The 140643-nt window shown below is 43.5% G+C and overlaps 10 protein-coding genes across 39 annotated transcripts; 3 read left to right on the top strand and 7 right to left on the bottom strand.

The window, feature by feature from the left end:
• Positions 1–23690: 23690 nt before the first annotated feature.
• trmt61a (tRNA methyltransferase 61A) lies at positions 23691–38376 on the bottom strand. The gene is made up of 4 exons (XM_086151579.1): positions 38209–38376; positions 36456–36801; positions 28678–28944; positions 23691–24136 (listed from the first exon to the last, which is right to left on the bottom strand). Exons 2-4 carry the CDS (start codon positions 36784–36786, stop codon positions 23832–23834), a joined length of 903 nt encoding a protein of 300 aa, XP_086007705.1. The 5' UTR covers positions 36787–36801; positions 38209–38376; the 3' UTR covers positions 23691–23831.
• A 1238-nt stretch (positions 38377–39614) lies between these two features.
• ckba (creatine kinase, brain a) lies at positions 39615–43639 on the top strand. Its single transcript, XM_086151566.1, has 8 exons — positions 39615–39737; positions 39976–40177; positions 41220–41374; positions 41463–41595; positions 42272–42443; positions 42528–42651; positions 42740–42929; positions 43326–43639. The coding sequence occupies exons 2-8, from the start codon at positions 39985–39987 to the stop codon at positions 43502–43504; spliced, it is 1146 nt and encodes a 381-aa protein (XP_086007692.1). The 5' UTR covers positions 39615–39737; positions 39976–39984; the 3' UTR covers positions 43505–43639.
• Positions 43640–44544: 905 nt separating this feature from the next.
• Positions 44545–86296, bottom strand: mark3a (MAP/microtubule affinity-regulating kinase 3a). Of its 24 annotated transcripts, none has more exons than XM_086151348.1 (19): positions 85633–86296; positions 80420–80602; positions 79569–79622; positions 71541–71589; positions 69258–69323; positions 65135–65205; positions 64677–64733; positions 62506–62742; positions 61861–62001; positions 60771–60870; positions 59199–59311; positions 58959–59106; positions 58593–58801; positions 57805–57908; positions 57136–57312; positions 53244–53516; positions 52008–52034; positions 46747–46791; positions 44545–45411 (listed from the first exon to the last, which is right to left on the bottom strand). In XM_086151348.1, exons 1-19 carry the CDS (start codon positions 85681–85683, stop codon positions 45066–45068), a joined length of 2451 nt encoding a protein of 816 aa, XP_086007474.1. In that variant the 5' UTR covers positions 85684–86296; the 3' UTR covers positions 44545–45065. The 24 variants fall into 24 exon arrangements, with proteins under 24 accessions (XP_086007474.1, XP_086007483.1, XP_086007500.1 ...); XM_086151357.1 differs by having other exon boundaries at positions 53244–53513; XM_086151374.1 differs by having other exon boundaries at positions 61882–62001.
• Positions 86297–88437: 2141 nt separating this feature from the next.
• Positions 88438–95327, bottom strand: eif5 (eukaryotic translation initiation factor 5). 2 transcript variants are annotated; one of them, XM_086151251.1, is made up of 12 exons: positions 95264–95327; positions 94364–94599; positions 92439–92718; positions 92258–92339; positions 91885–92057; positions 91682–91793; positions 91369–91499; positions 90298–90459; positions 90008–90169; positions 89762–89926; positions 88984–89124; positions 88438–88873 (listed from the first exon to the last, which is right to left on the bottom strand). In XM_086151251.1, the coding sequence occupies exons 3-12, from the start codon at positions 92508–92510 to the stop codon at positions 88775–88777; spliced, it is 1299 nt and encodes a 432-aa protein (XP_086007377.1). In that variant the 5' UTR covers positions 92511–92718; positions 94364–94599; positions 95264–95327; the 3' UTR covers positions 88438–88774. The 2 variants fall into 2 exon arrangements, with proteins under 2 accessions (XP_086007377.1, XP_086007386.1); XM_086151260.1 differs by having other exon boundaries at positions 95153–95276.
• Positions 95328–95590: 263 nt separating this feature from the next.
• On the top strand, positions 95591–102532 carry vps29 (VPS29 retromer complex component). Of its 2 annotated transcripts, none has more exons than XM_086151239.1 (4): positions 95591–95697; positions 98466–98657; positions 99844–100079; positions 102082–102532. In XM_086151239.1, the coding sequence occupies exons 1-4, from the start codon at positions 95695–95697 to the stop codon at positions 102197–102199; spliced, it is 549 nt and encodes a 182-aa protein (XP_086007365.1). In that variant the 5' UTR covers positions 95591–95694; the 3' UTR covers positions 102200–102532. The 2 variants fall into 2 exon arrangements, with proteins under 2 accessions (XP_086007365.1, XP_086007357.1); XM_086151231.1 differs by lacking the exon at positions 95591–95697 and adding an exon at positions 96776–98378.
• Positions 102533–103082: 550 nt separating this feature from the next.
• On the bottom strand, positions 103083–106797 carry fam216a (family with sequence similarity 216 member A). 3 transcript variants are annotated; one of them, XR_015106693.1, is made up of 6 exons: positions 106692–106797; positions 106581–106606; positions 104876–104994; positions 104546–104672; positions 103500–103671; positions 103083–103418 (listed from the first exon to the last, which is right to left on the bottom strand). XR_015106693.1 is itself a non-coding variant. In XM_086153661.1 (6 exons), exons 1-6 carry the CDS (start codon positions 106757–106759, stop codon positions 103407–103409), a joined length of 528 nt encoding a protein of 175 aa, XP_086009787.1. In that variant the 5' UTR covers positions 106760–106791; the 3' UTR covers positions 103083–103406. The 3 variants fall into 3 exon arrangements, 1 of the variants encoding a protein (XP_086009787.1); XR_015106697.1 differs by having other exon boundaries at positions 103500–103675; positions 104876–105025; positions 106692–106758; XM_086153661.1 differs by having other exon boundaries at positions 103500–103675; positions 106692–106791.
• A 5645-nt stretch (positions 106798–112442) lies between these two features.
• LOC147237580 (uncharacterized) lies at positions 112443–118898 on the bottom strand. The gene is made up of 4 exons (XM_086151165.1): positions 115307–118898; positions 114609–114812; positions 113931–114141; positions 112443–113258 (listed from the first exon to the last, which is right to left on the bottom strand). Exons 1-4 carry the CDS (start codon positions 116013–116015, stop codon positions 113006–113008), a joined length of 1377 nt encoding a protein of 458 aa, XP_086007291.1. The 5' UTR covers positions 116016–118898; the 3' UTR covers positions 112443–113005.
• Positions 118899–119823: 925 nt separating this feature from the next.
• On the bottom strand, positions 119824–122174 carry yipf6 (Yip1 domain family, member 6). Its single transcript, XM_086151218.1, has 2 exons — positions 121653–122174; positions 119824–121470 (listed from the first exon to the last, which is right to left on the bottom strand). The coding sequence occupies exons 1-2, from the start codon at positions 121983–121985 to the stop codon at positions 121123–121125; spliced, it is 681 nt and encodes a 226-aa protein (XP_086007344.1). The 5' UTR covers positions 121986–122174; the 3' UTR covers positions 119824–121122.
• A 165-nt stretch (positions 122175–122339) lies between these two features.
• Positions 122340–126611, top strand: LOC147237578 (snRNA-activating protein complex subunit 1-like). Of its 3 annotated transcripts, none has more exons than XM_086151196.1 (8): positions 122340–123306; positions 123862–124049; positions 124165–124305; positions 124649–124909; positions 125019–125063; positions 125317–125391; positions 125465–125597; positions 126129–126611. In XM_086151196.1, coding segments are annotated over exons 1-8 (978 nt in total). In that variant the 5' UTR covers positions 122340–123305; the 3' UTR covers positions 126263–126611. The 3 variants fall into 3 exon arrangements, with proteins under 3 accessions (XP_086007322.1, XP_086007304.1, XP_086007314.1); XM_086151178.1 differs by having other exon boundaries at positions 122782–123306; positions 123862–124018; XM_086151188.1 differs by having other exon boundaries at positions 122793–123306; positions 123862–124018; positions 125329–125391.
• A 935-nt stretch (positions 126612–127546) lies between these two features.
• On the bottom strand, positions 127547–131214 carry eapp (e2f-associated phosphoprotein). The gene is made up of 6 exons (XM_086151207.1): positions 131064–131214; positions 129757–129938; positions 129192–129323; positions 129003–129117; positions 128809–128928; positions 127547–128336 (listed from the first exon to the last, which is right to left on the bottom strand). The coding sequence occupies exons 1-6, from the start codon at positions 131141–131143 to the stop codon at positions 128051–128053; spliced, it is 915 nt and encodes a 304-aa protein (XP_086007333.1). The 5' UTR covers positions 131144–131214; the 3' UTR covers positions 127547–128050.
• Positions 131215–140643: the final 9429 nt, after the last annotated feature.

Genomic DNA, 140643 nt, shown 5'->3' with positions numbered 1-140643 from the left:
CAAAAAGCCCTTGGAGGTATTACCCCTTGCTGTGTCCCCTTTTTCTACAACACCCCCTATGAAAAACACACTCAACACATCTGAAACAAATGTTCATCAATGTACTTCAAGTAATTTTCCTTCAAAATTGCAAGACATCTAACTGAATTTGTTTTTTTATGCAAGAATATAATATGCAAGAAACCTTCTGATTGTACTGAAGGGGTAAGGGGATGAAGATGTGAGTGTGTGCAAGGGGTAGATTTTTAAATCAAATTTCTTTGCATAACGGCAAAAATTTTTAAGAGTAGGTTATACAGACACGGCCAGTGCCGAGATGAACATTTTTAATAAGACGAGCAATAAAATATGAACGGATTCTCTCTTGAAATAAATCCCATCAGAAGATCACTGTCATTGTACCGTAAACCTCCCTCCGTTTTTGGAGGCAGATGAACCTGCATTCAGGGGGGTGCTTTTAAAAACTAAAACAACTCCTGAGGGAACCAGAACAACTTGACAGACTTTTAGAACAGACTAATAATAGGGAGCCACGTTTGAAGGCTGCCACCTGTCCTAGCTGACTTTAGGGTGAGAGGCGGGGTTTAATCTGGACAGGTCAGTAGTCAGTCATCCAACCATTCACTCTGTCTTTCACTTTAATTAATGAAACTTTATTTGTCCCTTAGGGGCCATGAAAAAATTCACACCAATGGACAGTCTTATGTTTTAAATGAACCTATTGAATGTTTTCGAACAGTAAGAGGAAGACAGGGTACCCAAACCCTCTCTTTCCCGCCATAGTCCTAACTTACAACATCGCAGCATTAATGTTGGTTAAAATTATCTAAATCAACCATCTGCTGGATGCCAAAACCGAAATTCTACTAAATATCAGTGTCTCAAGAATGTAGGTGTCCATTGTGGCATCAAGAGGAAAAAACTGATTAGATCATTGACAGATAAATATTGATCTGCTCTGCTACTGTGTTTGAAATATTGGCAGCTAAGTCACCTGATGGTTGGGTCAGTCAGGTGGTCAGGGAGGTTTGCTAAAGGTCTATCCAAGGTTCCTGTCTGTCAGTTTTGGTCTTCTAATGGGATTATTGACAGTAAGAGTCTCTAAAAGGTCCCAGATTTCTCTTTTTAACCACAGAATGAAAAATAATCTCCAGAATTTCCAGACTCGTTTTAAGGCCAGTTGAGACACAGAACCCCCAAAAAATTTTTTAATGACTTGTTATAAGTCGATCTGTCAGCTGTTGCAACCTGATGGATTGTTTTTTTAAAATGGCTGCCAGAGGTCCATTGACATTCAGGTGGAGCGCATGTGAGGAGCAGGGTTGCTTATTTGAAATTTTTCCCTGCCCTCAGGGTGAATATGTTCAAGTCTGACTCCAACTCTAATCCTGAATATAAAATGCTCTAATAGGGTCAAAGCAACTGGTTTGAGGAGGTCAGATCTGCCCAGAGGTTTGTCAAGAACGTTCAGAAAACTCATCAGTTTTTCAATTCATTTTTTCCAGATGAACAAAACTAATGATTTTTTTTTTTCAGCAAAAATTCCACTTAAACATGGAGGGAAATAAACACTAGCAATAAGCTGTGAATCCCCTAAAGTTTGAGTCCAAACATAGTTTTGTTTTCCAAAAATTACTTGAAAATCAATAGGAAGTCACAAATATTTGCCTAAAATTTGAGAAATTACCCCCAAATCAGCAAATCTGAAATTACTGTTAAAAACTGTAAATGAAAATCAATTTGTTTGAAATTGTATCAGCTATTAAAAAGAAAAGGAAGAGCAAGAAGCAAACCTGACAGTTACAAGAAAAAACAAAGTTGCTCTAATCAAAAAGAGAGAAAATTGAGAAATTAAATACATTAACATTTTGAAAGAAAATAATGTAATTCCAGCTATTTCATCAGGTGAAATGAGTAAGACTGGAACCTTTAAGATAAGTTGTAGTTCGATGTGTTAACTGTTTGACAGTAACTGCGGTGGCAAAGACGTTTGACGAGACCAAAAAAAAAAAATGTCCTTACAAAGCTTTACAATAAAGACTCCTCATTTCTGTCGTTCCTTGCTTTAGGACAGGAATGTTGTGTTGCATTTGTTGTCCTCTGTGTGAACCTCGATCTTTCTGCTCTCCAACATCACTTTCACCTGCTGCAATTGTGACGGGCTTTTACTCAGATGCTTGTAAAAAAAAAACAAATGGAAAAAAAACATTACTGAGACTGAAAATTCCTACTGTGTGTGAATGCCTCATGGATGGTTGTGATTTGTATTCCCACTGCAGAAAATAAAGACAGTATGTCTTAATTATCCTCATCTCAGAGTGTGTATGTTCCTCCGGATGGAAAAACCAGGCAGGAGAACATGGAAACTCCACACAGAAAGAGCCCAGTCAATCACCAGATAGGAATCTGGAATTTTCTATCTGTAAGGGCTCTCCTCTGACCACTTAGCAACTGTAACGCTTGATGTATTTCAGATGAAATACAAAGACATACAAAAACTCGATATTGTTGACATCTAATAAAAACTGCTGTGGCTGACAAGTTTCTCCTAAGACTAAAAAATCAAGCACACAATCAGACGGTTTTGTCTGGGCTCGCCATTGTTTGATGAGCCTCATGTTGACATGTTTTCATTCCTCAGCAGCTGGCTTCACTCACATGTCCTCCCAGGGTGTTTTAAAGACCATCACAAGGTTTTTCAGAAAAAAAAAAAAAATTTTAAGTAAAAACCCATCTAGTGTCTCGAGGGAGGACAAGATTCTGATGGAGATGCATTAATATTTTAGCCAGTGCTCCACAGTGTCCAAGAACGGGGAGGAGGTGCTGGGGTGGGACAGGAGAGGTCAAACCTCACATCCACCTTGTTTTAATCCTATAGTGACACAGGAGCCAAAACAGCCAAAGGAACTGGGTCAGGTATGATAAGGTGGTGCGACCTACAAGTGAAGTTTTTGTTTTGCAGTTTTAAACAAACTAGGATATGTTGAGAGATTTTTCTTGTAATTTTTATGTAGCTGGTACACATATTGATCAAATAGGACATTAACATCTTGGTAACCGGAGTTCCCTTTAAAGAGTACATTGTGCGGGAAAATATCCCTGTTCTGCCTTTGGCCATCAGGGGGCGCCACACACGTGGATCTACAGGCGGCTGAACAGCCAGGATGACTACAGGCCAGGGGTGGGCAAACTACGGCTCGCGGGCCACATCCGGTCCATTGGTCCTTTTAAATCCATCCCGCCAAAGATTGGAACAGAATTCATACTTGATGATTGGATCAATGAATGTGGGAGCTCAAACAGGAGATTATTTCATATTTGGAGCTACTTAAGAATTTTCCTGAGCTGAATGACACAGATTGGCTTTGTGATGTAGCCTTTATACTGACACACATGAATGAGCTGGACATGCAGCTAAAAGGGAAGAAGCAGTTTGAGCATGAAATGCAAACAAACGTCAGAGCCTTCAAAACCAAGCTGTTAGACAATGTTCAGACAAATGTCAGACGAGTCTGATATATACTGTCAACAAACGCTTTTTTTGATATGTATCGCATCTCGTCCTGACCCGGCCCGTCTGTCAAATTTTAAAAGTCAATGTGGCCCCTGAGCCAAAAAGTTTGCCCATCCCAGCTATATGCGATGGCGTGTCATTGGCACTTACATAATAAGCTGTGACACTGAGGTGATGTTGGCTGACCGAGCTTCAGTCTGTGGATCACCATGGCAACACCAATACCATCCAGGCTGGTATGGATTCCAGGCAATGACGATGAAAGCTGTCCTGTGACCCCCTCAAACTGATTTTTATTGGATCTACTCGAGAACTCGGATAACTAGAAAGAACAATTAGAACTATGACTGTGCATTGTCCTGGACTCTGGATTAGATAAATCCCCACAGGGAGTGGGGATGGCCAACATGACATAGCGGTATGACTGTTAAAAAAAAAATCCTCAGAATTAATAGAGTGAAATTCACAATTTAGAATTAATTTTATCTTTTATTATTATTATTTTTTTTTACAATATGTGATAAAGAGGTAAATAAATCTGCTGAAATTTAAAAAAGATATCTGCTTGGAAGATTTTCTTGCAGGGAGGGATTAAAGTAGCCATAATAGATATACATGTTATATGACAAATAAATGAAGCTAAAATTTAACTATTTAGAAGTTTTATTCCTTATTCATTCCTTTATTCATTTATAATTTTTCCTCACACCCTAACAGTCACACCCTAACATATTTCAGTTTGCATAAAAACAAAAAGGCAGATGAAGCTGTGGCCATATTTTGGGGATCACCACTTTGCTATCTATAAACCTTTTTTCTCATTTTCCATTGTCCTGTTTTCTCCCTGAGCAATAGTGTGACTGGTGCATCCTCAACCTCAGTGGGTCACCTCGCCATTGAGCAGTATCATCCAACACACATGACAAAAAAAAACACTTGTGGTAATATTCAGAGCAGTAACCACTGGCAACAACAGTAGCATGAACAGCAGCAAACTGTCAGCGAAGAAGTCCACGATAGGTGGCTCATCTACTCACAAAGCCAAGAGATTAGCATTCAAGGTAACCTCTGACACCCTGCCTCCGCGTATGTTGCCCCGACGACCGCTGCCATCCTCTTTGCCGCAGTTTCTTTGCTGTGAGGAGGGGAGAGCTACCATTTAGCAGTGATGGAGGAGGGCAGCGTCTAAAATGGGACTGAGATAATTGTTACAGATCAACTTCTTTAGCTACTAATGGCCACTCTTTAAGAGGTGGTGGGGAGGGGTCTGAAAAAGCTAATTTTACTTTAATTTTGCCCTAAAAAAAAAAAAAAAATTTTACCATTGAATATCTCAAATGAAACAATATCGAGAAGAAAATATTTTCTGTTGCTGAAATAGACTGACATTCAGGTTATTTCCTGTAAATATTAGCAAGCAGGCTGGTTATTGGTGGTGTCAAACCGGCAAGCAGCATCAGCCTCCATCTTCACCTTATGTATTCAGTCAGATGGTAGTGCTTGTAAGCAGCAAGAGGAGAAAGAAGAGGATGGATGAATTGAAACATGGCAGGGAAGGGGCTCGCTGCGCTAAAGGATGAGAAAATCATCCAGAAACCAATGCGAGGATGCATCCATGGGAACGTCGAGTTTGTCAACAGCTAGCTTGTTGGTAAACGGAGGGTTCTGAGATCAGAGTCTGGTTTCAGTTAGCCAAGTAAGGGGGCACATTATGGAGTGGGGAGGCAGCCGGACGGATGTGCTCTGCCTCAGGTCATGCGCTTCACAGCAGGCACTCTCAGCTGTGCAGTGCAGCAGCGTTACATAACAATGGCAGCGCCTCCTTACCCCAGAGGAGCTGACCTGGATCAGGCCCCTGGATGAGCTGCTGGGGCCTGTAGCGCCAAACAAGTTACCCAAGAAATGCCTGGCGATCTATTGGCGCGGCGGGGCAGACTCAACCTAATCCCTGATCACTTACGCTTTTTATTATCTAGCCTGATAATACATATCAATACATATCCATTATGACATACCTTTCAATTAATATTGGTTTATAATCAGGAGCCAGTAGATAGATAGTTGCTTTTTTCCCGTTTTCTTATATTTCTACACGTAGAACTATTTGTCCCATCCGTTGCCCAGGCTCAGCTCTGACCTTTGACCTCTGCTCACATGTCAAGGGGTTCAGTCCTGACTTTTTTCAACTAATACAGCTGGAGGCTTCAACTGTGGTTTGTTTTGCTTATCTAGGTTATTTTTCTTCATTCGCCCCCTGCCCAGACTGGTGGAGTCATGGGGGAGGGGGGGGGTCTAAACTTTCACCCAGATCCCCGAGTCCCCCACCTACACCTGTCAACCTGTCTCATCTTTTCAAATGATGGTCACGGCAAATAAACCCTTCCGGTGCTGGAACATTCTGGCGGAGAAGCAAGCTTAATTTGTCTCCCTGGGAGGAGAATACCCCCTCTGAAATCTTCATAGAAATGACACGGCTTTAATTATTCCTCACTCATTCAATAAGTATCTAAGTCTTGTGGGAGGCGGAATTAAGCTGACTGTGGGATGAAAGGTGGGATTTTAACTGTGCCTGTCAACTGTCACTCACACAGCCGTGAACATCTTTTCTTTACAGAAGGACTCCAGCTCAGTCAGTTCCTCTACATGATCCTACTATTATAATTGCTGGCCATTTGGGTCTTCCAGCTTGTAGTTCCACCGAACCAGAAAATTAAAACTTCCAACATCCAGTTTATTCCTATATGCATTGAAGCGATATTCATGACAAATGATCTAATCTCTTGTGTCTTGTGGACTTACAGACCAAACTGATGTAAATGGGAGAGTTTAACAGTCGAGACTCACATAAGGACGGTCTACAAAAGCATCTTCCTTTAGCTTCTATCTTGGCATGAGGGGTTTCAGCTCACACCTGTAGCCCCACGGTTTGGCCCCTGGGAGAGTTTTTAGTAATTGTACCCTGCTGTCTTACTACTTATGAGGAAGAAAAGAAAAGAGATGATGTGGCACCATCTCTGTTTCCTTAGCCCTAGGAGGCAACAACCTGTAGCCCAGTCACCAAAATGACTGACACGATGAGTTACCATAGCAACCCGGGCATATAGCCGTTATCTTTTCAGTCACCAACAATGGAATTCCAATATTTCCATTGAGCTGAAGCTCAAGGTAACAGAGATTAATAAAAATGAAGAGAGGAAGGGATTGAAAAGGATGAATAGTGGAAAGGCAGTTGGTCCTGGTGATATACCTGTGGAGGTGTGGAAGTGTCTAGGAGAGGCAGCGGTAAAGTTTCTGGCTAGATTATTCAGATGCCTGAAGAAGAAGACGAAGTGTGATGGTGCCCATTTTTAAGAATAAGGGGGATGTGCAGAATTGCGCCAACTATAGAGGGATAAAGTCGATGAGCCATACAATGAAGTTATGGGAAAGAATGGTGGAAACTAGACTGAGAGCAGAAGTCGGCATTTGTGAACAGCAGTATGGCTTTATGCCTAGAAAGAGTACTACAAATGCAGTATTTGCTTTGAGGATGCTAATAGAAAATTAAAGAGAAGGCCAGAGGGAGCTACATTGTGTTTTTGTAGACCCAGTAAAAGCATATGACAGGGTACCAAAGGAGGAACTCTGGAATTGTATGAGGAAATCTGGAGTGGCAGAGAAGTATGTTAGACTGGTGCAGGACATGTATGCTAGCTGTGAGCTCCTTCTTGTTTGCAGTGGTGATAGACAGGCTGACAGATGAGGTTAGACAGGAATCTCCATGGACCACGATGCTTGCAGATGACATTGTGATCTGTAGTGAGAGCAGACAACAGGTTGAGGAAAATCTAGAGAGGTACAGGTATGCGCTGGAAAGGAGAGGATTGAAGGTTAGTCGCAGCAATACAGAGCATATGTGTGTGAATAAGAGGAACTCAGATGGAACAGTGAGGCTACAGTGAGTGGAGATCAAGACGTTGGAGGATTTCAGGTACTTGGGGTCATCAGTCCAGCAGTGGAGAGTGAGGAAAAGAGGTGAAGAGATGGGTTCAAGCAGATTTGAATGGGTGGAGAAAGATGTCAAGGGTACTATGTGATAGAAGTCTCAGCTAGAATGAAAGGAAAGGTGTACAAGACAGTGGTGAGAACAGAGATGCTGTATGGCCTAGAAACATTTACAATGACGAAAAGACAGGAGGCAGAGCTAGAGGTTGCAGAGATGAAGATGCAAAGCTTCGCTTTGGGAGTGACCAGCATGGATAGGATCAGGAATGAGTCTATCAGGGGAACAGCAGATATTAGATATTTTGGAGAGGTCAGAGAAACCAGAGTGGGATGGTTTGGTCATGTACAGATAGTGAATATATTGGTTGACAGACGCTGGAATTGGAGCTGCCAGGCAGGAGATCTCAAGGAAGACCAAGGAGAAGATTGATGGACAATGTGAGAGAAGATATGAAGATAGCTGGTGTGAGAGAAGAGGATACAAAGAATAGGGTTACATTGATTTGCTGTGGCGACCCCTGAAGGGAAAAGCCAAAAGGAGAAGAAGAAGAAGAAGGTTTGAAGACGGGAAGGAAGAGTCACATGCCCTGCATTCATACACTTCTATTTTTTATCCAATGGCACTCACTGGTCCCTGACCTTTTTGATCCCACATCAATCGTCTTACTTGAGGACAGTGCCTCCCTTGCACATATCTGAGGATGATTATGCACTCATTACTTCAATAACCCTTAATATACCAGATCCCATGGGTTACCACCAATGGATTCAACCAAAACGGCAGAAAATACTAAAAAAAAACAACAATTTTTTCAATTTTCTTTAGAACTAACTTGAGCATTCACTGCTTTATTCAAAAATACAAGGTTCTGGGGGGCTAGAGCCGATCCCATTGGCACTCTCAATCACATCCACAGACAATTAAGAGTCTTCAAAAGGACCAACTGTTTTAAGACACTGGGAGGAAGATGGATGCAGGTGGAGAGAGAACATAGATAACCAAGTCAATAACCAAATCAGAGCCTTCTAGCTGTGATGCAACACTTCTGACTTTTGGCCTTGTGTGATCCTGTAAACGTAAACTTTCTCTCCGAGACTTAAAACAGTTTCCTCCTCCTTATAAATCAGGTGATTCTTTCTGGATTAAATTTTCTGGAGTCGGTTTTCTGGCTCCTCCAATTAAAATGAGTGAAAATATTCTTAATCAAATCAAACACTGCATCAGTAAAAACACATTGTTTCAAGATTCCACTGTAAATATCCTCTATCAGAGCTGCTCTGTTGTTATCCACCTCCATCCTGCAAAAAAGCATTAATAATTCACATTGAAAATATTCATACTGAATATGTATACCTATCTATTAATACACTTCACAAAGATTTTATACTTTGATTCGAAATGACCTGTACATTGACAGAGTAACTCGGCATTTTTTAAAATGTTTATAAAGTCGTGTTTACAAGATACGGGTTCCCTGAAAGAATTCAAACTGCAGACAAACATGAAGGATGTCTTTCTTCTATTTTGAAGATTCAGTACGTGACTCACAAGCTTCGGACTCAAACTAAGAGGGGACAGCGAGTGATCGCGTTCCGCATGGCAGCATCAAATTTTTAGGGAACTCTTTTAGGGAGTAGCAGTTCTGTAAAAGGTTGCCGTGGTGAGTACACACCGTGTCACGAGGCTCCAGCTGTTTCGTCATATTTAATAAAAAACTAAAAAGATGTCAAGGAGTCCCAAGTTAAATCAATAAATATGAACAGAAAAATCAAAAGTTGTGGTTAAAAAATTAAAAACAATTGTCGAGGGAAAAAGGATCTTAAGGATTCTTTCAAAGATTTATCTGCATGTCACTCAGTTTTTATTAAAGACAATTTTATTCAAACCCCGTCTGACATTCAGAATGACGGAATAATTTACAGACAAAGATTATTTACATCTGAATGAAAAACATCCAAAAAACTATTTGTCATGAAATATTAGATTGGGCTTTTTTATTTTCTTACTGGACAAAAGAGTCCCTGGTGTTTTTATTATTATTAACATTTTTTTCTAACAGCTGTAACACCTCCCCTGACACTGATGCGGATTGCTACTGTATTTGGCCAATCTCCATGACAACAGCAAGGGGAAAAAAGCCATCTCGCTCCTCCATACGCCCACATTGTTCGGCCTGTGGACATTATTGTGTCTCTGCTCCGCAGTCCAATCTGTACTGCCCCTCGCTGTGGTTAGGTGCTTTTAAACACAAAAACACTGAGTATATTTTCGAAACTATCAAATCTGTCAGATAAACCTGATAAAGAGTTTTTGATTATCAAAAAAAAAAAAATCATATCAGATTGGAAAACAACATCCAGCACAATCACCAAAAATATTTTTTAAACTGCATGCTTTTACATTGCTTGCTAATCCGATTTCCATGCCAACACTGCAGAGAAGGATTAATCACTGTTTGCGGCTAAAGAGGAATGACACCACCCAGGCAGCTAAGATGGATCGCTAACTAAAGGACCAATACCCATGCTTGATCAACCTGTGGTTGGCCTACCTCAGCAGAGTGACTTGTGATAAGTACACAACTGATGATGTGTTTGCAAGTAAAGCTGCACAGCAAACCCCCAGAACCTGTAAAGTTATCCATGCCGCTACTGTGGAGCACATCCGATCGAGGGATATGAATCTCTGTAAACATGTATAAGATGTAAGATGGTCGTGCTTTAAGAGAATCTTTGCCACAAGTGTGTGCAAATGTAGATATAACTGATCAAAGTGGAGAAGGTGAATATTTCCTGTGCTCCATGAATGATTAAAGCAAATAACACTTTACATTCTCCTGCCCGGGTTTTCTCTACATATCCTCTTGCATGGGATTGCTCTGTTCTCCTGCTAGGATTCTCTTCTGTCTCTCCATGTTCTTCTGCCTGGGTTCTCTCTATGTTCTCGTCTATAGGCTCCAGTGGCGGGCCGTGCATTTCACACCTGGGCCTTCAGTAGAGCTCCATTTGTCACTCCACTCCTCAATAACTTTTATGGCAATAAAATTGACCTTTCTTAACCTTTTCTTGAAAGGTCCATCTTGAAAATGGCTCCTTCAGCTATCATGGGTTGCCAAATTAGCTATTACATCAACACAACCATATTTGTGTTCATGCAGCGCGCTACAGATGCACCCTGCTAGCACTTGCTAATACACTCTCTGACTACCCAATCAACAGTGCCATAGCCTTCTAGAAGGCCCTAGTGTCACAACTAATAATGGGATTGGTTAAAGCAAGTTTCATAGGCGCTTGTTTTTCGCTCAAGCGCATGTGAATCTGATTCTGTAGGCCTCCAGGCATATTTCTTTGACTTTGACCCTGCCTGGCAACAAGTGATGGCTGAAATGTGATTGGCTAAATGCGTTCATATAAAAATACATGTCTAGAAGCAACACAGTCAGGGAAAAAGCTTATAATGGATAAATTACAATTAAAATCAGTCAGTGATTATATTTTTTAGGGCAGCAGAGAAGGCCTTGCTGGCCCTAATGGCCCACCACTGATCGTCTCTCTCTTCATGCTCTCCTGTCTGAGTCCTTTCCTTGTTCTCCTGCCTCGACCCTCTCCTTCCCTCTCCATGTCCTCTATGTCTCCATTTCTCAAGACCTCCCCATTCGAAGCAATGCAAACACCAGGGATTTTAACCCCTAATCCTTTCATTGAATCATTTGAGGGCTTCCCTGGTGTGGTACCAGCATCTGAGGTGCAGGGGGCAGCACATCCTGATCATCTTCGCCACTGAGACAATAGACCGGTTGGTTAGTAATTTATTTTTTCCTGATGTGGTTTCTCTTCCTCCAAGTGGTGTAAACCCGAGCTCGGCATTTTAATATAATAAAAAATATGTCGCCGAAATTATAACAGAATTTTGTAAAAAGAAAAACAAACCAAAACCAGCCAACAAGCAATAAATGTTTAGGGAGCACTAGAAAACAATGGGTGTGTAAAAAGAAATGAAAAAAATTAAAGCATCCGTGTCCTAGGAGTTATTTAGGTTGATATATGAGTTTGTTTTTCAATCTGAACTCTGGAAGTGAGAGGCGATGGGGTTATTTCCTGGTCAACTAATGATTGACTCGATTTAGGATGAAAAAATGAAGTAGAAATACACCGTTGTGAATGGCAATTGCAACATGAGCATCAGAAAACTCATAAATTTTGACACAATAAAAATTGCAAAGTAAAGCTAAAATCCATAAAACTGGTGAAGATTAGTCGACAATTAGTAGACAAGTAACTCTTGGCACTGTTTAGAGGGGAAGTGTGATTTATCTAGTTCTGCAGTATTTAAGAGCAGCTTGTGTGCAAATACACCTAAACATCTCACAGCGAAGTGTGGTGTCACAAACACAACAATTCAGAAGTCACATCGTGGTGCAAATGAACCATAGTTTAAGGGAGTGTTTTTTTTCCATCTTATTGCAGACAGAGATTGGACGCGCCTTCTTGTGTCAATAACACACACTTCAGTTTTATATTCATTCATTCTTTATGTACACACTTCATCCTGGAACAAGAGGAGGGGTTAAACCTTCACGGGTCAGCTGCACCTCATCCAACCACTCACTTGCTCTCTAATTCACACCCATCGAGAGTTTCCAGACTGTTGGAGGCAGACAAAGAACCCGGAGAACCCAGGCAAGAAAGCAGGTAAACTTGGGTTTGTCGGAGAACCCAGTCCACCAACAAACCAGAGGCTTCTTCCAGTGTTGACCCCTGACCCGTCGGCACCCAAACACTGAAACATTCCCTTCAACTCCAGCTTTATTTATTCTTCAAATTGGCTAATGTTAAAATGCTGGAATTGTAAGCTAAGGTGATAAAAGAAGAGGACGGATAAAGAATATCTAATAAAAATAGGCTCTTTAACGTTTCGTGTCCTTGAACCCTCCCAACCCAAACGGTTTCTCTCTGCCCCTCGTATTCCCCGCCCCGCCAGTTACATGCAGGTCACCGGGTCCTTGGGTTTCACCGCCTCTTTATGACTTTTCACGAGTGTCTGCCTGCGTGACATCACCGGCAGCCAATGAGCATGTTCCAGTGCCCCCGCCTGTTATCGAGGAAGAGGAACCAAACCCCAACATGTGATCAGGTCACTGATAAAGAACCAGACAGGTGATTACTGAACCCAATGCGATAAAAAATGCAAGAAAGTTCTTCCTGGTCTGGACGTTGTCAGCTGTTCAGAGGATCATTTAAGCCAATCAAAGAAAACTCCAAAACCATTGTTTCAAGACGGTTTAGTCACATTTTGTGGTGGGAACAACCCACTCCTGTGTGGTCCACCCAGGTGGACCCGTCAGAGTGGCACAGCAAGAAAAATGCCACTGTTCAGCACCATTGTGACATTGAGGACTTTCAAGATCCTCCTGACATAATGTTATGGAGCCAGAATGTGTTCAAATTTGTGCTGACTGAAATCCTACAAGTCACAAATTTTGTAGAACATGATTTGAGGTGGAGTTCGTTTTGATCACAACATAAATCGAACAACAATCCAATGACCTGGAGCCAGAACACCAAGTAAAATCCCCTGGTGGCCATTTTGTGAGGATTGGCGCAATGGTAATCAATGACTTGGTTTTCTACCAAAATTATTTTTCCAATGTCCAAATTTTCCTTCTGGACAATCAACAACACTGACCCAAGAGGTCGATCTTTCACAGAACCAACATGAGAGGTTGAAACAAGAAATGGCTCCTGCTTATAGGTCCTACTGAAAAACATAAGAGGAGGAAGTTATCATGGGACTCAGGTCAAACACTTGATTTTGGTCAAACACCTGATGTTGGTGCCAGTTTATGGTGGAGGCAGCGTCTGCCCTCTCTGGCCTCAGATCCGGGTCAGCCGGTCTCTGGACATGTGGGCCAAGCCCCAGCGCCACCATCAATACTAGATGTCCCCGGTAACGGGACTCTTGCCGCCCTGGGCCTGGGTTCACCCACTGTCCGCTGCCGTGACCGCCTTTTGTTGGTCCTCACCCAACACTAGTTAATCTGGTCCTCTGCATCCCGGTTGTTGTATTTAATGCTTCATAAACCCATCCAGAGAATTCAAATGTGTCTGACAAGCTGTTTTCCTGTGGTACCGCTGTTAAGACGAGAGGATCAGAGCAGCAGAAAACCCAGTAAAACCCATCTTGTAAGCTTAGCACAATGAAAGGCTTAGCATTAACATACCTCAATTTAAAAGGAAAAAAAATCTGAATGTCCTTTCAACCATTTGCAGCCATCATAATTCCCGGTTGATGAACTTCTGCTTGAGTTGGGATTCTTTTTTTTTTTTCTTATCACGATCTGATGTCATTCAAACATACAGACATCTGTGTGGTGTCATGGGGTGATTTCACCCACCTCTCCCAAAAATGGTATGAGAGAGTCACCTCTATTGGAACAACAAACAGCAAATGTCAAAAGCGGCCTATCAGTTTTTATATGTTCTCTGTACGTGGGCACGGAACATGCTCCACACTTACCCTTTGCCCTGATAAGATACTGCCGGTGGCAGTTGACTGATAAAAGAAGCAGGTTAACTGTGAACCTCTAAATCCTACTATAACTCATAAGTGGAGTTCTTTTTTTTTTAATTTTATTTAGATTTCAAAATTTTTAGGAGGAAAAAACAAAACAAAACAGCATGGTTTGCTGTAAGACTTCTGTTTGCACTTCCTCTCAGAGTGTCGCAGTGTTCCCTCCCGGTCTGCTCTTCAGGTATCAAATCATGATCATCTAATATTAGGTTCTAGTTATATTACCACAATAAATATTTTAGTTTCTTCACTCCCTTCTCTTCGATCTCAACTCTGACTTTTTACCACTGAAAACAATGCTTTGTTAGGAAAGTCTTAATGTGATCATTTGCAACAATGTCAAAAGATTTGAGACAGAACAAAGCAAAGAAAATGGACTAAAACCTATGAATACCCTATAAATCTATATTTTTTTATGTTTTTATACCGAGTTGGCTCATCTAACCCCTCTCTCTTATATTAATATATGTACAGTTAGGGCCAAAAATATTTGGACACTGACACAATCTTCACGACTTGGGCTCTGCATGCCACCACTTTGGATTTGGAATGAAACAACTATAGTGGAATTAAAGCGCGGACTTTAATGTTTAATTCAAGGGGTTGAACAAAAATATATGATTATGATTAAACATGTAGGAATTGTAGCTATTTTTATTCAGACGCTCTTCATTTCAGGGGCTAAAAAGTAATTGGACAAATGACCATAACCCTAAGTTAATTGTTACTTTTCAATATTTTGTTAAGAATCCTTTGCAGGCAATGACTGCCTGAGGTCTGGAACCCATGGACGTCTCCAAACACTGGGTTTCCTCCTTTGTGAGGATTTGCCAGGCCTTTACAGCGTCTGTCTTCAGTTGTTGCTTGTTTGTTGGTCTTTCTGCCTTAAGTTTTGTCTTGAGCGAGTGCAATGCATGACTCAACCGTTGCAGAATATTCCACTTCTTTGCTTTAAAAAAAAAGGGGTTGCTGGGTTGCACAGTGCACTGTGAAGCACTGTCCAATCAACTTTGCTGCATTTGGCTGAATCTGAGCAGAAAGTATATCCCTGTACACTTCAGAATTCATCCGGCTACTTTCCTTTTGTCATATCATCAATGAACAAAAGTGATCCTGAGCCATTGGACACCATGCATGTCTGTGCCATCACACTGCCTCCACCATGTTTTACAGAAGATGTACACCTGCTTTGGATCATGAGTTCCAATTCTTCTCCAAACTTTCTTCTTCCCATCATTGTGGTACAGGTTGATCTTAGTCTCATCTGTCCAAAGAATGCTGTTCCAGAACTGGGCTGGCTTCTTCAGGTTTTTTTTTGGCAAAGTCAATTCTGGGCTTTCTATCTTTGAAGCTGACCAATGGTTTTAACCTTGTGGTGAAGCCTTTTTATTTACTCTCATGAAGTCTTCTCTTTATGGTTGACTTACATACTGATACACATACTTCCTGGAGAGTGTTCTTCACTTGAGTGGATGTTGTGAAGGGGTTTTTTTCTTGACCATGGAAAGGATTCTGTGATCCACTACTGTTGTCTTCCGTGGACATCCAGGCCTTTTTGAGTTCCCAAGCTTACCAGTACACGCTTTCTCCCCAGGATGTACCAAAGTCCTAACATTCCTGCTATCTCTCTGATGGATTTCTTCTTTTTGTCAGTCTTAGGATGATCTGTTTCACCTCCATTGAGAGCGCCTTTGACCGCATGTTGTGTGTTCACAGCAATAGCTTCCAAATGCAAACACCCCATTTGGAATCAACTCGAGACCATTTAACCGCTTAATTGATGACAGGTTATCGACGGAAGAGCTCACACAGCCTTGTTTTTTATATATATATATATATATAAATATATATATATATGTTGGTTTTTTTTGCAGCCTTCTGAGTCAATTGTCCAATTACTTTTGGTCCCCTGGAAAGGAGGTGGCCACATATTTAAGAGCTGTAATTCCTAAGCCTTTGCTCTCATTTGGATATGAATACTCTCAAATTACAGCTGAGTCTACACTTTCAACCCATACTGATTATATAATTGCATACTGAATATGCTTTTTGTAAAAAACTTGTGTCACTGTCCAAATATTTCTGGATCTAACTGTCTGTGTGCCTGTCTAGGTGTACATTTATATTTGTATGTATAGAAATACAATCATGTTTATATTTATATATAGGGAAAAATGGACAAAGCGATGGTGTGACCAGTGATGCTGTTTGGTTTAGAGGCAGCAGCATTGAGGAGGACAGCACGCAGAGCTGGAGGTAGCCGAGAGGAAGACATTGATGTTCTCTTTAAGAGTGATGAAGATGGACAGAAAATAGTAAAAGGCCATTAGTGGGACAGCACGTTCGCTGTTTCGGAGACGGTTTGGTCATCCACAGAGGGGCGATTGTGGATATATTGGAGGAAGGATGTTGAGGTTGGAACTGCCTGAAAGGAGGCCTAGAGGAAGACTAAAGAGAGGATTTATGGATGGAGTGAAACACGACATGAAGTCAGTTGGGGTGAGAGAAGAGAATGTAAAGGAGAGGGTCAGGTGAAGGAAGATGATTCGTTGTGGCAAGTAGTTGAGTTTGAAAACAAACAAACAAAAAAAAAATTAAATCAGGAAATGAAGCAGCAGAACTAGACAGGATATAACTTGGGTAGAAAAAGGACTCAGCTCGAACACTCTGAAGCAGGAAGTGAAATGTGCTGCTCTACAGTTTTGAGATTCCACTTCTGAAGTCTTATCGTCAAAACCAGTGTTTGCTTCAGTAGGGCGCTAATCTTATTTTTCATTGAAAAACAAAAGTGCTTGGTCACGTGACCTCCTTCGGCCAGCGAGAAAGTTACAAATCAGCAAGATCTAAGAATATTGTCGGAGAGAATGATTGGATGGCACCTTAAAGAAAAAGCGTGCCACAAAAGGACATCATCATCTTAACAAGCCTGGATAGAACTCCATAAATGTTCTGGTTTTGTTTTCTTAATTTCAAAATAAAACCCTTTTCACTGCACAAAGGGCTTTTGATTCAGATTTAGAAATAAACCCTGCCAGTCTTTCGACCTGAAAATGACTCATGTTCCATCCTTCACACAACAGAGAGGCTGTTCACATATCCACATGCCATACGGGACGTTCACTTCCTGCGACCGGGAAAAGAAAGGACTTGTGAATCAGACTAGGGGGCGTCATGGGGGAGGCAGGCTGCCCTCTGGCGACTGGGAGGTCAAGCGTCATCAAAAAACATGGAAAGCACCCCGTCTTGTGTTCAGTATAGAACACAAGGGGCCGAAGACACAGGAACAAAGAGTCAGCTGACGAGGCCGTGACGTCGCCGCTGACTGCGCGGGGGGCTGATCGGAGGCTGCCTCACCGCACCGCGTTCACACTCATTGATCAATTCTGAAGCGAGAATCTGAATCGTCGGGCGACTTGTTTGCAACCGAATATAGCCGATGACAGTTTAGTCACTGCATTCCCTAAAGGCCAAGTGTGTTCCAAGCTGCAGAATAAGTGGCCTCAAGTCATATGACTCCCGCTTGAGCTGAACTCAATGTCCAGTTTTCTTACTTTGGACTCAAGTTAGCAAATTCACAGCAGACTTTCTAAATGTTGATCTGTAACTAGGAAATAAAAGCCATAAGAAGTGCTGTAAATAGTTGTAATTAAACATCAGCAAACAAATGTAGTCACATCAAAAGACATGTAAAATACCAACAAACATATGTAATCACTATGATGTAATGAGCTATAACAACAATAGATGTCATTGTTGATGACATCCAAAAAATTGAAAATGTTATAGATATTTAGAATTCCTTGAATCCTGGAATTGAGGTTTTGGTCTTTCCCATTTAAACATATACACACATACACACAAAGTAGAGTGACCCTGCTTTCTCAGGCTGTTCATGGTCCTCAGTGTCCCTGCTGACCGCTCAGCCCAGGGGAAACCCAACAACTTGGCCTTCTAGTAATTAAAGGCCCGCTCTGCGACCCATTTTACCCAAGGCCACCATCCCACACCTCCCAGTGAACTTGCTATTGTTGCCCCTGCCAACAAAAACAAAAAAAAAAAAACAAGAATTTGTTCATTTTCTATAGTTCTTTTCCAAGTCACAGGATCAGGGGATGGAGCCAAAGTTCCCTCTAAGCTGCACACAATCACTCACTGCTCCAGCGTTCTCCTCTCCTCACTCAGCAAATCTATGCAGTGCATGAAATAAAATTAAACACACACCATTATGTTTTCTATTTATATACAGTTCAGTTTGGATTTTATTTCACGTGCTGCATAGATTTGATGTGCGCGGAGAACGCAGGAGCAGCGTGCGGGAACATTGGGTGGAGGCAATACCAGCTTACGTTGGGTTGAGAGGTGGGGCTTATGCTGAATGGTTCAGCTGTCAATTACAAGTACATATTTAGAGACATCCAACCATTCACTCTGTCATTCATATCAGTGAACAATTTATTCTAGTCTACTGCAACGACAAAAAAAAGTCCACTGGCTTTTTGGACCGGAAGGAAGACAGAGAACCTGAAAGAATCCATGCAGGAGAACATAGAGAACACATGGAGAACTGGAGCAGGAGAACCCAAGACTCAAGAAAAACGCCCACAGCATGAGTCACAGAATTGGACTCTGTCCTTAGAAGGAAGTAATACAGGTGTTCTCAATGTTTACTCACCTTCAGGACAGCAGCGAGTCACACGAAGGTTCCTCATCCATAGAACTGGAAAACAGTATGGCAGCTTCAAAGTCTTAGACGTGAAATGAATGGCGATTAATGGTCAAATTTTGCAAAACATCTTAAAAAAGTTTTTATAGCATCACATCAACTCGTCTGATGCAAACCAAATCACTGAAGCTCCAACACTTTTTTTTCCCAATTGGTTTTCAACTCAGGCCCTTAGCTTCATTTCAGCATTTAAGACTTACCTGTAGCCCACGCCTCTGCATCTAAGGCACGAGCTGCCATCAGCTGCCCGCAGGAATGCAGCATTCATCTGTGAATCCTCAGCAAAAAGACCAAAGAGTGTTTCCTGGTGGCGGTGTGGAAGCGTCAAAAGGTGTAAGACCTGAAGTCGAGCCCTGAGGGGCACAGCAATAACATGTGCACAACCCTACATGACACTGCACTAGACTACAATATGCTAAACTACCTGACTGTACACAACATCATAGAAAACAAAAATTCCCTGAATAACACCACCTGACACACTTACACCATCATCCATTACCAAAAAGTTAGAACCATTACAACAGTACATCACAGTACATCGAGTACCCTGTAATACACTTCCCTGGAACTTCCTGGCATACGCTACACAACACTGCTGCTGCGCCCTGCATTATACTATAATAGATTACCAAAAGATATATCATAAGACAAGATTTCCCTTTACTCCCCTACTATTCACGATTCAACACTGCACGAAAATTATTACTCTATTGATCAGAGAGCCACACTATATTGAATTATTAGATGCAGTAACATACTACTTCACCACACTGCTAATCACTAGCCTATATTGCTGTACACAACACATTTTACTGCATTCTACAGCCTCATACAACATCAGATTATTGTAACATATACAATGAAAATAAATTGTAACATATACTATAAAAACATACACTATAAAAATAAACTATAATATACTACATTTCAAAGACATGCTTCAGTCCGCTGTTTGCTAGGCTAGGTAGTGATTGTATATTGTTTGCTAGGTTGTTAGATTGCTGGTAGCTTGCGATATTTGTTGTCGTGGTTGTTAGCTTATTTATAATCTGAGTTGAGGTTCTAGATGTGTTTTGCCTTGGATTTTGGCATGAGGGACAGTAACATCTTGTCATATGTATTCACGAATGCAGTACTCAACTGTACACAGTCCTGTATTGCACTGAAGTGCCTGCGACTACTCTACGGTCACAGAATAAAAACTCACCTTTTTAATTCACAGAGGTCCTTAAGTCTGTGGAGGGTTGTGGGCCCGCCATTCTTTCTGATGTAAGTGAAGAGATAAAACTGCTGGGTCTGATTCCAAAGCAGCAATCGTAAATATTTTATATAACAATTAAAGCTCAGAGGCTGGAAAGGTTTATCCCTGATTGATCAGGGTTCCACAGACATTGTGTAATGGAGTACCTGTCACCTGTCAGCCCGAGAGGAGGCCAGAAAACAAATAAACCAACAAAGAGAAAGAGCGAATAGTTTAGTCTAGCCTTGAAAACAACCATTTATTTGGTTTGAGTTTGAAATCTAGAGTGAATCAAAAAAAAAAGAACTTTGACATTTCAGACCCTTTAGCACAAGTGCCAGTTGACTTAATGAATTATTAAATAAAACACCCAGCATTAAAGCACCTAAAAATCCATTTATAGCAAGAAACTAATCTGTATTATCTGTTTTTAAAACTTTGTTCAGTATTTCATCTGAGCTATTTAACTTCTGTATTGATTTTTTTGTCGTTCACCCACCATCCATTTCCTGACACTTGCGGGGTCGGCTCATGGTGGCGGCAGCCAAAGCAGAAATACTCAGTCCTCCCTCTCCCAGACACTTTGTCCAGCTCTTCAAGGTGAATCCTGCATCTTCCATGGGGCTTCTCCTGGTGGGACATGCCTGGAACACCTCGCCAGGAAGATGCCCAGGAGGCACTCAGACCAGATGCTGGAGCCACCTCATCTGGCTCCTCTTGATGTGAAGGAGCAGTGGTTCTACTATGAGACCCTCCTGGGAGAATGAATGACCGAGCTTCTCTCACTATCGCTGAGAGAGCCCAGACACCCTGCAGAGGAAACGCATTCTCGCCGCCTGTATCCATGTTCTTTCAGCCAATACAAACAGCTTGTGACCAGATGAACTGGTAGATCAAAAACATCGTCTTTTTGGTTAGTTCTTTTGTTACTGAGACAAAGCAATACAGAGTCCACTTTACTGCTGATGGCCCACCTGCCAATCTCTTGCTCCATTCTTCCCTCACTTGAGAAACTTGAACTCCTCCCCTTGGGGCAAGATATCCCTCACCCAGATACGACACTCCCTCTTTGTCCAGCTGAGGACCATGGGCTTGAATTTAGAGATGCTGATTCTCATACTCAGCCGATTTGTCTGTGAACCATTCCAGTGAGAGTTGGAAATCATAGTCAGATGGAGAACCGCATCATCTGCAAAAAAACAGAGACCCACTCCAGAGGCCATCCCCTCGACACCCTGGCTGCAATTAGAAAATGTCCATGAAGGTTAGAGACGGAATCATGTCAAAGGGCACCCCTGGCACAGTCTAACCCTCACTGGAAATAAATCTGACTCACAGCTGGCAGTGTACACCAAGCTCTGACACCAGTTATACATGGACCGAACGGCCCCCAAAAGGACACCCAAAGTGATATGGTCAAACGCCTTCTCAAAGTTCACAAAGCACATGTCAACTAGTTGGGTGAACTCCCATGCGTCCTCCAGGACTCTTCTGAGAGTATAGAGCAGGTTGACTCTTCCACAACCAGGATAAAAACCACACTGCTCCTCCTGAGTCAACTACCCAATGGACGCACCTCCCCGGCACCCCGGAATAGACCTTGCCAGAGAGGCCGAGGAGTCTGATCCTCCTGTTGTGACATCCTCCCACAATAGGAGCCATCTCATCCACCGAGTTATGATCTGTTGACAACTCACCATTATCTGTCCTGCTGCTTCGCAGTACCAGCTCGGGCTCCTTCCTGCGGTTTGACTCTTAAGATTTACTCTTACTCCCGACCGCCAAGTTTTAAGTCTGTGACTGGGATATCATGAGGTTTAAGCATGGGCTAAGGATGATTAGCCCATGGAGAAGGGGACCCATGTTGTATTTTCAGGCTGTGCCTGACCAGACCCCACGGGTGCACCAGCAAAGCCCACCCCTGAACTCCAGGGGGCGGGCCTGGAGACCAGTGACTGTGCAAGAAAATGAGGTCCATGATCTTTATTCTTTAGAGGGGGATCTTCAAAAAGTGCTATAGACAAAGTTTGCCCAACTGGTTGATTGATGCTTTCATTAATGTTTTTCGTTCTCTTCTTTACTACTGTGTAGTAAAGGGCTGGCCTCACCATGCACAGATGAAGCCGTGGTATTTAAGAGGGTTACGTGAGCCTAAGGGTAGCGACTCGGCTTCTCTTTCCAGCTCTTAATCTCATCATCTCTGCTTTTCTGCGCTCCCGTACGCTGCATTTAGCCCAATCAGGATTAAAGGGTTAAAAGAGAAAAAATCTCAGGGCGGAAACCTCAAACATGGATGGAGGTATTATATCATATTGCATTAAGGTGAAGCAGGAACTGGGATCCTGAGTGCAAACCATGGATTAAATGGAATTTTCCTTGCTTTAACAAACAACATGGTAAAATAGGAGTAAAACTAGGTCACCTATGGAGTAGAAAATTAAACAAAGATCATAAACAGGAAGTTCGTTTTCCAAGGATCCTTTGAGTATAAGGGGACAAATTTGCTGATCTAAATTCTATCGAACGATTGGAATAACACTTTGTCCTACAGGAGGCAATAGAGTCAAATTTCTTTCCCCGTAGATGTTGTTGGGGCTGGTAGGTCACTTAAGAAAGAAAGTTAGTGTTTCCCTGAGGATGATGTCGCTAACAGCATGCTATCAATGAATTAATTTTTTTCAAGCATCCAGTTTAAACATTAGTTCTTTCTTTCTTCCTTGTGATATTATAGAAATAAGCACGAGACTTGAGACAACTGGGATTTTGGTTCGGATGAAAGCTGGAATAACTTTGGAGAATATTCATGATGACATTTAACAAAAAGAAATGAACCCAACTGGTGGAAAACCAGCTCCATTCTATGTTTTCAAAATTCAAACTGAAGATGCAACAAGCCCCCCTCCTGTCCCAAGTGTTTGCGGCAGTGTGCCGCTGATGTTCTGTCGCAGGGAACATTGAGGCCAAGAGCGTTCGATGGGTATCTGACACAGGGCTCAGGAGCCCAAGAGACAAAGCTGATTAAAGGTGAGGATTTCCATCAGCTCAGGGCTCCTATTTCCAGCCTTAGCCGGGGGGGTGAGGTTGGGGGGGATCAGACCCTCCAGAGCTACACCATCCACAATGTGCTCCCAGTGATTTCTACCTATTTAGTCCAATATGAACAGGGTTAGAGGAGAAACTAGGACCCTTTCTGCCAACTAAAGCAACTACAAAGAGTTAAAAAGAAATCACTGAAAAACAAATGTTTTTTAACCTAAAGCATCCCAATTCCTCACATTTTGCAAGAGAACAGACAATCTAAGATATCTTTTGTCTTTCTACGTCCCAGCGATCTGTTTCTCAATGTGGCCCACATCCTCACCTGACCTTTAAGGAACTGTTGAGCGGATTAAAACAGTCACCTGTGCACAACTTTTACTGCGAGACAGGAAAACAAAAGGTATTTGTACAGATTTATTGTTGCAATTTGGATTAAAAAAAGTGTAAAGACCAGGTCTTTTCCTTTCCAAAACTAAAGTTCATAAAAAGTGGAGGAGATTTCAAAATTCCAAAAACAACGTCCCTCAGGGATGAAATTGTCGTGTGCTTTGACGTTTCCTCTGGCCTGTTGGGCGTAGCAACCCGCGTACTGCTGCCAGCGTCACCAGAACAAAGTTATGAAATGCTGCCGTGTTAATCCTCTTGGAATTGCGGCTCCAGGCAGAACCAGGAGCTGCCTGGTTCCTCGCCCCACTCTCAGACCGATAATGTGTGGGGAAATTAGACTAAGCCTGACATGCAGTGAGTATACTGTGTTCTATGTTCTGGGCTTGGTGGCGAACGTGAGGTACCCTGTGTGGCCTGGCATCTCTCTTGGTGGGGTGGTGGTCTTCAAGGTGTTAGTTGCGTGGTTAGGAGCAGATGTGGCAGGCGTCTCCTCCAGCGGAGCCTCAACTCCTGGTTCGGGGCCGAAGTCAGGCAGCGGAAGGGAGACGGTCCGGACATCATGGACCCGGAGCAGAACCTCCAGGGTGCTGATCTCCTGGAAGCCCTGGTTGGCCAGAGCCTCACATGTCCTCTGGACCTGCTCAATGCAGGGGGAGAAGGAGCAGACTCGTCCTCCTGCAGAGACGCAGTCAAAATGGTCGTCAAGCACAAGTCTTTAACATAAGCCCCCATCACACACACACACACACAGGTATGTATTATATATATGGGTATGGATGTCAGGGGTGGCTGTTGGTCTTCTCTCTGAAAAACCCACAAATCAGGGCTTTACATTTGTGATGTAACACGAAGCTCGGACACATTTAGAAATATCCTAGTCGTGTTTTCCTCAGGGGTGAGCAGCCCCGCTTGGCTCAAAAACAAGAAGGGCATTTCCCGCATTTTCCCAATGAAAGGAACATCTCACGTGGAGAAAGACAAATAATCTAATCGGGGGGACCAAACCCAAGACTGCAGTGTCTCTGGGGATACGTGTAATTCTACTCTTACAACTTTATTTTCATTCTTTCTTCCAAAACACTCTCACAGAATACTTTCTCCTTAAGAAAACAGACCGATGACCCAAAATCTGGTGGCGGGAGGCGAAATGGTGCCCGGATAAACAGGATCCCCTGCCGGATTTGGTCTGGTTTCGGAGAGGAACCCCCGCCGGGCGGCCTCGAAAACTCCCAGCAGTTGACCTGAGGAACGTGACTGGCTGGCCAAAGCTCGGAGTTGGAAATAATCACCTCGGACCTGGTTGGACCTGCGCCAACCCAAGCCTTTACTTCTGTCTGGAATGGCCTTCCTGCAAGGCGTGCGCGAAAACATCTGTGTCGCTTCTGTTGTTTTCAACCACTGGGGGGCAGCAGAGCAACTGATGTCCAAAATTGAAGGAGAAAAAGAAAAACCGATTGGGCAATGCGGACAGGCGCACCCAGCCAATCACAGGCCATGATGGTGGCAAACAAAGGTAGCAACAATTGCAGGAATCAAGATCCTGCAATGTGTCTGGAAATAGAGCTGAGGAAGAGGAGAGATGGACCTTTAGTATCGAAAGGCAGCAGATGAACTTTCCCCTTCTGCTGCTGTGTGTTTGCGATCATCCAAGTGTCCTTTCCTGCTGTGAATCTGTTGGTGAATGTCGGCCGAAAAGATACAAACCCTAAATTTCTGACAATCTGAGACTTTTTCCATACATTTTGGTGATGAATCCGCCGAAGATATTCCACCTCTAAAAACTCCTGTACATGCTGTGGGTTAAATGGAAACCCTCAATTGGCCAGATATGTGAATAAGGGAGAGAATGGTCGATAGGTCACTGTCAAACATCCAACTATTCACTCTCTCACCTAAGAACACTTCAGAGTCTTCAATGAATCCGTGAACTGCTTTTGGACTGTTGGAGGAAGATAAAGAACCTGGTGGGAACTACAGGAACATGAGACGAACCGAGGCGGGAGAGAACCATTGATATACAAAAATGCCAATGTTTTTGAACCTCATAGAAAATTCAAATATTTAAATGCTTCTCAGATGGTGAGGAGAAAACATACTTCATAATTACAACTATAAGTACGGGGTGTTCTGGACACAGAGGAGCGTCTAAGAACTTCAAAGTACTTGACCATGAAAACGGATCCTAACCTCACCCTGCAGCACCAGCAACACAGAATCGACTCACTGTGACACCAACAAAGAACATCTTCTCAGGTTTCGCTGCAGGGGTGAAAACTCTGGTGAAGAAGCTCGAACTGACACTGGGATTTTATTTTGGGAACAACGCCTGCTCTTCATCCCCAAAAGGCCAATGTTTTAGTGAGGGGGCGCTGGTTTGCCATGTTTCCAGGCTGCAACATGTGAGGAAGGAAAGGCTCGTCACGCTGACATCTAACCTTCGATAATATCACCTTGTAAACAGCGACAGCAGGGAAACAAAGAGGAGCACATCGAGGTCAAGATCCCATTGTCTCTGCCGTGAAACATTACAGGACAAGTTAGGGATGTTTGAGATGGCAGGCGTTCCTTTGGCTAACAGAACCAGTGTTCTCTCTCGGGAGGGCTGGGGAGGTGGGGGGTGCTAAGTGGCTAAACACAACTCCGTATTCTCGTAGCAACCGGGACAAGCACATGGGGAGAGGTCGGGTTAATGATTGAGCAAAGGGGTGTGTGTGTGTGTGGGGGGGGGGTGATATTAGCGCATATATCAAACATAGCAACTAGCATCTGCAGTGAAGACAAACACTGGACTACTCAGCTGGAGGTTATCAGCTCTGAGTGTTTGTGCTTTAGGGATGTGGCTGTTACATAATGACTAATATGGGGGGGGGGGGGGGAGTGAATCTATCAGGATTTAGGCGGCCAAGTTGCAACAAGAATTACAATTAGGAGAGAAATATTTCAGCTGGTCTAGTTTACATTACATTCTGCCTCCTCAGCACATCACCTTCCAGAAAAACTCACTCAGCCTTCAGAAGCTGAGCTGGAGTCAGGAGAGCCCGCTCTATGGGCGACGCACCCCTGTCTTGGGCAGTCATGTCTCATGGCCTTTGGTTATGGTAGTTCTGGGGTGGCGGAGCTATGTTTGGCCTCCCTGGAGAAAACATCCAAGTCGAGGACCGGTTCCAGGCTCCTTCTGGAGGCACACTGAGCGGTGGCTCTAGTCCTGCAGCATAACCCTGTATGGTCATGGGACTCTGCAGTCCATATCAGGCTGCACTCTATCACTATCTGAATGTGTGTGTGCATGCACGTTGGTGAAGAGTTCATGAAAGGAAAATGCAGCCAAGGCCCCATAAAAGGGAGTCCAAGGAGGTGGGAGAGTCACTAGGGGGAACTCCTCCTGAATTCCTCCTCCCACCGGTGCTTCATGAAAAATCTATCAGTTCTTGGATCGTCAATAAAACCTGTGACGCTCCAGGTTCTCCGGATGATTCCAAACTTCCCACAAAGAGAACACAAACCAGCCTTTGTGACTGGATGAGCAACATGCTGGAGGCACAGTGTCAGAACATGCTGAGCTTACCGAGGGTTCTATCACTGCACACTGGTCTTCAGCCGACATGCCAACAATCCCTCGGACCTCCAGAACCTCTCCACAGGGGAGAAAAATGTAACTAAAGTACTGAAATAACATGGATGATGTTCTAAAAGCAAGGACAGTGGCATTCAATATGTCTACTTTCAGTCACTGGGCCGAGGGGTGTAGTTTAACTTGGATGGGTCAGCTGTCAATCATCCATTCACCATTCACTCTCTCGTGTACACCTAAAGAAAATTTAAAATTCACTGAACTTGGCTGCTTTTGGACTGTGGGAGGAAGACAGAGATCTGGGAGAGAACCCAGGCAGGAGGATATGTAGGACTGAGGGAATGTTCTTGCACAAAAAGAAACAGTTCACCACCAAGACATTTAACTGTATTTGATCATTATTTAACTCAAAGCAACAGTGGGCACAATCTAGTAAACAGAATATTTCCATGGTGATGGTCTTAATGAAAGCCCACACAACATCCCAAAGCAAACTAAAACCTTGGAGTCAATGAGTCCTGTGGGCCAAACTTCCCAATCAGAATCACAACTTCTGATCATTTCTTCTTTTTTTTTAATGTATGTTCTTTGCAAATAGTTACCCATCATGACACATTTGATTACCATTATTTTAGGTGATTAAGACACTACATAACCACACTACAAAATAATATCAGACGGCCTTACAAGGACCTCACCGGTTGATGTGACTTCGCTCTGACTATCGGTTCTGTCAGTCGGCTGTGAGGGAGTTTGTCCTTGAGGTGATCGACTGGCTGTCCCTCGGGTTACCGAAGCGTTGCCTTTCCCCCAGAGCACTTGAGTGACCCGGTGGCGTGCCTGGACTCGCCGTCGCTTCATAGCAGATAATGCTTTTCAGCCGTGGGGGAGAGGTGGGGATAACATGGTTGCAGCCTGGAATTTGTTTCACTGGCTAATATTTGAATAATGTTCCTGGAGTTACAGTCATAATCCCGCGGCAACCAGGAATCACAGGGGAAGTCAGTCAGGTGGTGGTGAGTTTCCTCGCGGGGCAGACGCGCTAACACATACACTCATACACAAAAACTAACATCTGTTCACAGCAGGGCCTTCAGCGCTTCTTCTCAAGTATAAAATACACTGCAGGATGGAGAAATGTGTTTATGAAATTTAGATAGACTGCCTGGAAGTTTGGTGCCCCACTCCTACCTGAAACCTTCTTCAAATGGCAAACACTAGCCATCTCACACTACCACTGTGACCATTTTAAACCTGATAAAAGTTGGATTTGTGAATGCTTGAATACGGGTGATGGTAGTTTGCTGGTTGTAGTGTGTTCAGAAAAGAGTCCTCTTCAGACTGCAGTGTGTTGGGCTTGACACTTTAACACTGCAATTTTATTGTGCGGAGAACAGACCGCCAACAACATGGAATCAGGAGTGTTGTTGGAATGTGGATCCCTTGACTTTTTTTTTTTAGGGTGGTGGCCAACACAGTAATTGTGCAAAGCTTACAGGCATCTCTCAGCCAAGTTCCAGACTTCATAATCGGATATGAGGAGCATCGTCACCTGGGCCTTCAGTCCTTACATCAGGTTTCTTATCACAAAGTTTGTTGGGGTGGTTGGTTCTGGGGATTTGGACTGACACCACACACATCTTACCTTGCCTCTTCATAGCAGTCTTGGCGTGCCCCACTGCCTCCCAGGGGGATGGTATGTCCAGGAAGACGGCATCTGCCACCCCAGTCACGCCAAAGCCTTCCTTGCAGACATCCTGGTTCCGTACGGTGACCAGGTGGTTCACGCGATGCTCTCTGAACTCCTCTGCTGCCTTCTCTGCTCGCTGCTGGTGGAACTCTACCGTGTGCAAGTGGCCCGTAGGGGCGATGGTCCGCAGGATGGCGTGAGAGAGTGAGCCGCTGCCTGTACCTGCAACACAAAGATCACAAAGGTGGCTCGAGACATTTACTTTAAACGTGCCCTCTGCCTTTGTGTCCGGATGCAAATTTGAAAATAAAGTTGGCAGTGCGGAGATTCCACAACATGCATCTCAGAGGTTGTGCTGAAAGTCGGGATTACACGCCACCACCAAAACATGCGGCTGCACCGTCACACATAGCAGCTCGTGGGCTGATAAGAAGACACTGCAAGGCCCACTCCCCCCGGAGTGAATAATGTTTGCTGGATGGGAGCGGGTTGTGTGTGTGTGTGTGTGTGTGTGTGTTGGTGTGAGAGAGAGACGGTGGACTGGAAGGAAAGAAACATCTATCACGTGACTAGCAGTCATGGCTTCTCTGAATCCATTGGAGGGAGTGTCGGCACAACAGTTCAAGAGCAGCAGATCCAGCTGCCCCCCACTACTTCTTCTGACTTTACGTCAGTGCCGCCTTTGTCAGCCATTCAACAAAGACAGCAATGTTTCCTCCGAAGAAGTGGAGAACTCTTGACTCACTCAAACCTCCAGAAACTGTCCAATTCTATGCTTGGGAAAGGTGCTTCTTAAAAACAGGATTCTACTGATGTTTAAATAGCAGAGAGAACATTTCTTAACAACCAGATATTGTTGCTTGAAGTTAAAGACTTGAAATAACTGGGGAGGTATGAGCGTTGTGATATCCGGGTGGAAACCAATGGGGAGTTCATATTAACACGATGTGTCACAAATCTGACGCGAAAAAGAAATCTAAATTCAGTTTCAGATTGATATACATCTATATAATATATAAAATAGAATAAGTTATCTTAAAATTTATAGAATCCCACATAAAGTTTCGATTAATTGTCTCACTGTCTACACACTAGGTTTCTTGTGTTTATCAATGTCTTCAACTCTTAACAATCCCAGTCTGTGTTGCAGACCAGTGCTGCCTCACACCCACAACCAAAACACTGCTATGGAGAGGAGAAGCAGGCCTGGTTCACTCAACAAAGACCCATCATCTACTATCTACCTGCTAAGGTATTTTCACCATCTTTAAATGAAAGGCCTCTGTATAAAATCAGAAGAAAAACCTTTTAATGTCGAATTCGACTGACATAGCACATCAGCGTAATATGACCACTGCATTTAACCCATTATGGATGAACCATGAGCAGAAGGCAGCTACTGAACAGCGCCAGGGTAGCAGTTAGGGGTTCAGTGTTTTACTCAACTACACTTTGGCAGGTTAGGAAGACCAAGGGATCAAACCAGGAATGTTGGGTTCCAAGGACAACCACTCTAACCCCCTCCGCCATGTCGCTTCATCAGACAGTATCTAAAACAGCAGGCTGTCCTAGACGGAGAAATAATTTCACTGCTCGATAAGGACAGCCTTTATCTGAGTGGGTAAAAGCTCCATCGTGGAGCAGCTCGTCCCAGTGGGGGCTGGGGTCATCAGAGACACGCGAATCAAACTGGGTCACATGAAGACCATGTCGTCACTCTGTAGCCATGGCAATGGTGCAGGACGCAGGAGCCAGAAAGAGCGTTAAAAAAAAAATAAAAATCATCTGACAAAGAGGAACTGAAGGAGCAGCTGTAGCAACTTCCTGGAATCAGCAGGTCTCTGTAGGGAAATGTCTCCTTTTAAAAAAAGAAGGGGGGGGGATGAACGTCTATAGTTAGAGGCGTGAAAACATCTCCGGGGAAACAATAAGTCAAGCTACAGGAGCAGCTAAAAATGTTGGCAGTCATGATGAAAGTCGCATGACAACACCAACATCAGCACACAAGCTACAAATATTTAAATGTTTACTTTTTTTTTTTTTTTGCTTGAAGCCAAAGTGGTCAATCTGCTGACCACTAAGCTCCAAAAAGTAGCTGTAAAATATTAGTCTGAGTTTAAAAAAAAAACACCCACTTCAGCTGGTTCTGACAAGATGACAGATGACCCAGCTGACACCGGAGGGACCGACGCAGAGAATGAAACTTAGCTCTTAAGTTAACGAGTTTCTGGCCTGGACACATATCAAATTGTCTAATCTGTTGAAAGCCCAATGGTGGTGGTGGGAGGGGTTGCAGAGCGAGCAGAGCGCTCACCCCTCCGCCCAGCACAGGAGATGGGAGGGGACCTGGACTCTGCAGAACCAGAGATTAAGGAAGTTCAAGTATAGGAGAGATTTCCTGTCAACACTCTGTTGACCCATGACCTTTTTCTCATCACCCTACCAACACAGTTCCAGCCTCTTGTAAGACAGCCAATCAAAGATGTATGGGAATCCTGTGATGTCTGAGTGTCTCACCTAAAAATGCCACAATGGTGTATGGAGCCTGCTAATGTTTAAAAAACACTTTGACTGGACACTGAGTATGAATGTGTCGGAGGGGTCATGGTTGGCCTGCTAATAATCGGACAGCATCCCCCCGAATACTGACAGACACTCCCCTTCATCCTCTCCCCAACCACAGCCTCACCCTCACCTCCAGCCAGGTGCAGAGGGAGTTCGCCAGGTTGAGGCAAAGCAACGCCAGTGGGGCAGACACCACCAGCCCGGGGGTCCTCAAGGTGTGTGCTGGGCAGCTTGCTGGGGTCTTCCAGTACCTCTTCAGCCACTTTCTGAGGTTGCTGAAGGTGTCTGACCTCTGGAAGACCTCCTGCATTGCCCCAGTACCCAAGAAAGGACGTCCAGACAGAGGCCTGATCACCAGTTTTGTTGAGTGGAGCAACCAGAGCCACTACCTCCTACTCAACATCTCCAAGACTAAGGAGGTTGTTGTGGACTTCCAAAAGAATCAGAGAAGACAGGTACCAATCACCATCCAGAGTGAAGAGATGGAGATAGTGGACTCCTACAAGTACCTTGGGGTCCACATTAACAATACACTGGATTGGTCACACAACACTGATATAGTCTACAGGAAGGATCAGAGCAGGATATTCTTCCTTAGGAGACTGAGGTCGTTTGACGTCTGTAGCAGGCTCCTCAAGACCTTCTACCAGTCTATGGTAGCAAGCACACTCTTCTTCTTTATAGTGTAATGGTCGGGTGGTGCCAGGACTGGTGAGGTCAACAGGCTCAACAAGATAGTGAAGAAAGCGCGCTTGGTGGTGCGACTGAACCTGGACCATCTTCAATCGGTGTCAGTGGCGAGTGTGAACTCGACAATCCTTCCCACCCCCTGCACAACAAGCTGTGGCTGATGGGCAGCTCTTTCAGCCAACTGTTCATCCCACCGCGATGCAGACCTGAACGCTTTAGATGCTCCTTTGTGCCCACAGACTGTATAACAGCAGTCTGGACGGCACACAACCCTGACCACCCTGAGGTGCATCTGTGCTGCTTCCACAACCTCACTACCTTACCCCAGTCACTACCTCACCCATTCACATGTCATGCCCAAACTCTGCTGTCTTTCTTATCCTTGTTGGTCCCAGCCCGCATGCATCCTGCCTATTTTTGTTTATTTTTTTTCTCTTGTCATTGCTATTGTCACTCTATTTATATTGTCACTTAGTTCTGGTTGTCACCCTTCCTGTTAGGATATGTTGTCCATTCTTATCCCTGATGTTGTTGCTGTTGTTGTTCTCCCTGCTGTTTATTCGTGAATGTCTTGCTATCTTCTGTCTTCTAACTCTCTCTATCTATATTCATATTTATTTTTGACATTATAACTGTTACGCAGCTATGACAAAGGAATTTCCCCTATGGGGATCAATAAAGTTTATCTGATCTTATCGGTAGTCAGATACCATATTTTCCACACTATAAGGCGCACCGGATTATAAGGCGCACCTCCAATGAAAGGCCGATTTAAAAAAAAAAAAATCATATGTGAGGCACACCGCATTACAAGGCGCATATAATAGAAGCTACAGTAGTGGCTGGGGTTGCGTTGTGCATCCACTACATGGAGCTGCGCTAAAGGAAATGTCAACAAAACAGTCGGATAAGTCAATCAAACTTTATTAATAGAACACAAACCAATGTTCTGTTCACTCCCAAAACAGGTCAGTGCATACACAATACGGTACTGTACGTAGCAATAGCTCTTACTGGTATTTGCACTGCCTTCGTTCAAACATTGTTTTTCCAACCCCATTTGTCACAGTTTAAGGCGTTTCATAAAACGAAAGCACCAAGATGGACCGCCTCTAAATTCAGTGATGTTAAGTTTGCGTGCTAGCGCTGTTGCCTTCATTTGAATAGTGACTGTGGTGACATTTCTACTTGCTGCTCTCTGTTCAACAACCCACTGTTCAAGTTTGTCCTCTAACTGTAGCCATCTCGCTTTGTTCCCTCGGAAACTCTGTTTAGTCTTCTTTATTTGGCGCAGGTCATCTTATTGCTTCCCCCACTTCCGTACCATTGATTCGTTAATGTTGAATTCTCTCACAGCTGCTCTATTCCAGTCCCTGACAAGTGGTGTGAGACTGGAATTCCCCTTTAACATATCTAATGCTGCTACTTCGGCGACACACACACACACACACACCACACACCACACACCACACACACCACACACACCACACACACCACACACACCACACACACACACACACACACACACACACACACACACAAATGGAAATGAAAATGTACACTTTGCGCAGTCATATATCCCAGTGAGCACCGCGCGCTACTTATTCTATGAGAGAAAATGGAGTCGGCGGCTGCATCCTGTAGTTGCGAGACCTCAATATCGATCCATATATAAGGCGCACCGGATGATAAGGCGCACTGTTAGTTTTTAAGAAGATTCAAGGCTTTAAGACCGCCTTACAGTGTGGAATATACGGTACATTAAATACCCCCTGCTGGACCACAAGCTTGAGTGTAACTCGGCCTTTAGCTGTCAAAGCTGGGAAAATTTACATTACATGGTCATGCGGAGTGTTTGACTAGTGTTCATTTACTCATCTCCTGCTTCAAGTGTTTCTGAGCCCTTTCAAAAATACATGGTTCCTCCAAACTCAACCCAGTCAGCTGCATAATGGCGCCACTCTCGAGTCTAGTCTGGACATTGCCAAACATCTTAGCACTGAGATCAAGATCAACAATGATCGATTTCATCCAACTCCTCTCAACGGACTGATAGCAAAAAACAGCATGGAAGAAAAAACTGAAGTTGTAGATGTGTTTTGCACATTAAAGTTATCTAAGGCATAGTAGGACACCCCATGCCCTCAGCGGGACTGAGCAGTTCATCCTGGTCCAGAAACAAGGTCCATGGGCTCACTGGCTCATCTCTGAGTGTCTCGATAAACAGAACCTCCATGGGTGGTACCAATGTTCCAGAACGGCAGAGGTGGAGCTGTAGTAACTTCGTAAATGTTTTAACTCTATTACTCTCCAACCACAGCTAACAGCTTGTTTTGAACACTTGCAATACCAGATGTGGCCATCAGGGGCTGCTTGATGAATTACCATTGGTAGATGTCAAATGGTTTGACCAAACTTTACAGTCAAATTTCAGAAAAACTCAAGTGTTTTTAAGTTACTTTAAATGTAATTTCTACTTTATTTAGGGTAAATGCTCAGATTAACTGAAGTTTCTAGACTACTGTGGGCCATTTCTTGATGATGTAGCTGGTAATTTTGTTAGATTATGGATCCATTAATTTATGGCTAAAAATACATAAAACTGACAAATTTACTTTTTTTCTTTTCCAGCCAAGAACATCTCAGACAGATTGGAGGAGAAACTGGTCCAGATTTTGGAGGAACAGTTTCACTTGTCATCATTCTTTCTTGCTATGAGGCGAAGCGCTAAGCGCCATGCCACCATGACTCGAACGAGAATTTTTTTTTATTTTACATTTTCAAGATTGAAAAGAATACTTTGTTGGTATAAAAACAAGCGAGACAGAACAACAAGGCAATGGACCGGGAAACTGCTAGTAGGTGTTTCGCCAACCTGCAGGATACTCTTTTAATTAACTATCATTGTGCCTGAAGGCTAAGTGTCCCCCACTGGATGCACACAGAAACACTTCAATGCATCCAAAGGAAGACCCGAAGAGTGACTCTATAGGGGCAGACTGTAAACTGGTGCTGCCTCAGCCCGCCACTGATCTTGCCCAGGCCGGCCACTTGATAAAGGCAGAGGACATGGAGTCAAGAAATAGTAGCTGGTGGGAGCAGAACTGGCCTACTCCAAGGTGACTTCTTAGTCCTTCAGCCAACACACTTATCTGCTCTAATCTCTCTGACGGTCAGCAAACCCCAGCAGCAACCGACTGTTATCAAGGGCTAATATGAAAACGCTTGTATGCCCTTCCTAAACCGGCAAACACCAGAGCCCCGCACCCACCCAGAACCCAGAAACCAAGATGACCTGACAAAATAACCAGAACAAAAAGTCCTGCATTGATAATCTCAGCAGCAAATTCCTGGTCGAGATTAAGTTAAGTCTTTAGATCAGCATCTTGTGATACTTGCAAGATAGTTTCTGGAAATTTTTTGGGACCTTTCTCATTGATTTTAAAGCCATCTCTAAGTAAATTCAAGATTTCTACTCCATTATGAGAACATTTTGTCTGGCAATAAAGCAAATTTGTACAGATTTTCTGATAATCCCTTGAACTCTGATTCCTATTCTTTAAATTCTCAACCATTTATGGTTAAATTCAGGTTAAATGATGATGGCTCAGCCTTGCTTGCATCCAGTCTCACACACGCTCAGTCAATACTGCGGTCTGGCTGTCAGCAGTCGACCATGCTGCTGCTGCTGCTGCAGCAGCACAGTAAAAAAAAAGAAAAAAGGATGCGTCTCATTGATCGCCATGCAACAAGGGAGAGGGAGTATGCGGAGGGGAGGAAGGGAGCGGGGAGGCAGTGTACAGGCACTATTACATAATGCCTCAAGGCATTATGTCACTCAAGGCAAACAGGTCCCAAGTGAGGGACCAGACAAAGCACGACTCAGAAGACCACCCATGAGGTGCAAAGACTTTGGTCACAGTTTTCCCTTGCCTGGACACGGGTGTTGCAGAGAAAATCCTCTGCATCAATGAGAGGAATATTAAGGAGATGACCTTGGCCTTCAGGAGAGGAAGTCACCAACCCACTTCCCTGCACATTGGTGGAGCAGCCGTGAAAGTGGTCTCAAGCTACAGGTATCTGAGTGTTCATCTCAGAGAGGACCTAGACCAACCACACTTCCAAACTGGTCAGGAAGGCTCACCAGTGCCTCTACTTCCTCAGGAGACTAAGCAAAAGTTATTGTAAGGAGCAGCTTTTCCCACCACCATGGATCAGAAACCATTAGTTGCAGAAAGAGGCCCAGCGCATCATAAAGGACCCCAACATGCCCTGCACACACACACTTTTTGTCCCCATTCCATCAGGGAATTATCTATCATTCATCCATTCATCCTTTCTGTGGGATTCTAGGAGGTTTGTGACATTTATGTTGCCATGGTTGGATGAAATGTTACCCTGATAGGTATTACAGGTGCATGCGGAGAAGGTCACGTCAAATCCCTGGCGGATGAGTCAACCGACAGAGGGGAACGTACCAGATTCGCAGACAACAGCCCCAGGCCTCAGCTCCAGCATCATGGTGATGGTGGCGATGTCGGTGGTGTAGAGGATCTGCGTGCGATGTGGCAGGCTGACCGTCCACAGCTCGGGTGTCGGGTGGAGCACGTGCACCCAGCCACCTTTACTGCAGGTGACCTTCGACCCGTACCGTTGCCCAATAAGGTCTGGTGAGTGACGGATGACACCGTAGCGCGTTTGCGTCTGGGCGCCATGCCGTACCTTGATGGGCATCATGGAGTCGTGGCCCAAGTACACGATGGCCACGTCGCCGTCTTGGATAACATTGGAATACTCCACAAAGCTCATGACGCTGTGCTGCCCCTGGCAGTGAGGAATCACAAGCATAAGTCAGGATTTCCATCAAAAATAAAAACATCTCCTGGTTCCCATGAAACAAGATAAATATAGGTTAATAATATCAAACTCTGATTATGTGGGGCAGGGGTCTGGGAGTTTCATGTACTTCCTGGCAGCTTTTCCACCGTTTCTTTTTATTGGATTGTCAGACATTCCCTTAAAAAAAGTCATATTGTCAAAAGATTTACGGTTTGGCACAAAATCTCTATAAATGTTGTGGCATGCGGCCCTTCAGTGTGCCTGCCCTATGACAACACAGGTGCACTTCACAGGCCCCTCAGCTTCTCCTATGTGACATCAAGGCTTACTGCCCCCGTGTTGTCACACTATGTTGGCTTCCCTTCCACAGTCCAACCTTCTCCTTTACTGACACCAGGCTGTTTGAACGGTAAGATCAGTTTATGCCTTCTACGTAGACTATGCGTGCATGTGTTATGAATTGTTTTACTGCCTGAACCTATCATCACTTTAACGGCTTCATAGTGAAATACTGAAATGTAAGGCAAAGTCAATATTTGGCCATGAGGGGTCTTAACCTGCCAGCTGGTTTACATTTTCCAATTGGTGAGCAATTGAAGTCAGCACACCCCTTTTCATAGAGCTGACAGCTTCTATGAACAACAGCTTCCCCTTTCACAGAACTCACAGATAGCATCCTTGTATCATCACAGCTCCCTCTTTCACAGAGGTCGCAGAGGTTTGTATGACTGCAACTGCCTCCCCTTTGGGTTCTCAGCTTCCTTGTGACATCATAGATTCCCCTATATCAAGCGTCCGAGACACAGCGGTTACCCCCTCATTGTGCAAGTGCCTCCCCCTTTCGCAATTCTGTAAAGTCGATCAAGCATTTGATAAAATTTTGTTTTGCAGGGAAGCAGCTGCGGCGTCACTAAAGAAGGAGGCAGAAAAATGTCAGACAATCCGGACAAGATGTGAGTCAGAGGGTTTGCTAACTTTCTGGAGGGACTTATGGAACGCAACTTTGGCTGCCAGTCATATTACGTTAGTTTAAACTAAATTTCGTCGTTTGGGAAAAAATTGTGGAGACGTTCCTAATCGAATAAAGCTGAACAAACGTGGCGTAATGTTAAAATACGGGCCGATAGCGCTAGCAATTAGCCCATAGCTAGGTTGAGTGTTGTTCAGACTCTTATAACTTGTTGTTAGGGGGTAACCGCTATATATTATAAGGGTCACAGTGCAGATGATAAGCAAATGTTATTTTAATTCGTGTGTTTTATTTCCAAAAGTCAACCGTGAAAGAACGGCTCGGCTTGCTAACAACGTTCACAACTTTAGCCTATTTAGCAAGCCGGTTAGCGGTCTCGTTTAGCAAGCAAGTTCCGGTTTTCAAGTTGGGCGGGAGCTCACCTTAAGTCTGAAGAAAAGTTTTAGTATCTCCTTCGTGGGAATCGACCACAGATTACGGCTCCTCTGAGACCAGTGGTGCTCTGGATGTCTCCTCTTAGGTTTGGAGACCAGCGTGGACCGTTTCACAATCCCCCACGTGTTGTTGTTTTCATGGGAAGTGGAACTGCGCACACCGGAAGACGATCCGCCGCGCTGAGTTGTAAAATATTGTCGCTCCCCACGCAGGAAGCGAGCAGTTTGTAGATCTGCGCGTCGTGATGCAAAGATATTTGCTGAGGATGCTGACTAACGGTCCAAAAGAAAAAAAAATCCAACATCTTCTCAAAAATATGAGTGGCTCCGTTAAAAAATTCAATAGAACAGCATCATTAAGTCATTTAACACACACAAAAAAAAATAAGGTAAAAAGTTATTAGAACAGGTAAAAATAAAATAAAACGATATCAATTAGAACAAACATTTCCAGTTTTGAATGAATGCAAAAAAATTGATTCCATTCATTTAAAATGCAATAAGGTATGAAAACAAAATTTTTAGTCAGGAAAAGTCAGCGTTTTAGTCAGAAAAGAAACACCTGGTTGAGGGTAAAACGTCCGTTTAATAAGCGATAGCTGCTGTTGGCCACAGCCATGCCACACAAACCTGCCATACAACTGTTCCCGCTCAATTTAAGGTGAAAAAAAAAACAAAAAAAAAAACAAACAAAACGGAATTTCTTGCACCCCAAACAACACCCATAAAATCCCCAGCAACCCCAAAATCACACAAAAAAGAAGCATCAACATAAACCCCAACATTTGTGACTCGCTACAACATCATGAATATCCTCATGTTTTCAACAATTTAGCATGGAAGCAGCTCTATCAATGCTGAAAATAGATAAAACATTTTCTTTCTTTTTTGATCAGTGTAACTTTTGTCTGGCTCACAAACAGAATTATGATTAGTTAGTTCACTCAAGAAGAATACATAATCTGAACAGGACTCATAAAAAATATTCGATATCATTGGACTGTTTGTTCACTGATTTTCATTGAATACTTTTTCAAACTCAAAAGTCATGTTAGTTAAAATGTTTTGATGTCGATACGTTAAACATACATTAAACATTTCGATTGTTCATTTTGCTCAGGTAATGAAACATTAAATCAATAAATGATTGAAAATCTCAGACTTGACCAGGAGTCGACGCGAAAAGCGACTTAGTGAAAAGTAGGGGGCAGTACGGGAGGGGGGGCGGGCAGGCGGAACCAATCAGCGCATCCGATGAATGAACGGACTCGGAACCCCGACCAATGGTCGGAGTGACGGCGGCGGGCGGAACCAATCAGCGCATCCGATTGAATGAATGGATTCGGAATCCCGACCAATGGGCGGAGTGACGGCGGCTTTAAAGGCTCGTACGGGGCTGCCGCAGCCTCTCGGTGAGTTCGGAGAGCAGTGGACGCTGCACCGCGGCCGGAAACATAGGGATCTTCGTCTCGACCCCCGGTAGTAGTAGTAGTAATCCTCAGGTCCGGAAACAACAGGTAAGACGCGTGTACGCGTCCCTACCGCGCATTTCGGCGCTGCTTTTATTATTATTTTTTTTATTCTAAAATGATAGGTTTAAAAAAAGAAAAAAAAAATAGTCATCGGAAGAATCTGTTTTTTCCATCATGAATATGTTTGTGAGCTGCAGCCGGTCTGTGTCGCTGCTTGTCGCCCCCCCCCCTCCTCCATCCCCTCCCGACCCCACCCCGCCCGTCCCCGTCCCGTCCCGCCCAGGGCGCAGCCATGCCTTTCGGTAACACTCACAACGCGCTGAAGATGCGCTTCACCCCGGAGCAGGAGTTCCCGGATCTCAGCAAGCACAACAACCACATGGCCAAGGTTCTCACCCCCGCTATGTACGATCGGCTCCGGGGCAAGCAGACCCCCAGCGGCTTCACTCTGGATGATGTCATTCAGACCGGGGTTGACAACCCAGGTAAAGGAGAACGGCGTCCCACCGGGACCGGGACCGACTCGGTGCTCCGCGTTTGCGTTCGCTCTGCACTGTGACCTTGGAGGAGGCGGGGTGGGGGTGGGGGTGGGGGGTCAGTGACATCCCGCTCTATCAGTTTGAGAGGAAAGTGTGAAGATTAGAAGTTACATAACAAGAGCTGCAGCCGCTTCGTGTGTGTGTGTGTGTGTGTGTGTGTGTGTGTGTGTGTGTGTGTGTGTGTGTGTGTGTGTGTGTGTGTGTGTGTGTGTGTGTGTGTGTGTGTGTGTGTGTGTGTGTGTGTGTGTGTGTGTGAGAGAGAGAGATGGGGGGGGGGGGCAGGGCTGGGTCGTATGATTTTCCCTGGAGTTTATACACACACACACACACACACACACACACACACACACACACACACAAACAAACGAATCGGATGTTTCTCAAGTTTCCACATTGCAAATTTATTTATTTATATATTTAGATTATTTGTATTTTTTTTTTCCCCCAAACAAAATGCCTTTTTTTTATGTACTTGTTAAATTTGAACCTTTTATTTAATCCTCACTAGTTAGCTACCTCCTTTTTAAGGGGGTGATTGATCTGGTGACCAATGAAGCAAAACCCAAACTGTCATATGTTAGGACAGCACGATCACAACTGTTGCCATGGCGACACTCAGCTCTCCCACCCACCCACCCCCTCACTGTGTGTGTATGTTTAGCTCCGCCTCCCTAGCTAGCCTGCAGCTGAGGGGCACGACGGCCGAGGAAGAGTTTCCCGACCTCAGTCAGCATCACAACCACATGGCCAAGTTCCTCACCCTGGACCTGTACAGGGAGCTGAGGGAGCGCTCCACCCCAAGCGGCTTCACCATAGATGGGGTCATTCAGACAGGGGTTGATAATCCTGGTAGGGCCTCCCTCCTAGATCCCTGACCCCAACCGGCACACTCGGAATACCCAGCAGTCAGTCAGGACCGGTGTGTGCCCGTGTGTGCGTGTGTTTGCTTTGCTCTTGTGTGACTGGTGTTGTGTGCCCCCCCCCCAAGGCCACCCCTTTATCATGACCGTGGGCTGTGTGGCCGGCGACGAGGAGACGTACGATGTGTTTAAGGAGCTGCTAGACCCGGTGATCGAGGACCGCCATGGTGGGTACAAGCCCAGTGACAAACACAAGACGGACCTCAACGCAAGCAACCTCCAGGTATGACCCACCCATCCCATCCCGCCCCCCGCCCCCATGCGCGCTTGACCATGTCAGACAACTCTTACGATTATCTCCGAATCCCCAGGGAGGCGACGATCTCGACTCAAACTACGTCCTGAGTTCCCGCGTCCGGACGGGCCGCAGCATCCGGGGCTTCTGCCTGCCGCCGCACTGCAGCCGAGGGGAACGCCGCGCCGTGGAGACGCTCTCCATCGAAGGTGGGTGGCACCACTGCGGGTGCAAAGCATGACTATCTCCACCACCCAGACTAAAGTAACCCGACCACATCAACACTTTAACGAATACATTCAGATTTTGTCTAATTTCAAAGATTTCAAGAGAAACTTTATTGATCTCCATCGGGGAAATGAACTGATGTAAATTCCTCAATGACAATTTTCCAGTTTGGAGTTATGACAAAAACCAGCCTCCGGGAAATGCAGGCTGTAGGTCTGCAGTGGAGGGCTCCTTCTAGTTTGAGCAAGTGGCATCACAAAGATCAGCTGTTGGCCTTGATGTTCCAGACAGGATGATTTTAATCCCAAGGAATGCGCCATGGAATAATTTGGCCATTCTGATATGAATTTTCACCATCTTCAACCAATAGTCTTTTTGGTTGCTATTTTTTTTTTTTTTTTTTTTAATGTCCACCCACAAGTAGCTTTACATTTTTGTTTCTATGGTGTGAAATAATTTTTCACTTATTCTGAAAGGTTACACAAGCTCCTTAACACTTAACTAGTGAACTACATGTGAAAATGAACTGTCAAATGAACCCCCCCCCCCCCCCCCCCCCATGAAGAATCACATTTTTCAAATTGGGGAAAAAAAAAAAAACAGATTTGTCAACCCCCCACCAGCACCCACCTGAACTTTCAAACCTCCACCCCGCAGCTCTGGCATCACTGACTGGAGACCTGAAAGGCAAATACTATGCCCTGAAGAACATGACTGATGCGGAGCAGCAGCAGCTCATAGACGACCACTTCCTGTTTGACAAGCCAGTGTCACCCCTTCTGCTGGCATCAGGGATGGCCCGTGACTGGCCTGATGCTCGGGGTATCTGGTAAGACCCCCCCCCCTTTTTTTTTTTTTTTTTTTGAAACAAAAAAACTGGGAAATCTATTAAAGGTGTGGTTTGTGTGTGAAGGCACAATGACAACAAGACCTTCCTGGTCTGGGTGAATGAGGAGGATCACCTGCGAGTCATCTCCATGCAGAAGGGCGGTAATATGAAGGAGGTCTTCAACCGCTTCTGCACCGGCCTCACCAAGGTCCACAGGGGCCCCGAGGGGAAGGGAGGAGGGGGGCTCTGGGGGGTTCAGCCAGCTCTCTGTCTAAACGTCTCTGTCGCTGCTGCAGATCGAGAGCCTGTTCAAAGAGCGAGGCCATGCCTTCATGTGGAACGAGCACCTGGGCTACGTCCTCACCTGCCCGTCCAACTTGGGCACCGGACTGCGTGCCGGCGTACACGTTAAGCTGCCCAACATGAGCAAGCATGCCAAGTTCGAAGAGGTGCTCAAGAGGATGAGGCTCCAGAAGCGTGGAACTGGTATGCAGAACCTCCCTCATATTCTGGGTGCTGGGGACCTGCTGAGAGGGGGTGGATCAGAGCCTTTCATGAGCCGACTGATGAAATACAGAATTAGATCAAACCCTGAAATTTAGGAAGGAAAGTGTCTAATCTATCAGGACTAGTTCACTTACATTAAAATCGATGTAATCAAGGATTTGATTAACAAGGGTGTGTGAACCCATCAGATGCACCACCACCTTAGTTTGCAGGAGTTCAGGTTAAACAAGAAAATTAATATTTCGAACTTGAAGTGAAGATATTTGGGTTGGTTTGATCTTGTATGTTTTAATCCTGGAAAGATGTGTTCCCCTAGTCCGAGGTGTATCAGGTGCAGGATATGAAATATTTGCTGACATTGCATCTTGTCGCCAGGTGGCGTCGACACGGCAGCCGTTGGCGGCGTTTTTGACATCTCCAACGCTGACCGTTTGGGCTTCTCTGAGGTGGAGCTGGTCCAGATGGTGGTGGATGGTGTCAAGCTCCTGGTGGAGATGGAGAAGAAGCTGGAGAAGGGCCAGGGCATTGATGACATGATGCCCGCACAGAAGTAGCTCCGCAGTGCCCCCCCCTCCCCCCTCCCCCAAGCAACTGACTCCGTCCTGAAGGCACTCCAACCACTTTGAATTATTTAATGCATCGGTTCCTTTAAGTGGAAAAAAATAACAATAAAACAATTTTCCTCAGTTTTTCTTTTCCCTGGTCCCATATGTGAACTGCAGTTCAGACAGCAAGCCGGAATTATGTATGAGTCAACTCAGAAATGAAACTACAGTCCTTTTACTACATGAATTAACATTGGATTGCGATTAGAGATGAACTATTTTAAAAATGCAAAACCTTCCTGGTTTGAAGTGACAGCTAAAGGTGCAAAATCATATTTTTCTAATGAATACTGCTTTGCAATATATTACGGGGGGAGCGGTCAGATTCATTTAATTCCTGCCCAAAATGAATCTGAACTTGAAAGGAAAGTCTATAGATTCGGTATCAACAAATCTCAATCATTGGTTCATTGGGCAGAGCCAATCACAGCCCTTACCAGGGCAAGAGGTAGTTCAACTCAGACTGGACAGAATCATCCTACCCTTCACACAACGTAAGTCTACAACAACCTGTTCCTGGTCTGTGGGCGGAAGACTGACAATCTGGAGACTCCACAGAGGTAAAACCTAGTGAATCTCAGGGTCTGAGGAATTAATAGGGTGCAGGCATGAAAAACTATTAACGTCTTCAATTTGCAAGTCCACGCTGCTTTACAGTTTGATTTCTAGCTCAAGGGAGTTTGTTTTCCCCTGAAAATTCAAGTGTTTTTCAGGTCTTTTTTCCTTCTCGAGAGTTGGAATAGGTTATTTTATTATGCATGTTTAAGTATTTGGCTGCATCTTATTTTTCAGATTTGAATGATTGTCAGGAAACAAGTGTAATGATTTCATTATTTTCAACACTTACTGTACCCTCCCCCCCAACATTTTTGAATGGGATTGGTCATCGAAGAGCCATGTGGTTATGATCCTGCCACTTCACGTCAAACACTCCCAGCCTGTTCAACCTGTAGGGTTTTAACACACAAATGACCAGTGGGAGACGCCCGTTCAGGTAGACAGACACTTTAATTGAGGCATGTGACCCTTTTAACCACGTGGGCGTTTTACACGGACACCCCGTCGTCTCTACTCGTCCAACGGAATACAAAAAGAAGAAAAAAAAAAAAAAAAAGGTACTGCAGTGAAGCCGTCTTGAAAGTGAGACATTTACACAGAAAACAAAAAAGAAGTAACAACTTTTCTTTCTTTTCCAGGAGAAAAAATGAAATAAATAAGACTAGAAATGTTTGTTTTTTTTTGTCCACATTCACAGCATGACAAATCATATTCAACTCGTTAATGTTGCCCCCTGGTGGCCAGAATAGACTGAGATATTAGTAGGTAATTCAGTGATTATTGCCAAAAGCGTTAACCTATACATTAGAATATCAATACATACTCTGGATTTGTTTGTTTTTTTTAAAAAAGGAGACATTTGGAAATTGCTACTGGATGATTGTACAGCTTAAATACTTCTAGATATATATATGTATACTTTTTTTTTTTTAACCCCAGTTTGTTCTTTTCCTCATAGCTTGAGCTCGTTGGCAACTTTGGAAGCAATGTTTTTGAAAGCGATGGATGATCCGGATATACGTTTGAAGCGCACGCCGTTGAGGGAGAGACGTGGCAGCTTGCAAACCTCCATCTCCCACTGGACCAGGTTCTCGGCGCGCCCGTCACCGTGGACGCACAGCAGCAGGAAGCTTTCCTGCTGCTCGTAGTCACAGTTGTTGGCATCGAGCACCTTGCGGATCTCCCTCATGATGTCGCCCGGTTCCATGGAGCTGGTGGTTCTCATGCTCCAGGTGAACCTGAGGGAACGTGGCTTACTGTCCTTGTTCTCCCCCTTCTGATCCCCAGGAACGTGGCGGCTGCAGAGACAGAGTGGGACAAGTTAGCTTAGCGCTCTGGGATCTGGTAGCTGGCTGGTTCCTTTGGTCCGCATTGGTTACGCTCTGCCTCTTTTTAAAGCAAAAGGTGCAACAAAAACCTGCCAGCCACCTCTTAATGTCGACAATATTCACCTCTCTGACCCCCAGTCTGGGACGGTCAAAGGCAAAGAACGGGCAGTTGCGTTCGAGTCACGGAGCAAAAAGGAAGGTCTTCACTAGAACTGGAATCTCAGCGCGACAAGGTTCTCTTCAAGTCCTGGAACATCAACCATCAGGCTGAGTTTGTTATCACTAACACATTTTTAGGGCTTTATATTAAGGTGTAGTATGCACTACTTAAGCATGTTTGTCTTAAGGAAAATACTGGTCTTGTTACCTAGTATTTACAAACTTATCACAACTGATTATGCTCCTAGATCTCGTGTGTAAAAATTAATCATTATTAACGATTAAACTAATATATTTGCTGTCACTAGCAAGTGCTAAAACTATCAGTGAAGTTGAGGTGCACGAGTAGGGGAAGTGAAAGTGGAGCATCCTTATACCAGGACTAGGGGGCCACGAGGGAAAAAGTTACTGTCTCATTTGTTCTACTCAACTGAAAACATGGCATGAAACTAAAGAACGTGAAGAACCGGAGGACAATTGAAACCCAGACCAGTCGTCAAAACTGAGCTGAAATGGATGTCTGTTTGAGAACTGACGTATTTCTGTAGTATTATTATCAAACCTTAAGCTACCAATGGTTGTTTTCTTCTTTCTACATATTCTGGTGCTGAACTTTATCTAAATGTTGACATAGTCTGGATCTAGAGAATAATTCTATCACTTGATTCTGTCTGAACCAAAACAAAGGTTAAATCCCCGAGCTCCTACTGGCCACACTTCCATTAAAAAAAACCTTTCTGTCAATACGAAATCCCCCGGGTTTCCAACCTCTGGAAGGTTCTGCTCCGTGACTCGAAAGCGAAGGAGCCTGAGGCTTCATGCTGTGTTAATGTGCAGGGTGGGGGAACTTCTGGGGAGGGGGGGGGGTGTCTGTCTGTGAGGGTTGACAGGAAGGAAACAAATGCAGATCAAACGACGGCGGCTCACAACACAAACGCCATGCAGATGGAATCAAAACAAGCCAAAAAACAGGAAAAAAAAAAAACGACGAAAAACAACCTTATTCTGGAGCAATTCAAACAACAAGTCTGACAAAGCAGGGGGAGGGAGAGAAGGAGGGGGGCTGGCCGACAGACTATGGACGAAGACAAACTGAAGCCCATGACACCAGTTTTGGGGAGGGGGGGTATAGGGTGTTAGCCTCACCTTGAGCCCTCAAGTCTCCCGTTTCTCTCAAACTCAGTTGAAACTCTAGGGTGGGGGGTGGGGGGGGTCACAAGAACCAGACAGGGGTTGGGGCGGGGTGGGGGGAGAGGAAGACAAAAAAGAAGAGCAAAAAAAAAAAAAAGATGTGGATTGTGCACAATAATATTCTCATCAGTGTATGTAAAACATGTGACCAAATGTGAAGAGGAGAAGGAGCGACGGCGGCGAAGCAGCGCGAGAACCGTCACCTGAAGACCTGAGATGGTAGGTTCTCCTCCACGAGCACAAAAGAAGAACCGAAAGAGAGAGAAAGAGAGGGACACGCTGGGATGGAAGTGACTGCCTGACAACAGGATGGAGACACCGCCGGCGAAAAGCAACACCACAAAGCAAGACAGCGGTGTCATTGGAGGGGGTGAGGAGGAGGAGGAGGCGGCTCTTGAACCTTCAGATAGTTTCACTTCTGTCATCTTTCCCTATCCTTTGTCATATGCGTGACTCTCGCTGCTTTCAGACCGATGCTCAGATCAGTCAATCGGGAAGTAGGAAGGTCAGAGCAGTAAGCGGGGGTGACAACCTACTGCTCGCTAGCACCCCCTGTGGACAACAAGGGATGGGTTGAGTTGGGTTGATTCCAGCAACATGAGACCAGAAAACCCGAATCTTATTCTTCCAAACTTCCCAGGATCCCGGAGAAACCAGGAACTCGAGGACTCGATAAGTTCACTCAGAACCCAGCAGGAGATCAATCAGGCCCAATCAGAAGTGACAGAGCGTTTCCACGCAGACAGATGCACACACAAATACACACACCAGCAACCGTAAAGCTCCAGAATGTGTTTCTTGTCTGACCAAAGCGTTCCATGTTCACTCAGCAACACAACTTGCTTGGAAAAAAAACAGGTAAGATGGAACTGTACGTTGGAATGTCCCTCAGCTATGATCAGAACAATACAACTTGGAATTAAAGGGTCTTCTATTTGACCAAGTTCCGACTTTATGTGAACAACAGTTTAGATACAAGGTCATAAAAGTGGGTATATGATGGGCACCTCAAAGCCACATCTACAGGCGCGGAGGGGTGCTGACATACTAATGCCTGGGCGGGAACGTTACACAACACGAAGGAAACATCTTCTGGGATGTATTTCTGTGTAAATCATTTTGCGCAGCTACACAGAGGTATATAGTAACTCCATCGGCAGCTGGTGTTTGGGTGGCGTCACTTCAGCCCACTGGCTGATGTAATGCTTTCCCTCCACTTCCTGCTTGGATTTTAACTCTGCATTTAAGCCATAGTTGGGGATAATGACTGGATTTCTCAAAAACAATCGAGATCTAAGTTGCAAAAAAATCAACTTTGAGGGAAGAGAAACCAGGGTCACCTGCTGACCTCAGGCTTTATATGGCATCCAAAAAACAAAAGGTAAACACTGGAGTTGAAAACCACCTGGGGTCCCCAAACAGGCCCCACAGTATGGAATACAGCCTGGAGTACAGAAACAGGACAGTTTGCCAGGAAGTGACTGGAGGGCAGACAGATAGGACTGACAGTTTGCCTGTTCTGTGTTTGTCTGACCAGGTTCTCTCCAGAACCAACAGGGGTTATAACACCTTACTCTAGATCTTCACCCATCGACAACTCTGGATCATCTGCTCCTGAATCTAAACAAAGGAAATGTGGCTGAAAAGGGGAAGGGGTTGTGTGCGGGTGCAAAGCGCTGATGGGGGCTTGGGTCGGAGGGGCAAGAGGTCAAGATTAGCATGACAGAACAGGCGCTGCGAGGAAAAGGAAGAAGGGACTGGGTATCACGAGTAAGAAACACCAAGGATTTATTTTCTTCAAGATGAAAAGATGAAGCAGGAGGGTCATGTAACTGACAAGTAACTGAGTAGTCAATACCTTAGGATTCATATCTGACATCTTCAGATTAGCAGCTGCCAGGCACGCAAATGTACATAGGCTTGGAGCAGCAAGACTTCTGATTTTGTTTTTTTGTGATTTAATTGTAATGATAAATTGACTTATATTTATCTGTTAAACACATATTTACCAACAGGAGTTAAACTATTGGTCCACTTTACGACAGTGTCGTTCTGAAGCCTGGTGGGGATTTTTTACCCCCCCTCCCCCCGCTGTTGTAATGAATATTTCAGTCACAAGAGGGCAGTAATAAATCTTGGGTGTAATGCAGTACTTTTCATTAACAATATTTTAAATTTCCACAGCATTTAAGAGGGAAATATTGTTCTTACTATTCCTCTACAAGAGCTGCAATCTGTCCCCATCTTGTGTTCACAACGAGTTTTACAACGACAAATAGAAAGTGTCTAGCGGCATTATTAGCCTTAAATTCAATTGACTTATGTTAACAACAGTGCTTACAATGGCTGTTTGAAGCTCTTATTTTGTCATGCTTTTGAAAGTATAATTTAATCTTTCGTCTCTTGCTGTTAAATCTTGGACAAAAAAAAAACAACAATAGACTGGGATTAGCTATTTACTTCCTCCTTGACTCATGTTATTACTAAACTAAAATGTAATGAATTTTTGAAGTAGTTCTTGTGACTGAGCAGCAATGATATAAACAAACATCTCTGTGTTTGCCAAAAATTAGTAAAAGCTGTGTTATAACACTGCTTTGCAGAATTTCATTCTTTGATATTTTAATATTATAATCTCAGACCAACACCCAACCCCCGTACTAGAAATACGTTCTAGTTTTACTGGGGAGACACTTGTTGATGCTTTTGGCATTAAATTTCAGTTTCATTGTCAATTTCACTTTTTTCCCTCCTCTTCAGAACCCAAAACTTACATTCAATCAAATGAAACATGACCGTCCATGTTTACTCTCTACATTCATCTATGACTTCCTAATTTTTATGGACGTCATTACTGATTAACTATGGAATGGGAGCTTCGTGGAAATGAAGACAGACCAGACTGTGAGACAGGAGGACTAATAACTGAAGGGGAGAGTGGGGGGGCATGGTTGGGTGCAGCGTTATCTCCCCAACCACCTAGCAGGGGGCATTGGGGAGTCTCTAAATGCAAGAGTGGCAGGGATTAAAAAAAAAAAAGAAATCAGACGGTAAAGCTATTGGTTCTGCTGCCCGGAGAGACGATTGCAGACCCTCTGGTGACCAGTGAGTGATCTAAGGTGGACACGACAATAACGGCAAGAGGTAACCCGAGTAAAGAAAAGCCCGTCGGAACATTTGCCTTCAAGACCATCATCCATCCTGTCACCTCCTGTGCGAAAAGACCCCCCCCAGCCTTTTGGGCTTGACATCCACAGTCTAAATATGGACTAAGCCCCTCTGGTCCCAGACTTCAAACACACAGACAGGGTTGAACGGGAAGGCGATACAGCAGATTTGGCTTCAGAGCGCCATCTACTGGCCTTTCCATCACTGCAGGGGGGAGAGGGGGCCTGCAGTTACACCAGCAGGCCACGGTTGATGGAAGCGGTGAGAAGCGACCCCATGCACGGCACTGGCGGACTGATTAGTGGCAAAGCGGCATCCGTCACTGCTGTTGGTCGAGGCTTCCACATTCAGCCTGCATCCGCTCCGACCAACCACTGCCACGCCAGGTACATTTACACACAGCCAGCCACGTTAATACACTTTAATTAACTCAATGCCCTTCCCTGAGAGGACCCTTTGTCCTCAAAGACGATTATTCGCTTTCTTGCAGAGTTTGAACCAATTAGGCTTCTACAAAGCCGCCTGACATCTGTAAGCTTAGATACAAAATCAGTAGCAGTCTGTTTTTTCCCCCAGAGTTCTCTACAGGCCATCGGCTAAACTACAAGTTGAGAGTTCAGTAATTGTATTTCCTGTATACAAATAGGCAAACAAGTCATTTAACACTATCAACAGGATTTTCTGTTTAACACTGATAGTTAGTGCTGTTCCGATGCCTCTACCTGCCTTTAGTGATGGTCAAAAACCATGAGGTTAGACCAAAAAAAATATTCAAGTGTGTTTGTGTGCTTTTTTTTCATCCTGTTGTAAATTAAATAAATCGCTGCATTTTGACATGTGAAATATTTGAATTGATTACAGTCAGCTAATTACAAAAAACAAACATTAATTTCCATTTTTTTTTCCTTGTTAAAAATGAAGATGTGTGTCTAAAAAAAACAAAGAAACAAAGAAAATGCTCAGATAATCGTTTCAGGGAGTGAAATACCCCCCCCCCCCGTATTAATTACAGCGGACATTCTGAAATAACCCTCAGACTGCAGCTCTTTAGAACCTGTCTGCATTGTCTGCATCGTACCCAAGGTGAAGATTCAAACCAACAAGAAGCTTCAGTGGTTCAGAGCAGCTGCTAGAAAACAAAGGAGACTGAAGGTTGCTAATCTACACAAAGCTTCACTAGCTGTGTGTTTAGTACATTCATTTTACTCTATATTGATGTAAAAAGATAATCTATGGGAGAAAAGGTAAGGGGAAAATGGACAATAAATAACACACTAAAAACATAAGACAAAAAAGTGTTTGTCCTCCGGGAAATAGACAAAAGACGATGCCGATGATTGGTATTATTGATTATTTTCCAGGAAGGGAAGAGCGAACAAATAACATTTAGATTTTTTTTTTCTTAAAGCAAAACTTGTTCTTATTTAGTTGCTGTAAAACAGATATTCCAGGACATTTTGATTTCTCCTCTTTCCAAAGCTAAAAAATAAACAGTACAACAAGAACTAACAGTTTTAACAGTAAAAACTAGCATTTATATAAAAGCTATTTTTTAAAAAGATCACGATAAAATCATTCTTTTCACCTTCAATTTAAAAGAAAATAGATTTCTTTCTAACCAGTTACTGAAGGCGGCTTAACTCATTGCCTTTGTTCTTGTAAATCAATATTAAAATCATTTTGAAACAATGATACTCCATTAGGCCCAGTTGGATCATTAAAATAAAACCCAGAAAAACCTGTGATATAGTATCAGATTGAATGATTAGAGTTCCATCTTAATATCTCTAATATCTCTAACTTGAGATTAAAGAAAACATCTCTAACTCTGCCAGAAAGCCAACAAGCCTTGTCCCCAGAACCTCTGAGTTGTCTATCAAAATGTTGTCTGTGACCGGCGTGCATGGGTGGAAATGTACCAGGTTGTGGCGCCAGCTAAGCGGCGTGTTAGTGGAGTGGCAGCGGCTCCACCCGTCTGAGATTATCTTTTCTTTGTGTTGGTTAGGTAAAGTTTGGCAGAGAGCAGGAAGGCAGTACAGGAGTCCTACCTTTTGGTAAACCTGAATGACATGTTTCTACAACAGAACCAGACAGAGACACAGTGAAAATGGTGAAGGAAAGTGGGGGGTGGGTAATCTACATGAGTGAACAGGAATGGGGTGATTGGAATCATCAAAAGTGAAGGGAAAGACTCAGTTGCTTCATCGATCATTAAATTGTTTCAACAATTGCTTTTTAAGATCGCCATTGCAGGATGGTATTGTTGCCCGGCCGCCACCGCTGCTGCCAATCCCAGAGCTCTATGACGTAGAGAAGAATTATGATTTCACAGATCAGCAATAGGGGCGTCTGACTGGAATCTGAAATTTTAATGAGAGACGGAAAGTGGACATCAAGGTCCACTTTGACTAAGTCCCATTCATTGGACAGCTCTGACCGTTAATCCATGTATTCCTGAGATTTAATCCATGAATGTCTGTTCTTGAATCCTGACCATGAATTCACAGCAGATGAATGTCTGAAAATTCAACGGTCAACTTCTTTATCTTTTCTTTAATCTGTCTTCTTGAGATTTAAGCCACAAATAGTTGACCTTCAATCCAGATCTTTCTAAAAATTTCTCCACAGCTTGTCCACATCATCAAATTATTAATCTGGGTTCCAATCATTTACACGAAAGAACATGTTCACTTTGAGTTTGACATTTTATCATTGCAATAAATGACAGAAATAGGTGAGATCCCAATTGCATCTGTAAGATGGCTAAAAGGCTGATTTAAGGCCATACTTTTAGATTCATGAGAAGTCCAATCACAGCTGTCCAGTGAATGAGCTACTGGTTAGTGGCATCGCTACCATACGGACGGTCCCATGTGAAATCATACTTGAAATGGGTGGATCGGACCTGAACAAGGTTAAATAGTGCTCGGCATTGATTCCAAACATTACAACATCCTTAACCAATAAAATGGCTTGGCCTAAACGTAGATTCAAAGTGCCTCCCAGCCTGAATCAGGCCCATGGCAGGCAAGCAGGGAGTGACCACGTCAACAGTTAAGTCACATTGATAGGGACGGTGAAGAGTTCCCCAACACGTCAACCAAGTGTTTCTACTGGTGTCTGATAGGAGAGAGGCAGGAGGTTATTGAGCACAGAGGAGGGTTGGGGTCCATCCGTCAACGGTCAACGTTTGGAACCTCCCCATAGCTGACCGTTATCGGCAAGGCAGCTGGAGAAAAAGACCTGCTGGCTCGGCCTGACGGCCAGCAAGCTCACTAGCCTACCTGCGGGTGAGCTTGGAGGTCAGCTTGGAGAAGAGGTTGCTGGTTCCGCGGCTGCGAGTTTGGGAGAGGGGCGTGGCGTCGTGGGAGAGGGTAGGCGAGGCTGGTGGGCCGTTGTATGTGGCAGTGCGGCGGTCCCTCAGCTGGCCGCCGTGAAAGGTGCTGCGGCTTGCGGTGCCTCGTGGGAAGCGCAGCCTATCGGGTGTGGTGGCGTTGGTGATGCTGTGGGTGGATGCTACCGGGTTCCTCTGGCCGCCGGGCGACACAGCAACACTGCTGAGGCGGAGAGGAAGAGAAACAAGTCACCACAGTTGCAGGTTTCAAAATAAAGGAGCGGCATTTTCCTCAGAGGGCATAAAGCTCAGTGATCTGGACTTCTGATGTTACTGCGATGTCAGGCAATGTTCCCCAACATCCTACATCTTAAAGTTACCTGCATGGAAACGTCACATGACTCTGGGACAAACAACGTCTTCTATTAAAGGCCTAGAAAAGGTTCTCTAGAATATCATAAATAGTCTGACATTATCTCTGATCTGCTGCTTTATAAATTGTATTTAAAAATCCCCTTCATTCTGGAAAACATTGTTTTATTATTATTAGTAGTAGTATTATTATGTTTATTATATTATATTTTTGTAATTACTGTGCGATTTGGCTTAAGGACATTTTTGGCTGATTTGCAGTAGTCTCAGGGGGACGATCAGATGACTTATTGAAATTTAAATTGTGCCTATTTTTCCCCCTTGAAAAAGATTCAGATTTTAAACCAGAAAGTACTTCAAGTCTAGATTCAAACACATTTAACAAATACATAAAATCCATACCATGTACTGATATTCATGGCCTGGACCAGAGGTCAATGATAACTTGTAGTCCAGAGACAGGAGCGAACGACCACAGAGGAAACACCTCCCCTCCTTCATCACCACCAGGTAGCAGTTGTTAATCCTACACTGTGTCCTGGCCTTGCCATTAATGAATGAGGCAGGTTAGAGTTCGACAGGGCAGGAAATTAAAGACTAGGCGAACAACTGCAGCAGCGGTTTAGCAGAAATCGTCTACTGGCAGTGATTAAAAAAAAAAAAAGAAGTCTACTTTTAATAAAATAAAAATGTTTTAATAATGTTTTAATAAAAACATTTACATTATACGTAAGATTGCCAAGTTTCAGTGTTCCATATTTCAACCCCCTGTAAATAATTTACCCCACCTGGCTACCTGAAAACCTCCACACCAGAGCAACCTGACCAGTAATGCTGAGCTTCAACTTCCATATGTATTGGTTCTGGTTTTGTTCCACTCCACCTGAGGAGCTTTGTTGATCGGAGTTCACCATCCCTGTTCAAAGTTGGATGGAAAGCAAACACTGGATGTGTCTCCAAATTAATTTCCCACCCTGGATGTCAAGCTCATTACTGATAGATCTAATCAGCAACATGATGTGCGGATGGTGCTGAAGCAGCAGGGGGAGCCGGTGAGCACCGGGGCCCTGCCATCACATTGGAGAGCAACAGGTGAGGGTGTCCCGAGGGTGTCCCTCACGGAGAAAATCAGGGGTCGATGTTGACGGGAGAGGACGAGGAGAGACCAGGTGCGGACTGGAATGAGCTTGTGATGATGCCATGAGCTCCTCCATGTTTGTGATTTTTCAGATAGATGGCGCCAACAAATGAAAAATATATTATCACACATGGAGTTGAAGAGATCGCCAGTTGAGACAATGGCTTTTGGGTGTGTGGATGGCAATTTTTATCTAGTCGTGCTTCCACTTCAGTGTCTGCATCAGCTCCCACCATCAGCCAGGAGGGGGTGGAGTCACAGTTCCATCCACTGAAATGCTGGATTGTATCATCATGAACAAAGGCATCTCCACAGCCACTTGTTTAGACATTCTGTCCTTTCTATTTGGTCCGAACTAAAAAAGGGGGGTGACTCACCCTTCACACAAGACAGTTCAAGTTTTTGTCCAATTCTACCCTGTTTGGAGTGTCAACTTCTTTTTACAGTTTTGACTTTCAGACAAATTACAAGGAATCTAGGCTACTTTTAGGGTTAGAAGCCACAGGTGGCACTGAGGATCCAATGAAGATGGACCTTGCACCTTCATAGAGTTCTCCACCCAGAAACATGGAGCCTGGTGTAGGTTCTGATTTGACAATGACCTTTGTTCATCAGATCCTTATCATCTCCTTCAATCCAACTTGTCAATGTCCAGAGTTGACTCAAGTTCCTCCCCTGGCGTCTCCAGATCAAATCTCAAAGGAGAACTTTCTTGTTTTCCTTGGCTCGTGTGACAGTGTGACAGAGTGTGACAGTGACCACAGACCAAATGTCTGCTCCAGCCCATCAGAGGGCAAGAACTTAAATCTCAAAAATGTGCTTGTACGGATCCCCGTTATCAGGAAGTGTGATTAAAGGGTTCATTTCACACCCCTTAAAACCCACAGATGAGCCCAGTGTGTGACAAAAGGACGAGATACCTGATCCGAAATGTTTACACATAATTGCCGAAAGGTCCAACCAGACCAAACTGGTGTAAAAATTTCTTGAATCCAAAGGATTTTTGAAACTAATTTTGAGACGACAATGAGTTAACCTGAACCTCTCACATTAGTTATTCTAGCCTCTTGAGAAGGCAGAACTAACAGAATGCAAACCTGTGTTGCCTCCGCCCACTCTGTTCCCGTCATGTATCAAATTTCTGAAGAAACCAAAGCATTTGTTGTACTTCAGCTGGGAATGAATTCAAGACTGTTTTCCTCCTTGCGGGAAAGTTTCCGTCAACATAGTTCCACATGAAACCTCTAATAATGCGCTCCATGTTCCTCGAACGAACCAGGCCGTGAGGTCTTAAAGCAGAAGAGAAACCCTGCGCATTAATTTCCAACCACAGGGGGCAGTACAGACCTGGATAGGGAGGTTGGTGGTGTGTCATTCATGCAGCTCACTAACCATTGCAACACAGGATTACTTAAAATTCTGTTTTCCAACCTGAGTGATGGGCAAATATCAGCCTTTTAACTTGGGCAGGCTGGGTTCAATGAGAGCCTGGATGCTCCTGAGACCAAAGATGGCCGCCACTGAAATGTGCAGAAGGACTTCCATGTTTTGCTTCCTTCAAAAGATAGAGACCTTTCACTGAGGGAGAAAAACGTTCACAGGTCTTCTCACCAAAACAGCAGCAGCAAATCATCTGGTTACATGTTTCAGATTGTTAGCACTCATTTTGTGACTGAGGGGTTGTCCCATCACACATTCTGTCTCTGACAGGGGGAGGCAGGCCAAGGCCCCTGGACTCCAACAAGACCTGAGACCAAGACTTTGACCTTGGAGATAATTTGGCTCTGGAGATGCCGGATAAACTTTAAAAGCGTCTCGAATATAAAAATCTTAACAACCTCAAGCTTCTGGACTGAGAAAGACAGGGAAGATCAAGGAGGACATAGATTCTCTGACATCACACACTCCTGTGTGTGGCCCCTTCCTTCACCATGACTTCCTCAAGTTCATTGAGCAGACCAAACATAGTGGCCAATCACCATGAAGCAGCATTCAGGAAGCAAGGGGTGGTAGCCCCAATTGTGTTCAGGATAATTTTTTCCAATTGTAGCTGGGAATTATCTGACTATGAACACAATAACCTGATGTTTGAGTCAACAGTGACAGTTCAAAGGGTCCCCGCTCTTGGCTGATGGCCGGGAACGTATGTCAGGTTACCAGACAAAGTGGGCGGCACCATGGTTGCTGGCGGTGAATGACCAATGGTTTTAGTCGAGGGGAGGTGGGCAGGGTTAATGGCATGATGTGTGGGTTAGCGACGGTAGGGGAGAGAGAGGGGTGGAGACACAACGGGAGACAGACAGGGAGGTGTGGGAGGCCCCCGCCGTCTTACTTGGGCGAACAGTGGTCCAGAGCGTAGTAGGAGTGGGGCAGTGTGGCCCAGCCCGCCTGGTAGGCGGATAACGGGCCCACGGTTTGGTACCTCAGACGCACCGAATTGGACGAGGCACCGAACGCGGCACCCGCAAAGGCAGAGGAGGGGCCAGCGGCACAAGCCATCTCAGTGATGCTGTCATGCCACAATGAGCCCCGCCCCCAAACAAACACAGAGAGAAATGAACACAAAGATGACGAGAAAAAAAAAAGGAGAAAAGTCATAAAGAAAGAAAAGGAACAGAAACACAAAACAAGGTAAAGAAACAGAACCGGAACCAGAGCCACCAGAACCAGGTCAGTCTGGGTTTGGAACAGTGTCTTGAAATCAAACCTGAAGAGCAGGAAACTCCCAGATGCTGAGGGATGTCTCCGTCTGCTTCATTGGCCAGTGTTTGTGCAGACGGATTAAATAACATCACTTCATATACAGTCATATACAGTCACACTTTCAACTCCAGTAAAAAAACAAAACAAATTCAGTGTGAAAAAACTGAGATGGGAATAAAATGGTAAAGTTTAAAGTAACAAACTTTTTAATAGCCTAATAGCATTACTATGTGACCTGATTGGACAACATTTCCTCTGTCTGCCTGAGGAAAGAAGAAGTGGTGGGTGGAGCTCTCACCTGTTTTCCTTGCCATTGGGAATTACTGACAGGCGGTCCGTGTTGTTCCTGTCACTGCAGACGTACGTGTTCCTGCGGGTCATTCCTGCCGAGGCTGTGTTATTCTGAGAAGAGAGGAAGGAAGTCAGTTGACATCTCATGCTCAGACACTCTGTTGGAAGCCCCCACGTTCTAGACCAGCGGTTGGAAACCTATGGCTTGCGAGCCATATATGGCTCTTTCGGTGACAGCATTTGGCTCCCAGTCAATTTTGAGTTGAAAAAAAAAAAAAAAAAAAAAAAAAAAAAAAAAAAACGGTTTGGAACTTATTTTCAGATAAATTTCACGAGTCACCCATTGGTCGGGTCGGGAACCAATAGCTTCCGAGCATGTCCGGGTAATTGTAAAGGTGAAGAAATTAATTTTTCAGATAGCCAACTACTTTATCCGCTTCAACCCTTGTAACGAAAAAGATGTTGAAAAGAACAAAAGACAATGATTAACGTGCATTCCAGGCTGCGTGGACAGAGGAATTTGCATTTGGATCTGCGGTATGTCTAATATGCAATAATAAAATTGCATCAATGAAACGGTCAAATATAAAGCGGCACTTCAAACAAATCCATGCAGCACCAGAGGTCGCATTAAAAGTAACACAAATTTAATTTATTATTCATTAAAATACTATATGGCTCTCAATGAAATACATTTAGAAATATTTGGCTTTTAAGGCTCTCCCACTAAAAAAGGTTCCTGACCCCTGCTCTTGACTAATATGACAGAGCCTTCAGGGAGTGGCATAGACTCACGCTGTGGCCTGTGGTGGCGCCTTTCCTGCGGTCGGGGATGTCTGCCTTGTTGGGGTTGTTGGCGTTGCCCAGCAGTGGGCTGGAGGGGGGGGCACCGCGGCTCCCCGGGGTGCTAGGTTTGCGGAGCTGAACCCCGCCCTCCTCCTTGGTGTTGTTCTCAGCTGTGGTGGTCTGGCTCCTCTTTGGATGGGGGGGAACGTTCTGCCCAACTGTGGGTGGGAAATCATCTCATTAGCGTTGTCTGGTTCAGCTGGAGGTTACAACTCGTAATTAGCTCTGGTGTGACAATCCCTAACTGCTTCAGAATTTAAACTGAAGGTGTGGTGATACCACCAACCTCTTCCTCCTCCTCCTCCTCTTTCTCACCTTGCTCACTGTAGCGCCTCTGCTTGTGGTTGGAGGAGACGCTCCGATGGACTTTGAGGTGGGCGGGTGACTGGCCGTTCAGCTCGCTGTTGGGTCGGGATTTGGCCAGAGACAGGTTGCTGCTGGAGGCCGACTCACTGGGCTCCAGCTGGGAGATATAACACACACAGCGGTTCTACCATCTACTTGCCAGGAAATACATGCTTCACATTCCCGTTGAATGCTTGAGGAGAATCCTACCTCAGAGGCCTTCCTGCCCAGCAGCAGATAGGTGGCCGTTATCTCGTCGTACTTCATCTTGGCCAGAGAGTCCTGGATCTCTTCCAGGTTGTAGCCCATCCCCACCATCACATCTACACACACACAAGATACTTCATCACTACCAGAAAATCAAGATGTAAATTTTTAACATTTTGGCCCTTGCAGCTCACTTATCAAAAAGAGCTTTGACATGAATGCCTATGGGGTAGGGTGGAGATAAAAAAAAAACTCGAAAATATACAGTCAATTTCACTTATTTTTTTCATTAGAATTTCAGATTTTTTTAATGAGCCGCTATCTTCATTCACAGTTGCTGTAAAAAAGAATGAAGAAGAATTGAATTTTGTGATCTTCTAGCTGCATTTCGGTGTTGAAGGGATCACGTGTGTGAGATGATTGGGTGTGCAAGGAGGTCATGTGATCATGAACTGTGCAGAAGTGCTCTACGGAGAGCATGTGCCGTAGCATGAACGGGCATGGACACCTCCTCCCCTCTCTGAAGGATGAGCAGCTATTAAACATTCAGTTCGGTGTGTATTTATAGCTTTGCGAGGACCCACTTCATAGTAACGAGGACGTTCCTGCTCTCGGCAGCCTCAATGGTCACATGGCCGCAGCCTGCTGCCAAACTCCAGTTATCCTTCCTCACTGTAAACAACATCTTCGCCACCTTGAGACATTTACTGGTCACTTTAATTAAAACCGTGATTTTGACTTTATTTTTAACCTTTCTCATCTAGATTGGCTGATAATGTCTTGGAGAAGATGCTTGTATCATCCAAAAAAAAAAAACCTGAAACCGATGATTCAAACATTGGAAACAACATAAACAAAGTGTCACAAAAAGGAAAATATTAATTAAAAAAAAAAAAAAAAATTCAAAACATTATGTCCAAAAAATAAATCCCCTAAAGAAAAATATCCACCAAAAATTTCTTAAAACAAAGAAGCGATTGATGGGTAGTCTGAGTAATCATCTATAGTTTGAGAATGCATCTGAAAAAATGCCTCTGCAATAAGCCTGAGAGAATATTTGAAAATTAATTATTACACAAAAAAAAAAAAAAAAACCAACTAAACCTAGTTATCTAAAAAAAATAATGTTGTAACATTCATTAAGGACTACCTGTCAACAAGAAAATCCCTTAAGATAATGAAATTCATTAAGATAAATGAATGACCTGATAGGAGCTTTAAGAGCCTGAAGACCAAAGAAACGTCCTAAAATCCTCTGAATTTGATCAGGGACCAGCAGGCAGCTGACTGCTCTGGAGTCGGGGGAAGCTCTTATGTAAACCACTCTATGAATTATTCAGGTGGAGGGATTCCTCCGCGGGTGGAGGGGAGGCTGTCTCTCCTCACGCTGACGACAGACGCCCCCTTTCCCCCTCAAAAAGCTCTCGTTATGCAACACCTTTGAAGAGCCTCCTCCTCTCGGCTTCCCTGTTTTTTATCTGTTCGCATTTGGTCTCTCAGGCAGCAAAAAACAAGTGAAGACCCCCCCCCCCCATTGGGAAACAATGAAACAATGAGGAAAGAGAAGTCAGTCACCTATCCTCTTTTGGTCAGTGATGTCCAGCTCTGGCTCCACATACGGCTTCAGCTCGTCCTCCTCGAAGCCAGCGTTGATCCATCGATCCTTCATGATTTGCTGAAAGCATTCAGAAAACATTCAGACTGCTGCTCGATGATGTCACAGGAGAGACAATGAACGAAGTGGCTCTGCTCATTTATTCAATGAGATGAGAATTGACAGAAAAATCAACTATCACCTAATAAGTGGCTTAAAAAAAAATAAAATAAAAAAAAAATTTTTTAAAAATCACACACAAAATATCTCAAAATAGCAGGTCTCATTCATAAAACTGTTAACAGATTTATTCAATAGTTAAAATGATTTGTAAAGATCATTATGGCACATCTCAATAAAAGTGGATCCAAACTAGAGGCCAATTTGCATTGATGTTTCAAACTGTCATCACGACAAGCTACAAATTATTTTTGGTGTGACAGCAGGAAATGACATCACGTTGTGTGCTCCACTATTCTTCAGTTTGCTTTTTAATCAACAGCCAAATTAATTATCATTGATCAGCCTGTGATGAGACCACAGGCCGCATCCACACGATCAAACCCACATGACACTGCGTCACGCCATCCTGATGTGCGAAAAAGCAAATCACTTCAAACCAGATTTCCAGGAATAATCTGACAGATTAGGATTAAACCAGGTCTCCCATTACATCACTTTTAACTCGATTTATTTCTTTTCTTACTTATCCTCATTTTGAACATCATCATCATGCTATTTTCTGGTTATTTCTTGTGAAATTTCAGCACTTTTTAAAATTAATTCTGGTTTAATTTGAAGTAATCATGTAATTACTTGTGGCTCATCTTCCGGTTGCGTTTAGGACAATGCTTGGGGGAGGCATGTGTATGTGGGAGGGACGGGGGTATTGTGTCCAGAACTAGGAAAGACAAGGGGAGGTTTTCAGTGATGCCTGAACAGTAAAGAGGTGGAGTGGGGGAGGAGGTCACGGTGAACCATGGTCTCCATCTATGGGTGATGATGCAGGTGGAGGATACATGAGGTTCTTTGATGGTGAGAGCTGGTTAAAAACTTAAGAGGTATATTTACATTTTCTGTGTCCTCCCTCACCTCGAGAGTCCCCCGCTTGGCCGGGTTCAGAACCAGGAAGCGCTTGAGGAGATTCTCACAGTCCGTTGACATGTAGAAGGGGATGCGGTACTTCCCTCTCAGAACCCGCTCGCGCAGCTCCTGCATATAGGGGGATCATCAGATAGGTGATTTTTTTTGGGGGGGGGGGGCTGAACACACCGTAAAAAGAACCATGGATACTCCTGTCAGGGCTCCTCATCATGTAGTTCCACGAAAAAAAGTCAGCGGCAACATGTCTTCAGAAACAACATTATTGACAATGCACAGTCAAAAAGTCAAAGTACTTATTCAGTACTTATTAGTACTTATTGATTAAATATACTTTTGAGTGAACGAGGATGATGGGAAGAACTGTCACGTTATCTGGACGTTGTATCTTAGTTAGTTCTTAGTTAAACTAATATCAATATTTTGGGTTGAGATCCCATGACATCACAAAATCCATTTAAGCAAACTGATGACGACTTTGATTGATCGACTGATAGATTGAGGGAATTTTCACGCTGGAAATTCAAGTTTCAATCATGGATCAATGCCAAAGACTTCTTGAGCACTTATTAGGGCACACGATACAGGTGAACTTCAGTCCAGAGGTCAGTTCACCTTGAGGTTCTGTCCATCGAAGGGCAGTGACCCGCTGACCAGCGTATAGAGAATCACACCGAGGCTCCAGACATCCACCTCCGGCCCGTCGTACTTCTTCCCCTGGAACAGTTCGGGGGCAGCGTACGGCGGCGAGCCGCAGAACGTGTCCAACTTGTTGCCCAGGGTGAACTCGTTACTGAAGCCGAAGTCTGCGATTTTTATGTTCATGTCTGCATCGAGAAGCAGGTTCTCGGCCTGCGGAGGGAGCCAGAGGAGTCAGGGGTCATAAAGCTACTTCAGGAAAGAATACCTTTGATCCATATACTACCCAAATACATACATGCACAAACACTCGAGGGGTCATGTATAATCTGTAATTATCAAGCAAATACACACAAGAAATTAAACTAAAGATTGATGTCCTGATATTTTGAGTAAAAAACATGAGATTAAATCCTCATAAACTAAAAGATAAGATTACAACATTCAAATTTTTTCTCATAATATTCACTTTTTTCACCGCAGTTTCACCATTTTTCCCTAGACTATTTTTGACCTCATAATGGACGAGGCCCCGAATATTATTTCCTATTGAGTGTCCTCTGGAAACTATTCACTGAAAGTCTGGTTGTGACTGATTGATTGGTTCATAGGTGCTAATCAGTTGAAATATCGATCCAGTCTGTTTTCCTGACAGCTAGGATAGAAGACAGTGTCATTATTTAAAAAAAAAAAAAAAAAAAAAAAAAAAAAAAAAAAAAAAGATGGCTCAAGTGAAAACCAGTGAAGCCATTACATCAGAGGGGCCAATTGACAATTGATCAGATATTGATGTCTATTGATTGAACTATCTTTCCATGCAGTCAGAGGCGGCCCACAATAAAACAGAAGGAATCAATTGTCTACCAGTAATCACAATGCTGAGAACTAAGCAGGCAGATGAAGCCGAGCAGACAGACCAGAACCCCTAGGAAGTTCAGAACTGAAGGATTGAACCAGCAGGAGCTGGAGATCATAGTTTCTCAGTCTACAATCAGTCTACTATCAGCTTTAAAAGCCATCCAACTTTTAACCTGAAACAGAGTGAGATGTTTGGAAGAACATTAAGAAGGATGGTTTCCTGACCTGTACAGGATCAATTTAAAAGAGTTCAGTCATTAAATGAGTTATAAATCAACAAGAAATACTTAAAAATGCAACAAGGTGGCGGAGGAAAAAAAAAAAAAAAAAAAAAGACAAATTTGGTAATAAATTAATAAATGAGCAGGAACAAACCAGAGCAGCCTGAGGTTTGACACAGGCACGCACGCACGCGCACACAGACACAGAGCAAGAGTCTGCTCCTCCTCCTCATAGATGATTGATGAAGCTCTGGAGGGAAATGGGTTTCTCTTTGCAGAGAAGATAAAATACCAAAGCATCAATATTTAGATTTGGAGGCGTAGCAGGAGCAGGGAGGCAGCAGCATGAAGGGATCTGTGGGTGGGGGATGGGTGGTGACAGTGTTGCGGGGAGGGGGGCACCTTACACAGTCATCCCGCTAACACCAGATGAGGATTAGATAATCCTGCATTACTCCCACCACGAGAAAATTACAAATGCCGTCATAAATGTGAACCTACTGGAGCTCAGCGTTTGTTTGATACTCATTGTATCTGCACTATTCCCATCATCACTGTTTCTCAAGCACTTTGGGATTACCTTCATTTGAAGTTTATTTATTTCATTCATCTCGTCAATTTCAATATCATTTTGAAGATTCCAAATGAACAAACAGCCTGGTGACTGATGGCATCACTTGTGATTTCATATACCATTTATAATCCAATTGTATGTTTGTCCTTTACTGCCCCTGATAATGTCATACTGAGCGTTTTAGGTATTAGTTTATTTGGAGGATTGCCTCTGGTATTCTTACATCCTTAAACGATTTTCACCATGGAAACGAGGCATGACCAATTCAAGTGTCGGTTTCAGTTTAAAAACATTCATTGATAAAATGTGGTATATGAAAAGCCTGGAAGTTCAGCCTATAGATGTCACTATGGGAATGACGATCAGCTCCGACCTCGAGAAATAAGCTTTATTTTCAGCAAGTAGTTCCTTTTCCCCTACTTTATCACAACTACCTATTGAGGGCCAAGTGGCCCATGACGATCAGAATGATGCTGTGACGTCAATGAACTCACCTTGAGGTCTCTATGAACAATGTGCTTCTGGTGGCAGTACTGCACGGCTGATACAATCTGCAGAGGAGGAAGGAGAACACAGCAGGTCAGCTAGTGTGAGCTGGATCAGTAGAGGAATAGCAAACGTGACGGACTGCAGGAGAGCATGGGAGGAGGACTGACGAGAAGCAGGAGATCTAAGTTTCCAGTTACTGGTTCTCAATGAGTTTCATCTTTGTGAATGAAATGCAAAATCTGACATTTGCAGGAATGCACTCATCCCTCACAATGGCATGTGGACTGGTCAATTATGAGGCCCTTTAGCACCAGATGTCTGGTCTGTCTGGTGACGTCACGTGACCACATATTAGCTTGGAGGAAGAGGCCAGGGATGTGTGTGTATGTGCGTGTGCGAGAGAGAGAGAGTAGAGGGGCAGAGGTGTGAAAGCAGAACACTGCGGGGGCAGGAAGCTGGGTACCTGTCTAAATTTAGCCCTGGCCTCCTTTTCCTTCATTCGTCCGTGAGCAACCAGGTAGTCGAAAACCTCTCCTGAAAGAAAGACATGAAAGAGAGAGAATCAGTGTTTGAGACGATATAAAAGTATCTGTGAATTTGTGTCATGGCCCCCACAGGAAGACCAGAAGACAGGTGCCCTCCTATGAATCATGAAACAGAGGCAGACCTCATGAGTTAGCCTAGCACAACAACGAGCAGCATGTTGGATTGACAGCCAGGGACACACACTTCATCCACCAATGGATGTGACCGGATGGAGTGCCGAAGGCTCATAGTCACATGACAGAAAGTAACAGTGAACGTCCAGCTCCAGTCTTCTCGGTTGTGGTTCTCACAGAGCAAGAACACAATAACCCTCCTCTGCTAGTTCAGCCCTTGGCTACTTTGGAGAGAATAATTTCATCTGATGTTTCTTCTAGAGTGTCAATGTTCTCAGAACCAACAGGTCAAATCAGGAGATCTAACTGGGTCAGGACTCAGCTGCTTTTTCCTACCTCCATTGTGATGTCTCTCCATGTCAGAGGGCAGAGAAAACTCATCTCAAGAGGGTTTCCGATGATAAACAGAACCAAAATCCAGCCAGAATGGGAAGGGGAAAAAACGAAAAAAAAATAGTGCCCTTTTTATGAATTCCTGCTCAGCAGCATTTGTTAGCACAATGACAATCAGACAATTCCTTGGATATTTCTGTTCTGAATGACTTGGTTCCTGTGTGACGAAGACATTTCTGTTTTACAGCTCGTCCTTCAGCTCTGACGTGATGACGCCAAAAATGTTCCTCTAAGAGACCAAGACAGAGAAAAGTGGGTCTTCACTTAATTAGAAATACCTTCAGGGTGATTCCCCCAAAGAACTTTCCTTCACAGCTGCCATGCACGGTCACCCATGTGCACGACCAGAGGCTGTTTCTGGATCTCCACCCAGTGCCTCCTGGAGGCACCAGCTGCTGCCAACCCTAGCCCCCTCCAAATGCTTCCCGGGCAACACCTGACCACCTTCACCTGCGTTCTGATGCAATTCCAGTGCTCAACGTGCGTGTTAGCATATGGTCAGGCAAATGAATGGACCCAATCATGGAAAACCCTTCCTGGCTCAAAGCACTGACCGGCAGAAGCATTCACACACACAGAGGTTTCTAGATATCACAGTTCCTAATGTCTGAATAAGTATTAATCAAGACACCTTCAAGGTCCTGTTCCCCTTTTGTTTACTTCAAGCTACGACTGGCTCAACCTATGACCAATCAGTGTACAGTAATGGGTGAAAGACAAACCAGTTGGAGATCGGAGGCCACAATGCTGGATGATGTTCAATAATAATCCAGGGTTGTGGCTGGACAAGGTGTTAATATGGAATATCGTCAGAAGTCCAGGAAATATGATTCTTCTTCAAGAAAAGACTTGAAATTTTTCCTTTAAAAAGATAAATAAAACGTTCATTGCTGAGGGGCATCTTTGATTGTCAGCAAGGTAGTCTGATTGGTCAGGCAAGGGGAAGCCATGTGAAATCAGATGGAGAGGGGGAACAAATGGAAGGACAACAAATGGAAGGCCAACAGAAAATCAGTGTTGGTGTGTAAATAAAGCAGAGGCCCCTCCTTGAGAAATGTTTCTAGGAGCAAGCTCACTATGGAGATTGTCTTGTCACTTGGAGACAACCAGCTGAACATGGAAATATCCAGGAAATGTTTGAAAGAGAACAAATCTCCAGAAAACCAAGTAAAAAATACTAAACACAGGACTAGTCATGGTGCTCATTATCATGTTGAAACAACTGGAAATGCTCAGAATGAAAACGGCCCCTCAGAGGACAGGTGAAATGCCCCCCCCCAAAAAAAACAAATAGAACACGTCTGGGTTCTACCAAAATGTTCAACAACAGTTACTGTAACATTGTCTTGCACTCCTTTCTTTTGGAATGAAAGCTGGAAATCCACCTACATCCTTTGTCAGGAAGTATCATGCATTTACCAAGCCAGAGGAACAACAGGTCAGTCTAACTGCCGATACTGGCAAGACCACAGGGGGGCACCAACCAGACAGAACTGGTCTGTGCTAAGTCTTAAGGGCTGAAAGACTGACCGCTAGATCCTGGTGTTGATCAAAGATACTGTGACCTCAGCAGCGAATATCTGATTTTACAAGCGAGTTGCTCGCAGCCCCAGCAGATCCTGTTGTTACAGACTGCTTGATGTAATTTTCTTACATACAGTTTTACATATCAAAACTTTTTTTTTTATGACATAATTGTGCAACTTCTGGCAGTTCCGTCTGCAATTAAGGGACACTAATCTGCCGAGCTTCCGAGAAGGGGATGATGGTCCTCTTGAGATTCCGCTCCAATTCTGAGTAAATCAATGCCGACCTGAGAGAAATATTAGATTTACTTCATTAAGATGTAATTTAATTGGCCAGCGATCAGAGCTCCAGTCCAGGCGGTAATGTGATTTGCTCCTCGGCAAGCGGGTCTTTGCAATTTATCGGTTGCACTCGCCTCAACAGCCCAATTTCGACCCTTACAGCAGATCAATGGCTGGCTTTGCTTTTCAGGTTGTGTGTGTGTGTGTGTGTGTGTATGTGTGTGACACCGCATTTAATGAGATAAAGAGAAATGAGCCGTCAAAGCAGACATGGACGGCAGCAGCTACTTGGTCGAATGAAACTTTTGATATTTACCCAGAGGCAAAAAAGGGCTGGACAGCCTCTCCATTGATGGACTTGCTTATGTAATCCAAACATGGAGGCAGTTTGACCCATAGGGACTGACACAAGGAAGAGACGTTGGACGTGAGAGGAACCAAATGTGAAATAGAACACATTCCAGGAGTAAAGCCATAATGTATTGATATTTTTACATTTTTTAACTAGAGCCCATGTGAGTGCACGTGGTGCCAGGAAGCAGCTGTGTGACCATCCTAGCGTGTCGGGAAGCAACGGCTGCCTGCTGGAGGGGAATGGAGTTTCACTTCCTGTTGGCCCAGCTGCCCAGCTGACCGTCAGTTGTTGTGAAAATTCTGATCCATCTGTATGGTAACTGAGACTGAACGTCACTTTAACTGATTCGTGACCATGTTTGATTAATAACCACCATGGATAACATAGTTATGCAACATGTAATAATACACAAACCCATTCAACCCGCAGTCAGCTGACTGTATCTGTGGCAGAACATGTTGACTTACTGATCAATAGTTTCTGTCAAAGATCCGATAACCTTCTATCTAATGTCTCTGCTTGATGTTAACTTTGTTCAGACATTGCTATTTGGTTGAATGCAGGTTGTGATGTCAATGTAGTAACTTTGGATGTCCAACCATTCTGATTTAGATCCTGCTGTTTATGTTGAGTTGTTTTCAGGTTGCTAAATAACAAATGCAACCTGGCCAGAGCCCAGATGAAAATGTAGGGACAAGAAGTGGTTTTGGCATCTTTCGAAGCCTGAGATTTAGCCTAAATGATTCCAGTGAATCTCCTTGATGCTACGTTTGTCTCATATCCAATCATCCAGTTCTGATCACGTTCTGTGTCTGAGCTGACCAACTGAGACTCCAGGCTTCTTGAGTGTTGGGATTGAGACTCAAGTATGACCTTTAAAAACAGGAATCCTTTAAAGAAATGGAGAAAGTCCATAGAGACCTGCCGCTGATGTTGAAATGAAATAAATTAAAGGTCAGTTTAAATTCCACTTCCTACTGCAGTTTGACTCTAAACAGAAGGTTGGACCCACTCTGATCATCTCCCAGGTGTTTCCTGCTGCTCCAAGTGTGAACGGGTTGGTATCTGTCCGAACCCGTTCAGAGGAGCTGATGGAGTGCCACAGAGTTTCTTGTTAACGAAGCGCTGTTGCCAGGAAGAATGAATAATTAACAGGTCTATCTGTCAAGTTCTGTCCAACTAAGTGCCAGCCGAGATGGGGGCAGCGCCACTTAGCTGATAGACCCGATCACCTCAGGACCTGCTTAAAACTCTCCATGTTCGTTCAGATGGTGTCAGGCCATCATCCAACTAGGACAGTGACAGGCTGAAACAGTAAACGTACGTGAGTGTGTGTGTGTGTGTGTGTGTTTCCTTCAGGCGGTGCCTCACCTCCGCTGGCATACTCCATCACCAGATAGAGTGTCCTCTCTGTCTCAATGACCTCGAAGAGTTTGACTGAGAAGAGAAGAAAAGTCAAAGATTTACCCAATTCTGCAGGTGAAGAGTGTACTGGGCTAGCAATGACCATCAACATAGACAGCCAGGAGCACCTTAAACATCTCCAAGATTGAATGTCTACATAGTGTGTTTCTGGGGTGGGGGGGACAGTGTCACATGTTCATATGGTCTTGTGCAGGTTTGACCTGATGGTGTGGACACTGCATCAAGCACTATTCTTATATCAAGGTGCATGCGTGCATGGGAGGGTGGGGGGGCTGTCTGTTGTTACAGTGATTGGAATTAAATTTTCTTTGGGAAGGGATGGCAGAGTGTCGGGTTAATGTGGAATCCTGGCTATCGGAACCAAACACACCCTGGCAGGCGAGTTAGACATGCATATGGAGGCAGTTTCTGGTGAACAAATGCAGAGAATTATTCTCTTGCAGACTTGGTCTGCAGACATCACTTTGGTCTCCATCTCTTTTTATTATTGTTTAGCAAACACTTAACATTCTAAGGCAGTGAATGATGCCTGGTCTTATTGGATGAGCTCTGGGGCCATAACACAGGAACATATTAGACTGATGTTTTTCTTTTCAAAAATTATGATTCACCATTTTCCCCACACGGTCAGTCTCAAGCTCACCTGCTTTACCGAAACACGTACAAACTGATGTTCACATCAAAGATAAGCAAAAGGGAATTGGAAAAAAACCCCACAGAAACTCGCTTAAAAATTCCAAACAAAAAATTTTGATAGGTCATCTATTATATCTGAGAAATCACCTGAAAAAACACAAGTAAAAATAAATGGGAAATAACCTCCCTTAATGCTCCTGTTGCTATAGAGACAGGAGTGGGTTTTCCAACATGAAGAGCCGAACCCAACAGACAATGAAGAACCACAGGAAACCAGCACCACTTCCTACGTGTCTTCGACTACGGTCACATGAGCAGCCATCAAACTGCTGTGCCATTGTTTTCAGAGGTGTGTGTGTATGGGGGGGGGGGGGGGGGGGGGTGCGCGCAGTGATACTTTCACTGCTGGCACTCAGCCACTCAGAAGCACAGCCAATGAGATGAGCAGCAGCACAAATACAAAGACTGATGGTACCATCAGGAAATGCAGCATGGAGCTGAACTGCCCCCAATACATGAGCTAATGGGGGTTTATGGATGAACACAATTGCGGGCTAGGTCTACATAAACTGCACAGCAAGGTGGGGGGACCTTGCAGAGACTGGAAAGGAAATCACTGAGATGACAGCAGGAAATGAATTACAATAATATTTTCTGGAATTAAAAATAACAATAGTTAAAAAATTCATATCCACGTTCCTACCCTACCAATTAGATCAAGCTTGTAGCTAATACGGCTAGAAACAAAACTGTGTCTGTTCAATACGTAGTTGGGTTGTTGAATGCTTTCCATGATGATATGCAGCATTGCCAATAGTCAGGATACCTTGTAGGGGTATCATGATAGATTTATTTGAATTAATCAAATACCTTGAATACTGATGCAATTCCATTGACAAAACAATAAAGGGACTGTTACTTCAATGACAGTGACTTTTAATATTCAGTGATAAATGAGTCAAATTCATATTTTGGACCTGTGATTTATCATCCATAATCGCTAGCCTGCTGTCATACAGTTCTCTTATCTAAAATCCTGATTGACACGGTGTCGGACACAGTCAGGACTTGTCAGACTGGAAGCAAAATTTCTCTGTTCGCTCAGAACTCAGAGAACTACTTCAAACAAGACTTTCCAGTCTGACACCTCTGCTTTTAGACAAAACCTTGTGCTAAGCTAAGCTTTCCCCTGTTAGGAATTGAAGGCAGACTGAGGACAAAGTGTTCAAACTTTCCAACCAATGGATTGTAGTTTTCTGTGTGTTTGTGTGTAGATCAGGTGTCTTGTCCTGCCAGTCCAGGAGCCCTATCGGGGTCCCAGTGTTCCTGTATCATGATTATATAATATTGTTGATGTCAGGGGGAGTTGGCACAAAAAAAAAGTTGAAGTGAAATATAATAATGCTATTTGGATGTGAAACAATATCAAAGGCTAATGTGTTTGAGGACTTGATATCAGGCTTCTACTAATATTGTCGTCATCAATAATATTAATATTTCTGAACCACGGCTTAGTAGCACTTCTAATAACACTACCGTCACCCTACCCCTGCAATGACTGATGCAACATCCCCTGGTGTTTGCAGATCTTACCTATGTTGGGATGGTTCAATATCTTCATTATTCGGACTTCTCTGAAGAGCTGAAAAACAAGGAGAAAAAAGTTTAAACCGCCAACAGCCTCAGAGTCCATATGATACATTCAGCTAGGAGAATTATATAAAATAAAGGGGTTCCCTTATCTTGAAGGACTAGTTATTAAGAAGTATTAAAGATATTATTAAGAAACATTAAGCTGTTGTGAGTGGAAGGTGTATTTCTGGACATGGAGACAAGATTGGATTATGAGGACGTTCCTCAGTTCTCTGTCAGGATCATTGACAGCAAAGATTTGTCTTGATATAGCTCTGACAGGGAGGAAATGCAGGGTGTGATTTCCTGCCCATCAATCTGAGGTCCTCCTTCTGAGTGCAAATTGAGTTCCTTTTGTAAGACGCTCTGTGTTGAGGTAATCACAGCCGAGCGAAGGCCTCTTCTACAGCATGGTCTGTTCCAAAATGTTATTGTGTCCAGGGCACTGATATTACTGAATTAAAGCAGTCTGATGGCTTCAGCTCCCCCCCCCCCCTTTGTTTTTTGGAGGGTTGAGAGGGTCTAAGTTATGTCTAACATCCATTCATTGCAGGTCAAAGCAGCCACAGCAGCAGATTCCCTGACAAATCCTTTGTATCCTTCCACCACACCAGAGGATGTGTAATTGAGAGTCTGTTAAGCAACCCCCCTCCCCCAACCCACCATCTCAGTGCCAAGGTGTGAGAGACATCAATATATGAGGAGGCAATTACAGAGAAGATGCAACCGGAATATAAACATTTACAGAGTGCACCAATGCCACAGATGACCACATGTGACGGATGAAGAATAATCCTTCGGTCCAGCGCGGGAAAACACCAGCAGGGACAATGGACAGATGGCAGCCTGACGCAGATATTCGCTTCAAGACTCCCCTACTGACTATTCTACAGTATGACCTGCAGTATGGTCAGTGGTTTCGGCCATAAACCTAGGCAGCATTAACTACCATACCCGCCTATATTTTAAAAAAATATAATAAATTGAAAAAAATAATGAAGTACTACTACCAAGAAATGGTACTCCCTCCCTCCCTAAATACCACTGAAGTAATAAAGGAAATCCCAGCTGGACATCATGTTTCTTTTGATGGGCTGCAAGGAGGTTGTTTGATAGACAAGAAGTGATTGACTTCAGATACACGGTCACAAGCAGTCAACGTTCGTAATGCCAAAATAAAAGCACAGCATAACTTTGACTTGTCATAAGTGAGCAAAAAAGTCACTTCCTGGTTGACCCTCATTGGCTGAAGATCTGCGTGTCAGTGTGTCAGGATCAATGATGAAACATATTTGAAGACATTTCTACTAAGAAATAAGACACAAACTCTTGTTTCATATTTTGGTTCAAAGCAGGGAATTAGACCAATCATGTCACATGTGTACGTTCATGTGACTCTTTGTGGTAAAGTGAGGATGGTAGGTTTGTCTTCACTTGAACACCCCATAAAGAAAAAAACTGATGTGTAATCAATCCTGTCGGACCAAAAAGGCAGACCAACAGGAGAACCGTATATGTTGGTTCTCATCACCCGGTGAGAACCTGCACTGAAAACCTTTACCAGAAGCCTCCGCATGCCAACTTTGAACCTTATAATTAGATTTTATAAGATGGTTTTCTTCAAGTGATACTGAACTGGCACAGACCAGTTTGACAAACCAGCCAGTCGTCCCTGAGCCACATCAACAGAACCTGGTGGAAAAAGTGACAACTCCCTTTATTTCACAAGGTTTAACGCTGAGTCAAGATGATGCCAAACAGACACACAAATGTTGCAGTGTGACATCTTCACCATGGAATGCCAGGGTGAAGTGGACCTCCCCTTTAACGCAATTCCTCCACAACCGGGCCAGTGTGTTTCTGTATCCCAGGATTGGAGTTTCGTGGTGAAAACACCCTGCAAAAGTGTCCTTCATCCTATGACAACATCATCACATTCCATAATGAAGATCTCACTGAGCGTGTTGTAACTTACTGTCATGACTCAGCAGCAATTGATTAGACAACGACCAATCAAGATGATGATATGTGTGTGTGTGTGTGCACACGTCTGTCAGTAAACACGCCACTCCTGGTGAAAAACAAGGAGCAGGAAAAACACAACATACATGGTGGCTGTCAGCTCCCAATAGGTCATGCGAACTGTCCATTAAGACCAAGTGATCAATCAAACCATTAATCCCTCACCAATTAACTTCACTGTTTTTACTTTTCTTTATTACTGTCTTTTCAAGACCATGGCCCTCAATCATCAACTGTGCGTAGGAAAGATTCTAAATTCTTGCACCGAACAAAAAATTTTGTGTGTGCACAAAAAAATCCATGTGCTCTCTTGTAAGTAATCTCTGTTGATAAATCCCACCTGTTTGAAACGGTAGTGGCAATCTCCTTACGAAGGCGTGAATGTATTTTTTCCCTTTCCAAAATCACCGCAAAGAGGGCGAAGAAGAGCAATGTCACCAACACAAAGATTGAGATTCTTTTAGAGGAAGTTGGAACAAATCACAAAATACCGCTTGGACGATTTAATGCAGGTGTGACAAACAAAAGAAAGAACTGAATGTGGGAGAAGGTAATGAGTGCAGCTAATTGTGTTGGATCAGAAGATTGAGCAGTGTAAGAAATGAAAGAAGTGGTGTGAGATAAGAGTCATTGCTAAAAAGCATGTCACGGCTCATACACTGCCTACAGAGATGTTAGAAGAACCATACGAAGCCCAGAAAATAAATTTGAATTCTTAGGAAAATCACCAATCAACCATCCTGAACGACTCCTGCTTGGAGGCAAAGAGCCACTGAGGTGTTCTTGCAGAATGAATGAGTCGTGTATTCCACCAGACCACAAGGCAATGTTTAACAGACATATGTGGATCTCAGATTACTTGCGCATTGATTGAATTAGATCCTTTCCTGTTCTGTAGCTGAAGTCATTGAATAATGATTTTATTGAGATGTGGGTGCAATCAATGGCTCAAATTATGTTTGGGAATCCTGCGATGGTGTGAAACCCTCGTTTAATATCGGCTTGATGGTGATGGCTGTTTGGGGACTTGATGTAAGCTGAGACCGGAGAAATTATCATCCAAACACTTCCGGTATGATTCTGTTTAATGTGGGCTGCGAAATGTTCTGGTGGCCAAAAATCCTATGGTGGACAGGACGTGGAGGCGTGCTGGGATGGCTTTAGTGTGTCTCCTCTTGCTCCAACATGAATTGTAAATCTTGGCATAAGCCAATCAAGGCCGTACCTGCTAAGAAGCCATTCTGTGCTCCCGCTGAGAGTCCGAAAACACACTCCTTTTATTCTCCAAATATCCTAGTGGTTCCAATATAAGCCATGGCATGTGCATTTCAAGTTCATTCCAGGGTTGTCCTGTCAAAGCTATCTTTTATAATCTGTTACACCAATTATTCAAATTGTCTAACAGCCACTGAGAAATCTTATTAATTAGAGGGAACAAGGGGCATGTGTGAAGTTTAACGTCGCTGACCACTGTGACTGGGTGCCGCCTGTTTGTAGTTTCATTGTTCTACCAATAGGTTTTGTGCATAACCATGGTAAGAGTTGTGTGTACGTTTAAGCACGTTCCTATGCACAAGTAGGATCTATTATAAGTTGATGAATCCGATACTTTGTGTGGAAATGTTCTCGTGCGCATGCGCATGCGCACACACACACACACACACACACACACACACACACACACACACACACACACACACACACACACACACACACACACACACACACACACACACACACACACACACACACACACACACACACACACACACACACACACACACACACACACACACACACACACGATAAATGAGGTCCAATGTCTAAATCACAAGCAATGTCTAAATCACAAGCAGAATCGCTTCCCAAGGAAAAGACCACCTATGCAAGGAGATTAACTTTAAAAAGCCCATTTTTGAGGATCAGTTGCAATACTGAATTTTGGCAAAAATAAGCAAGGGGGCAGGGGGTTACCTTAAAAAAAAAAAAAAAAATTCACGGAACTGATAGAACTGAGCCCACAAGTCCACTGGGCCCAGATGCTTGTCTGAGACGGACAAGCATGCGTGACATTTGCACACTCCAAGGCGTTTGACTGCAGTTACGCAATCCTGTGAAGATGAGACCCGTGTTCAGCAACGACCATGCCACTGGTTACACAACATTCAGCCTCCTTCGAGGTAACTGAGCACATGAAAGGAGGCTGCTGGATGAAGTTGCCACTCAGGAAACATCTGGAGTGTCCCCTCGGTCATATACTCGAGTCCAGTCCCACCAGCTTCAAAGTTATCAAATTTCTATGAAATTTAGCTCTTCTATAATTTTAGGTTCATTGTCCTTCATGATTTTTTTCTGAAAAAGCAGCTTTATGGGCTGATTTTCATCTTAGAAAAGTTCCCTCTCTTTGCCTTTGGTCAGCATTAAAAATTAATCTAAGAAATTGTATAAAAGAAAAGCAACCCTGTCAAATCCGGGGGGGGGGGAGCCTTCAAACAAGATTAGCTCAAAACATCCCCAAAATGACCTGGACAATGACGGAAAAAACTGGTGCATAGATGCCTGTGTGTGTGTGTGTGTGTGTGTGTATATATATATAAAATCTCTTAAACCAATTCTTCAATTATAAACCTGCATGTATACAGGTTTACACACACACACACACACACACACACACACACACACACACACACACACACACACACACACACACACACACACACACACACACACACACACACACACACACACACACACACACACACACACACACACACACACACACACACACACACACACACACACACACACACACACACACACACACACACACACACACACACACACACACAAAGATTTTGGGGGAATACAAATTAAAATAGGATTTGGAATCCAGGGTAATTTTTTTGGGGTCAAAAAGAACGAAAAGAAAGCCTGAATTCATCCATGGCATGACAGGAGCAGCTCCAGAGCCAAGTCAAACTAATGGCACCTTCAGTGACACTTCGGGAACCAGAAGTGATCCAACTGACTAGAACATGGAAGTGAAGAGGAGTTGGTAAGTCCCTGGACTCTTCGATCTCCATGTTTACTTTTAATCAAGACTCCCAAACCTCAAGTGTCATCAAGTCAGCATGGGGGTGGGGGACTTCTAGCTGATGACAATGTCTGTTGACCCTCAACCGCTCTCCTATCCCTGAGGTTACGTAATAGGTTGGTTAGAGCTGCTCAACCACAGCGGACCCAAAAAACAAACACTGAAGCTAAAACTTTATCATTTCAGTATAGAGCCTGAAAGTGACACTAAGCCATGAGAAGACTTTGCTGTAACACTTCTTCGCCATAGGAGGGCATCAGAAGCAGCTCCAGCTCAGCTGTCTGTTTAGGTGAGTATTTTAAAGGCTTATCTATACTAAAAAAAAGAAAAATTCTGTCTCAATTGCAGCGTGACTTGATTGATCGCTTTCCCTGGATGGGAGTATCTGCATTCAAGCACACTCCCTCTTGGGTCAGACGTCAACATCCTAGGTAATGTTTCTGCTAGGTTTTAGTCATCCACTACCTCCAGTACTCAAGCAAGTAAATAATCACGCTAACAGACAATCGACAAGCGCTGCTGCGAAGTCTATTTGAGCTGCATCCAGCTACAGGATGGGACACAACCGCTCCATCAAACCTTGGCCCTGAAACCATCAATGCTGCTCAGCAAGTAATGTGTCAGAGATCTCACCTCTCTTCACACACAGCCATCAGCAGAGGGCACCGATGCAGTGAATTCACCACTGGGCAGAACTTCTATAGCAAAGGGAGCAGCAACCTCAGCTCACAGCATAGCAGAGCATCCATTGACCGACTTGCAATGATCAAATCACACTCGAGGCTGCATCTTTTCACTGCACCAGAAGCTTCCAGTGCCCTCAGACGTGTTCAAGGATTCTTCACAAAAGACAGGAAGTCTGTGGATGACGAACCTCATCCAAAACATACACCTTACTCCGATGTTAAGGTTCTGTACCATGAGCATTAAAGAACAGAGGATATAAAGGAGGAATCTTTCTCGGCATAAAAGTTCTAAATTACATCGGTCCTCAACTGCAGCACCAGGGACTGTTAACATGTGAGCTATGTGAAGTCTGGGGAAAGAGTTGTCCAACGATGTGAAGGAACCACAAACCCCATACACTGGTTCTCAAGCCAAGTATGGTTCAATGTCAGTCGACACAAAGGTATATTCTTAAATCATCTTTCGCTTGATTATTGCCTTCAGTCTGGCATTTCTAAATTTAGATGACAAAGTTTCTATAAATAACAGGAATTTTCAAAAACAAAATTCCATGTTAGGTTTTATGGTTATTTTACCAAATTCTCAAATTCTACATTTTTTGCATGATTTTTTCTTGAAGAAATTTGATTTTAAATGTTATTTTTTGTGAGTCTATGTTGATGGTAATGAAAAAGAAGCCAGAGGGAAAAATGGGGTCTATAAATAGAAACATATAACAGATGTTTTAGAGTTAAAATGTCAGTAACCAGAGAGAACAAAAGGAATGATTGAAATTCAGTTCATTCAAGGGTTGTTCCACTTCCTTAAAATACACATCTAAAAAGAAAAAACAACAGAACATCTTAAGAGGTTTGAGAAACAAAAAAACAAACAAACAAACAAATAAAAAAAATAACAATGGCGGCGGCAGCGGCCTCCCGCTTTGTGCGGCCATGAACAGCAGTGTCATGACTCAGTGTTTTTCTGTCAGCCTCTGACACACAAAGGACCCGCAATCAATGGAGCTTCGGAAAAACTGATGGAAAACCACTGCCAACTGGGGCGGGGGGAGGAGTGGGGGGTCATCACCGTCACCGCCTGACTCCCCCCTCCCCTCCCTTATCTGTCTGATGAGGAAAAAAAAAAAAAAAAAAAAAAAAAACAGCCCAGCAGACGGACTGACTTCCCTCCAAACACTTCCAGAAGAAAGAAGCAAAATCTCCCTTCTAATGAAACGAGGTCAGGGGGGTCAAAAGGTTGGCTCCTCCTCGACTCCCCACCTCCGCCTTGGAGAGCCAGACCACTATTCATTGAGGTGGCTAAATGTGCCATTCACTGCCGCCACGGGAATTTGCATTTCAAAAAAAAAAAGGGGTGGTGGTGCAGGGGGAGTCGGTTGATTTGGTCAGTTTAACGAGTTAAACAAGTTCTCGACTGCGCAGCAACGGGACACAATGGAGATATGTGTGTGTGTGTGTGTGTGTGTGTGTGTGTGTGTGTGTGAGAGACTGAGAGAGGAGGGTCCCTCCTCATCACCGGGACTTAGGTTGAACAGTTGTGATTTCTAAAAACAGACAGGCTGCCCCCTAACATGATTTTCATCGGGACAATATGATAACGTTTCCTGGTCTGTTTTACAAGTTTCAATAAATATCCAGATATGGGGTGAGGAATTGGGAGTCAAATGTCAGACTGACCTTCATGTGAAGAGGAACATCTTTGTAACACAGCTATTAAAATTATTAGACATCGATATCAGCACTGGAGCAACTGATCTGAATAATCCTTGAATTTATTTTCTGAAATTTAAAAATTTTCCTTAACTTTTCAAGATCTTCAAACATCTTTGCCTTGACATTCCAAGTTAAATGTTGACAAAAACTTGGAAATGACTGACCAATTAAAGGACCATTTCTAAGAGAGTTTACCTCAAGGCCACCTTACGATATTTGTGTATCTATTTTAAAACACCTTATTAACTACAATCTACATTTCTGGATCTTAAGTCAGACCAACGAGGACAAACCTAAACCTTGAAAGTGTTTAATAAACAGCCCTAAAATATGGTCTTCATCAGAGAAACTATTTAGCCCCCCAAAAAACAACCAGAAAAAATCCATGGAACCAGCAGCCCTGGGACTCAATGCCCCATCATGGTAAGGGACCCTGTCTCACCGTAAGCATGGCAGAGGAATAGGAGAAATTACCTTCTGGAGGCTGTTTGGGTTCAGCTGTGTCTTGTCTATTATCTTAATGGCCACCTGTTGGGGTGAGGAAAGGGATAATGAGAGCTAAGATTTGGGGAAGCAAAAACAAACAAAAAAAAAAACAAGCAGAAGACATTATTCAATCCTGGAATAAAGATCATTTATAATAATAATAATCATTTATCCTTTATTAATCCCCGTGGGGAAATTTGTTCTCTGCAATTAACCAATCATGGATGAACCATGAGCAGTAGGCTGCCGTCTACCAGCGCCAAGGGAACAGTTCAGTGTCTTGCTCAACAACACTTCGACACACTAGGAGCCAGCAATCGAACCAGGAATGTTTTGGTTCCAAAGACAATTGCCTTCAGTCGTGGACCTTGCCTCATTCATGCCTGAATCTTGGGAAAACTCCCTCTTGGTTCTCTAGTTTCCTGATTATTTATCAAACATTTGAAATAAGTAATTAATAGTGACGGATCAATGACATGTTACAGTTTGCTTTGCGACCAGTGGTGAAGAGCTGTTCCTTCTGAGTAAACACGACAACACAAATAGTAGTGGCTTTTGAAGGCATGATTGTGGAATGTGTATTTTTTTGTATATTCTATTTCTTATCATACGATAATAGTCCCATGGGAAATTATTTCTCTGCATTTGACCCACCATGGCTGAACAATGAGCAGGTAGCAGCCACTGGTGCAGCAGTTAGGGTGCTTAACAACACTTTAACAGGCTTGGTAACGAACCAGGAATGTTTGTTCCAAGCTCGAGGATGATGGTTTTGTATATGTGGTTTCATCCGAGGTGTGCGTTTAGACGCAGAGTGAGGGTGCTGAGCTTCCTCTTACCTCTCTGCCTGTCAGGATGTGACGGGCCAGCTTGACCTTGGCAAAGTTCCCCTTGCCAATGGTCTTGAGGAGCCGGTAGTTTCCCACGTGGGGCTGCTGTGGTTCCTCAGAGCTGCGGGAGCGGACACCAGCCCGGCCTGAGCGCCCGCCCACTTCCTGCCGCCCATTATTGTGAGATGTGTGCTGGGGGGGCAGATTTCAGAAAATTAGACGGGGGGGGCCAATTATCAAGTCAATCCAAAATTACATTCATGTACATTACATTCATGTACATAACAAACCCAATCCTTTCACTGAATGTCCGAATACATTACTTTTTTAAATATGGAAGATCTGATGATTAAGTGTTAATTTCTTTGAAAATCATATTTTCTTCTAAGGAATTTAATCTTTTCAAAAACTGGGTAATATGTCATGATTTCATTTGCACAAGTCAGTTATAATTATACAGTGTCGGAGAAAATAGCTCCTTTCTCTGATAAAATATAGAATTAATCACAAAAGTTTTTTCTCCAAGGAATCAAAACAGGCCAAGTATTTTAGAAAATAATCAAAAGATTAAGGCTCAACAAAACTTCCACAAAACATCTTGAGAGCAGCAATAAATTCAAGAAATGAAGTGGAAAAGAAGCAGCGGTACAACTAGGCACCACAGAAGAAGAGTGGCTACAGATCTGGAATCCATCACACAGTCACTCATTGATCCCTCAATCCCTGGGCTCACATTCAAAATAATTCCGATAGATTCCCAATAAAACTGCCGGGCTGAAGATTCATTAACCGCCCCCGCGGCAGAACCAACCTGAGTCGACCCGCTGGGTCAACGAACAACACGGACACTGTCTGATGGCTTCACGGCCGTGGAAATGCTCAGAACCAGGACAAAGGGTTGAAGAGTGTCTAACCTTTTTCATGCCCATGCTGTGATTAGGTTAAAATAAGTTTTATCTGAAATAACAAAAACACAAACCATTTTTAAAGGATTTTTCTTTACCATTTTAGAACATTTTTTGACCAGTTGAAACATTTTCTCTTCATAGCTGATATTTTGCCTGTTTTTAAACAATTCCAGCCAATTTTTCAGACAGACTACATTATTTGCATACTTTATATGCAATTCCATTAGTGTTTCTGATGGTCAGTCCTTGTTTCAATCATTATGACGTCATCTGGCCTGAAACTTGTTTCATATAACTCTCAAATCTATTCAATCTGATGGTTGAAAAGAAAATTCAAGTGATAATCTGACTGTTGGCAAACAGAGAGACAACAACACACACATTAAGCCACTGAATATTTCTAGACTTTAACATTGGATATAAAAATACTAACATTAACCAGAAGAAGGTCATAGCTGGGCAACGACGACGGCCGAAACCTCTGCTAACCCTTACAGATTATCTTCCCACTCGGGGTTCAACCAGGCCAACCACTTCCTGTGGTGTCCAGCATGCTCACTCACCAAGCTGCGGTGCCTCCTGGCCGCCTGTGTGCCCGTCATGATGGTTGTCTGCTCAGAACACTGTCCCAACTCACAGCCGACAACACAGGCTGGGGGAGGGGGGACCCAGCCAGGAAGCGATCCTTTCACAATAAAAGCCTTTAGGCTCTATCCACATTCTATTGTAAGCGTATTTTCTCTACATATCATTTCTCTGATGAATTGGTTCCATCTAGTCATGGTCTGGATCCAGAGGTTCTAGAGACAAACAGAGAGATGTTCTCCTGCTACGACTGGGGACCATGGCCAGGTTACGGTGCCAACCACCGACCACAGCGGTGACTCACAAACCCTCCAGAGGAAATGACTACAAAAATCAAAAGAAACATAGCCAAACAAAAATATCTGAAAATCATTTTCAATGTCAGATCTGTCCTAAAATTCAGCACAAAATAAATTTTAGGCAGAAATGACGAGAAAAACACCAAATCTACATGTGAATAATCTGCAACCAAAAGCAACTGGCCTATACTCTCGGTTAAAGGTCAACTCTTATTTCAAAAGCGTTGACGGATCTCAGTACAAGTGCTCACAGTCCTTCAAATCATTCCTCTTCAAACATACATCCTAAATATGAGTCTGCTTCTAGTTTGACAAAGATCTGGTCATGTATCAGCAGTACGTAAGAGAGAAAGCAGTTTCCTTAAACTCAGGACATGAAGGAGAGTAGTGCAAAAGAAACATGAATTACTCTGAAAAAGAGGCAAATAAAGTAAAAGTACCTCCAAATTGTACATTTAATGAAAAAAGTGGAGTAAAGTACTTTACTTTTGTGAATCCGTAATCGATTAAACACATATAAGTTGGGTTTGGTTTCACAGACCCAGTGTAGCCCAAGGTGAGGGTTAGAGTCAGAACATGAAAAAAAAAAAATCTAAGATCCAAACACAGGTGATGACACACACACACATACACAGCTGAGAAGACCCATTCTGAGCCAGACTCAGCACTTAGACCAACTCCATGAGACAACGCACAGAGCAGAAACAAAACACCCTATTTTTTGGTGTCCATAACAATGGTGGTCTTTAGAGCCACATGCTCACACTCAACCCTTGTCAGTTGACCTAATCTTTATAGGATGAAATTAAAAGAACACTCCATCTCTGCTTCAATGTTGGAAACTTTGTTCATGTCTGTAATCAGTGCCATGTGGAAGGGCCGAAGGGGCTCAGTGAAGAGCTAAGATTCAGAGCAGCCTGCTGTGTCCGACTGCATCACAGGAAACAGGAAATTACTTCCCTGTCAGACTTCACACTGATGGTGGGTTCTACTCCCCCTCTGCTCTTTTTTCCTTGTGTATTTTAATTTCTGTGATTAATTCATTTTTGCACACACGTGCACACACGCACACGTCTGTGAATGTGACTTATTCCTGATAATCCTCAGGATATATTCAAAAAAACTGTACAATTATTTCTATTATTTAAATGATTACATCCTTTCCACACGAAACCTTCAGATTCTGGAAATTTGAAACAGAAATTCAGTTAACTTCAAATTATATCCAGGGAAATTACTAAGATCTAATCAACTGATTTTCCAGATTTTTTTTTTTTCCAGAGTAAACGTCTTGTCTTTTCATTGAAATTCAAAAGTTTAGTCCCAAGAATTTCCAGTAAAATCTAGTCCTTCAGAACTGGTAGATTGATCAGGTGTTTAAACAGGTTTTCCAGGATGCCTGAACATCTACGTTCTTTGACACTGCAAAACTTTACACTGTACTGTATATTGAAAGCCATCTGAGAGAAAACTGTATTTCAATCCGGAGTCTGATGTTTCAAGATTCAAAGTGTTTATTGTCACATGTACAGTGTAGAAACTTGTATCCCTGTACAGTGAAATTCCTACTTTGTTGTCCGCAGAGCATTGGGATATGTGCTGGTAAAAGAGAGTAAACATTGTTATAAGTATGATAAGATATGACCGTGAACACTGCAATAGAACAGTAAGTAGAATACAGTGCAATAAGATGTTTGAGTGCAGCTTGGTGTGCAACTCTCAAATTGCAGGTGAAAGAATGAGTACAATTTGAGTGCAAATTAAGTGGCAGTAGACTTAACATGTGCAGCAGTAGACTTTACATGTGCAATCCGCAGGAATTCAAGCTGCAGGAATTCATCTGCGATTGATTTCTCTACTTTGTTGTGTTTATTTTGAGCAGCTTCATGTCGCTCGAAACGCAACTCATGTAACTTTGTCTATGAGGCAAAAAGAAGGGCGAGCAGTTCGCCAGCTTTCTGACAGCAGAGCTACTGGGACCCTGAAGGGATTGGTAGGACGTCAGCACTGCCATTGTTCAGGGTGCGTCTTTTTCGCCAGCTGACTCCGCTGCCGCCATGAGTCATGAGATGGGGATAAAATCACATGTAGAAATTACAAGGCCGCCGTTACACAAATGAAGGATACGGGAAAGGGAATGAAAGGAAAGTGTGATAACGATCCGACAACATAACTCATTAAATACAATTAATAATTCTACAATCTGGCGCCTAAGAGGGAAGTCAGATGAGTAACTGCAGGACATAGAAACACTGACAATATCTCAAAAAAAGAAAAAAAAACAAAGAAAAACAAATAGTGTAGTAATGTTTTTTTACAGGAAAGAAATGCAAGCTCATTTTCCCCTTATTTCCTATTTAGCGCTTCATATTTTTCCATCACAACAAATGAACAAACGAAGCAATGTTTTAAAACCTTAAAGTGATAAACCAAAGATGCCGAGACAACTGAAACACTGCTCTTCTATTTGCTTACTGATATATATTACAGCAAAATTGCAAGAGATAGGAAAATATGACCAAAATGTTGGCTTGTGAGAAGCAAATAGTGCATCAGATGACTGAATTGTTTGATTTTCACTGATTACCCTACACTCAATTAAGCTATAGATTTGTTTAAGGGAAACAAAACTCCACCAATGTGTCACATTTAGACAGCTATAAATGAGCGATTTAACAACATTTAGAATGTAGAAGTTTCAACACCCCCTCCAAATTAAAAAAAGGAGTGAGTCCTAAATTAGGAGGGTCTAGCCCTCTCCAAATAAAAACAATCTACACATTTAATTCTCATGAATGCAAAAGAGGTGTACTTTTTCACATGTCTTATTTAAATGGTGGAACGTGCTTCTAAAAGCATGCTTTTATTGTGGGAAAAACACACCGGAAACCCTGACAGCTATGTCGTCCGTCTCTTAACAACTGTTACAAGGTTTATGTCTGTTGGTCACGAGGGGGTGGGACTTGCAACCGGTATTTGAAAGCTGACCGGACGAAACCTATGAGTGACGGGTAAGACAGCCAATCATGAGGCCGAATAGCACCTACCGTTGGCTGCCAGACCCAACAGGCAATGTACTGTAGTTTTGTTCGTGTTCGGGCCTAAACACCCAGACTTCATCAAAAATGACCCCAAATGAAGCCTTAAACTCGTAGCTAAGACCACAGAAATAAACTTTCCGTACAAAATATTCCAATCTGTGGTGAATGAGACGATCGTGCTAGCTTAAAGAAGGAGCTAGCTTGTTTACGATTTAGCAGCAAAGTGTTTCGCCCGCCGTGAGAAGCAATTAGCTAAACCTCAGTCCGAGGAAATGTCACAAAACATAATTTAAAAGCCCAGAATTATTCGCCTTACAGCGGGGATTCTATAACATCGGTAGAAATAAACAGATAAAACAAATAACACTATTAAAAAAACACATACTTACACTTTCCGTCACCTTCTCGTTGACCGTGGGCAGCGGAGTTTTTGTTGACATCTTCTATCCGTTCTTCCACGACCGGTCGCCCTCCAATGTCCAAGAAATAAAAGAAAAAAAAAGGGGAAAAATCCTCCGAAACCCCCGTTCAATCCGACGACAATCGAAAAATGAGACGCTTGCCTTGCAGCTCTCTCAGGGGATTCAGCCTCAGCATGGATCTGCCGATTTTCAGACCGGGACCGGACGCGTTAGGAGCCCAAAAACACCTGAGCCGTTAAAGATGCAGAAAATAGCAATAATTAAAAAAAATGTTCTCCCGTGAGCAAAACAGATTGTTTAACGGCTCGTATTTTCATGCCGTAAAACCCCGACGACCAGCCTCCAACTCAATCACGGTGCTTTTTCGCTTCGAGTCAGCGAAGCTAACTTCACTAAAAGGCGCTGTCGGTCGCCACTTCCAAAAAAAAAAAAAAAAAAAAAAAAAAAAAAAAACGCCCCGGGCTTTTTCAACGAAAAGTAATCTGCCTAGCAACGAGCCATGGCGCCCGGTATCACCAGCCGATGTTGCCTGGGTGGGTTCACCGGGTTTCGGTCGTGGAAAGACTCCCCGTCGGCTCGGTTTCTTCCATCTCCGGCGGGCCGAAGTGAAGCTGCTCCGTCTGTTTTAGGTGGGACCAAAATGGCTACTCAGCGGCTGGGCTGGATTAGGACGCCTTCAAGGACCCCTGAACGGGTCCGATTTGACGGCTTCCGTCGGGCGAACGACGCTTGTTTTGCATCTCCGCTGGAATTAGTTTGAGCCGAGAAAGAAAATCGAATTTTCAACAAATATTCTCGCTTTGATTCATCGTCGATACAAAATACTGTACGTTGTCTCGGGCAGCTGCCTGCCAGAGTTTCTCCTCACCTTGGTGTCTAATTTTTCTTCCTTTTTTTTATTCTATTTACTTCTTCTTGCTTTAGTGACAATTTAGTTAAGGAATTTTTAGCCGCAGGGAATCTCAAAATCTTTGTACTTAAGACCTCAAGACACTTTATAGCCTGACTTATTACTTTGACTTTTTATTGTTTTATTTGTATTACTTATTATCCCCCCTTTTTTATACTGTTTATACAATTTCCTACTATTATTTATTATTGTTATGTTTTACTTGAAACTCTGGCACAACAATTTCCTTCAGAATAATATAGTTGTTCTTATTCTTATTCTTATTCTTATTCATAAAATGGAGTATAACAGCACGTTAAATTAACATTTTCTAAAAAATAACATCGAAAAAGAACTCACTATCTAAAATATCTAATAATTTTGAATAATTTTCAGTCTTGATACGTTTGTTTCATAATCATTAATGATAGTCTCTCTTTGAGTTCATCAACTGCACTAATAAAGTAAACCATTCTTGACATACTTCTCACTGTTTCCTTTCAACGTAATTTCTTCGTGTTTTGTGGACTGGGTGTAATTATGTGCTACTATCAGGCTGTTTGTTTTCACGATTTTCTGACTTTTTTTCCTACATTTCTTGTCATGACATGTCTTGGTATACACCTTTATCCTAAGGTTTCGCCGATTTTGTTATTGATTTCAACGATCCTTCAATTATATTCATTTAATGTGAAATATTGTGTTGAATTTCAGGATTTTTTTCGTTAGGATTTGGGGGAATTTTTGACAATATATGTGATATTTGCCTCAAATATCCTAATAAAGAAGCATGTGGAAGAATAAAAATGATGCACGGCGAATATTGATAACAGCAGCTAAAGAAATTGGATTATCAATAATAATTTATCACTTGTAGCGGTAATTATAGGACGACAGTATTTGGGGGTTTACTAGGGAAATACTTTGGTTCTCTCCAAAATATATATTTTTTATTCATTGACCAAATTCTTTCAGACAACTGAAAGATGAAAAATAAATTAAAATATTAGACATAACCGAGTTTTTTAATGTAAAAGTTTGATATTTTGACCCCGTGACTCTTGACGAGATGTCCCTGTCCGTGTTTCCGAGGAACCGTGAAAGCACCATCAGCGCTTCAGGCTGAACGGGCGGAGGAAGTGGGGGAACCGGCCGACCTCGGTCTGTAAGTCTCGGGAGCGATTGTCCGTGGCTTAGGCGGAGCTCCCGGGGAAAACACACTTGTGTTCGAACCGGGCGGGTTCGCCTTCCTTAGGAACAGTTTGACAGGTTCCTTCACGTTTGACCTCGGACCCAACTCTCATTAGTCTTGCGGTTGAGGTGCCGGTACTTCCAGTATTTCTTTTTCTCGTGACTTCGAACCCCTATATATTTTTTCAGTGTTGCAGTATTATACCTAAAAAACGCTTGACATTTTCACTTACTTGCACCGTGCGAAAGGGCCTCCATTATTTAGCCCACCCCATATGTAAATCAATGCTAGTACAACTCGTGTACCCAGGATATTAATATATTTTGTACTTCTTTGCAAACTTCTTCTTCCCAAGTTGTGACAAGTGTTGCTACATGTAGCCTACTTAAGGTTGAGTGCTGCTCCAAATTCCAGCACTGGCGTGTGGCTTCTTGACATTGTAGCGGTTTGGCTGGTCCTGTTCCTGTATATGAGCCTAGGGACCCAGACTGACCCCAGTGACCTTCACCTGGCAACCAGTTAAGGAGCATTTAGGAACCTTCACTTGCCTTTGTAAACAAGGTTGATGGGATGAACTTTAGATTTTAAACTCCTGACATTATATCGCAACTCTTAGGTTTTCTGAAGATTTGACTTCTTTTCCAGGAGTCAATGATTGGAAATGAGACTGCAGTAAAAACACTAAAACCTGTTTGGAACAAAGCTGTGTGTATTTGTGAAGACATGAAGGTCACACATTTCACCAGGGGATGGGTTGAGGAGATGTTTTTTGTGGATAGCAAAACATTCATTCTTTATTGACTGGAAAAATACAGGGATCAAAAAAGTGCAGTCACATGATCCCTGAATTAAAATCCCAAACAGCTTCATTTCTTCAACTGAACGTCTCAAACCACAGGGTTAATGAGCGGCAGGGGAAGCGTGAGGTTACGTCATGCCACAAAGCGGGGTGGGGTGGGCGTGATTAAGGGAGGGGATAGGACATGGTTAAGTCTAAGCAGGATAGCGCGGCTTCCACTCCAAGGTCCTCAGATGGCGTCGATGTCGATGTCGTCCTCCTCCTTCTCAGGCGCGATGGGTTTCACCGTCTCTGCCTTCAGCTCACGGGCTGATGGGGAATAAACGACCTGCCGGGAGAGGGGGGTTGTTAAAACAAAAAACAGCAAAAGCAAAAATTACAATTGACAATTTTAATATTAAACAGAGCTGAGAAAATCTAGCTGCGCAAGTCTGTTACCTCCACATTCTCATCATCTTCCTCCTCCTCTTCCTCGCTGCCCTCACTCTCCTCCTCTGCCTCCTTCAGCCACTTGATGAAAGGTGCAGCCTTGGCACGGATCTCTTTGGCCAGTTCCTTGGGGACATACTTCTTGGAAACCTGCAGGAGGGAAAATTGTCCAACAGCAGGAGACCTACTGAGCAGTAGCCCATGGTGCGCAAGGGTTTTTTTTAAATTTGACCATCTACAGTGTTTAAGGGCTTTCTGTTTGACACTCAGTTCGTGCTTGAGTTAAGAAACCCCATTTGAAAAGTGCCATACCAATTCAGTTTTTTTTTTGAGTGGCTGTTTGGCACACTGGTTAGCCACCTCACAGCAAGAAGGTCACTAGTTTAATTCTGAAAGGAGGCCTATGTTGAGCATTAGTGTTCTCCCTGTGTGTCCATGGGTAGGTTCATTGGGGACCCTAAATTGCCCAGATGAGTGAATGAGAGAGCAAATAGTTGTTTGCCTCTGTCCAGGGCCCACCCTGCCTCTTGCCCAATCATAACTGGGATGGGCTAGGGGCAAGCAGTAAAGATAATGAATGAATTTTAACAGCTAGGCAAGTCAAAATAAAACAGCATTTTTAACTGGCTGCACAGGAATCATCACCTTATCAAAATATGTTATCATTCCAAGCAGAAGGATTTTTCTTGAAGCAGCAAAAGAACCACAGTCAGACATATTTTATCTGAGATTGAACATCCTCCACTTTGTCTGACAAGGTTCTTGGGAGCCACCTGCATTGATTTACCTTCTCCTCCCAGGCGACGATGACGTCCTCCTCCAGCAGGTCAGCATCATATAGATCTTTGAGGATGATGGGGACCCTGGGCAACAGCTCAACCTGATGAAGCCTCACCACACACTCGAACCCCCCCAGCAAGTACTTCTGGGCCTTCTTGTTGTTGTGACAAAACTGGAGGAGCAAACCACATGAAGTCAGAGTGGGCAGCGTCTCACCCCTGGCCACAGGACAAGTGAGACAGTGGGCACTCACCCGCAGGAAGTGGCGCATGTACTTCTTGATCTGTTCTCGGATGTTTTTATCAAAGAGCAACTCGCTGAGGATGAGAGGGCCCATGGCCTTCACATCCAGACGCTCCGCCTCTGCCAGGACCTCCTTGTCAGCGGTGTCGATGGTGCCGGCGTCCTTCCTTTGCTGTAGAAATCCAAAGTCCAGATTGATGCTCTGACTTAAACATGAACCTCTTCATCAAAGATAAATTTTCTCAATCACTGACAGACATCGCGACCAATGGGCTGCAGCACCAACAGTTGAAGACTCACTTTTACAAAGTTGTAGAAGATGTTAACACGCTCCTCCAGCGGTTTCTCCAGCACATCATTGAGCGTCAGGTTCTTGGCGTGGTCACTGATCTCCTCCATCCGCCGCCTCTGTGCTTCTTCTGTCGTCTCCTCTGCCCAGTCCTCATCATCGTCGTCTCTGTCCTGGAAACATAGCCCACAGTGTCAACTTTACAGAAATTAGTGTGGAACTCATTAAATCCCATTTAATGCAAAACAATCAGAGCAAATAAACAGGTAAAAACACAGATGAAAATTATCCTAAGCTTTAACTATAACTCTAACAGGGGTTGGGGGAGGGGCCTTAGATGCAAGGCTTAATTTGGGACAGGTCAGCTGTCATCCATCCAACAAACACCAGCAGTTTAGCATCTTCAGTCAATCTAATAACTGTTTTGGACTGTCAGAGGAAGACAGAGATCCTGGAAATATTTCCAAACACAAGGCTCCACACAGGGAGAACACTTGTTGATGATTTCAACAAGTGTTCTGATTGAGGTGGAGAAAATAAACCAGTCATGCAACTAATAGAAAGAATAAACTTATGCTTCAATCTTACATTTTGGGGCAAAGGGCGGGTGCTCTGGAGAACAAAATCATTCTGTCAGGAAATCAGCAGGATTTACTCTCCTCTATAGGGCACTTTACATGAGATTTTGACTCTCCAAAGTGCTGAAGCTATTTTTAAAGGATTAAGATTCACATCTAACAAAAATAACTTGTAAATACAGGAAAATAATTTTCAATAACTTCATGGAAAATCTCATCTAAGAACCAACATTACGCTCTTTGGGGACATCTGTTGGGAAATAAACAGATCATTTTTCAGGGTGATGAAAGGTTATCCAGGAAACCAGATTTTGATGTACTTGTCATTCTTCAGCTGCCAGCAGCCACTTCATCCTGATAGTAGTCGGGACTTGTGGCATGTATTTCCACAACAAACAGCAGTATAAGTTCAATTGGTCATCGGACTCTGTGACTGCTGTGGTCCAATCCCAAAACAACCCGTCCTCTGTAGATTAAACCCCCCTCCCCCATCCTAAGGCATACCACAGCCTCAGGAGCGTCGATGTTGTCGTGGTTTCCAGCCTCGCCGCTGCCAGAGCCGTTCTCTTTATCCTTCTTACGGTTTTTCTTCTCCTTCTCCTTCTTGGCAGATGAGGATCCGCTGTCATTGGTCTCTGAAGGGGGCAAACAGACCGGGCTGTCAATCGAACATTAGCTGTGCTTGTCCTGACTGGGAGGGAGAATGACGTTCCCAAAAAACATCCAGCTTGTCTTCCAATTGATAGACTGAAGTCAATTTTCATCTAGCTTCTAAATAAACACCAGGTTTTGACCACTACTGCTGGGGCAGTCTCACCTGGTGGGTTTTTGAGGATGAAGGTACAGAGTTTGTGTCGGGTGTCCAGAGCTCCACGGTGTCCACAAGCCTTGCACACAGTGCCGATGGTTTGTTTCTTGGGATTAACGTTCTGTTGGTCAAACCATACATTTTTGTTTAACAATAGATGAATCCACTTAGTATGAATCCCAGTGGTAGAAGCAGACAGATGAGGCGCTTACCAAATCAGTTTCAGGGTTCTCACAGCCGGGACACAGAACAAATTTTCTGATGAACCCATCAAGCATGTCTTGCAGCTTGTTCGCCTCATGGGATCCGTTGACGATGTAGCGGTCGTTTTTGGTATCAAACTGGGTCTGAGCACCGAGTTCACAACCAAAAAACTTGGTCGGATCTGCAGAGGAGAGTAAATGTCATTGTCAACAGGCTGATTTGTGGCTCCTCTCGTTTCCATTTCTGTCTTAATAACTAAGGTCATAATAAAATCACAGGACCAATAATGCTTGACGTCCACTAGCTCATCGGCCCATCACTGATGATTGTGACAAACCTTTACTCAGTGAAGGGTCAGATCAACAGGTCAAGGTGACTTACATGTGGGAGGCCTGTTCAGAGCCTTTGCAACATCAACCATGTTGACAATGACCGTCTTGATTCCATTCCCTTTGCCTTCGACCTGGATGAGACACATAGAACGTCAGCACACCAGGTCTAGAATCCCAGATGGGCACAGGCCCCTGGTGATCTTGGTATCAGGGGGCTGACATATCGTTACCTTGGCAATCAGACGGGGCATCTTGTAGCGGTAGAACTGGTCTGACACGCTGCGGTTGACGTTGAGAGACATGTTGGCTGAGCGATTGCAGTATCAGTAAGATAAAAGGATCTTGGTTGGGGATTTTTTGGGATCTTCTGTCTGGAAAAGAGGGGATGACATAAACGACTGCAAGCGTGCTCGGTCTCTGACATGAAAAACGCTGTGCCGCTGTGGCCGCAAGCTCCTTGCTTGAAGGCTAGATTTCCACCACACAGGTTCCAACGGCTGCGCAACAGCTCTGAAAGAGCAAAGGAGAGATGAACATGAATATTCATACTGAAAATCAAGTGAATACACACACACACGAATAACTGGCTGAGCTTTGGGTTTCATTCTCTTACCCCCTCCTCCAATGTCTATTACTCAAAGTTATGTCCTGCTGCTGCTTGTTTGAAGGATGAAAAAAAACTGGGATTTGAAACTTGGGATTTGATTCTCGATAAATAAGATCAGGACACTGAACATTACAGAACAGTCATTCAAGAAATACCTATCAATGTGATTCACAACTTCATGTGCAACGGTTGCTGTGAGTCATTTTACTCCACATGAGTTTCTTTAGTTTATCGAGTTCTTAGTATCTCATTTAATATTTAATTACTTAATGACCTGCTGGCACAGGTCATTTGACCAAGCTAGCACAATGCTATTAATCAGTTGAATGTTGATAGGGTTTCAGAAAGTACCCAAAGACTTCATTTTTAAAACCCTCAGGATTATTCTTAATCACAACTAAGAGTTATTTTTGGATGTTCGTGCCCCAAGAGTGCTTTCACTGTGCTTTTGTGTAGCAACATTAGTGAGTTCAACTCATCTACATTTAGCCAGCAGAAACAAAAGGGGAGCACAGACAATTTTTAGGATGATAAATTCTAATTTCAGGCTGTTCAATTACAAATACCTAAGCCTGTCCTCTTAAAAGCAGGCTAATAATTCTGTGCCTTATTTTTCAACTGTCATATATTATGAAGCGGAAAACAAAATATTGACGCAATAACACAGGCCGTCGCTTGATAAAGAACCAACCTCAGTGACTTCACAAAAAAATAAAATCTTTCAGCTGAGTACTCTGATAACTACTTTCAACTGACAGAGGAAAATCATGGTAGTCTGATCAATTTCGCTTTTTTAGCTGCATGTTGACAGCTGACGTGCTGCAATAACAAACACTAGTGACTCATCTCCATTGTAGAGTAAAAGCAAACACCAAGGCCTTCTCAGAAACAGGCGGGATTTCCCACCTCAGTCAGGTAGGCCGCTGACGTCTGAACCAAAGTGGCCAGAATCACTGTCGGTGAAAAAAACCCCATCAGGCAAATGTCCACGTGAAGAGGCCAGATAGATTAGGCCAAAAAAATGCAGCCATTAATCCCAACCTCTGTGGCCGCAGACGTGCGGAGAGTGTTTGTAAAGACCCTTTGTTGTAGGTGCGGGCCCCTGGATTTAGGAACATAAGGCCCGCTCTTGTTAATGGGTCACAAACAGGAGGCCTCACTCCGCAGCTGGCAGGCGGCTCCGAGCCGCTGACTGCTCTACAAACCGTCCGCCGCATTGTCACCCGGCTCCCTTGACATTCCCGCCGCCACGCGTCTCCCGTGCCCGGGTCTCGCGTCTGAGAGCCAGGGTTCGGGCGATGTCCGAGGGGTAGGATGTATGGGGGTGGGGGGGTTAGCTTAGCCTAGCTAGCCGCTTGGTGCAGAGTGCGTCATACAGTCGCTGCACACGAGTGACGGAACTGGGAGGCGCCATTTTGATATTACAGTGACATAGAAAATGCGTTTTATCCAGTCATCGGCGCTGCCCGTCACTTTTCCCATTCGCTCATCCCACAGCGAAGCAACTCACAGCTTACAAAACCCTTCCTAGGACCAGTGTCAACTTACCGTTTTCGCAAAACAAAGACATAAACACAACGCTGATCGTCCAAGAGCGGCAGTGAACGGTGGTCGATGGCTGACGCTGGTCGTATCGAATGCCGCAGGGTTAACTTGGTGGGGACTTCTGTTATTTCTGTGCCCCTCAAAGACGCACAGTTAAAACACCCTAAAGCGTTCAAACGGTGCAAGTTGTCAGGCTCAGACGACGGGGGTTATCCGGGACGTCTTCGGGGTGCGGGGACCTTGGGAGGAAATAAGCGCATTGTTATCCATAAAGGCTGCGGTGAGCGTGTGTGTGTGTGTGTGTGTGTGTGTGTGTGTGTGTGTGGTAGCAGGGGGAGGTTGAAAACGCTAACGTTAGCAGCGAAGTGGACGAATCCTGCGGCGCTTCGATTTGGATGTACGTAATTTGTAAACTACATACATACGTCAGATTAATACCCTCCCCACCCCCATCTGGTCAGGATCGTTAGACGTAATGGGAGGCTCTCGCACGGTGAGCGTTAACGGCAGCCAAATGGACGGCTAATGTCACACTTACACGTGTTTCATTGTCAAATTCGCTCAAAAATATGTCGAGTTACGGTCTGACAAACCCAGCATGATGACCATTATACATCTGGGTGGAACCTAGGTAAAAACAAAACGGCTAGTTGTCGCTTCTTCTTTTTGAAAACAGCCCCGCGGGGTGAACTCGACCGAGGCCAGATGCTACTGACATCCCGCGGCTAACGACCCGACTAGCCGGACACTGTCGACGAATCTGGGACGAGGAAAACGACGATTAAGATATACCAATAATGATAGTTGTATACGTGGGCTGTCTCGACAGATAGGGTAATCCAAGTTTCGAGCCACGTCAGGGTAAACTGACCAGAAACGCGACGAGGTAGTTTCGCACCTTACCTCTCGAATGTTCTGCGAAGTACTGCTACACACGTAGATTTAACCGACGAACGTACCAGTGACAAGCGCCCGATAAGGCACTTGACTTCCGGTTCTGATATCATTTCAAATTAATTTGGCCCTAACTAGGGTTTTAGTAATAGGTAGAGCAATTCCAGTAATACCTGAGATTCCGGAAATGTAACAACATATTCAGGCGTCGTGGACATCAAAATGTTTTTTCACTGCCACATTGGAGCATAACTGGAATTTCTGTTCAAATTTCCCCTGTATTTGTCGGGTTGAAAGCTTTATTTTGAAAGTAACAAGGACGCGCTATACCGAACTTGACACATTCCCCAACACAGTCTTCTGATTGGTCGAGATGACGATGACGCTTGACGCACGCAGGCTCTTCCTTAACTTGACTAGCAGAAACAGCAAAATAGAAGATGGTGAGTACGAAATGGCATAAAATAGTATTTTCTCCCCCTTTGCACTCAAAGTTTTGAGCGCCCTTCTTCACGATGCCTTTTGGGGGAGGGCTGTCGAAGCACAGAAAGCTGCTTCGCGGTTTGGGCTCAGCTGCTCAGTCCTTTCATCATAGGATTTTTTTTGTTGGGGGAAGCTTCTTTCCAGAGATGGATCAACGATCACATGACAGATGAACACCTTCGAACCCCGCTGCGAAGGAAACATTGAAGGCGAAAAGTCTTGTTAACATATTTGCCTCGTGGTTAATCGAGCCGTCGCTACTTTACTTTCCGTTTAACCGACAGAACCGCATGTGTTCTACTTCTTGTCTTGCCATTTGGTTAGCTAACAGTGCTAACAGGCTAACAGCTAACTTTATGTCGCTCCTGTGGTGTTCGCACCCTTCGCTGTTTATCAATTTGTCTTTATGATTTTTGATCGTGATCGATTGATTATGCCCTTGTTTAGGTGACTAGTTAGTGAAAATCCGCCTTTATTTATACCTGGCTTGAAGCTTTTACATTCCCTTATTGCTGCCACACCACTGAAACCACATTTTAAACGAGGTGTTTTGAAAGACAAATTAATTCTAAAAATCTCGCAGGTAATCGAATTCAGGTCTCTGACGTAAGTCCACTTCACCACACCTGAGTTCTCTTCTTTTTCATCACAATCACTAACCATCAGCCATTGACTTGTCGATTCCATCACATTTGTCGTGTAACTTTTTCTTGATTTGATTTTTTTAAATTATTAATCTGTTTACTTAATCCATTCACTTTTTTTAATTTTCTAATTTCAGTTTTTCCCTTTCTTGTCCCAATTGTCTTCTCTCTCTTTGTCGCTGTTTTCAAATATTCTTCCCTCAATTTTTCGTTCACACCTTGTGTCATTCTCTCCACGCTTACCCTGCCTTCCTCCCTGTCTCACCCTCCACCCCTGACCCTTCTTCCTTGTCTCCAATCAACCAGGCTGGTCACCGGGTAAGTGCCCTCTCTCTCTGCTGGATTTTTGTTGTTTTCTCTGCTTGCTCCTTTGCCTGGCACACTAACATGGGAAGGGGACTTGAGAATCACCATGGAGGTCACCCGCTGTTTGCTGTGTCCCACAGCCGATGCGCTTCCAGGAGGCGCAGTGAGCCGGCAGGCTGAAATGGTTTGAACCGATGGTCAAACTCTGATGTGATCTTTGCTTTATTGCAGCATCATGGCAATGAAAGTCCTGCCCTGCTGAACAATCATGCTGTCTAACACCTCAACTCTGGAAGAACAGGAAGTCAAATTACAAACTGAAGTAAATAGGAACATTGGTTAAAAATATCCCCTAATAAACTGTCTCAGCTCATTAAAATACAGACACATTTTTCTTTTTTGCTCTTGAGACTCCTTGATCTCCAACCAACAGCAGAAAACATTGCAAAGAAGAGTCTGCGGGTGCAAGACTGAGATTAGCAGTTTTTCATCGTTTTGTCCTGCCTGCATATCAGACTGACCTGCCTGATGATGAAAGGGAAACTATTGTAGTAACTTGAAAATGAGCTAAGTTTTATCACCTATTCAGATATGAATCCCAATTTGGGACCTCGTCTGGGTTTTTTTCATAGCAATGACACTGATGAAGATTTCCAACCTTTCTCCGCCGCTCAGTTCCGATACAAACGGAACCTTTGTGTTCACTTGTAACCTTGCTGTTTTTCTGTGTTTTTTTGGTCTCGAGCAGAACAGTTAGCTTTCTCTGAGGTGTGTGACTCCCCTACTGCAGGGTGTGTTCAGTCACTCATCAAAACCAGCTTCTCGCTTATGGAGATGGCGTTTCTGCAAGTTCGGGTCTGCTGTGGCTTTTTGTCCCACTTCACTGGAACTAATCTGGACCAGGCCGCTTTGGCTCCATCCACACTAGAGGGTTGTTTTTTGCTGTGTTGTGAACTACAATTCAACTCTTTCCTCGCCAGTGTTCTCAAACAAGGTGCTCAAGCCTCAGGGGAGTGTTAAGACTGGAAAAACAAATTCCAAGCTGAATATCATCCTCTTGTTTTTAACTATTTTTTAATAGTAATACCATGGTTCTTCTTGCCTGGGTTCTCTCTAGGTTCTCTCTCTTCCTCCCACAATCCAAAAAACAGTCCGTGAACTGAAGATTCTAAATTGTCAGTTGGTTTGAATGAAAGGATCAAAGTTGGATGTAGCTATATATGAACCTGTGATTGACAGGTGACCACCCAGATTCCACCTTGCCACTTAGCCTCATGTTTACTGGCATTCATTCCAGCTCTAGACCCATTGAGCAGGGCAAGGAGTGTGAAGAACCCATTAATTGATTGTAAGACAATGTATATACAAGGAGTACTGTTTTCCAAAAATGGTTAAGTCCTTGGTACTGAGTGACAATGTTCTACTGTGTGAACTAAGAACTGGGATGAGGGAACAACCGGCAGGACCAGCTAAGAGAACCAGATGCACTCCAAAGCCATTTGAAGCCTTATTCCTTTATTTTTGCAAGTGACTCTGCAACAGTCCAAGGAAAAAAATAAAGTGATCTAGAAATTTGATCACTGGCGAGGAAAGATTTAATAGCAACTAACAGATGATGCCCGTGGTTCTGGCATCTACTCTTTGCTCTAGAAATGACTGGGAGCATTCCTCAAGGCCGCCTCCTCGTCCAGGTGCTGCATGATGCAGCCTGAACTTCCCCTAAGGCTCAATTTGCGGCACCCTAACGTGTGCATGTGTATGTGTGTTGATGCCATCAGTTGGTCCTGGTGTTAGGTGACCTGCACATCCCCCACCGCTGCAACACCCTGCCAGCCAAGTTCAAGAAGCTCTTGGTTCCAGGGAAGATCCAGCACATTCTCTGCACCGGGAACCTCTGCACCAAGGAGAGCTATGACTACCTGAAGACCCTGGCTGGGGATGTCCACATAGTCAGAGGAGACTTTGACGAGGTAGGTGTGTATGTTGATGACAGGATAATGTGTTTTTGTCACCTGAATCTGACAGGAAATGGTTAATTTAATTATGATGTGTGACTATGTGTTTGTGCCTGGTGCATGTGTGCATGTGTACGTACATGAGTATCTTCGAGACAGGTCTTCGGTTTCATCGTTGCAAATAACATCTTTTTTTTTTTGGTTATTTGCAGTTTTGTTAGCTAATTTATTTGGTAGATTTCAAAATCATGGTATAAATTAGGAAGAAATTATGGTATACCTCTAAGAAGTCACAAAAAACACTTAGAAAATATTAAATAGTCAATGGCGTTGAACCACCGGGGGTTTCCTCCCACAGTCCAAAAACATGGAGTCGGTCTATTGGAAATCTTGAAACCAACCATGACCCTGACTACAGGACAGGCGGAATGGGCAATTAGTGAAATAACGTTTTTTTTTATTTCATTGTGTCTGACTCTGACTTTGTCCTTGTCTGGATAGCTATTTGATGGAAAGCATTTCATGAAAACATTATCATTATTTTTACACCAATCTCAGTCGCAGTGAAACTTTCAGGAGTATTGAAACATTATTTGTCTTTGCTTTTAAATGTTTCCTAAATATACCTCAGGACTATCTGGAAAATCAACTCAAAATGAATATAATCAAAAAGACACGCCCTCAAAGTCCGAGACCCATTCGGCCTTCACATGGCAAAAAATATGTAACTTATGTAGTTTAATATTTATTAGCACTCTGGAAGTGAGTAAATCCCCTTTTGGCCCTTAATATTAATGCCAGTGTAATGTAACTGCTGCCACCCCTACCAACTGTTTTTTTTTTAAGCTCGTCTGACCAACTTCCTGTTTCTGCCGCCAAGCTATGTGCCTTGGTGGAGTTTTAGCCGTGTAAGTTAGAATCAGACTTACAGCTGTCGAGCATGCGGAAAATGGTGAAGAGACATGGAGTTTTATATCTGATTTCTTGGAACTGGCATAATGGATCAGTGGCAAGACAAAGACATCTGTCACCCAGTTTTTCTGTGCACTTCCTGGTCATGTGGATGCGGTCATGTCCTATTGTGTGCCTTTAACAAACCTGCAAGAACAAATTCTAACTGTCCATTTTTTGATTGTGTGCGTGTGCGTGCGCGTGCGTGTGCGTGTGTGTGCGCACGTGCGTGGGTTTGTGCCCCCTCAAGAACCTTAACTACCCGGAGCAGAAGGTGGTGACAGTAGGACAGTTCAAGATCGGCCTGATCCACGGCCACCAGGTGATCCCATGGGGCGACATGGCCAGCCTGGCACTGCTGCAGCGGCAGCTGGACGTGGACATCCTTATCTCTGGCCACACGCACAAGTTCGAGGCGTTCGAGAATGAGAACAAGTTCTACATCAACCCGGGCTCAGCCACAGGCGCCTACAGTGCGCTGGAGAGGTAGGCAACCCACTAGCTTATCAGGCATCTGTAGTGAGTCCTTCTTACCAGTTACATGTAATAAAAGCACCGACCTGAGAACAGGTAAGTATAGGATTATAAGTTGACATGAATTTATTCACGGCACTAAGTGGCAGCACCTACACTTGTTTGGTAAAATGATTTGTCATTTGCGGTTCTTGTTGACTGGTCGGTCATCATCTGCTGGATCCAAATCTGATTTGTTTCCACATGTGAACTGAACCTGATGCATATCCGTCAGTTGAGAAACAAAAACTATATCTGAAGCTTGAAGTTCTTCATGTCTGAGCTTATCAACCATTATGTTGTGTCTGGAAATCAGATTTCAATACAAAAAATAAATTGAACTGATTTTATACAATTTTGGATGTTTATATTCAACCTCTTACAGTCCTATTAGTCACCGGTCATTAGAAATGAATGGGGCAGACCACAATTAGAAGTGAACATTTTAGTGCATCGTAGCAGCTCCTTGTACCATAAAGCCGCCACACACACTGCAAGAACAGGGAAATGTGTTTGTTTTTTTGAGGTGGCAAGAAGAAGAATAGTTTATTCTGACCATGACACTTCATATGCCACAAGAAACTGGAATGCGGAGCTCCTGGGAGGTACTCATAGGCCCTGCCCACTATAGTATGCATCACATGGTCTAAACATGTGGGGAGTCTGACCATAACAACAATGTAATTGTGGCTCAATTGGTAGTGGGTGTCCCCCCAATCAGAAAGTTGGTGGTTCAATCCTCAACTCCTACTCTCTGAAGGCCACTGATGGTCAGGTTTGCATGTTAAATGGCAGCTGTGCCACCTCGTAATGAGGAAAGCTTCCAGCTGGAAATCTTGGAAGCTTTATGGATTTGACCTTGCAGACAAAGCGATGCATTACTGTAAAAAAATTGCTTCTCAAACAGTGGGGCATGCCCCCCTGGAAGGGGGGGGGGGCACTGCAATGCTGGGTGGGGCGCATGTGGCCCTAGGGAAGATGTTTATTTTTCTTTACTACAATAAAGTGTAAATCCATAACCACAGTAGGTGGCAGTGCCGCTCTCATTATCAGAGTGCGCAGAGTATTAGCTCTATGGTGTAGGTTTTTTTTTTCCACTGAGCTTGTGCACGCACAGCACATCAGGAGATATGAAGTACAGTGAGCAAACCCTGGAAAAATATTGAAAGCGATGATAAGAAAAATGGTAAGAGATGGAGATAATGAGCCAAACGAATGTCACCCAAAAGCGCAAATATGATGAAGAGTATGTAGTGCTTGGCTTCACTGTGACTATGGTGGGAGATGAGGAAAGACCATCGTGTTTACTGTGAGCTGAGAGTTGCAGTATCATGCTTCAAGCCCTGCTGTGCACTGCAAAACATGCTTATTGTAGCCAATAAACCTGACTTCCTCATTGTCATAAAAGATAAATCAGCATAAATTGTTTTATTCATCTTTGTTTTTTAGGTTAAATTGTTGTATATATTGTGCTTCTCAGTTAATGTTGCTGATCAATTTGAATTTAATATTATTTGTTGATTTTTATTTAATTTTATTTTTCAGTATCAAATGGTTCAGTTGGTCAAAAAATGTTTATAGTTAAAATTAGGATTGAACTTTTGTAAATTTCATGGAAATAGATGCACTTTACTCTTTTCTGTTACAGACTAAAAAGCAAAGTTAAAATTATTCTTTGTTGCAAGTTGATCTATATTTCTTTCTTTAATGTTAATAAGGATACAGTGTTATGCAGAGGTGTACATAGAACAATTTTATAGACAAATTATGCCGTTTATATTTTGTGACGGAGAGTGGGGGGGGGTGCAAAATATTTTCTTCTTCCAAGGGGGGGACGTAACAGAAATAATCTGAGAAGCAGTGTCATAACACAACTATGAAATTTCAAAAAAAATTGTTGGTGCTCAGACACATTGAAAGCCATGTGCTGTCCAGTAAGAGGAGTCTGAACACCTACCTTTTTCTGCCCTTGTAGCCACATCATCCCCTCCTTCGTGCTGATGGACATCCAGGCCTCAACCGTGGTTACATACGTCTATCAGCTGATCGGTGATGACGTCAAAGTGGAGAGGATTGAGTACAAGAAATCCTAAATGCGCAGGTGGGGGTTGGGGGGGGGTCGGGGAGGAGGGGTCGCCCTAGTGTTGTTATTCCATTCCTTTCCCACCAGGGGAGCAGAGGGGATTCTGTTCCTGATAGGGCCTGGATTATGTTGTTTATACATTGTGTTCTTGAACTTGGGTTGTGGTTTGTCAGAGAACACTGTGACCTCACATGTTTTGATGAAATGAATCTTCTGTGCCATCCCCCTGCTCCCCCACTGAACCGACAGGCCCATGCACACAGGTATGTGCACGGGCCTGTGGGTGCCATATGCCAGCCTGCTGTTGCCCGTTCTGTCACAATAAAGTTCTAGTTTCACTCCAGATGTACTTCTGTCCTCAATCCAATTTATTTTACATGTTTTCTACTATGTTGCCCATTCAAAAAAAAAAAAAATCACATTTTAGGTTTTTGGTTTTTGTGATTTTCTTCTTCATAATGTGAATTTTGCCATTTTTAGTTTTTTTATGTTTGTTTTTTTCTTAGTTTGGTTGGTAATGCCTTGAAAATAGATTTTTTTGATTGTTTTTTTTTTTTTCAACAAATATATTGCTGTTTGTAATGGTCTTAAAATGTGATTTTTTTTTTTTAGCTTTTTGTACAGGAAGGTAGAATTGAGGTGCGTGTCAACAAGATCATATTAAAACAGTTGTTTAGTAATAAAAAACTAACTTATTATTGTGTCTGAAGCTAAAATATAACAATGATCAAATCTCTTATATGTAATGATCTCATACAAGATAGACTATTTTACCATATATATGAATATATATATATATATATATATATATATATATATATAAACAAGTAATATTTCCATTAAAATTAATATACCAGTAAAAGAGATCTGTAAAAAGTCCAAGGTCCTCCAAATTCATTCTTTATTTATCCACTGACTGGGGCCAATTTAGAAATCATAGTAATGATGTATACTAGCAGTTGATCTGTCACACAAGAGGAATGTCAAAGTCACACTTTCAGCTCCACAAATAGTTCAACTGTATATTATATAGCCTTACTGAAAGACAGGAAATGAACAAAACAAAAAAAAGGTACACTTATCAAAATTATTGATGTTACAGAGGTTAAGTTTTCTTTTCCCAGGAAACAGTTCACACCTGCAGACGGTTCTTGTTGGATTCTCTCTGTGTATTCTCTCCAGGTTCTCCTTGCACAGTCCAAAAGTGGTCCGTAGGTTCATGGAAGACTCTAAATTGTTCATAGGTGTCAATTTTAGGATTATTGACAGGTGACAATGTATTAATATTTTTGTTTAAAAAAAGTACCAACCTCGTTGATTTTCGATCCTTTCCATGAAGAAGTGACGAAGCTGAACTTCCTGCCTGTGTGAGACCTTTGTGGAGGCGATTTTCTGGGGAAGATTCCAGTCCGGTTTTTTTCCTGCTGGTTGTTCACTGGTATCCCTACAGATGTCATCCGGTCTTCTCCTCCCTCAGTACTGCTGACTTTCAACAACAGCAGGATGAGCAGGAGCCGGTAACATCACACAGAATGTACTGACACATCATCACACAGTGTGAAGGCACTGCAGGTAAGTTCATTTGTCCTTACATAGGACACTGAATTTTCTGATTTTGACATCTCATTCAGTCTTTGACTTAACCTTGAAGTGTCCTCAGATGTAACCGTTTGAAGGCCTTACAGTGGCAGTCAAAACAAACCACACCAATGAGTGTGAAAATAGTGAATTTCTGTTGCAGAGCGCGATGCTGATGAGAATGAGATATAAAACTATCAACTTTTTTTGACAACTTCAGTGTTCAGTTTTTTTAAATAAAAAAAAGCACCTGGAAGGAGACACTGTGAAAAACAAAGTACATTTGAGGACATGGGGACCATCCATCCATCCATCATCTACTGCTTATCCTGCACATAGGGTCACAGGGATGCTGGAGCCCATCCTTGCTGTCACTCGGCAAGAGGCACGGTTCACCATGCTCATGCATTGCAGGGCCACATACAGAGACAAACGACCATTTACTTACTTTCCCATTTTTTTTCCAAATAACCATCTACGTGTTTTTGGACTGTGGGAGGAAAACTGCGAGCCCGGAGGAAACAGCACAGACAGCGGGAAAACATGCAAACACAGAAAGGCTCCCTGTGGTCCTTCATGCTGTGAGGCGGAAGCGCTAATCACTGTGCCATCGTGCTGCCCGACATGGGGACCAAATTGGAAATATCAAGTAGAGAGATGTCCATTGAGTCGCAGGCAAACAAAACTTTCTTTGCATGTTGAAGATGTTCCAACCCAAGATATACCTACCCAGAAAGGCAGGAAAAGACACCAGAAGGGTGAAGTCAAGGGTTCCCACCTGCACGTGTGCACCTGTACAATACATTCATGTAGTGTCGGCTGATGAGGCGGTGCACGTGTTCAGTACTGCAGCAGGCGGCGATAGTATACAGATACTCCCTTTGGGCCGGTGTGAGCGCTGAGTGCTGAAAAAGACAGTAGGCAGCTTGAGAAGGTAGCTATATTAATGAGGTCATGTTTTTATATTTACAGATAAAAAAGGAACTTAATGTATTGTGGTTTGCGGGTAACTTTTGTTGAAAATCCTCGCCGCCAGGGAGAGTTTGGCTAGAGGTAGATTGAAGTTTTTCCTTTTGTTATCTCACCAAAACTCAACGGGATGGCTCACCTTCAGGAAAGGCGCTGTGGCCACGGCTCTTGGGATCTGTATGGCCTTCTCCTCACACGTTTTTTCTCCTCTCGAGGGTGTTTGCCGGATTTTCTGTCTATTTCCGATGCCTGCTGCCGCTGAAGCAGTTAGAGAGATTTCTCATACGATCTGAATTAAGTTTGAGACGCAGTAAATTAGCTGGTAATTTGATGTCTAGCATATCAACTAGCCTGCAGCTAACACAGCTAGCTTCTTAAATAATCTGTGTGGGCTAGGCTAAATTTGCCTTGATGATAAAACTCAACATGTATCTCACGAACAGTTAACTTTTTCTTGTTCAAGTGCTTGATTGACCAGACTACCCTTTTTGTTTTGATTTAAAATAAATCTGAAAATAATGGAGTCCAGCAGCCGTGTGCTGACAGACTGCTGAGCTGAAACCTAATGTTGTCATCACAAAAAAAACATAGCTTTAGCTCTCAAACATTCTATGATTTATTAAATTCCCAACAGTAAATTTTGTTTCAGTTCAAATGATGTGTCTCCCTCACGGGCCTCTGAAGTCCATCATTTATTTGTTATCAAGCTATTTTCAAATGTTTAAAAAAAGCGCTTTAATAAAGCGCTTTAGCATTGTGTTTATTATTTTTAGTCTGTTTTTATTTTGTTTAAAGCTCCTGTCACGAGACAGCAGGTTTTCACGTGCTGACCTGGTTTCTCCAAGCTACAAGCTCAGCTCATGTCTGAAATGTATTTCGATACTGATTAGTTAAGTGAGATTCCTTACTGGCACTCTTCAGGTGTGACCTGAGTCAGGTTTAGGTGTAGTGTTTCTCCTGGTTCCCATTGACGCTCCTCCCCGGCCTATGACCCACATTAAAACTCAATTTTCTCAGCTTTAAGGATCAGTTACAGAATAAACCAAAAACAAAAGCGGAACAGCAAAATGAAAAATTTTGAGCGGATTTTTTTTTTTCTTGTTTTCCCTATCAATCTTGACCTTGCATCTTTCTATGGGGACATTAATTCTTGAGTGGAATACTCATAATATTTTACTCCTCTGACATTTGGCATTAAGACTTCATAGCACCAGCTACTGGCTGCCTGGTAAAGTGCCACACATTATTCTGAACAACATGAAAAATAATCACATTTTGGCAAAAATAAAAGTCAAATTGATATTTGATCTAGACTAAACCAATAACATATTTTTGCCCCGAACCCTTACAGCCCCACCCCCTTCCAGATGACTTCCAGTGGGTCACCTATGGTCCTCTGAGGGAACACGTGAGTGGTGTTTGGGTTACAGGAAGTAACAGGAAGTAAAGTTCCATTGTCCTCAAACGGACATTACTGAATTAGCAGCTCAATAGCTTGTTCATAATGGAAATTACTTCAGAACCCCCCCCTCCACCCACTTCTGAAAAAATCCACATTCTTCCCTAAAATAAATGATAATGTTGGACTAAGATGATACTTGTTTTATAGAGCATATTAAAATTGAAATGATTATATGTGCAGAATATGTGTAGCTAGAAAACAATATAGCAGAAAATACTTGTTAACTTCTGTTCCAAGATGATGTAACATTTGACATTTGACTGATCCCAAAGAGGAACAGAACACTAAGAAATGATCTGAAACTGCATCTCAGCTCCCAGGAGGTTGATCATCCATCAGTTACTTTATCTGTTTTGTACTGAGGACATTGAAGTGAACCTACCCTTCTGCGAGGCATCCCCTCCAGACCTGCAACGTACATCTTATCTTATCATAGAGTCAAAAAGTGAACTTGAGCACAAACAGACTCATCCAAAGAACAGACATGATTTACCTTGGGTTGTTATTGTCCTGGTGGGTCCCCTGAACCACCTGATCCACTGCAAATGTTACTCTCTTCATGGCTCGTCTGTTGTGGAAGACGAAAGTGTAAAGGCGAGTGCCACCAGGAGCTTTGGTGGGTGTGTCCTTTCACCAGAGCAGGTGTCACATCAAACCTTCTCTTATTTAATCCTCTTCTTGTTCAATCATTTGTGTCCAAATTTATGATAATAGATGTGATAATTTATTTAATAAGCTGGAATTAACTCCTGGTTCCCCTTTTTTCCTTTTTCAGACAAGTAATTTAGTTTTGTTTTAAATGGTTGTGGAGTAAATAACAATAATACATGCTGGTGTCAGAAATAAGTGGATTAATAATCCATGTGTCAGTTTCATCAAACTGCTGACATAACTGTTTTGTATATGTGGACACGGGGCCGTTTCTAGCTTTGTTGGGGCCCTATGCAAAATGCTGTTTGTGGGGCCCTGTTTATAAGATATCCACAAAGATAAGATAATCTATGACATTTTAAGAGGAAAATAGACTAGGGTCTATTAGGGTCAACCCTCTCCAATTAAAATACAACATTAACCTAACCAAGCAACTTGAACTGGTATAATAGGAAATAATCAACATGTTTCCCCTATAGGTTAATAAACAAAAACTGATGCAGTGTTCCAAAAAGATTTATTTTGTGTTACAAAAATAACATTCTTCCAACAAAATCTAAATAAGAATAATATTACTGTTGAGGTAGCATGAAAGCTTTGATGTGTAACACAAGGCTTTTCAGGAAAACTCAAGATCTTCAGCCATATTTTTGGGTGTTGCACATGGTGAGCAGAAATCAACATGTAACCGAAGATAGAATCCCAATCAACCAGTGTATTCTAAACTGTCACCTTGCAAACAAACCAACAATAAGAATCGATGCCACATTACTTTTAAAGGAATCATATACAACCAGGTAACATGATCACGTAACTTTTGGATCATTATCTGTGTCAGTGCAATCCCCTGTTTCCTGGCTTTTGTAGACACAAAGCCATGATATCACGACAGCTGATTGCCAATCTCATGATTGATGTGGAATATTGTTAAGTCCCATGGATGTGTGTTACCATTTTTACCAGTATTCTATTCAAATAAGTCCAGTTTAAGATAAATACAAGAACAGATATTTAGGAGTAATTGATAAACTCAGAACAATCACACACTGCCTTAAATATTCATGGTGGCAGACACTAGGGGCGGTGCCTCTCACCCCACAGGACAGTGAGCCAGGGCCGTGATTTACTTGCCGGGCATTTCTGGCACCAGGTTTTCCTTTGTGAGGTTGGTTAAGGACTAAAGGAATAAAGTTTGAACTCGAATTAGTCGCCTGGGGGTGGGGCTTGATGATGATTGCCTGGTACCTGGGCCTGCAACCACAGGGCAGGACTGGGTTCAGCCCGAATCCAATGTGGGTCCCCCTTCCCTTGGGCTCACCAAGCATAAGAGGGGCCAATGTCTTTAAGTGAAGAAATTCAAATCCAGTTGCCAAGACAAGAGGATTTCAACAAGGATTCACCATGACCTGGATGATCGAGAACCTCCGTAGAGATGTCACTTAAATTCATATGCAAGTCAAGGCAGGTGAGTGATTAAGTGCACAGTGGGGTAAAAATACGTATTAAGTCGGACACCAATTGTGCAAGGTCTCCCATTTCAAAAGATGAGAGGCCTGTAATTTTCATCATACGTAAACTTGAGACTGAGAGAGACAGACTGCGAAAAAAAAAAAATCACAGTCTGTTTCTTAAAGAATTTATTTGCAAATTATGGTGGAAAAATAAGTATTTTGTCAAGAACAAAAGTTCATCTCAATACTCTCTTATATACACTTTGTTGGTTATGAGAAAGGACAAATGTTTTCTGTAAGTCTTCACAAGGTTTTCAAATACTGTTGCTCATATTTTCCCCCATTCCTCCATGCAGATCTCCTCGGGAGCAGTGATGTTTTGGGGCGGTCGCCGGGCAACATGGATTTTCAGCTCCCTCCAAAGATTTTCTATGGGGTTGAGATCTGGAGACTGGCTAGGCCACTCCAGGACCTTGAAATGCTTCTTAAGAAGCCACTCCGTTGCCCAGGCGGTGTGTTGGGGATCATTGTCATGCTGAAAGACCTAGCCACGATTCATCTCCAATGGCCTTGCCGATGAAAGGAGGTTTACACTCAAAATCTCACAATACATGGCCCTGTTCATTCTTTCCTTTGCACGGATCAGTCCTCCTGGTCCTTTTGCAGAAACACAACCCCAAAGCATGATGTTTCCACCGCCATGCTTCACAGTTGGTATGGTGTTACTTGGAAGCATTCTTTCTCCTCCAAACACAAGTTGAGTTTATCGAAAAGTTCTATTTTGGTTTCATCTGACCATAGGACATTCACCTAATCCTCTTCTGGATCATCCAAATGCTCTCTAGCAAACTTCAGACGAGCCTAGACATGTACTGTCTTAAGCAGGGGGACACATCGAGCACTGCAGGATTTGAGTCCCTGGCAGTTTAGTGTGTTACTGATGGTAGCCTTTGTTACTTTGCTCCCTTCTCTCTGCAGGTCATTCACTAGGCCCCCCCCACGTGGTTCTGGGATTTTTGCTCACCGTTCTTGGAGTCATTTTGATCCCATGGGGTGAGATCTTGCGTGGAGCCCCAGATCAAGGGAGATTATCGGTGGTCTTGGATGTCTTCCATTCTCTAATAATTGCTCCCACAGATTATTTCTTCCCACCAAGCTCCTTACCTATTGCAGATTCAGCCTTCCCAGCCTGGTGCAGGTCTAGAATTTTGTTTCTGGAGTCCTTTGACAGCTCTTTGGTCTTGCCCAGATTGGAGTATGACTGTTTGAGTTTGTGCACAGGTGTCTTTTATTCTTTTCAAACAGGTGCCATTAATACAGGTAACGTATGGAGGACTAAGGTGCCTCTTACAAAAGAAGTTACAGGTCTGTGAGAGCCAGAAATCTTGCTTGTTTGTAGGTGACCAAATACTTCTTTTCCACCATAATTTGCAAATAAATTCTTTAAAAATCAGATAATGTGATTTTCTGGATTTCTTTTTCGCATTCTGTCTTTCATAGCTGAAGTGTACCTATGATGAAAATTACAGGCCTCTCTCATCTTTTTCAGTGGGAGAACTTTCCCAATTGGTGTCTGACTAAATACCCCTGTATGTGTTCTTAAGGACACTCACTTTAGAAATCTACAATAAAGTATGTCATGTGATTTATTTATGCTAGACTTTCATCATTCCCCCAACCCTCATCATGAAAACAAGCTTACCTTTACAATCCCCTTTAAGTCATCTTCACTTATTTTCTTCTTCATTTACATTTTCTGCACCAGATAGATGGATTATTTTTGACACCATATTTGAGGCTGTGATTCTTGGTGCCATTGAGTTTGGTTCGCTGTCCTATGTTTACAATTAAAATGGAGTTTAGAAATAATAAAGAGTCTTCCCTCTGAGGGGGGGGGGGGTAGTTGGGAAAGTCCAGTTATATTTGTACAGTCTGCTTACAGCAAGAAACAGCTTTGTCAATATTTATCAAGAGTCCATAACGAATCCAATGAGATCAGGCTATGCACCATATTTTGAAAATCACGTTAACCAGAAGTTGATATATCTGGTATCGAGCTCAGGAATTCCTACTAAAAAACTACATGTAACCAATAGTTTAGGCAAAATGTATAAATTAAAGGGTCACGCCAGTAAACTATGGTGATGTGGCCCAGAACAAAGTGGAACTAGTTTTTAAAAGACACAAAGCAGGTTAAAGGCGCTGTTGCAACTGGAAGTTGGAAGCTTTGGGTGATAAGCTGACTTGACAGACACAAATGGATGAAATGTGATTTGGAGAGTTGAGAGTAAATACTTTTTTTTTTTCAATTTGAATTTAAGTTGACAACCGAGTGATAATCATAGATTTTAAATCAATTTGGGTTTCATTATCTCTTAATCCAGCATCTTAATTACCAATTGTTTTAATTTTAATGAGGATTCAGTGCTAATTCAGGGTAGCTTGAAAATTTCAATATAGGATTCATTATTAAAGTCAGATTTCATTTTATGGTTTTAAATATGAACTCCAGCATATAAGATTGCTGTTTTTTAATATGTTAATTTGAGAAGAATAATAGGTTTATTGGCTAATTTTAAATATTAAGAAAAGGGTTGGTACAAAGACAAAAAATTGAACAGTAACCAACATGAACAAAATGACAAAAAAATACAAATTGGAATCTAGACAATTCAATTTGAAACTGAGATTGTGGGCTTTTATGAGGTTAAGAAAAATGATTTGTTTGAAGCTTGTGAAAGGTGCGACTTACCTAACATTACTTCTATAAATAAAAGCATCTTACTCTGACAAATACACGAACCATCTGACATAAAAAGGATGTTTATGTGTAACTTTTCATGAGTTAATGATCAGCAGCAGCATCAGTACATCCACTTGTACACTCACTTTCTGCAAAATCACTTCTTCCCTGTTTTTACAGATTATTTGGAAACGGAGACATCATTTACATCAAAATCAACAAGAAATGACCTGGAAAAATAATCTCTTTTTTTTTTAAATGGAATAGAATGGGCTAAAAATGTTTTTTTGTTATTTTTTAAAAAAAAAGCCTTATCATAATTTAAGGAAAATGCTAAAAATATCAATTTGTTATATTCAATAAAATATGAAAGTGAGCCATTTTTAATGAATTACTAATAAGCAAGATAGTACAGATCGTAATCCCTTTCAGCAGCAGTTTGTGTCCAAACAGCATGACAATTTTTCAGACTTCTGGCCTGAAAATCAAGTTTGACAATTTCTAGCTTTCAAAAGTCAGATAAAAAAATGTTCCTTCAACGGCTCCACCCTCATCCTCTTCCTCACCTCCCCATCATTGACAAAAATAACATCATGAATTGAACCCCGACATAATCTGAAGTCAGCAGAGTTAGCAGATTAACTTTATCAACAACAACATTTTTAAAAATAATAATAATACTAACAATTTACTTGTAGGTTTGAGTGCAAATAGCAGCACCTTTTTCTGGTCAAAAGAAACATAGCCACATTTTGTGACTGATTGGCCGACCGTGAAGGGACGGGACTAATCAGAGGAGGTAATCCCTGCTCTCTGTGGGGGAACCCACCTTGGTTCTGCACCGGTGAAATAACCAGTCAACCACTTACATTTGAAGAAGTAATTTCTTCCCTATTTTGTGTCTCGTACAGGCGCCTTGCTGTCTCATCCCCACTGCAGAGATCCAGCAAAGCAGTAGGGATAAGACAGCAAGACAACCGACAAGATGGGAGCAAGTTGCCCCCACCAGCATGCCCCCTTTGCCAGAGAAAGGGGACCCTCGAGCACATACTAAGTTGCTGATGCTTGCCTGTGCAGGTAAGAGTGCAGAGGCTTTGCCGGACAGTTCCTGTGCAGAACCTACACTGCACTCAGCACCACAGGAGAGAGAAGGAAGAGGGCCATCTTCAACAACACAGAGGCAGCAGAGAAAACCTCTAGTTGGCTCTGGATTAAGAGGGCGGATCCGTGGTGAAGAGCTGCTCAGGGAAAAGTTGAGGCCTGATCAACCTCAGCTGGGTCACCTGAGAGAGGGTGTCAGATGTTCGAAAGACCTGAAACATCCAATGATCTCAGGTACATCACTGATGATGTGCCCTAGCTATGCATCAGAGTATGTTTTACTACAACTTTCCCCAAATTTCGGTTTTCCATATTTTTTAATCAAAACAAGGAGTGGGGAAAAAAGCAGACCTTGAAATGGTTAAAGAAATGCACTGTCATTGAGATCCCGCCTTGGAAGGAGAGTCACATGAAACTGAAAGGCAGAAACAGGAAATACATCATGGAATAACCTCGGCTCCACCGGAGGCACCCCGACCGTGTTATACATTCTTGTCGGCCTGATGGATTCATAATGATTTATCCTTTATTAATCCCCTTGGGGAAATTCGTTCTCTGCAATTAACCCATCATGGATGAACCATGAGCAGTAGGCATGCCGTCGACCAGCGCCAGGGGAGCAGTTGGGGATTCAGTGTCTTGCTCTACAACACTTCGACACATTAGGAAGAGCTGGGAATCAAACCAGAAATGTTCGGTTCCAAAGATGATGGCTCTACCTCCTCCGCCATGCCGCCCCAAATCAGAATCAGTCAGAATCGCAGGAAAACAATTTTCAGATCTTTTGTCGTTAAGAGCATCCTGGTTGGTTTTCACCTTTCATTGCGATCCTGATCACAGTAAAAGTGCATCCTTTTGCTATCAGTCTCCCTCCCAGACACAGTCACACTCCTGCAGCGGGTTCCTGTGGCGCATAGTGGTTACCACGGCGATGCGATTGTGAGACAAGTGCCTAAGTTGATGGATGAGCTGGCGGACACCGGGGCTGGGCCAGGGGTGTCCGTTCAGGTAGTCCCGCAGGATGAAAGAGCGCTCCACCAGCAACTCCAAGCGGACCAGGTGGCGCAAGCGCTGCAGACAAAGCAAGTCCTTCTCTGGCTCCCGGCGGAAGAACCTGCCCGACAAAAACAGGCCGAACTGTCACATGGGAAATGTTCTCGTAGAGTGTCTTCTCACACCTGGCAAGCAACTGGTCGGAATTTTAGCAAAACCTTATCGGAATATCAGGATCCGTTTTTCCATTTTAGCTACATTTTAGGAGAAAATTGGTAAAGTAAGAAATTAACTGTTGATTATTAAATTAAAAATAAACTAATGATTAAATATTTTATCCGTCATGTGGGTAGTTATTTGCTCAATATTACAGCACATTTATTTTTCTTCTATAGGTCTCCTTTTTGCCAGCGTGTCAGTAGACCCAATGGTTGTGGAAAATTGTTTTTCAGAAATATTTTGCAGTTGACTTCTGGATTATTGTTTTATTTCTGGCAAAACATCTAGCGTCACTTTGAGTTTGATGTAATTTGGTTTTCATTTTTTTTTTTTCCTTTTTTAAAGCATTTTTTGCCCCTAAACTTCAAGATTATGTTATATATATTTTTTAATTATCTGTCTAGTAATTCTTTGCTCCTTTTTGACCCGGCTATAGGAATTTTACCAGAAAATGAGGATGAAAACCACCTTGAAACTGGAGGGAAAAGGCCACGAGGAAGAAATAGAACAAAGGGGCAGAAAAGTATCCCATTATTGGCAAGGAAAAGTTCTGATGAACATAGGGCAGAGCTACCGGATGCAGAGTGTTCTGAGTTGAGGGAACAACATGGGGATCCGTCTGCAGAGGCTGCCGCTGGATCGGTTCTGTTCGATGTCTAGGTGCTTCAGCGCTGGCACTTTAGGGGCGATGGAGTCCAGGTCCTTGAGTGTGATGGCAACCCGCAGTGTCAGCCGGGTCACGCTGGATGGGATGGTGGTGGTGTAGATGGAGAGGGAGTTCCCACCTGAACACAACAGGGGAGGGTCATTTGTGATATTGGCATATTCTGGATTTTATCCATTGACCAGTGGTTACAATCAACTTTTTAAGTGCACAAACTACTGTTCTAAAAATTAGTTAGCGCCAAATGAAGCACCTTTTGAGAGTAGCCCTCATATATGTAAGGTGGGATTTATCTGTTGTATGGTTTGATCAACTGAAGTTACCAAAAAGGTTTATTTTACTGGGCCATGTAAGTCTTTGCTGTTGTTGTAGACTGTGCATTTTAACGACAGAAAACTTTTTTCCACCAAACATTTGGTAAAAAATGCTAACTGCAAAAAACTTTTTCGACGTGAAATTCCTGATGTCTGTTTTTAACTGTTCAGACTGAGGCCTTCTACAGTTTTTGGGATCATTTGATTCAATGTCTGGGGCTCCTGGCAGGTCACCTGACCCATGCCCAGGCAGGTGAGGTGTTGTCAGGCTCACCGACAATGCTGAGGGTCTCCAGCTGCTGCAGGGTGCTGAGCCAAGACGGCAGGCAGCATTCCACCCCCTCGTGGATGTAGCAGTACCTGATGGTGAGCGAGCGCAGCGAAGTCAGGCCCTGCAGGGCGTTCTCGGCCAGGATGGGCTCAGGGTAGTCTACCAGCTCCAGGGTGGTCAGCGTCAGACCCTCATACTGAGACACTCCTGGAGGGTAGACCCGGGGTCAGTAAACGGCTCTGCAGTTCCCTCAAGCAGCGCTTGTAGTCAGAAAACAAATGTGACCTCCCAGAAAAACAACCCGGCTGGAGACTGAAGAGCAGAGCCCCTACATTCTGAAAGTTTCCCAACTATTTTTAGTTCACGTTGATATTTTTGTCATTTTATTTTGCTGACAATACAGTTTATCCAACTCCACGACAGGTTTGAGACAAGTGTGTGAGACATGTGTGTTGCAGGTTAGTAATTTAAAGTAATTTATCCTTTATTATGAGTGTCTGAAACAGATGTGTGACATAGGAGTGTTGCAAGTTATCATGATATCTGTATGTGTGGGTGTGTGCCTGGCAAGTGGGTTGTGAGGTAGGTTTATTGCAAGTTAGTAAGGTGGGTGTCTGAGTGAGAGACAGGTATGTTGCAAGTTAGTAAGGTGTGTGTGTGTGTGTGTGTGTGTGTGTGTTGACAGGTCTGTGCGGCCTCACCTGGCCGCTCCGGCTGCGGGGGGCTCATGTAGTCGTCGGGCAGCGGCTCGTCCAGCTCCCCTCTCATCCCCCACGACAGGTGCGTCAGCCTCTTAAGGCGAAGCAGCAGGCGGTGCAAGACGTCTCGGGGCACCATTCCCACGGTGTCCAGCCCGTAGCTCGTAGCTCCATGCGGGTGGAACAGCAAGAACCGCAGGCTGACCAGCTCCACCACGGTGTCGATGAACTCCACCAGGCAGCGCAGCTGGACGTTGCACACGCTGAGGTGCGTCAGCTGGCCGCACAACGGCTCCGTGACGCTGCGCCTCAGCATGGGCTCGTCCCAGCCGGCGTTCCGCACGCCAAGCTCTCTCAGCTCGGGGAACAGCACCAGGTGGTCCAGGTAAGTCTCCTTGTACGACCGCCCGGCGTTCACGAAGACGATAGCGGTGAGCGACGGCAGGAATTTGACCAGCCGCCGCCACTCCTTCCGCCGCAAGTGTCTGACCGCCACCCGGGTGAGCTTGCGGCGGGTCAGCGTGTCCCAGAAGCCGTCGGTGTAGCGACGCAAGTTGGACAGCATCACGGTGTCGTTCCGCCACAATGACGGGTGGTCGGCTAGCTTCCGGAGGGCCCGGCAGCAGCTGCGCACGGCGTGCTTGTCCTCCGTGCTCAGGTAGCTGAACACCGACACCCACAGCTCCGGGGGGAGCGGCGGAAGCCCTGCCATCAGTCCCGCGGCAGGAGAAGGCTCAGCGGGGGAGGGAGCCGGGGAGAAAAGCGGCGGGACATCGGGCCCAGATCCCCGGAGCTGTGTTTATACGACAGCCGCCGACGGTTCCACTTCTCTCTTTTTAGCTTTATTTCACAGACGACAACACAAGTTGACGCTTCCATCCGTCGGCTTGTGACTCACTGTGATGACGACAGAGGTGCTGACGTGACTACTGGTCCCATCACACTCAAAGTTACACAGTAACGCCTCACAGGGGAAACAGGTAATACAAAATTCACCGAGCTGTGGTCATAATGGACGTCACGGTGAATGTTACACAATTTAATAGGTCGAACAACCGTTTTTTTTTTCCCCCCCCAAATTTTTGCAGTAATTTATTTGTCTTCGGTTCATACCAAAGACGATATTTTAATGGAATTATTACATTTTTAATTATTTACATAAAGGTTATTAATTCGTAATCCCTTTTGTTAAGAATATAATATGATGATCACAGAAAAGCCTTTATTTCCTCCAATTTCAGTTTTCTGACATCATTCAATCCTTACAGTCATGCTGCTGCTTTTCCATGGAGACAAATGAAGGAACAATGACATCACAGCCCGTTGAACGCGACAGGGTTAACAATAACCTTGTGCTTGGACTGTCATGGATTTATTAAAATATAATAGATACTGTATATTGTAAGGTTTCAATGAAGACACCTACAACGAGGCTTCACTCGTATAACCATTCTAGACACCGCGCTCCACATCACTACGTCTACATTTTCCAAATGTTCCTGAATATGCCCTCCACCAGGGTATTTGCCATGGTCTCCGCCTCTTGATCTGGCAGAGAGTAGGCCTAGTCTATGATAGAGAGTACGCAGCAGTCACCCTTGGCTGAACAATGGAAAAAGTCCTACTACATCCACCATTGTATAGTTATTCTATTGCCTATCTATATATTTTATATGTATTGTCTATTCTATACAGTTTTATATTTGTATTGTCCAGGACTACAGATGGAAATTAGCTATGAGGTGTAATCTGGTACAAACATCTCTGCCTCTGTGCTTAATGAATTTGTACACTGTCCTAATAAACTTCTAAACAAACAAACAAACAAACCATAGAACACCTGGCGGAGAGTTTTCATAACCCCCAAAGTAACCCCTCTGCGGCTCCATGCATGGCTTTGAGCACCCCTTCCCGCAGGCCTTTGGGGATCACCACCTCTCACCATCTCTCCTCTCTTGTTGCAGGCTTTTCCTACACCCGCTGCAGCACGTAAAACATGGCCCACAGCCCTTTGGTTGTTGTGGAGAAAGCTGCCACCTCTTTCCACGGTGGCCGCTGCAGTGCCTCAACCCATTGCAGAACAGGCCTCAGGTCCTGTTGCTGTCTCCCCACTACCGTGTCCACCGTCCCCAACCCCTAGCATAGGAGCTCCTCTCCCTGCCACCTAGAGGACCCCTCTTCCTCCTCCTCAGCCTGCAGCTCTCTCTCTCTCTTTTTTTTTTTTTTTGCAGTGACCACCCTTTAGCTGCACATGGCCGATTGAAGAGAGAACATCAGAATTTGTGTGTTATGCCCCAACCCAGTGTTCGAAGTTGAAGTCGTAAGCTTGGAGCTCATCCAACTACCTGGGCACCTGCCCCTGCGGCTCTTTGAACGTGATGAGCCACTGTAGGACGGAATAACTCGTTTCCCACTGTGAGCCTCAAACCAAGAGCTTGACTGACAAAATCACTGCTTGGAGCTCCCTGCGTGTGACACAGTACCGCATCTCGTGCTTCTTGAACGCACGGCTTAAGTACGCAGCAACCCGTTCCCCTCCTGACCCCACCTGAGATAGCACACCCCCCGCGCCAATGCTGCTATTTTAGATGAAAGACAATGTTGGGTCAGCTGGAGCCAGCACCGGAGCCTCACTCAGGGCCTGCCCACTAATCCATTCACAAAAAATCTCTGCCCTTTTGTAACAGCTGAAACAGGGTTGTAACCATGCAGACAAGACCCTTAACAAACCTGATAGTACAAGGACAAGCCCAAGAAACATTTTAGCTGTCATTTGTGGGAATGGGCCAGTCAGAGACGACTTACACCTTCTTCCTGGTGCCGATGCCCTCACCCCCCACTTTGTGCCCAAGGAAGTGCACCTCTTGCTGCATATAATGGCACTTGTCTGGGTGTAAATGCAGGCCAGCTGTTTGGATCCTGCCCAACACCACCCGCTGGGAAGCCAGAGCAGCCTCGAAGGCACTGCCATGCACCAGGATGTTGTCTAGATATACGAGACACTGCTCCCGGGGTACTCCAGCCAGCGCCTTGTCCATTGACCTGGCAAAGGTGGCAGGAGTGTTACACAACCCGAAAGGAAGGACCTTAAACTGCCACAGACACGACTGGTGCAGAAAGCTGTCTTGGCCCTCAACGCAGCTGCGAGAGGCACTTGGTAATAGCCGCTCCGGAAGTCCACGAATGGGAACCAGGAAGAACCTGAGACCAGCTCCAGTGACTCATCACTGCGGGGCAGAAGGCATGAGTCTTTCCAAGTTTGCAGCAAAGCTGCCAGCCAACCCTCTTTGGCACCATGACAACTGCTGCTATCCAGAGACTGTCTGAAGGATCAAGGATGTCGCCCTGCAGCATTTTAATCACCACTTCATCACAAACCCGTTGACGAAGGGGTAGATGCAAGCGCTGAGGGCAACACTTGATGGGCTGCACATCCCCTGTGTCTATCTCATGCTATACCAGATGTGTTCGCCCCACCTCCACATCACTCAGTGCAAAAAAGTCACGAAACTGCCAAAGCTACCTGCAACAGCTGCTGCTCCTGCCACTATCGGTCCAGGCCGCCACCATTCCTCCTCCATACCCCCCCCCCCTTTTTTTTCTAACTTGGTGGCAGCTAGGGCTGAGCAGCTGTGGAGAGTTCCCCCCTGGGGCAGGAGGAGCAATTGCTGCTCTGGGGAAAAGACAACTGAAACAGGGGTCTAGGGATGGGTTGAAGCGCGACAGTCTCCATGGCAGTCATCATAGGACGGACAGGGGGTGTGTCCGGGAGTACCCTGGGAAACAATGTGACCGCTTGACCCTCCCGAAAGCTCACTGTCCCTTTCAGGAGATCCTGCAACCTGCAACCCTCAAAAAGTCCAGACCCAGGCTACAATCCAGAACGGCCACACCTCCAGCAGACCCTGGGCTCCGGGCGTGTCCTGCGTGTCGGCTGGAGTGCCTAAGCCTTCAACAGCTTATTTACTTCACTAACCCATGCCAGCATTACTCCCTCTGCGGGTCTTGCCACTGCAGCCCTCAAGGCAGGAGGGTTCTCCTGCCTGACCACTCGTATCACCTTCACCCTGCGCAATCTTCCTCTCTACAGCCATCTCCAAGGTTGCCTGCAGGGTCTGGGGGTGTTGTAGCTGCACCTGGACATGCAGGTGCACAATTTCTCTTGATATAACTGTACTATAATCTGCCCTCCACATTACTATCTCTACTTTTTTTTCCATCCACCCTCCCTCGCTCTCCACCAATCACAGGAGTGCATCTGATTTGACAAACCTGCAGTCCAGTGATCAGTGAAGGGCAGAGTGACGGGTCAACAACCTATAGCTTCTATTCCGGGTTGCTTCTCTCTATACACACACACACACACACACATATGTATTTTTTTTGGACTGGCACCCCTTTCATTGTCATCATGGTGACTAAGTGAAAGTGTATTTGGTGCCATCAAAATGCTGAAAGACCAATCTCCATCCAGGGCTCCCCGCCTGCATGAAGAGAGAAGAGAAGAATAAAACACATGATTGTGACGACTGGAGTCTTTATTGATCCATTTATCAAAAAAGGGAAATATTTGAAAGAAATATCCCCACCCCCTTTCCTCTTCAGTCTGCTTCTGAGACTTTTGTTTGTATAATTTAAGAAAATCTGTAGAACCTGCACATTCTGTGTCCAGATGGGAGGAACCCTTTCAATCCCTCCATTATTTCTTCCCTCGTCAAAAAAGAGAAATAAATCAGTAGTGTGTTTTGTATGGATTTTCAAAACAAAATATATAAAAAAGAAAAATTATGAAAAATACTTCATACGCCCACCAGCCTTGGCTCTTGTCTATCAGACCTCCACATCCTGAATTATAATGAAAGCAGGAGATAAATAAAGTAAAAATAAAGTTTTTTTAAAAATAACTTCCATTCACAGGAAAAACATCCCAGTTGAACCCACAATATTTACTTTTTAATTTTTTTTACTATTAGAGATTCAGCAATGATGAAATCTCTCAGGTGTCTTTCTATTTAAACCAGTGAATCTGGTTTAAATAGAAAGCAAAACTAACTCATAAGAGAGAAATTAATGACTTAAGTGATTATGATTTAATCTTACCCTTGTCAAAAAAATGTAATATAAATTTTGTTTTTGATTGACCTTCCTTGGCTTCATTTTTTTAAGTTAATTTCATGTTTTCATAATCAGCAAACATATGTAATCATCTTCTTATGTTTTTTTTTTTCTTTTACAGGAAAATGCGTTTGAACACTGTCTTTTTAATCTTTATGATTTTCAAACTTTCAGGTCATTCAGAAAAAAAATAGTTTGCAATTTAATGTACATTATCCAAAGTCAAATTTTTTTTCCAAATCCTTTTTCCCTCATCAAATTGTAATGTACAATCTAATTATGTCACATGACTTATTTGTCGCTCAACCCTGTTGTGTGACCTGAATGAGGTAATAGCCAATTTTTTTTAGGTAATTTTTAACTGGGCTAACTCATATTTTCAGCTTATTATTATTATTGAATCTTGAAGTGACGCAATCTCTTGGAATGCAGCTGTCAACCTTAAAGGGCTTCCAGGACATTTCTCGAGTTTTATATTGCTCTAGTTAGTTTCCTCCAGGTTTTCCAGGTGTTAGTTTCTTTCATCAAACTCTTGTTTTGTATTCAGAAGCTAATAAAGTCACATGACTGGGAAACATCCTCGCCCCCCTGACCCTGCTTCTTTCTCACCCGTTCTTCGAGTCGAGGCACTCGTCACGTGACCTCATCCAATGAGGAAACCCTGTGTTTTTGGACACAAATATAAACATGTCCGTTTGCTGGGTTCAGTCAGAAGGTGAAAAGGTGAGGACCATCCAGCCGATGACAAAGTAGAAGAGGAATACAGGGTAGACCACCAGACCCTTGCGGTTGGGTGGCTGGCTGTCGGCAAGAAAGGCTGTGGAGGCGAAGGTGGACCAGCCGAAGGACACACCGACCACAGCAAGACGCATGGCCAGGCTGATGGCTCCTTTGAAACCAAGCAACACCAGGCGACACACGACCATGGCGACAGTCAGCGGCATGATGCAGTATCCCAAAACGCAGAGGCTCTGGAAGAAGGAGATGGTGCCGCCCAGCAGTTTGGAGTTGACGGTGATGATGATGGAGCCGAACCACACGATGACGAAGACCTGCAGGGTGGGACAAACGTATACGAAATCACTGAAATCAGTTTAATCCCAGCAAACCACGAACCATTGGGATTCTGCCGCCAGTTTGCATTCAATACTAACAATCTAACTTGACTTTTCAGTTTCCTATGTTGTTTTGAAGAACATTTGTGTCATCTTTGAGATAATTCCAAGGGTCTGACCTCGGCGAACTGCGGCCCCCCCTGGTCCTGGCTGTCTGCGGCGCCCCCCTGCAGCAGCAGCGCCAGGGTAACGCAGAGTAGCAGCGGCCCCCACAGGTCCCAGTCCCGCAGCAGGGCGCTGCTCCGCTTCGGGTACAGAACGTGGACGAACTTGTTCCCCACGGCACGCAAGTCCCGCAGGATGGTGTCCCTCACCGGCTCGTCCAGCGTGGATATCTCATCGTCCAGCCCAGGGGAACCTATCGGCACCGCGATGTCCCCCTCCACCGGAGTGTCCTCCGGGATGGAGACGTCTGCTAGCCCCGCGAACGGTCTCCCACTCTCTGCCGCCATTTTGCCGTGGAAGGGACGAGATTAAGGACCACAGTTTGAGCCCCTTCGCGACGGTTACCGGCTCCGGCGCCAAACCGTCGATGCCGGGAGGCGAGCAAAGTGTCGGTTAACTCGGTGGGAACCGTTCAGGGGATCCGGTGAGGAGGCTCCACGTCAGCTGCTTGTTTATTTCCGTCTTCTTCGTCGCTTGTAGTCTTCTTCTACGGTTTTTGCTTGTTGTCTGGGGGGAAACCCGCCACCTACCGTGGTGGAGGTTAGGGAAAAAAAAACACACCACAAAAATAAAACAAAAAAAGCGTGATTTTAATATTTTCATTCTCACTAAAAAGGTAAAAAAAAACGATAAACAAAATGTATTTTGGGTGGTTAGCGTCCCTGGTTCTATTCCGACCAGGGGACCTTTCTGTGTGGAGTTTGCATGCTCTCCCTGTGTCTGCGCGGTATTCCTCCATTTGCCAAAGAAATATTATGAGTGAAAATTAAACTGTAGAAACTTCGGATGAAAAACTCACACGACTGAGATACAACACTGCCACTGCTATTAATAAAAACAAAACAAAATGTGTGAAAAATTCGATTATTAATATTTTTTAAAAGTTTTGTGAGAAATGTTTAATGCTCGAAGAAAAAGAAAATAAAGGAAAACAGATGAATACATAAATAGGTAAATACAAAAAAATATAATAAATTGCAAGGGGAATATAATATGTATTTAACTTGGAGGTTCACAAGAAATCTCAGACATCAAACAGCATATTTTTGGGTTTTTGGATTTTTCCATAAATTTTAAGGATTTTTTATATAATTCAAAATCGTTTATAAAGAACGTAAAATTGGGGTGACACTTTTGCATTCGGTTTTTTTGAATGAAGAACTTGGCCACGCCTAAAATAACATTGACACATAGTTCATTTCTTTTGTTGCTTAAAAGTAAACCAAACATATTGTCTTGAAAAATTAGATTAAACTTCATCTTTTACTTCCGGGTGTGCGATCGCCTGCTGATGACGTATAATTCCCGCGACCGTTGTTATGTTACATGCCGAGAGCTGCGTCCGAAAAATAAAGGTTCAATCCAGTTCTTGGATACAGAAGGCTGATATTCTGCTATTTGGCGTCCAGCCCGCCGGTAATCGATGTCGTTCAGAAGGACTATGTCAACATAAAGTCGCCGGTAGCGAATCTGCAGGATGGATTCCCGACGCAAGAACCTGAGGTCGGACCTGGAGGAGCTGCTCGGCCGCTTCAAGAAGACCGGCTCGGTCCGCTTTGAGCTTTTCTCCCAGATCTGGAAGGAAATGAAGTTCGACCAGATTTTCTAGTAAGTTCTGCATTTACACGTCACTTTGTTCTTGGCTGCAATCCTTGTAAGAACTACTCCGAAGGCCGCTCTCAAAAACAGCAAACGGTCTTCGGTTTGAAGCACAGTAATCATTAACATAGTGTGTTACAAAGCAAAAAAAAACCGTTTTTTGTCAATACTGTTTATTTTTGCATTTTTGTTGGATGCTAGTTCAGAATTGATATGGTTAAGTAATTCTTACATGCCTCACGTTTGATTTGAAGTTAAAAATAATAGATGTTAATAGAATTAATCACGTTATCTAATTGTGTGCACTTTGAAAATGACAAATAAAAATATTGATTGATTGACTGATTGAAATTCCGTCAATATTATCTTCTGTCCTGGGTAGTAAGTAATTATATTCAATAAGTTAGATCAATTTTGAGTCGTTTCTGTTTTACCAAGATATTATCTTGCTGTTTTTTCGGTGTTCATTCATTTCTTGTTTTTTTTAATTTTTTTTTTATCTAAGTTCAGTTTTATAGTTGAGTTGTGAGTGTTGCTGACGTGCAGCTAAACATTGTGTTTCAGTGGTATATCCGGACACGAGAGGCGTGTCTTCACCCAGCTGGCTCTGGACGAAACTGCCCTATTCTTCTTCCCTCCATTCGGCTTCCAGATCCGAGTTGGAGGTCTTTACCTTCTGCACTGCCTGTACCACTGCCAGACGTCCTCACCGCCCCTGCAGGTCTCTCTCAAACACACACCACACGCTGACGGTACATCAGTGACTGTCGTTGACTGTAGTGTGTTGCTGTGTGGCAGTGATTCGACTATCGCTGTGTGTCCACAACAAGTGTCTGTGCCATTGTGACGCTTACCTTCTGTCTGTAGATCCGTGTTGCATTGAAAGACTGGTGGCATGCAGAGCGTTTTGAGCGGGACGCGGTTGAGGCCCACCACCTGGACGTGGTTTTCATCCTGCGGCGCCTCCGGTTCCTCAGAGCCTTTCACTTCTGCAGCATGCCGATGTTGGTGGGCGCTAACTTCGTTGTCTCACCGATCATCATTGATAATGTGTTGATTTACTCTGTCTTAAACTGACTTATTTAGTCATGTTTACTTTTGCCGGGTTTTTCTAACTTACTTGGATTTTGGGTGATTTCAGTTTTGGCAGCCATTAATTCATCAGGGTTCTTTGTTTCAAACTGATTTATTGTTGTGCATTAGGAGATTTTCCTTAATTTTTTTTTGCTTAATTTTTTTCTTGATATAAATGTCTTACATTATCAGAATTTTCCAGAACTTTTTGAGAAAGTAAATTTATCACCCCTTGGTTTTATTTCTTTCTTTGAATGTATATCATTTTTTTTCTCAGCTTACCTTCCAGAAGAAGACTCAACCATTGCCCTCCAGGTTCTGCGAAGACTTCGTGGAACCTACATCACGTCCTCAGGAGCTGGTGGGGGCCGAGCTGCTAGAGGAGATTTCCAATATCCACGGCCTCTATGAGAAGGCCAAGGCCTCCGCCTACCACTCGGCTGGCGTGCAGGACCCTGGCACCAACCTGATCCGCAAGGACCTCCTGCCCCAGCTTCGAGCCGCCGTGATGGACTTTTACCTCTGGCAGGAGAGGAAGGTCTGCTGAGGGAGGGTGGATGGGTGGTTTGAGGAGGAGTGGGGAGGTGGAGGAGTTTTTTCCTTTAGTGATGAAACCACAGCTGATTGGTCTACTGTGTGTCCATCAGAGGGGGGAAGAAGAGGATGCGGGAGAGGGGACATCGTTGCAGCAGGTAAGTCACATGACCTGTGTCTCTGTCTTCGACTGGTCCAGTAGCTTTTGCTGACTTTACAAGTCATTTTTTAATTTCTTTTACAAATAAGAGATATTTATTCTCAAATTTTAATTTATTTTTAAATTTTAATTTTGAGATTTTTATTTCATGTTTATTATTTGATTTCCTTTTGAATCCCCCCCCCCCCAATTATCAAGGTGTTTTTCTCTTTAAATTTGTAGTTCTATTTTTGTGACAAGTCTGATTGTAGCCATGTCCTCAGAGCACCATGCGGGCAGACCTTCTCTCGTCTATCAAGTCGAAGGCTTATCAGCTCCCGTTGGAGGTTTGACTTCCTGCTTGTTGTTTCCTGTCGATACATTTTTTGAAAGCCCTCTGATGAAACCCTCTGCTCTAAGGCGCCCAGGTCCCGCCGCCATCGGCAGGTGGAGTCAGAGGCTGCCACTTCTGCCCCTGTCCACATTGCCACCCGTCGCCAGCCCCGCAAGCGTTCCCTAAAAGCCAGAACCCAAGAAAACCTTTGTTTAACAGGTAAAAAAAAAATCTTCAATGCCCCATGAACACACCAACCCACAGAAAACGTCCTGAATGCTCTTTAAAAACACTGAATACAAAGTAAACTGCCTGAAAACACCTGTAAATTAAATTGGCGTACTTTGCCTGCAAATTAGAAGGATAGAAAAAAAATAAATCAGAACTGAGCTGAAGGAAATGTTAAAATGCAATGAAAAGCATGAAAAGAAAAAACAAAGCTGGCTTGAAAATTGGCTTGAATCCACAAGAATTCTTCACAATCTGAAGAGAACTCACAAAATTTTGAAATGACCCAAAAACAAGCAAATGAAGAAAAAAAATAATAAACACATTAAATACAAATAATTTAAAAACCTGCCAAAATTGCAGTAAGTGAAGAAATTACCAGAAAAATAATCAGAATAATAGGAAGTGAACATAAAAAAATCCACAAAAACAAACAAAACAAGAAAGAAAAGACAGAATTACCTCGAAGTGACTGCAAAACGTCCTAAAACTTGAACTGAATTCACTCCATGAAATGAACAGAAGATCCACAGACAGAACGAAAGGACTCTCTGGAAGCTGAGGCGCAGCAGACAGAGGAAGAGACGGCGAAGACATCAGCCACCGTTATCCGCTGCCTGACCACGCTGGAGCTGCCGCCAGGGGATGGAGACTGAATCATGGGACCCCTGCTGCCTTCTACAGGAATAGGGAAGTTCAAAGCTGAATTCTGTCTTTTAGATATTTTAATGGATGTTTTTATTCCTTTTGTGTTGTGGATTTAAAGATGTTTCAAAGAAAGATTTTTTTAAATTAAATTACAGAAAACAAGCTGCAGGTTTTTTCCCTCAATGAAACAAAAACAAGAATCTGATGTTTTTTTTGTCCCTGCTAGAGAATCTGATTGATTGTTATGGTTAAAATGATGAAATGCTGAATTTTATGAAAGCCGTTTCCTGTTTTAAAAGTCTTTTCCTTAACTTAGAAAAACATGAATTTCTGCTGTGAATAAATGTTTTTCAATCATTCTGTTCCTCTTTCCCTTCAGAAGCACATATTCTAGTCACATGGTGGGGATAAAGATCCTGAATATCAAAGAAAATCTGAAACAAAACAGGCATAATAGAAATTAATGATTTTAGAAACAAAGTTATTTTTCAAAATTCAAATTGATTAAATGACTGAAAACCAAGAGAAAAGGAAAATATTTCTGATATAAGAACCAAGACAAGCAGCATAAGAAAATATGATTGAAAATCCAGGAGAATCACCAAGAAGTTTTGGAATCTAGACCTAAAATAAATTAAAATAACAAATGGAGTTGAACATTTAAAAATATATCTTCTTGAACACAAAAAATATTGGAACTCCAGCTCCACTGGAGGTCCTCCACTTACCTTGTAGAGCAGGGCATTGACACTGACGAAAACATGGTTTATAAGATCTGAATTTCACCAATCAGGGACCGGGAAGGTTCAGAAAGAAGTGAAGGCTTTCAAATCCTCATGGAATAACTTTTGACTCAAACCACTCTGAAAACTGCAGGAAAAAATATAAAGTTTGGGAAATATTCCTCAAAATTGAAAAAAAAAAAAAAGTACTACAAAGGCATTAAGACAGAAGGAAGGAACTGAAGTTCTCTGTGAGGGTCTGCAGAGGTGGACAGAAAGAAGCGCCAGAGATCTTTTTTTTCAATTTAATTGAAAAAAATAAAAACATACCACATGAGAAAGCAAAAGCAGTCACTGATTAGTTTTTTCTTTAAATCTGAAAATCAAAAAAAATGGACAAATTTCAAGTTCAGCTTAAAACTAAAAATAACTCAAGGCCTACAACAAAAAGCACATGCCTAGAGTTTTCAGATTTTATTTTCTCATGTTAAAAAACCTTCCCCCCTCTCTCTCCGTGTCTCAAATTTCCATCAAAAAACTGATATGTTAAAATAAAGAGTCCACACATAAAATTACGGTTTAATTCAGTTCAATGTCGCAGTGTGTTTGATGATCTGGGGGCAGTTTATGTTTTTTTTAGTTTTCTTTTTATTCAACGGGCTGAGTTGGAAATGAATGCCTGACAGCCCGCCGAATCACAGATGTTTCATTGATGCTAAATATTGATTCTGCAAGTCTGAGGCCCTTCATGATGATTCATTTCAAATCAGTATGCCCTCTGTATGACAGGGCAGTTATTCACAAACAATTGTTTGTTTAACAGTGTTTATGAAGGGAACCTTTTAAGGTGTTCTCCATGGACTCCAACTGTTAGCCTCCATCTCAACCACACGTGTCAATGTTTTCCTGACATTAGATGGAGGTTTTGTCACAAGCCGTCACATGACCAACAGTAGCCCCATGGTGGAAATCAACTCCATCGTCCTGCCATACGTGGGTTGTAGACATCCTTGGGTTCCTTCTGTTCTGCTGTCCTTGTCCTTCAGAGCGGGTTCCCTCCCAGGATATGTCCACTCAGCAGTGACTGGCCAGGATGTTAAAGAAGTGGTAGACGTCATCTTTGTCATAGACAGCCACCTCTGTGTTGCACTCAGAACACTGGACGGGGTGGTATATCTCATCCACCTCTATCCCCACTGGTGCAGGGTCAGGTGCCTGCTCCTCGCCCGTCTGGCTGCACTTCCTCCGCTTTCTCCTCCTCGGCTTCTGTTTGGAGTCCTTGTAGCGCAGAACCTCATCCCGCCTGACAGTGCAGTTCATGACAAACATGGCCCGATACTGAGTCCGGTATGTCTGATGTCTGAGAAAACACACCAAAGATCACAAGTTCAAATAACATTGTCATATGGTCTTCAAACCATCTGAATAGATCCAGGATTTTCTGACACATTTTAGACATTTTCGCTGAATTTGAATTTTAACCTTTAGATTCTTGTGTTCTCTTTTTTTTAATTTCTACAAGTTATTTCTTTTAATTTACAATTTTAGCTTTGTTATATATTTTTGTTTCATTCATTTAGTTTTCATTCTTCAAAATATTTGAAAATATTAGGATGATTTTTGTTGAATTTAATGTGTTTCACATCATTTACAGATATTTGTTCAACTGCAGAGCATTTCTGGCACATTTGAAGGTCTGTGATGTGATTTTTTTGCAGGGTTCTTTAAACTTATTTTAAATTAATTCAATTTTTTTCGCAACAGAATCCAACCTTGGCTACATAGATATAGTCATGTTATTGAATGTGGTCAGCCTGTGGTTGATATCTGACCTCTGGCAGTCAAGGCATAGGGTGGTCATACAGGCAGGGCAGTTGAGGACAGCATCGCTGGGAGATAGACCGGGAGACTGGGCGCGACCCCCTGCCACAGCTCGCTTCCTGCTCCTGTATCTGCAAACAAAGAGAATACGTTTGACTGCTGGGAGACACCAATATCTGATACCTGCTGGTGAGCGGTGCCTCACTGTCTGCGGCGGGCATCCACCCAGGCCTGGTCCCGATCGTCCTCCTCAGGGTCGTAGAACAGCTCGTTGTTGGTGAGGACAACGCGCTGCCTCCGCCTGCGGCCGCTGGAAGAACCTACAAAAGTAGTTGAGTCTTTATACCGCGTCGCCATTTTTCCAGTCAACGACAGCTCTGAAGTGGATTCTTACTGGGCGCTTCTTCATCCGGAGAGTCCTCATCGGAGTCAAAGTAGATCTTATCATACATCTTGGGCTTCGCTGGCCCCGAGCCACCGCTTCCCCCAGCGGTTTCCCCACTGACTCCGCCAGCGCTGATTGAACCTGAACAGATGCAGAAATATTTATAGAAATTAAAATAAATGGAAAGTGTGTAGGATATTAAATTAACCCCCCCTCCCCACTGCCAAAAAAATTGCAAGTTTACAAACCATTGAGGAAATGAAGACAATTATACCAACAGATTAGAAAAAGCAAGAAATCAGCAAAAATATGCAAGACATCAATTAAAAATAAGGAACATTGTTTTATTAGGAGTTGCAGAAAATCCCCTAAACCAACAAAAAAACATCAGAAGTTTGAGGATAAATTAAGACATGGTGGGATAGAAATTGGTTCAAATATAATGCTAGAATATCTGGTCAGAAAGGGGAAAAACCTACAGAGGCTCTGATACATTTATGTAAGCTTAACTCTTGAGTTTAAAATGACAAGGTTACAAAAACATTTATTGTAAGACAAAAATAAGGAGGCTCACCAGGGCCCGGTACCCCCCAGCTCTCCTCAAGGGTCTTCAGGGTGGAGCTTAGCTCGGCTTCCATCTCCTTCTCAAACTCGTCATTGCTGGATGACTCGCTCTCGCCTGTAAGGTACTCGCGGATCAGTTTCTTCTTCTGCTCTGGGGTCCCGTTCAGCAACACGTCCAGCTCATCCTCGGAGCTGAAATGATCGGCATATTAATGACAACAGAAAAAGGAAGACAAAGGAAGCAACCCTGTTTATCATTTGAAGGTTTAAGTTTCCTCTTAGAATCAAAGGAATGGAAAATTTGGAAAATGTAGATGCCATAACTAGAACAGGCAGCTTAACTGCACCCAGTGGCTAAATGAAGCAATTTGAGCTTTGACTGCAAAATAAGTGTGAAAAGTATCTTGCCTACCATCAATTGTTATCTATACTGATTATCCTACACTCAAGGTTAGGGTGCTGGAGCTGCTGAAACTGGGCGATAGGCAGGGTTCAAGGCCATATATTGAGACAAACAACCAATCACTATCATTCATACATCTGGACAATTTAGGGGTTTCCACCTTCTGCATGTTTTTGCAATGTTGGAGGAAGCCCATACAGACAAGGGCAGAACAAACAAACTCCACACAGGTAGATACCAAGTTGGAATTAAACCAGGGACATTCTTGGTGTGAGACTGAGCTGACCACTGCTCAATCGTTCTGCTCCTGACTAACAATAAATAGAAGTGAAAATCAAAAAAAAAAATGTGAGGAATTTGCATGTAGTGATTTGAATTCCCTGAAAAAAAGCAACAAAGTGGAAGATGAATTTTGAGGAAAAATATCAGAAAATAAAAATCTTCATACATCACAGCACGGGGCAAAACATAACCATGAGAGGCTTGTGTCATATAGACCGATTAAAATTACCAAGTACAGTGTTTTCAAAATATTTGTGACAAAATCTCACTCGGTCAAGTTTCCCAAAGCTCTAATATATTAGTTTCGGAGTGTGATGAAAAATTTTATCGAAGAACATATAGAATGATTCTTCCACGTCAAAACCACACAAACCTCCAGACAGAGGATACAACCGTCAACAGAAATCAAAGGTTTCAGCCATAAACTTAGATTTTTTTCGTGCTGCAATTAAAACCGTAGCTATTAACATGTAGAGTATTTAACCAGAGATATATTCCGCCACAGACTTTAAATATTTGTAGGAATTTTATGTGGAGCCGGTTTGTTTTCATGTTAGCATTAGCCAGCTAGCAGCATGAGATCCGTGGGCTGCGTTTCCGTTTTTAAATACAAAAATTATTTTGACTCCCACCTGGTCGCAGCGCGGTCCTCGTCGCTTGGCTCCTCAATTTCGTACGCATCGATATCCTGGAGTTTGTTCAGATGATTCATGTTTACCGTTTAATAAAACCAAAAACGGCCCCGCCACACGACATTAAATGCTAGCTAGAATGCAGCTTCGATTTCTTCTTCTGCTTTAATTTAATATACCGGAAGTCTGTTAAGTCTGATATAAAAGTCTAGCACCATCTACTGGCGCACTAAAACTGCCACCGAAGGTAAAACAAATATTCTGACTATTTAAACGTATGCGTTGGTTTGAATGAGAAAAAATGTTTTCCAGTAAATTTTGACCATTCATATATGTTGTCTGATTGGTTTGGATAATTAGAAAACCTGACCTTAGTGACAAAACTCGGTTCAATGACATGGTCAATCATTAAAACATACATTCAAAATGTATTTTCTTGAAAAAAGACAAAGCTAAAAAACATATCCTCTTAACATTTTTTGGGGGGAATTTGAAATTATGTCATAATAACCCTTCAATTATCAACGGCAATACAATAGAGATGATCAGAAAGATATGATGAGGATCCTACATGCTATCAGTGTTGCCCTTCTATAAAGCCACCACAAGATGGAGACAAAAGATAACAAAAACGCCAAAAGTAGCTCCAAAAAGTCTACGTTCTGGGGTCAAAGGTAGACGGGAGCTTTTATAATATATTAGGAATCACGTAGAATGAAGTCTGGAGTAGTAGAGAACTATGTTAGACACTCTCGCAGGACATGTATGCTTGCTGGGAGACAGTGGTGAGGTGTGCTGTAGGGGTAACAGAGAAGTTCAAGGTTGAGATGGGACTCCATAAGGGATCAGTTCTGAGCCCCTTCTTGTTTGCAGTAGTGATGGATAGGCTGACAGATGAGGTTAGACAGGAATCTCCATGGACCATGATGCAGTGAGAGCAGAGAACAGGTTGGGGAAAATCTAGAGATGGAGGTATGCGCTGGAAAGGAGAGACGGTTAGTCGCAGCAAGACAGATTATATGTGCGTGAATGAGAGGAACCCTCTTCACACAGGGGCTACAGGGAGTGGAGATCAAGAAGTTGAAGGATTTCAGGTACTTGCGGTCAACGGTTTGGAGCAGCGGAGAGTGCAAAAAAGAGGTGAAGAGACAGGTTCAAGCAGGTTGGAATGGGTGGAGAAAAGTGTCAGGGGTACTATGTGATAGAAGACTATCAGCCAGATTGAAAGGAAAGGTTTAAAGACAGTGGCTAGACCAGCGATTTTGTAACAGTAACAATGACGAAAAGACAGGAGGCAGAGCTAGGGGTCAGAGAGATGAAGATGCTAAGGTCCGCTTTTGGAGTGACAAGGATGGATAGATCAGGAATGAGTCCATCAGAGGAACAGCACATGTTAGATGTTTTGGAGAGAAGGTCAGAGAAGCCAGACTGAGATGGTTCGGTCATGTACAGGGGAGAGATAGTGAATATTTTGGGAGACGGTTGCTGGAATTGGAGCTGCCAGGCAGGAGGTCAAGAAGAAGACCAAGGAGAAAATTTATGGATGTAGTGAGAGAGGATTTGAAGGTAGTTGGTGTGGGAGAGAAGGATACAGAGAATAGGGTTAGATGGAGAAGGTTGATCGCTGTGGCGACCCCTGAAGGGAAATGTTAAAAGGAGAAGAAGAAGAAGGAATCATGAGGAAAGGATCAGATTTATGTGAGATTCTGGTCCACTAACAAGGAGGTCGAGCCTTTCAGCGCTTTTGACGTCTGACCCACAAAGGTAAAACATGAGAAAAGGCTTGAAAATGTTCAACATCAAACTGGCTGCTTGTCAGGCGACATCTTTTTCACTTTTAATGTGAAAGTAAATATGAAAATCATAAAACATTGGAAATAATGAATTGATCTTTTGTTAAAAAAAATCCCTCAATGTAGGAAGATACTCAGAAAGCTATTCATATTTGAAATCATGAGAATTGGAAAAGAATGTGAAAAATTGAATAAATTCATGATTTAATCCCTTGATGTTGACACATTGACACGCACCCCCCCCCCCGCCCACACACACACACACACAGAGTTCATCCTCTGATATCTCTCTTGGGTCCATAACACATGAGAAAGGATGAATTGAAAACAACAAATTTGAAAAAATAAATCCTAATGATTTGAAAAATAATTTAGAAAAAAAGTTGGAAAAATAACAAAATTGCCACACAGGATTTACAAAAAGAAAAGGAACTGAAAACAACTCCCTAAACTAGGGAGTAAAATCCCATGACCGTCAGACATGACTCCTCCTCCATCTATCCATTATCCACTGCTATTCCTGCAGTCAGGGTCACAGGGATGCTGGAGCCTACCCCAGCTGAGGTACATCCTAGACTGGTCACCAATTGATCGCCAGTTGATCGCAGGGCCACGTATAGACAAACAACCATTCACTAATCTGGGCAATAATATGTACCTGTGCAAGGAAAAGCCATGCAAACACCACACAGAAAGCTCAAATAAGCCTCCTTTATGCTCTGAAGCAGAAGCGCTAGCTAATGCACCAAATTGCAGCACTCCATGGCTCTGTCTTTGTTCATCCATCCTTCCATCCCTCTCTCCCCACCCAGGTTGCCCTCTGCTGTCTGTTTGTGTGGTTATGTGTTTGTTTCTTCCCATGCTGCTGTTTGTCAGCCTGTGTGTGTTTGTTTTGTGCCCCCCCCCTACCTCTACCCTTTCAGTTTGTTTGTATGTCTATGTGTGTTCGTGCATCGATGTGTGTGTTCGTCTGCTGGGTGACATTTTCCATTCCAGGTGTGACATCTCTCTTGCCCCAGCAGCTTCACCTCCAACACACACCAAACAACTCCCTGATTTTTACCTGCGCTCGCCCCCCCACCACACACACACACGGCAGCGTCCACCTCTGTCGAAGCTCTGCCGTTTGACAAGCTAATTTAGCCAATTAGGCACAGGTGCGATGCTAATTTCCCTGAACAGCCATCCAGCTCCTGGAGGAGGTAAAAATAGTATAATTACACCTGCCTGCCCCCCTGCAGGCAGGAGGCTGCTCTGCCTGCAGGGGAGGAGGCGATGCCACAGAACACATATCACAGAAGAAGCGAGAGGGAGACAAACAAACACATTGTCTGTTTGATAACTGAGGATGAGGTGTGTGCACATGCACACTTGCATCCGTGCGTTGTTGTGTAGGTGCAGGGATCTAGTCCCCCATTTGTTTGACGGTTCAGGTTTTTTTTCACTACTGATATATGATAATTTTCCAGCAAGAAGGATGAGTCGAAAAGAGGGTCATTGGGATAATTACCAGGGGATGCTTTCACGTTCAGATGTGGTGTGTGTGCGTGTGTGTCTGTGTGTGTGTGTGTGTGTGTGTGTGTGTGTGTGTGTGTGTGTGTGTGTGTGTGTGTGTGTGTGTGTGTGTGATTGGGGTATTAACAGGCAATATGGACACTTACTTTACTCTGAAGGGAGTAAAATGTAGCTAATTATTGACAAGCGGCAATGTGGCTTTTCTCTACATCCAAACCCAACCTTTTGATTTTGAACCACATATTGGCGCTTGTTCTAGCTCTCCTGCGCTGTTGTCCTCTACATTTCTTCTGGGGAACAGGAAGTAAATGTAATAAAAAAGTAATTCAGAGGAAATAATGATCCATTTTCCTTTTTCGACTACTCTCCTCTGCTTTGTCTGTTTTCACACTTTCTGTGCTGTTGACAGAACACACACACACACACACCTTGGACCATTAGCCCTCCAACCAGGCAGACTCCCTCTCCTGATCTGAATGAAGTTTGAAAGGGGCTAATTCCTGTCAGGTGATCATGTTTAGTCTGACAAGACTATATAAATGTGCTTGTCTTGCTGGCGGTGCTTGAGACACCTGCACTACGGCTGCTGCTGCGTCGGCCTGTTTTCTATGATGATGACGACAGATGCACCCGTCGGATTGTTCCACATATTCTCACTTAGACAGACCTGTCAGTCTATCTGTCATACGGTGGTGAGATCCGGGGGCCGCTATGGCCCGAGGGGCCATCATGCTGACAGGTACAGGCTCAGGGCCTCCAGAGGAGAACTCTCCCAGAGGCTCCTTTAGAACATTGACTTTTTTTATGTTAACAAAATCATCTTCATATTTTTCTATTATCAGAATGTCAGTAGTTTTGACTCACAGGTTTGGTTTGGTCTGAAAAAATTGAGGGATTAAAATGAACACATAAAATTTCAATCTTTTCCCCCTATGAAAAGAGAAATTAATATCTTTTCGGCCAAGGGATAATTTAACAATGGGATATTTTGGTTCTATTTTTGTAAAAATATCATACATTTCCAATTTGCAGTGAGGAATCAAGTGCAAGCCGGTTGGAATGCGTGAAGAAACGTGTCAGGTCTGATGTTTAATGAAAGAGTCAGCTCGAATGAAAGGAAAGGTGTACTAGATGGTGATGAGGCCAGTGATGTTGTTTTGTTTAGGGCAGGTGAGCCCAATAGGTCGATTTTTACTATGTCATTTTCAAAGTGTGTTTGCCTCATCTTCCGGTCTGCCATTGCTATACCGAAAACGAGAAACGTAGAGTGTCATTTTCAGACCGTTCATAAAAACTACAGCACTGACTTCCCTCCGAAAAGTGAGCTAAGAAGGATAAAGGTGAAGGAACTAAAATCCCAGCTGTCAAGACAGCAGTCATTTTTTCTCACAGCTAACTTCAGCTATGCTGCTGACTCCATTCAAGTCATCAGAATAAGTTATTTACCAAAAAAGTACTCTGTTGTCGTGTGCCATAAGGGTTCATGCAGTTATGCAAGATCCACATACATTTATTGTGTCAAGTATACTCAGTAGATATATAGATAAATATATATTCAGCATTTTTAGTGGAGGTAGATCATTTTCACATGGTCATTTGAATAGTAGCTCACAAGGCAAAAAAGTGTGGGCACCCCTGGTTTAGAGACTGTGGCATTGAGGAAAAGACAGGAAGCCGAGCTGGAGGAAGCAGAGATGAAGATGGTGAGGTTTTCTTTTTGAGATGTGACAAGAATGGATAGGATGAGGAAGGATTCTTTTAGAGGGACAGCACATGTTAGATGTTACAGAGATAAAGTCAGAGGTCAGAATGAGATGGTTTTGACATATACAGAGGAGGGAGAGTGGATCTATTGATACAAAGATGCTGAGGTTGGAACTGCTATGCAGGAGGTCTAGAGGAAGACCAAAGAGAGGATTTATGGATGGAGTGAAAGAGGGCATGAAGTTAGTTGGTGTGAGAGAAGAGGATATAGGGAATAGGGTTAGGCGGAGGATAATGATACACTGTGGTGATCCCCAAAGCGAACAGGCAAAATCAATTTGTACTAATCTAATGTAATCTGATCAATTACTTACTTGTTAAGATAAAGAGTCCGGCCACCCCAGCGGAGTTTTCGCAGGTTGGCCTGACTCTCCCTTCGAGATCGGGTGAGAAGTTCGGCCATCCAGGAGGGGCTCAGAGTGCTCCTCCGCAGAGAGGAGTCAGATAAGATGGCACGGGCATCTGGTCAGGATGCCCCCTGGACGCGTCCCGAGGGAGGTATTCCAGTCATGTCCATCTGGGAGGAGACCACAGGGAAGACCCAGGATACGCTGGAAAGACTGTCTCAAGGCTGGCGTGGGAACGCCTTGGGGTCCCCCCAGAAGAGCTGGACCATGTGCCTGGGGAGAGGGAAGTCTGGGCTTCTCTGCTCCGCTTGCTGCCCCCGCGACTTTCTTCGGACAAGCGGCAGAAGATTGGTGGATGTTAAAATAAGATTGGCTTACGTTTCTGGCGTTGACCAAGAGGGGTTCAGTGGGCGCCGTGTTCAACAGACATTCTGTGATAAAAGCGAATGCTCCTGCACTTTAAGAAAAACTGACTTTTTTTTTTCCCTGAAAATAAAAACCCAAAAATTACTTAAGACAAACAAAAAAGATCCCGAGATTCCAAGGGCTGATTGAAACCAAGATTATTTTAAAAAATGTTGGCGGTAGGTTGGAATTTAAACAAATTTCTAATGATTGTAATGATACAAACTCAATGTATTAAACTGAAAGGTTTGAGGTGGGAACAAAAACTCCAAACACCATTTTGTGGCCACTCTGACCTCTCCCTGGATTTATCTTTTTAGTTTTTAAGACATATTTTCCTGTGGTCAGTTTTATCAACTAAACCAGACAACTGATCCGCTTCCCATTGGCTTGCAGGCAAGCTCAGACTGAAAGGCCAGGTTTGACACAGCCACATGATGCGGGTGATCAAACACTGGATTTCTGGGACATATAAAAGTTCCCTTCTCATAAACATTCCACTGTTTTGTGTCACGGGAAAGGTTTGGAAGCCGTGAAGAAACCGTTCATTTCAGTCATAACGAGGCCTTTATTTCATGTACCTGCCGTTCGTTGGCTCCACCTGTTGGCCCTGTTGCTGCAGACAGATGGCCGACTTCATTATCTTCTGCCACCTCAGATGAGCTGTGCTTCCCCCCGTCAGCACCCCCCCCCCTGCCCACATTGAAATGTGTGGGGACTTTATTATCGGCCCATGTCGGCGAGCTGCTATCCTGCCTGCGAGACTGAAACACAACCTGCGCGACCCCGAACACTTTCCCCCCGCAAAGTCAAATTAAATGACTCCTGGTTATATCCAGTGTTCCAGTCACACAGGGGAATGTGTGTCGGTGAGTGTGAGTGTTTCCCACAGTTTGCAGCCATCTAATTTTCTTTTCATTTCATCCCTCCATCTCTCTGTCAGGTGCTGGAGTATAAAAATAAATGGGAAGTAACAGAGAAAAAGCAATTTATGTTGCAGCGCAATAATAGTCCCTGTGAACAAGACTGGAATTGTGTGATTTATTTTAAAGCCAGGGTGGGGGTAGGGGTAACCATAGAATTATTAACATATGAGACATTTTATGGCATTTATGAAGTCCTAGGTAGTATGATTAGATGATTAGATGATTAGATGACGCTGATCATGTGGTTTAGTTCATTTTTTTTATCTTCAAGTGATTTGATCTGAAATAAACATTTTATAGGAACAAAGGGGGGCTTAAGCTCCTTTTAAGGATCCTAAATAAGTTAGAGACCAACTGAAAACTAAATTGTCAATTTAGTAGGTTATCTGATATTTGTTGACCTTCTATTAACTGTGACAAGTAAAATTTCAACATTCTCATGTCAGTTTGGAGCCATGGTGGGTGGCTGACATTGTGATGCATATCAGAAAACATAGGCCTTCTCATTAGTTTTAGGCTGATATTGGCCCAATATCAAATGGTACTGGTGGTTGGATAGCAGCTTTTATGGGTTTTATGCATTTTTCAGGGATGAGTTACTCGAAGATGGCTGATTAAAACGTCTGCGGTGAACCGGGAGACATTAGTTCATTCCCTGCTGTCTGGGAGCTCCTTCTGCGAGGACCTCGTCTTGATACCATTGTTGATTTATTTCGTCACACAATTGTACCAACTACTTGCTGGCGGTTTTATAGACTTGACTCAGTCAAAGGTTTTGTAATTTTGATGGGAGATTTTCTCTTTAGGATACTTTGAAACTATGTAAGGGATGTAATGCAACAGCATTTTGCGATGCTTATGAGTAGCTGCAGCACTGCTACATGCAAGACAAGTGTGTTTCTGCTTGTAGTGTTGAACAGTCTGACAGCCAAAATGTGTTGGGGGTCAGCATCCTCAGTACTCCCTCTGTTCAACCCCTGGATGTCAGTAGTCACCAAAAAAAGTACTTTAATGCCTCTTTATTTCTTGCTTTTGAAATCTGATACAGTATCACTGATGGAGGCTAAAACAGAATTACTGTAAAAAAAACAAGTTAGCCTCCAGCTGCTCAGGTTCTGCATCCTCACACTTGGTGAGTTTGTATTTGTTACCAACTGTCAATGTTCAGCATTTTGATGCTCAGTAGTCGTCTGTGAACTCTCCTCCTTTGGACAGCGAGCGGTCTCTGGGCTCCGCGGGTGCAGCCAGAGGCCCGGGTTCTCCTGCGACGGATGGGTGTCCCTCTGTCACAAACTCTTCTTGAAGCCAGGGTTGATCATTTTTGGGAACAAGTGTACTGCTATCACTCTGCAAACTGGACCTTTTATGGACTCTGTATGTGAGCTTCACGTTTTGTGGAGCTATGTAGGTGATGCTGAGTGATGCCACTGTGATTCCTGCCATGTCTATCTGTATGAAGGGATGGAATGTTGGACAAGTGAAACAATCTTTTACAGTGACATCACAGATGCCACAGGTTTTCTGATTTAGTCCTTCAATCAGCATAAATAAACAGGAAATGTGTTTTAATGTTCTTTAATTTAAATGTTTGTTAATCTGGACACTGTGTCACTTATCTTTAGAAAGAAAATATTTAAATTTGGCAAAATGGCATACAAATAACTGATTACAATCTAATTGATTTCAATTGTGCCAGCTGGCTGGTGTAGATTATATTGTCTGCTTTATGGAGTTATGTTACTCAGTAGCGTCTTCGACGAACTCTCCTACGTCTACGGACAAGTGGTCGCCGGGCTCGACGGACACGATAGGTAGCCCTGGCTCTCCTGCGGCGGACTGGTGTCCTTCTGCGACGAGCTCTTCTTGAGGCCATAGTTGATATTTTTGGTAACAACCGTACCACTATGTCTCTGCATGGAGGTTCCTTTTATGGTTTTTGGTGTTGCTAAGTAGGCAATGTTAAGTGACACCACTGTCACGCTATATAGCCGTGTTTCCTGTTATGTCTATCTGTCTGAAGGGATGGAATGTTGGATGAGTGGAACAACCTTTTACAGCAACATCACAGATAGATGGTAACCCCGGTGTAGATTTAGCAGGACCTTCATAACTTTTACACAGTTCAGCGTGCCTCAGTTCTACAGTTCAGATTAGTGAAAAACAGTGCAAAGGCAAAAATGTTAGCAGAACCTGTGTTAAGTCAGAGGTTGGAATGTTCTGCGGCTTCGTGATGAAACATTATGTTTTAAAGTCTGAGCATGACTTCAATCAGTAACATTAAAAAACACACACAAAGCAAGACAATTTGTTGTGGTCAGGGATTCTGAGCTAAATTTACAAAGTTAGTGTCCTGTAGCTTTAAAAAGTCTTAAAAAGGCACTGATCCTTTGGAGGAAGTAAAACAACTCATGTGATGATCTTCAAAGGGTCCATGACACATTGATGTGTCAACCTGACCAAATCTGACCAAACTGTAAACTTGATCCAGATTCTGCTGGATTCTGGGCTGGAGTGAGCAGAACATTACTCAGATCCCCCAATTCGATACCTTGGTCTTTTTGCTTTTAACGGTTTTAAAATATACACGGTGTTACGTCCACTAGGAATGTTCGCTAGAAGCAATGTCTGTTGTGTTCTCCCTGTTCCTCCCTCTCCCTTCTCTGATTCTAGGTGGGCATGTGACGTTGTGTGGCGGTGAGGCAGACAGGTGGAAGCAATTGACAATCAGCAAACAAGGCGCAGCTGATTGGCCACACCCATCTTGTGCAGCTTTAAAGCCGCACACACCGGATGTCTAATCGCTGGAACGACACATTCCACAACGACAGCC

This window comes from Fistularia commersonii, chromosome 1 (assembly GCF_037954325.1).
Source record: "Fistularia commersonii isolate RoL2024-O1a breed Wild chromosome 1, RoL_Fcom_v1.0, whole genome shotgun sequence".
Classification (NCBI taxonomy): Eukaryota; Metazoa; Chordata; class Actinopteri; order Syngnathiformes; family Fistulariidae; genus Fistularia; species Fistularia commersonii.
The sequence above is the reverse complement of the archived record's forward strand: the minus strand, read 5'-3'. Positions and strand labels throughout refer to the sequence as shown.

Coding starts and splice junctions, on each gene's coding strand:
- trmt61a (XM_086151579.1), bottom strand. CDS start 36,786: ATGAGCTTTGTGGAGTATTCCAATGTTATCCAAGACGGCGACGTGGCC. Junction 28,945..36,455: donor GGCTGTTGTCTGCGAATCTG/GTACGTTCCCCT, acceptor TTTGTGTTGCAG/GTACAGGCAGCGGCTCACTC. Junction 24,137..28,677: donor GACTGCTATGAAGAGGCAAG/GTAAGATGTGTG, acceptor GCGTCTCTGCAG/GAGGACGAGTCTGCTCCTTC.
- eif5 (XM_086151251.1), bottom strand. CDS start 92,510: ATGTCTCTCAACGTCAACCGCAGCGTGTCAGACCAGTTCTACCGCTAC. Junction 92,340..92,438: donor TGCCCCGTCTGATTGCCAAG/GTAACGATATGT, acceptor TGTCTCATCCAG/GTCGAAGGCAAAGGGAATGG. Junction 91,500..91,681: donor CATCCTCAAAAACCCACCAG/GTGAGACTGCCC, acceptor TGCCCCCTTCAG/AGACCAATGACAGCGGATCC.
- LOC147237580 (XM_086151165.1), bottom strand. CDS start 116,015: ATGGCAGGGCTTCCGCCGCTCCCCCCGGAGCTGTGGGTGTCGGTGTTC. Junction 114,813..115,306: donor CCCGCAGCCGGAGCGGCCAG/GTGAGGCCGCAC, acceptor TCTACCCTCCAG/GAGTGTCTCAGTATGAGGGT. Junction 114,142..114,608: donor GGAGACCCTCAGCATTGTCG/GTGAGCCTGACA, acceptor TGTTGTGTTCAG/GTGGGAACTCCCTCTCCATC.
- fam216a (XM_086153661.1), bottom strand. CDS start 106,759: ATGAAGAGAGTAACATTTGCAGTGGATCAGGTGGTTCAGGGGACCCAC. Junction 106,607..106,691: donor CAGGACAATAACAACCCAAG/GTAAATCATGTC, acceptor TGTACGTTGCAG/GTCTGGAGGGGATGCCTCGC. Junction 104,673..104,875: donor CCACAGCGCCTTTCCTGAAG/GTGAGCCATCCC, acceptor TGTCTTTTTCAG/CACTCAGCGCTCACACCGGC.
- ckba (XM_086151566.1), top strand. CDS start 39,985: ATGCCTTTCGGTAACACTCACAACGCGCTGAAGATGCGCTTCACCCCG. Junction 41,375..41,462: donor TCAACGCAAGCAACCTCCAG/GTATGACCCACC, acceptor CCGAATCCCCAG/GGAGGCGACGATCTCGACTC. Junction 41,596..42,271: donor GGAGACGCTCTCCATCGAAG/GTGGGTGGCACC, acceptor TCCACCCCGCAG/CTCTGGCATCACTGACTGGA.
- yipf6 (XM_086151218.1), bottom strand. CDS start 121,985: ATGGCGGCAGAGAGTGGGAGACCGTTCGCGGGGCTAGCAGACGTCTCC. Junction 121,471..121,652: donor GGGGGCCGCAGTTCGCCGAG/GTCAGACCCTTG, acceptor CCCACCCTGCAG/GTCTTCGTCATCGTGTGGTT.
- eapp (XM_086151207.1), bottom strand. CDS start 131,143: ATGAATCATCTGAACAAACTCCAGGATATCGATGCGTACGAAATTGAG. Junction 129,324..129,756: donor CTGGGGGGTACCGGGCCCTG/GTGAGCCTCCTT, acceptor GCATCTGTTCAG/GTTCAATCAGCGCTGGCGGA. Junction 129,118..129,191: donor TCCGGATGAAGAAGCGCCCA/GTAAGAATCCAC, acceptor CTACTTTTGTAG/GTTCTTCCAGCGGCCGCAGG.
- mark3a (XM_086151348.1), bottom strand. CDS start 85,683: ATGTCAACAAAAACTCCGCTGCCCACGGTCAACGAGAAGGTGACGGAA. Junction 69,324..71,540: donor ATTGAACCATCCCAACATAG/GTAAGATCTGCA, acceptor TTCTCTTCTCAG/TCAAACTCTTCGAGGTCATT. Junction 65,206..69,257: donor GATGGAGTATGCCAGCGGAG/GTGAGGCACCGC, acceptor TCTTTCTTTCAG/GAGAGGTTTTCGACTACCTG.
- LOC147237578 (XM_086151178.1), top strand. CDS start 123,176: ATGGATTCCCGACGCAAGAACCTGAGGTCGGACCTGGAGGAGCTGCTC. Junction 123,307..123,861: donor AAGTTCGACCAGATTTTCTA/GTAAGTTCTGCA, acceptor ATTGTGTTTCAG/TGGTATATCCGGACACGAGA. Junction 124,910..125,018: donor ACCTCTGGCAGGAGAGGAAG/GTCTGCTGAGGG, acceptor TGTGTCCATCAG/AGGGGGGAAGAAGAGGATGC.
- vps29 (XM_086151231.1), top strand. CDS start 98,340: ATGACTGGGAGCATTCCTCAAGGCCGCCTCCTCGTCCAG. Junction 98,379..98,465: donor AAGGCCGCCTCCTCGTCCAG/GTGCTGCATGAT, acceptor TGATGCCATCAG/TTGGTCCTGGTGTTAGGTGA. Junction 100,080..102,081: donor GCCTACAGTGCGCTGGAGAG/GTAGGCAACCCA, acceptor CTGCCCTTGTAG/CCACATCATCCCCTCCTTCG.